The 142,589-nt window shown below is 45.9% G+C and overlaps 5 protein-coding genes, 3 long non-coding RNA genes and 1 pseudogene across 8 annotated transcripts; 3 read left to right on the top strand and 6 right to left on the bottom strand.

Annotated features, from left to right (window-relative positions):
- Positions 1-4,400: 4,400 nt before the first annotated feature.
- PATE1 (prostate and testis expressed 1) lies at positions 4,401-6,966 on the bottom strand. The gene is made up of 3 exons (XM_007082733.2): positions 6,915-6,966; positions 5,269-5,397; positions 4,401-4,580 (listed from the first exon to the last, which is right to left on the bottom strand). The coding sequence occupies exons 1-3, from the start codon at positions 6,964-6,966 to the stop codon at positions 4,447-4,449; spliced, it is 315 nt and encodes a 104-aa protein (XP_007082795.1). The 3' UTR covers positions 4,401-4,446.
- Positions 6,967-30,062: 23,096 nt separating this feature from the next.
- On the bottom strand, positions 30,063-30,812 carry LOC102954654 (annotated as a pseudogene).
- A 14,451-nt stretch (positions 30,813-45,263) lies between these two features.
- Positions 45,264-52,051, top strand: LOC122231230. Its single transcript, XR_006208419.1, has 3 exons — positions 45,264-45,872; positions 51,218-51,275; positions 52,015-52,051. It is a non-coding gene; the product is annotated as an uncharacterized LOC122231230 (long non-coding RNA).
- Positions 52,052-63,371: 11,320 nt separating this feature from the next.
- Positions 63,372-65,221, bottom strand: LOC122231201. Its single transcript, XM_042958577.1, has 2 exons — positions 64,293-65,221; positions 63,372-64,066 (listed from the first exon to the last, which is right to left on the bottom strand). Exon 1 carries the CDS (start codon positions 65,170-65,172, stop codon positions 64,336-64,338), a length of 837 nt encoding a protein of 278 aa, XP_042814511.1. The 5' UTR covers positions 65,173-65,221; the 3' UTR covers positions 63,372-64,066; positions 64,293-64,335.
- Positions 65,222-74,254: 9,033 nt separating this feature from the next.
- Positions 74,255-78,224, top strand: LOC122231203. Its single transcript, XR_006208396.1, has 3 exons — positions 74,255-74,497; positions 74,587-74,697; positions 77,430-78,224. It is a non-coding gene; the product is annotated as an uncharacterized LOC122231203 (long non-coding RNA).
- Positions 78,225-84,727: 6,503 nt separating this feature from the next.
- Positions 84,728-90,890, bottom strand: LOC107179949 (secreted protein of Ly-6 domain 1-like). The gene is made up of 4 exons (XM_042958578.1): positions 90,887-90,890; positions 90,403-90,559; positions 86,096-86,209; positions 84,728-85,337 (listed from the first exon to the last, which is right to left on the bottom strand). Exons 2-4 carry the CDS (start codon positions 90,527-90,529, stop codon positions 85,213-85,215), a joined length of 366 nt encoding a protein of 121 aa, XP_042814512.1. The 5' UTR covers positions 90,530-90,559; positions 90,887-90,890; the 3' UTR covers positions 84,728-85,212.
- Positions 90,891-92,483: 1,593 nt separating this feature from the next.
- On the bottom strand, positions 92,484-96,452 carry LOC122231204. Its single transcript, XR_006208397.1, has 3 exons — positions 96,211-96,452; positions 96,011-96,121; positions 92,484-93,278 (listed from the first exon to the last, which is right to left on the bottom strand). It is a non-coding gene; the product is annotated as an uncharacterized LOC122231204 (long non-coding RNA).
- Positions 96,453-116,187: 19,735 nt separating this feature from the next.
- On the bottom strand, positions 116,188-118,324 carry LOC122231202 (protein PIP-1-like). Its single transcript, XM_042958579.1, has 3 exons — positions 118,199-118,324; positions 117,419-117,532; positions 116,188-116,837 (listed from the first exon to the last, which is right to left on the bottom strand). Exons 1-3 carry the CDS (start codon positions 118,251-118,253, stop codon positions 116,713-116,715), a joined length of 294 nt encoding a protein of 97 aa, XP_042814513.1. The 5' UTR covers positions 118,254-118,324; the 3' UTR covers positions 116,188-116,712.
- Positions 118,325-122,753: 4,429 nt separating this feature from the next.
- On the top strand, positions 122,754-129,462 carry ACRV1 (acrosomal vesicle protein 1). The gene is made up of 4 exons (XM_007074072.3): positions 122,754-122,895; positions 125,634-126,224; positions 128,207-128,326; positions 129,079-129,462. The coding sequence occupies exons 1-4, from the start codon at positions 122,844-122,846 to the stop codon at positions 129,201-129,203; spliced, it is 888 nt and encodes a 295-aa protein (XP_007074134.1). The 5' UTR covers positions 122,754-122,843; the 3' UTR covers positions 129,204-129,462.
- The last annotated feature ends 13,127 nt before the right edge of the window (positions 129,463-142,589 follow it).

Genomic DNA, 142,589 nt, shown 5'->3' with positions numbered 1-142,589 from the left:
CGCAAGGCTTAGGGCCCCCAGATTTGCTACATGTGAAAGGCTGTCCTGGAATGTGGGCTTAGACATGCTCCGTGTAGGCCAACGAATAGAACGACAAGCAAAGTGAAGAGGTACTAGGGAGAGAGATTCTACACCAACGTTAATTAGTTCCTTATGCTAGATCTAATAAAATGGAATGAGCTGTCTGGGTGGGCTGAATTCCAAGTATCTGGAGAAATGCAAATGCAGACAGGATGTACCGTCTCCTGGGAACGTTGTAGAGAGGATTCAGGTGGCTCGATCTGAAATTTATGATTCTGGGATCTAGTGCGATGCCTGACGGCAGGTGACGGGAATAAATAAAGCTGAACCTCCCACTGGGAATGTCTCAGAAATGGGTCTCAGGCTGTTGCTGTTGCTGTTGCTTCTGCTGGGCATTTTCACAGTGGTCTTCATGGATGAAGGTAAAACCTGTGAGGGAGGCAGTGATGGGTGGTGAGAGGCTATATGGGGAGGAAATGGAGGTGGTTTCTAAAGTTGGCTTTTTGGGATACTGTAAAATGGCTCAAGGAGACTTTTTCTTCTTCTTTTCACAGATATCCGTGGCCCCAAATCAAAATGTATGGTGTAGTTGGTTTGCAGTTTTTGGATATATGATGTCACAGGGAGAGAGGACATTCCTGATTTTTTCACACGTTGTATCTCTCTGACTCTTTTCCAGTCTTTTCACTCACTGCCCTGGAATCTTTTTTCTGCCCCCAGCCTTGGGTGAAGGTGGGAGGGGGTTTGAATATATAGGGTTATAGCTGTCGCTATAAGGGAGTAAGGACCCCTGGCAGAAGTTGGGGAGGGTGTCAACTTCCAGTTGGCGAGGACTGCCCCTCGCCAGTGTAAATGTTGACAATGGGGCAGGTTTCTGAAGAATTGCCTTCCCTAGAGCCCTGCTTTAAATCTTTCCCCTTTTTCTTTAGGGCTTCGATTTTGCCATGATTGTGATTTCTATGATGGATTCAAATGCCGTGGTCCCAGGAAACGTTGCTGGAAGTTTAATTTATCCCTCAAATCCAATAAGAGTTGCACCACAGATCACTATTACTACAATGATCCAATTACAGGTAAGTGAGAGGTAGAGAGAGACACAAGACTTTACCAGTGGTGCCCACCTTCCTTGAGGTCAAGGTGTGGAGGGAACAGAGCCCATGGAGAGGCTGGGAAAATGGAATTCTCCATACCCCGACCTCGGGTGGAGCCTGTGTGGGAGGCAGATGTCTTTTGCCCGATCCTGTCTAGAGAGACCGAGATGAGATGCAGGCACAGTTTGAGGGCTCATCCCTGGCTACAGAAAACCAATGAGATTCTTGACAGCCATCACTGCCAGGGAGACAGTGTGATTAAGTAAGGCCATTACTTTTACTTTTCTTCTCTCTTTAGGGAGATATCTGTACCGATATACAAAACTGTCTTGTAATCCTTGTGAAGAGGGAATGTTCCAAGTATACCATGACTTACTGAGAGAAACATTTTGCTGCACTGATAAACATATGTGTAATACTGGACATGATATTTTGGAAAAGTCAGCGCTTTTTGGAGAAGATAAAGAACACACTATCCATGATGATGTCCTACCATAACCTTAAACTATCCTCCCAGTAATTTTTGCCCTTCCCCTACACAATGCAACATCATCTCACATTATCTCAAAACCAGACCCTACTCTCTACTCTTTTCCAGCAGATCTGCCCATGGAAGCTCTGTATGTCCTGTGTCAGTGTTTTTCCATTAAGAGGAAAATAAGAACACCCATGTCTGCCTTCTGGTCGGATTCCCCTGTCTTTACCTCCTGATAGCGTCTGGCAATCTGTAACTATCCTTAAGTTCTGATGCTAAGCCTGGGGTCAAATCTTTGGCAAAGGAAACAAAGTATTTTTCTGGTAGAGCTTCTGAGCAAAGATCAAGAGAAAGCAGGCTGCAGAGAAATAGGGACACGAAATTGCAAGAGATTTTAGGAGAAATCTTTGGGTTTGTTGGAGGGCAGGAAAGGCTTGTGTTAAGTAGGGGCTTGAGAAAGTAAATGTGAGGATAGAAAACTCTAACTGCCGTGAACTAGACAAACAGTCTTTGTGCCTCTGCCACCATTTGGGGGAAACTGTACCAATCCCAGCTCCTCCTGACCACACAGACCAAAGTTACCGTGTTTCTAACGATCTTCTCTTGCTTTCATGGCCAAAGCCAAGGACATCAGGGTAAGCACTTGGCCTGGTATTGGCCAGCTACTCTGTTTCCTGGCATGTGAGGAGTCCCCTCCCACCCAGTTCTGAAAAATATTTAAATATCTCCTTGCATTCAATGAATTCATTGGTAAAAAAGCTGAGTGCTTTTCATCTATTGACACATCCCCGCAACAAATTATGCCAAGGGAAGATAAGAGTTTCAGACTTCACTGTGGTGTCCTAACAAAAGTAATAAGCTATGAAATGACAAAAATGACTCCCTAAAGTATTATTCACTCACTTTGGGTTGAACTTTTCTTTTACTATGCTTGCATTCCTATGTTGGAATCTACAGACACTATTACATTTCATATTTGGCTGTACAGTTATGTGTACATATATAATATTATCCCAGTTTTAGTAGTATCCCTCCTGATCCAGGCTTATAATTGCTTACTGCTTTCTACCACATTGTATTTGCATCAACATAATAAAATATTTTAACAGACAAATTAATTTTGAAAAGTTTGCAATATATGTATGCTTGGATTTCCTCCAAATTGTATCATGTTAGCAGGAGTGTTATACTTTAGTATCATGAGAAGCAGAAAATAGGCTAGATTCTTCCATTCAGGATTAGTCTATATGGAGAGAACGGAGGTGCTGGCAGTAGGCTCCAACGATGAAGTGCTTTACCGGGGGAATTACTGTGATGTGTGATTAGCGCCCAGAATGGTCCCAAGCAAGTCAAAATTGGAAACTTCAAATTAGAGGAGAGAAACAATGTAGAGTGAAGAAGTTAGCCAGTGGCGGGAAAGAGTAGCAGATAGATACTGAGTGATACTGACAGCTGGAGGCTGACCAGCACACATTTATAGCTAAGTTTGAAGTGGAGCTTCCTAAATCATTCTGGCAAAGCCCCCAGACCTTCATCCTACCCAGACTAGCTTTCTAGGTCCAATCTTTCTGAGCCTTGCCCTATTGTGTTTCCCCTCTTTGATTTTCATGAGATTCTGACTCCTATATTGTCGCATATACAACACTTCCTAATTTTCTTGTCCAATTGGAGTACATCTCTGTTCTTAACATTTTGGAGGGAAAACCAGGAAGTAGAGGGAACAATGACAGAAGACAGACCCTGAACACACACCCTAGTTCTAGATTGAGTAACAAATGATAATCAGTTGAACAAAACAGGAAAAGTGAATTTATATTTACATAATCACATAAATAGGCCTCATCCTACCAGGTTGTTAGAAATTAGTCTCAATCCTGTGCGCATGCTCATGCTCACTCCTATTTTTCCAGGGTACTAGAACTAGACAGAGCGGAAAGCCTGAGTGTGTGTGCAGTGGGGGAAGGGGAGAGGCATCTGCTCATGGGGACAGCTCTGTACAGAGATTGCTGTTGAGATGTCCAGGGGCCAGACTCACATGGCTTACTCAGATCCCACAAATTTCAGCTTCTTTCATGCAATGCTAGACACATGGTAACATTTGTGTGGCTACTCCTTCTGGTTTCATCTCCTTGAAAGTATCCCACAGCTCTTCCATATCTAAGGGTGCTTTCTGGTGAGTTTGCCAGGGAAGCAGGGTATAAGTTACTATCTTTAGATCCCATAGCTGACTTCTCCACTTCTTCTCCAACCCGTAACCCTGAAGAGAGTCTCATTCTGGAAGGCAGAAAATTATTCTCTCTTCAGGATTCTGATGCAAATTCTTTTCTACGCTCTACCCTTCTCACCCTGGGAATAGCATTCGTGAACAAAATTCAAGAAGACTCAGACCAGCTCTTCATTTTGCTACTTCCCTCCCTGTGAGGCCAGGGTTATAAGCTTTCGTGGGAGTGAGATAGGAAGGATAATACCAAGAGATATAAACATTTAAGAAAAAGAAAGTAAGGAAAATATCCTGCCTCAGAAAGAAGGGGGAAGGTCGGGAAAAGAATTGCCCCCGATTCTCGACTTCCCTTTCTGGAAGCACCTTAGGCTACACAGTAGAAGCACTAGGCTTTGCAATAACCTGTGGGAGACATTGATGTTACTCCCAAGGTGTTTGTCCTCCCCCCTTCCCCAAATCCCACCTGCCACCAGGGACCAAGAGAGAAAATCTAGAAAAGGAGAGGACTTTTTCTTACACACGCAGAAGGCAGAACCATGTGTTTGCAACCTGAAATGTGGCTTTTTAAGAAATCATTGCAAGGAGGCGGAGGCAACAATATCATCCAGAGATTGGAGTTACTGAAGGACAGGCAATCTCTATAGGTATTCATTGCAGAAGTCATAGCCCCGGCAGCACCTGAACTCCACCAAGTAGACACTCCATTTTATTTTGCCCACATTAGCACAGCTCTTCAGGCAGCCCATGAACATTAACCATGGAGTACCGTCTTCTGCAGAAGGAAGAAGAAACGTATTAGCAGAGAGGCTTCTGCAAAGAAACCTCTTTCCATACCAGGACATAAGAACAACTTGTGTGCAGTTCAAGTCTCTGTTATTCAAGTGTGAAGAACTGTAAGCTGCTACAAGTTGAGGGCTTTCCAGAAGAAAAGCAATGGCAGAGAAGTTTGAAAAAATTCCTGGGGGTGGGGAGGTAATGACAGAAGCAATTGAGGGATTTCCAAAGCTGGATATCTCGGTGGAGAAGCTCAACAACTGGTTTAAGTAAGAGTGATAAATGCCAAGGGCTCACTGAGCACGAAGGGTAGGAAAATAGAGGCCATTTAGACAGTATCTAATGCTGACACTGACCCGTCCTCATGGAAGTCCAGGTAGCGACAGACAAGGAACTGCCTTCCACCCTCCAACAACCACCTAATGTCCACTGGGCATATTGTGCCTCCCCTCTCCACTCCGTGCGGTCTTCCCGCTTTCTGCAAGCTGCTCAGGATACTGGTTCCATAGCTATAGATCCCCACCCCTTGGTGACCACCTCCATCTATTTTCCATTAGGGCCTATGTTCAGGGTAGAGAGAGCAGTCATCCCAGGGCTGGGGCTGCCTGTGGTGAAATACGGTCCCTGCTTTTTCCTAGAGTTCGTATGTCCCAGTCGGCTTCCCCCACCCCCATCCCACAACTTACTCTTGGAAATCCTGCCAGTTGTGCAAGACTCTTCACTTGTTACAATGCATATTCCTCTGCCTCTGGAACACTTCTCTCCTGGAAACTGCAAGTGGCACATCCTACACTGAACGATTCCTGTCGTTTGGGCTAATGAGTCAAGAAATAGAAGTGAGAAGTGATCTCACACTGCCATGAGAAAACCCATCTCCCCCTTTCCGGTCTGAAGTCTGCTTGGAGCCCAGAAGTCTTTACCAGAGACCCATTAAGTGTGGGCATCTGCCTCTATTAAGAGAGGCTAAGCCAGGAGAAGGACTGCAGTTTATGGTCTCAGGAATTTAGACTGGAAAAACGGGAGGGGAAAGAAAGGTGGAGGGGTAAGGAAAAGAACTAAATCAAGACAGATAATCTTCAGACTCTTCAGACTCACCAGGATAATGGTCTTCATCAGTAAATAGTTCATGAACTGTATTGGCAAAGAGAAACAAAATCAATCTGCAATTTTGTTTGAGATTTAGCCTTGCCCAGGGCACCTGTGATGCTTGGAACACATGGGGTCCATCCTGTGCTTTTCACCTGGGGCCACTGTAGGCTCTTTCTGTCGCTCCAAAGCCCCGGCAACTGCCTCCTGGTATCTTTGCACCTGTTCCCTCCTTTCAATTCCCTTCACCTCCGGTGGGGCCTCCCAGATACCCTATTCATCACTCTAGGGTGTAGCACAGACCAGAAGAGAAAGATAAATGTATCTTCTCCCCCTCATTCTCTTCTTTTTAACTGACCTACGTGGCTTTCTTATCTCCGTGTTCCTGGAAGCTGACAATGTGGAAAAGCATCTGAAATTCACGAGGTTGCTACACTTCGGTTTGGCCAACCAGTGCCTGTAAAGTCAATATTCCACTCTCTCCTTTCCCTTTTGCTTTCCTTTTATTACACTTACCTCAGCCTTGTCAACTGCTGCTCATATTATTTTGTCAAACTTCAAATCAGCTCCCATCCAGCCCATCCTGCTGTAAGAGGTTGCTGAGTGTTGAAATTCAAGGGCTATCTCTGGGTTCCTCTCAACACCCGATGCCCACACTGCCTGACTCCTCTCCTCCCCCGCCTCCTTCTTCCCCCTCCCACACCATGATCCATTTGTATTCACATATGTGTTCACTGTCTGCCAGTGACCCAGACAGTATTGTTGGGGAAAAAGATACATGTTCTGCAGACCTCATGTTACAAACCCCGTCTCACAACTTCTATGAAAATCTTCTCAATCCACTTATTTCCTCCCATAAGGGGAAGGGTCCCAGGGATGCGATGCATTGTGAGTGGAAGGCGTGGTATTAGAATGGTAATATGAGGGGCGCCTGGGTGGCTCAGTTGGTTGAGCGTCCGACTTTGGCTCAGCTCATGATTTCGTGGTTCGTGAGTTTGAGCCCCGCGTCGGGCTCTGTGCTGACAGCTCAGAACCTGGAGCTTGCTTTGGATTCTGTGTCTCCCTCTCTCTATGCCCTTCCCCCACCCATGTTCTGTCTCTCTGTTTCTCAGAAATAAAATAAACATTAAAAATTTTTTAAAAAGAATGATCATATGGCCTCCAGAAGAGGACCTTTGTCACAGGAACCCTGACCCATTCCCGTATCCTGGACACACCTCACCAACTGTCAACCCTAGGGACTCACCTGTAATGCAGCAGAGCAGGATGGGGAGTCCCAGCAATAGGGGCTTGTCCATTTTGGAAAGAAAAGAGCAGGTTAGGGCAAGAAGCTGCCAGGTGTCTATTTATACCTCAGCCAGGTTGGGTTAGGGGTGGGGACACTGTGGAAGTCCTTGAAAGGCATACCCTTCTCCTAGGGAAGCCAGTGACTCTCTGGTTTCTCTTTTTGGAGAACTGGGCAGAAAAAGGTCCAGCTGACCTAATTTATTTCACTCCAACTACTCAGGATGATGCCATGTTCTATGGTTTTTTTCAGGATACCACACTGTGGGAGAAAACAAGGATAAATCGGAGTTGGGTGGGTAGGATTCAAGGTGCTCATTAAAGATGAGAGAATATATGAGCACAGATCATTGTAATGCAGAAAGGCCAAAAGGATGCTGAGCACAGACCAGTAAAAAGGCATACCTGTAGAGAGTGGAGAAGAGAGCCGAGGAGGAAGCTGTTTGCCATTCTTGGAGTTAACCAGAGGGTGAGACAGATGTCGTTAGGAGAGAGAGGACTGAGATTACTTCTGGAGTGAGGTAAGCTGGTCCTTCCCACTTGAGGTCAGGCCAGGTACTGGGGGTAGTCACCTCAACTCTGAGAAGGACTAGATATTCAATCAGAGAGGTGGCTGAAGGTACGATTCCCATGGAGGGGTTGAGCTGGTGGAGTCTAAGAACAGCTACCTAGTATCTCATTCTAAGCCTTCTGGTAGTTTCTTTCCATCATTCCTATATTTTTAACAGGTACTAATGGAAGTTGCAGCCTCGTCTCTGGTGTCATTACAAGGAATTGAGGGAAATGTCTGTGCCTGTGTTTAGGGCAGAGCAACAGAGAGAGAGGAGCAGAAACTAGAAGGAAGCAAATTGCAATGGGACACAATTTAGGGCAGGGTGGGGTCTTGGTCTAACCAGATATTGGCTGAAGAGACAGGGGACAATGAGAGTGATGTGTGGAGATTTTCTCCACCATATATTGGAGGCTATTATTACATACCAAAAGAGAAAACTGGCATCTCCATAAAGGGAGGAAGGAGGAAGAGAATTATGACCAGTTAACTGCTTACCCAGGATACATAGGACCCTGGTGAAGCTTTTATACACACGTACTCACACATACAAACAACATCACTGACTTTTGTGTTATGCATATTTACAAACAGATGCTTCCCTTTCCCTCCTCTCATTGCCCTGGAATTTACTGTCTTCTCTTCCATCTTTACATTCCTTTCTCCAACCTTCTTTACCACCTAAGAATTCCATATTTCATTCTTTGGCTAATGGCAGCCCACAAGAAGGGAGGAAATGTTCTCCTCCTCTGTCTCATCAGAAGCTGTCTCTTCCCATGATTACACTCCTGTGCGACGATTATACCACTTTTTCCTAAAGCATAATTTTCCTCTCCCAGCCTTAGTGATCCTGGATTACTAAGTGGGATTCCTAGCTTATATATGAACCTTACCTAACTGACATACTTTTCTCCTCAAGTCCCCTCAAATTCATACTTTCAGACTTAGTTTTCTCACAATACCTGATTTTCTTACCAGACCCCTTCTTTCCTTTCCTCAGTGCCCCTAACTCTCCTCGAGGGCCCCACATAATTCATTTTATGTCATATATTTCAGATCTATGACTTAAAAGTATTCAGGAGTGGATCCCTTTGGCCTATTGCTTTGAAGTTTACTTAAATCTGTCACAACCCGTTTGCTCATGATGTTTTTCTCATCACCACAGAGTTCTGGGAGTACAAGTAGTACTCCAATTAGGACAACTAGTCCAGAAGAGTAGCCCAAATACTCAACTCTTAGTGACCAGGTAGGTACCCAATTATGTCTCTATGTGTGTGATTAGGCGATGTTTCAAACACGTGCTAGCATTTCTGGTTCTCATCTCCAATGTTGTCATGTAAAACAGCATAACAGAAAAAAAAAAGATGTTTTTTGAATGGAAATTCACTTTCCAATCAGTTATCATTATTTTAAAAAGACACAGACTACTGTTTCTCTCCTACTACACAGGGAATACAGCAAAATATGCAGAAAATCATTCATAATTGTGATATTTTCACATAACAACATTTTTGAATAGGTTAATGGGGCTGGAGGTGAACACCACCGGGATTTGAGGAATGAGACCTTCACTTAGGCAGATAGAACATAGGAGGAGGGTCAACAAAATGAAGAACTCCAGTTACTTTTCCATCGAAGCCCCAGGAGCTTAAGCCTTAAGCTCCTGGGGCTTCCCCAGTCCCCACAAAACTTGTACTGGTGATCTAGCAGGGAAAGAACAGTTTCTTCTAAATTGGGGCTTGAAGAAATGGCCAGACCAGAACAGTCTGTCTCTTTTTCCTCAGGCTAGTGACCAGTATAGCCTTGGGTGACTGAGACTAGATGAAATCAGAGAGGTTCTCCCCTATCTAGAGATGTGAAAACAGGAAATTTTCTGACAATATGACCAGGGCCAAGAAAGAACATAAAAAGAAAGTCTCTGGGGAGCCTTCCTGTGTGTATTGTTTTTTCTATCATGAGACTTGCTATCCCCAAGGATCCCCTGGGAATCTCAGAATTGCTCAGTGTGTCCACAGCTCCCAAGATAGTTCCCTCTTATGACGCTAAGGTCTGGAGAAAAGAGCATGGACATTGACATGACTAGGGAAGTAAGTCTAGGATTCAAGGATGCAGAAGTAACCAATAATCTACCCATTGTCCCTGTTATGGCATACAGCTCAAATGAAATCTCCTACGCTTTCAATATGCTGTATCAACAAACCTAGCTCTCACCAGGAGAACTCCTTCAAAGGGTGACGTCAGTGAAGGAGAAATTAGGGAATCCTTTTCCATTTCCATGGTAAATTCACCAGAACACAAAGACCGCACTCAGAGACCTCTCTGCAAACTGCAGGCACTTCCATGGTGGCACAGAGTCCTCTGTACGGCAGAATTTACGACATGCTATTTAAATGAATCCCTTCAGATTATAAAACAATTTCTCAGGGCTCCTGGGTGGCTCAGTTGGTTGGGCGTCCGACTTCAGCTCAGGTCATGATCTCACAGTCCGTGAGTTTGAGCCCCACGACAGGCTCCGTGCTGACAGCTTAGAGCCTGGAGCCTGCTTCAGACTCTGTGTCTCCTTCTCTCTCTGCCCCTCCCCTGCTCATGCTCTGTCTCTTTCTGTCTCAAAAATAAATAAAAACATTTAAAAAAAATTTTTAAAACAACAACAATTTCTCTGTGTTCAGAGACTGTCCCTGACCAGTTGACCAAAGCCGATTTCCCCCCTGTTATTTCCTCTGTGTGAGTGTCTATACATGGGTGCAGAGTTTTTATATTGATGAACAATAATAAAAATACCAAGAAGGGGAGAAAACATAAGTGCATATTCAAATCATTGAAAAGTAAACCATGTGACAATGAACCAGGCCATGAAATTGAATATTACCAAAACCACAGAAAATTCCCCACACAAAGTGTTCTTTCCTAACTACATTCTCCTTTTTCCTTATCTAGTAGGAAACATTACCCTTTCTCTTTAAATGGAATTTAACCATTGTTTTGTTTTACAGTTTTATCACACAATATTTTTTGTTGTTTTTGAATATTGATATAAATAGAATCAAACGGCATGCACTCTAGGAATTATTCATATTTTTGTATAAAGCTTTACATTTTTTTCTATGTTGTATTCCCATTATGTGAACTTTAGGGCTGATAACTTTTCACTAACAATGGAAAACATCAGCTCAGAGATTCAAGGAGCCTAAAAAATTCCTGAGAGATAACTTAAAATGCAGCATTGTACCAGCATCCTTCTCAGAGCTAGAACAAACAATCCTAAAATTTGTATGGAAGCACAAAAGACCCCAATAGCCAAAGTAATGTTGAAAAAGAAAACCAAAGCAGGAGGCATCACAATCCTGGACTTTAGCCTATATTACAAAGCTGTAATCATCAAGACGGTATGGTATTGGCACAAAAACAGACACATAGACCAATGGAATAGAATAGAGAACCTGGGTCCATACATTTGGACCCACAAATGTATGGCTAACTAATCTTTGACAAAGCAGGAAAGAATATCCACTGGAAAAAAGTCAGTCTCTTTAGCAAATGGTGCTGAGAGAACTGGACAGCAACATGCAGAAGAATGAACCTGAACAACTTTCTTACACCATACCCAAAAATAAACTCAAAATGGATGAAAGACCTGAATGTGAGACATGAAACCATCAAAACCCTAGGGGAGAAGCAAGCAACAACCTCTTTGACCTCAGCCACAGCAAGTTCTTACTCAACACGTCTCTGAAGGCAAGGGAAATAAAAGCAAAAATGAGCTATTGGGACCTCATCAAGATAAAAAGCTTCTGCACTGCAAAGGAAACAATCAACAAAACTAAAAGGCAACTGATGGAATGGGAGAAGATATCTGCAAATGACATATTGGATAAAGGGTTAGTATCCAAAATCTATAAAGAACTTACCAAACTCAACACCAGAAAAACAAATAATCCAGTGAAAAAATGGGCAGAGTACACGAATAGAAACTTTTCCAAAGAAGACATCCATATGGCCAACAGACACATGAAAAGATGCTCAATATCACTCATCATCAGGGAAATACAAATCAAAACCACATTGAGATATCACCTCACACCAGTCAGAGTGGCTAAAATGAACAACTCAGGAAACAACAGATGCTGACAAGGATGTGGAGAAATGGAAACCCTTTTGCACTGTTGGTGGGAATGCAAACTGGTGTAGCTGCTCTGGAAAACAGTGTGGAGGTTCCTCAAAAAATTAAAAATAGAACTACCCTATGACCCAGTATAGCACTACTGGGAATTTATCCAAAGGATACTGGAGTGCTGATTCATAGGGGCATATGTACCCCAATGTTTATAGCAGCATTTTCAACAATAGCGAAATTACGGAAAGAGCCTAAATGTCCATCAACTGACTAATGGATAAAGACGATGTGGTTTATATATACAATGGAATACTACTTGGCAATGAGAAAGAATGAAATTTGGCCATTTGCAGCAACGTGGGTGGAACTGGAGGGTATTATGCTAAGTGAAGCAAGTCAGGCAGAGAAAGACAGATACCATATGTTTGCACTCATGCGGATCTTGAGAAACTTAACAGAAGACCATGCGGGAGGGGAAGGGGGAAAAAAAAGTTACAGAGAGGGAGGGAGGCAAACCATAAGAGACACTTAAATACTGAGAACAAACTGAGGATTGATGGGGGGGTGGGGGAGAGGGGAAAGTGGATGATGGGCATTGAGGAGGGCACTTGTTGGGATGAGCACTGGGTGTTGTATGGAAACCAATTTGACAATAAATTATATATTTTTTTTAAAAAAAAAGAAGAAATAGAAGAAGGAGGGGGGGGTAAGAAGAAGAAGGAGAAGAATAAGAGATTTCTGATGCTGCCATCTGCTTCCACAGGTCGACAGAGTCCTCGAACTTCAGACCTCCTTAGGTGCTTCAACCCATGCTCCAGCAATCCCACCCCCATAATCCTCCTCCATGGTCAATATTCTTGAATGTTCAGAGGTGGGTCCAGGTGTTCTTCTTGAACCCAGAAAAACACAGACATGTTACCTTTGGGCCAGCAGTATCCTTGGTACTCAAGAAGTTCATGAAAAAGCATCACCAGACACAGTTAGGATGATGAACAAATTCAGTGTCCAATTCTAAGATATCTACTAAGACTAAGTTAAAATGAAGCCTGAAATGTGCCAGAATGAGCACATAGAGGTCTTTCGTGTCCACAGTGAGACAAATAAAGGAGAGGAGGGGAAGCCAGGTGAAAAGGAATAAAGAATGAACTGTCTAAAAAAAAAAAAAAAGTTAGAAAGTGAAGTTTTAAACAGTGTGGAATATACTAAGTATCTAGCAATAAATCTAAACCAAGTTGTGTAAGTTCTCTGAAGAGAAAGTAGCATAATTAAGAAAAGCCAACTACGATCCAAAAATAAATGGAGAAACAGATCATGATTATTGGATGGAAAATTCTTTAATGTAAATTAATATCCTCCAGACCCATGGAGTCAACAAAATCTCAAAAAAAGTTTTTATTTTGATACAATTTAAGAATCCCAAGAAGTTACCAGACATAGTGCAGACAGTCTCCGTGTATTTTCTACCCATCTTTCCCAATGAAATACCATACATACATTCTCATGTTCATTCTACAAAACAGGAAATAGATATTGATACAAAGCTGTTAACTAAACTATGTACCTTATTCAAATTTCATCAGTTTTTACACGTACTCATTTTTTGGGGTGTGTACTAGTATGACAATTTATTGCATGTATAGATTGGTATAATAATCACCAAGATCAGGATATATAACTGTTCTGTCACCACAAAGAAGCTCTCTCATACCACTCTTTTACAGTCAGACACTCCCTCTAACTCTACAGCCTGATAGCCACTGATCTATTCTCCATCATCATAATTTTATCATTCAGAGGGTGTTATATAAATGGAATCCTTATAGTATGTAATCCTTTGAGATTGAATTTTTGTCACTCGGCATAATACCCTTGAGAGCCATCCAATTATTGTGTGTATCAAATTCATTTCTATTGCAGACAAACAGTTTGTTTATCCATTCACCCATGGAAGAAAATCTGGTTTTTTCCCAGTTTGGAACTAGTCCAAATAAAGCTGCTATGAATATTCTTTTTCAGGTTCTTGTGTTTTTTTCTTCCTCTAGGACAAAAACATTTTTTTTTTAAGTTTATTTATTTATTTCGAAGGAGGGGAGGGGCAGATGGAGAGGGAGAGAGAGAGAATCCCGAGCAGGCCCCACGCTGTCAGTGCAGAGCCCGACACGGGGCTTGAACCCACAAACTGTGAGATCATGACCTGAGCTGAAATCAAGAGTTGGTCATTCAACCGACTGAGCCATCCAGGTGCCCCGAGGATAAAAGCGTTATACTGAGTGAAAAAAACTAGACACAGAGTGTTTAAATAGTATAGCAGTCAATAATTAGTGACATTTCTAGTGACAGAATGCAGATCAGTGGTTAAATGGGTAGGAGGTGGGAGAGTGGTATTGATCGCAGAGGGGCATAAAGATGCTTTGTGTAGTGATGGAAATGTCCTATATCTTGATTAGGATGGTGTGTATACAATGGTGCACATACGTCAAAACTCATTGAAATCTGTACTTTGAAGGGGTTCATTTTGATATGCACAATCTATACCTTAGTAAAATTGACTCAAAAAGTGTTTTGTGCTTGAGTCTCATTATAATTTTTCCTTGCCTTGTTTGCATATGGTCTGTATATGGCTTGTATATGGCTTGTATATGGTTTGTATATCGCTTGTATATGGTCTGTATATGGCTTGTATATGGCTTGTATATGGCTCATATATGGTCTGTATATGGCTTGTATATGGCTTGTATATGGTCTGTATATGGCTTGTATATGCCCTGTTTGTATTGATGCTACCTGCAAGTGTTGAAGCCTCACTAACAAGAAATTCCAAGCCCTGGGAAGGATAAGTCTTCTTCCTCATTTTGATCATGAAAGCTCGTGGAAGATTTTCAATTTTGAGGAAAAGGAATAAAGTCACTTGGGTCCAAATTTCTGTCCTGTAGAAGCTTTGATTAGCATCCCAACCTCAAGGTGGAGGGATTAAAATCAGACAGCAGTGACAATAATGGCCGTGGAGAATCAAAAAAGTCCTTGAGTACTGAAGTGCTCAGATCATGTGTCTATTACCAGAATGGGGAAGAACAAAGCGTTCTTCTAGACTGACAAAGGGTTGCATCCCCTACCTTTTCAACCACTGGCACCACTAATCCATTCTGTGTCTTCCTGCTGTCACTGAGCCTGAAGTGAGATGGAAGTGAAAGCTTAAGTTCTTCTCAAGTCTTTCCTGCTCTGGAAGTTGTGTGTGGTCTTCTAGATCCCCCCGTGATGTGTGAGAGTGTTTTGAAGCTCATTCCCCAAAGTAACTCTCTCCCCAGATTTTCCTCCCTGGTTTTTGGCATGTCTACTGTTTGCCTTAACTTAAATCTTTTGCCCCAAGTAGTAAGAGCTTGTCCATTTACCTTTCAATGTTTTTCAAGGAAAGCCTTCCACTTAGCTGCCAGTTCACCATGAGAGAGTTACAAGGCAGGTGAAACAAAGACAATTGTAGAGATGTCAAGACAAACACAGTTCTTTGAAAACAAAGTCTGCATTCCTCCCTCTGGAGCCAGGTACCCACAACAGGAATGTAGGCTGCTGGGACAAAGGCGAAGTTTAAAATGTCGTAAAACTCTCCCCCCATGGTTAAGCTGCCTTATTCTGACTCATCATTCTCCTGGTGGCTGTAAACCTTAGACAAAGTGGATTCTGACTTTGGCTACTATCAGTATTTCTGTGGAGGGACTGTCCTTTGGAGCTCCCTCCTCTGCCATTTCCACTGGTATCGCCTCCAGGCTTCCTCAAAACGTCTGACATTTTAAAGCAATTAAATAGCTTATATGTACCAATTTAGTTCTCACGATTTTTCTTGATAGATACTACTTTTTTTCTGTTGCAACAGCTGAAGATAGACGTTAAAGATAGACACACGCAGGGTCACACAACCAGCCAAGTGGAGAATCCAAGTTTAAACAGAGTTTCATCTGCCTCCTGATCATGATGTCATAGTGGCCAACTGTAGAAAGAAGGCAGCAGGTTTTCAAAGACCAGGGATTATAAGAACATGGTAAGATTTTTAAAAACTCTTGCAATATTCCTGGGTTTGAAGTGATTGACAGTAAAATTACAAAACTGAAAATATATGTAGGAAGCTTGGTGGCCTATTTCATGCCCAGGGATCAATGGAGAAAAGCTCTAAAAGATGCAGTCAATAGCGGCAGTCTGGGGAGAAAAGAAAGACAGTTGAGCCCCTGGGTCATTGTGGGGAAGACTGAGGGGTCCTGGGAAACCCCCAGAGTGGGGCGGTGCTCTCTTCTGGTTGCCCCCTCCGCAGACAGCCCCGCCCAACTTGCTCCCTAGGCTTGCACGATGGAGAAGCTTCCCCATTTTCTGGCAAAAGCCCCATTCTCTCCTGCACATGCGTTCCCCCTCTCCTCCTTCCTAGGAAAGTGCCTACACAACTTCAGGTGTTGGTGTAAATGTTCCTTCTTCCAGAACTCCTCCTCTGATTCCCACAGCACAGCTGAGAGCCATGATATGAAGAGAGCCTTAACTTTGACTCTTCTTCCTCTCCCGTTCCCTGTTAAACTAGTGACAGAGTCCCATCTGTTCAGACTGTTACTACTATGATTCCCTTCTCCATTCCCTTTTTGCTGCTGTGTTATGGCCTTCATAACAGGCTTCACCTGGAGCCTATTCTTTCCTCAATATGGAACAATTCATTGCGTTCAATCCACTGAAATGGAACCTTAATAACAATGGATTAGAGAAGAAAGCTTTGCCTCTGCTCCTTCGAGGAAAGGAAGGCTGCTATTCCAGGGCTGGGATGCTGAAGCTGCTTGGAGGGATGAAGGAAGAAGGATGGAGGTGCTGAAGGAGAGGCTGTGTTAAGCACTTCAACCTGGGGGAAGACGCAGAGGAAGGAGTTACCTGATAAAACTGCAGAAGGAAGGATTGTGTAAAGTCCAGAAGAGGAGCCCCAAGAGAAACGCATCCCCTGGTCCGGGCCTGAAGTGCTGGGGGGAGTCAGATTGGATGCCTGTGTTCAAAGAGGGGAGATATTGCTGGGGTGGGGGGGGGGAGGTGGTTCATGGAGCCCTAGACAGGGTGGGAGGTGGGTTGTGGACCCAGGAGTTCAGTGGCACGTCATCCTGACAAGCCCGGGGTCACTGTTCCAGGAACAGCCTGGGACCCAGCCCTTGGGGTTAGAGGAACAGAACATCTTCTGCCTGAGCTGAGGTGGTTTCTGATCATTAAAGTCCAGATGGGCAGCAGTTGAGAGGTGAAAAGCTTAATCGCACGAGAAAAGGGATCAAACAGCACTGGAAGTCTTGGCACCACTCAGAGGTGGGGGGGGGGAGGAGTAAGAGAGAGTTTTCGAAGATACCAGTCTCCTCAAGGAAGGAAAAAACCCAGCTTTCAGAGATTTAGACACATGCCCAAATGTTGAAGATCCAAGGTTAGGAAGAGGAGGTCTTAGGAATTTCCCAAGGATATATGCTCACACATAGAACAAGGAAGTGAGACACTCGTAATAACCTCCGTACTCCCCTCCTGGTCCCAGAAAGTCCCTCCCCCAAACAGAAGTCTGGAATGCAGGTCCGAAGGCAGTCTGAGGAGGACTTTCTGCTCAGGTCCACCGGGGTCCCCGGGTCCCCATAATTTCAAAATCATTGGAATAGGTTTAGCATGGCAGGTATAATCGGGCATAATTAGAATCATACTTCCTTTTTCTTCTTTTAACTATCAAGTAATTTTTTGGCATCACCGCCTGCCCGTGGCTTACAAGCATGTCTTCTGTCCCGCCTCCTGCCACTCAGGTGCCACCGCTGGGCTTTATGGCGTGTTAGGTGGGGGGCCTTCTTTTTGGCACTCCCATTATTCTGACGCCCTCCGTTCTGGGCTGCTCCTCAGAAGTCGGCCAGCAGGCACAGACCCAACTGCGCTCATCCGGGAGGCCTGAGTGAGCAGCTCAGTCAGAACACGAGCTACCAGGTGAAAGCCAGATGGCAAAGACTGTGCTTATTTGGCATTGTCTCCCTGCAAGTAGGTGTACAACAGTTGTACAAAACAACAGCGGCACCCTGCTAATGGTGATAGTGACAGTAATAATCACACCTAGTGGTTTGAGCTTCAGGTTTTTATTTATTTTTTTCAGTACCAAAAAACTGAGGCTATAGATGTGATGGGACTTGCTCAGTCCTTGGTCTTCTTGCCCTATTAATGATCTCCTCCAGTGACCTCATGTCATGGCTCTAAATACCCTCTGTATATGGACGACTTACAAATCTTTGCTTTCCTCTCTGAACCCTCCTCTGGCCTCTCTTTCTCGCCATTTGAATGGGCATCTCAAATTCAACAAGTCCAAAAACAAATTGATTTCGTATCCCATCTCACACCATCATACCGTCCACACAAGCCGCTCCCAGCCTCACCACCCCTTATTCTATTTCTCTCTGTCTTTCTCATATCACTGAGTGTCTTATATTTCCTGAATATTCCTCCTCTCCTTCCCCTGCTTCCCACAGTACCCCCCCCCCCGCAACACACCCACACGCACACACCCACATGAGTTTGGGTCCCCAATCCCCTACCTCTGTGAAGCTATTCTTTCATTTGTTTAAAAGGTGGTTAAGATTCAAAGGAGCTGCCATTGAAAAAAAAAATACCTTCAGTGCACTGAAAACTTTTAGCGTTTGGTATATTTCCTCCATCTAGCCTCATTTTCTCTAGATTGTTAACCCCTCTGGGGACTTATGTTCGCATGGTTTTTCCAGAGTGTCTAGGACAGGACTGGGCCAAGGGTAGGAGCTCACGAAGCAGAAGTGAACTGATTGTTGCCCGATGTGCAGATATTTCTCTTAATGCCCAAGCAGAGGGAGAGTTGATGTGAGCTCTCTCCCACGTGAGCTAGGAAGACGTGGGTTTAGTTTAATAGTTCACTAAACATATTTTGAGAAGCACCATTTTCCAGGCCTGGGCAATCGAAATTAACTGAAACCTTGAGGCAATGGCTCAAGAACACATAATTCCCTACATCCCAATCTCTCAGTCCTGGTACAGTGGGACCCACAGTGTAACAGAGAGACTCAGGACAACCTGAGCCCTGGGGCTGAGAAAGAAGCCAGTCAAGGTGGGTGTAAGTATCTCTGCCCATAGGCCATTCTATCAACCGGCCACTGAAGTGCACAGTGACCGCCCTGAGGGAAAACTAGCTGAAAAAGACGACAGAGAGTACCCCAGAAAGGAAAAGGGCAGAAGATGCAAGAGGGTAGTGGCACAGACCTTGAACCCCACACCCAGGATAAATGAAATGATTAAATTCCAGGAAAAGAGACACAAGACAAAGTCATGAAAACAGAGGACTTTTCCCCAACACCAAGCTCTGAGGCTACAATTTCCACTACCCCTTAGCTCTCCACACTTGCCCAGAGGGTACCCCAAAGAGTCCTCCTCATAAAGGGGCCGCCTCCCCCTCTGCCAGTTACTTCTCCTTAAACTGGCTATCACCGCATTCGAAGCGATTAAAAGTTAGTGCTTTGAGTTAAGCAGAATTGCGTATGAATCCCAGCTCTGCCACTTAGTAGAAATGACACATTTGTGAGAGATTTAACGTCGCTGGGCCTCAGTTTCTCATCAGAAAAGGGAATAATAATGATGTTGTCATGATACTTAAATGAGATAATACATACAAAATCGAGCACGGTGCCTGACACACAGTGACTATCTAGTGCCTGGTCGCAATTTTATCATTATTAGTATCACGATTATTTCGTGGTTGGGCCCAATGGCACGGGGCCCGGTTCACTGCCAACAGTCACTTCTTTGTGTGTTTTCTTTTTTTTTTTTTTTTAATTTTTTAAAATGTTTATCCATTTTTGAAATACAGAGCCTGAGTGGGGGAGGGGCAGAGAGAGAGGGAGACACAGAATCCAAAGCAGGCTTCAGGCTCTGAGCTGTCAGCACAGGGCCCGACGCGGGGCTGGAACACACGAACTGTGAGATCATGACCTGAGCTAAAGTCGGACGCTTAACCGACTGAGCCGCCCAGGTGCCCCTCTGTGTGTTTTCTAACATGGAGTTCCTGGAGTGTTTGAGATCTTCCATAACTATGTATTAAATACACGGGAATACCCCTGAGGGGTCCTGTGTCCAAAACACCTCTGAGGACGCCTGGCCGGCTCCGTCTGTAGAACGTGCGACTATTGATCTCAGGGTCGTGAGTTCGAGCCCCACTTGGGGTGTAGAAATTACTTTAAAAAATAAAATCTTAAAAAACAAACAAACAAACAAAACACGTCAGTAGGAATTAGCTTCTCAAATTCCTTTCTTAGCCATGGCAACAGTGTAAGGAAATGGTACTGACTTCCGGGGTCAAGCGGGAGCCCCGAGGAGCTAGGAAAGGGCAAAGACCCCCTCTCTGAGGTGCCCTGATGCCTCGTCTTCCTCAGATTCTCTGCAGTGTGTTGTATGTGGACACACTCCTTGAGTCCTGACTACAAAAGCAATTGGAAAACCCTCAGACTTGGCTTTCTGAAAAGATTCCTGCTAAGTCACTTCTCCTCTAGCTGAAGATGGCCTCGTGTTTTCCTCTCATCCTCTCAGTGGGTGGGTTTGCCATAAATAGTATGAGATGGGGAGGGATTTGGGCTGGGCATAGGGCTGGGGGGAATAAGTTTGGAAGCCCCACCTCCATCTCCAAGTGTGCCCCAACCACCCAAAATTATGGTGGAGACTAAAGCGATTGTACGGTGTGGTCACAACAGCACAGGGCCCTGAGATTCCCCTTCCCCTCAGGTCACACCTTCTCAGAGCTCTGTTTCCTCACCCCGAAAATAACCAGCCTGTCACCTCTCTCAGAGGTTTGTGGTTGGGAGCTAATGAGATCACGTACCCTTGTTCTGACCCCTGGCACCCAGGGGTTTGGTCTCCTGAACTGTACTCTAACCAGCCCCTTCCCCTCCATCCTACACATTGCTGCCAGAACATTCAGCTCCCTCCTGGGAAACGGAACTCCTAGTGCTTTGGGCAATGACAAGAATCCTTCTCAGGTTCTGAGAGAGAAGAAGAAAAGGTGGCGGTGAGGGGGTGGGGGTCAGCCGGGAGGCCGAAAGAAGAAATAATACTCAAGAAACCTCCAGGAGAAAGAGAGTTGTTGCAGGACCAAAGAAAATGGAAGACTGCCTTGCAAACTGGTCCTGGTCACCTTCTGGCAGGACCAAAGAAGGCAGATGTTTTTCCTTAAAGAACAGAGTCCTTGGATCGCTCTGCTTTCTCTGGAAGTCCGCACGCTCTTCTCCCTAGCGTCTGCAGCCCAACTCTCAGGGTGCAAAGCCTCGTCAGCATACTGCCTTACTCACAAGGCTGTATCCACAACTATAAGAGCCTACGCAGTAGAATCATATCGACTGTGGTTCAAATCCCAGCTCTTCCATTTACGAAGAGTCTCAGCTTCAGCATGTACAGGTGGGGATGATCGCTAATCCCCAGGCTGCTAAGGAATCCTAAGATGTGCAAGGTGCTCGGCGCGCCGAAGTACTTAGCTCTAGGCTAAAACCCCACAAATGTGGTTCTGTCCCCAGGACGCGATCTCATTGTGCAATCCAGCCGGATCCTTCTTGTCATGCCAGACGCCCGCAGTCAGTCTCACACCATGCTTCCCATCCTGGAGCCTCCCTCTACTCTGGCCCCCCGTCTGTCATAAACCAGTTAGACATACTAGCTGTATGCCAGCAACTGCCCTAGTAGCTTTACATATATTAACTCCTAGAAACATAACGAGCTTATGCAGTGGACGCTATTATCACCTCCATGTTACCTTTCAGGAAATGGAAGCTTAGAGAAGTTACTAATTTGCCCAAGATCAGACAGCTACTAGGAGACTCAGCAGGGATTCAAAATGCAGAATGCCTGGCTCCGAAGAGGATCTTCTTACCCAGTAAGCTACATGCCTCCCTCCTCCCCTTTCAATAACTGAAAGCAAGCTTACCCTGTGTCCCTGCCTTGCCTCCCTCGTCTCTTGCACACTGATCGGCCTCTCAGGCTTTCCTTGAAGAACTCAGTGCTCTAGAATATTTTTAACATTCAACTTATTAACATCTGCTCAGCCAGCAGAGAGTTCCATATATGCTTCAAATGAAAAAGAAACAGGAAAAATGCTAAATGAGTCCCTCTTGTGTCCAAGTCACTGGGTCATTGCTTTACACACATCATTTGGCGTAGTGATTAAAAGCTGCATGGGTAGACCTTGAAGGCGTTATGCTGAGTGAAATAAGCCACACAGATACTTCATGGTGTCACTTATATGTGGAATCGGAAACAAACAAACAAACAAAAAGTCCAATTTATAGAACAGAGGGTGGAAAAGTGGTTGCCAGGGGCAGGGGGTGGAGGAAATAGGGACAGATTGGCAAAACGGTACAAACTTCCAACTATAAGATGAAAGTTGCAGGGGCACCTGGGTGGCTCAGTCAGTTACACGTCCATCTCTCGATTTCGGCTCAGGTCATGATCTCATGGTTTGTGAGATCAAGCCCCATGTCGGGCTCTGCGTTGACAGCTTGGAGCCTGCTTGGGATTCTCTCTCTTCCTCCCTCCCTCCCTGCCCCTCCCCTGCTTGTGTGTGCATGTGCTGTCTCTCAAAATAAATAAAAGAATTTTTTTTTTTAATGGTGTGAAGATCGAATGTAAACCACAGAGACTATAGTTGACAACACCATATTGTATAATTGAAATTTGCCCAGGAAGTAAGTAGGACTTAAATGTTCTCACTTCCCTCTCCCCCCAAAAAGATAAACATATGAGATGAAAGATATGTTAATTATCTAGATGGAAAATGCCAAAATCTTTTCGCAACGTGTGTTTATATGTATATCAAACCACCACGATGTATAAAGACTTTCCAATTTTGTCAATTATAATTCTATAATGCTGAAATGTAAAAAAACAAAAAAACAAACAAAAAAAAAAAACCTGCTTGGGTTTTGGGGACAGGCCCAAACTGAAATCTCAGCTCTGCTCTCTAGCATTTTGACTTTGGCGACTCACTTAACCTTTCTCAGCCTCCATTTCCAAACCTGTAAAATGGGCAGAAGGATGCTTCAAGGAGAAAACAGTCCAGGGTCAGTGTCTCCGAGTTTTCCTCAAAGAATCACCTCGGTCCTCCAGAACCAGAAGACACATGGGACCCAAGCAGTGTCACTCACCCAGCTGCTCACATCAAAGGGCCTCCGTAACCAGGGCAGAGCTATGGGAAGATCTCCACCCATCTCCAGGGGTGCCAGACAGCCACCTCTCAGCTAGAGCCACAGAAGGAGGGCAGAGCCAGTCACCTGCCGGCCCCCTGAGCTATGGAAAAGGACTTATCTGACATTTCTATATCCACATATGAGGTATAGAGGCGGTCTTAGAAAAGGTGATTGCTTTTGCTACTTAAAAGATGGTATTAGCTCAGAGAAGAGCAAATGAAAAGCCCCTGGGGTTCGATACTGATGGCTTTATTCCTCCTGGCGGCTAGTGTTTTAATCTTTTGAATTCCTGTTATTCTATAGAATAAAATTAGCCTAGAGCATTTTTTTGTCTTCATTAAAGATGGCTCTTTTTCTCCTTAGACGATAGCAGTAATAAGGACTGTTGTTTTCCAAGCACCTGCTCTGTGTTGTAAACACTGCAAATATATTCTCTGAAGTCCTCACAAAAGCCAACTATAATAGGCAAACGCATATGGTGCTTATTGTGCTAGACAATGGGAGGTCTCGAAGGGTTCCAACTGCCCAAGGACGTTCAAAAAGTAATAAATACATTTCTTTATCTATTTTTTAAGCCTATATATTTATTTTGAGAGAGACAGAGACAGCATGAGTAGGGGAGGGACAGAGAAAGAGAGAGAGAGAATCTCAAGCAGACTCTGCACTGCCAGCGCAGAGCCCAACACGGAGCTTGAACTCATGAAACCACGAGATCATGACCTGAGTTGAAACCCAGAGTCAGATGCTTAACTAAGCCCCCCAGGCAACCTCACTTCTATCTGTTAAAAACACTGCCTTTGTAGTTAAAAACCTCACAAGGAAAGCCCAGATGACTTCACTGGTGAACTCTGTGAAACATTTCAGGAAAGTATACTACTAATTCTAGAAAAAGTCTTCCAGAAAATTGAAGAGGAGTTCATTTGTCCTAAGCCATTTAATGGAACCAGCAATACTCTGATATCAAAACCAGATAAAGACATTACGACAAGAGCATCTGACCTGTGACATCTGTTCCCATCTCTAGAACTTCACATGCACCTTTCTCTCATTATAGAATGCCAATGACCTTGATTCTGCTTAACCCAACCCTACCATTCTTTACATTATACCTCCTCTATCAATTGTTGCTCTCTTCTTCTGGTCCATGGTGACCAATGCTTCTTCTGAACAGGTTTTAGTCTTATTAGGTGGAATATACTGTGAAACTCTCTGAAAGTAATTGAGTCCTATAGCAGTGATACATGATTTAGCTGACTCAAGGAATCCAACACAACACAGGAGTGTGCCGTGCACTTGTAAGCCTGTAGGGCAAAGCCCGATGCCAGGGCTCAGTGGGGCAAGTGGTAGCGTCACACGTAGAAAGTTGAACACCCAGAGAAAATGTGGAATCTGATGGTGGCTCCCACCTCTGCTTCACTTAGATCCTTTGCCTTCTCTGAGAGAAGCAAGGTCACCTTTTCCTTGTGCAAGTTCCTTGGCTGAGGCCCTGCATTGGCGGTGGAATGGAGTGGGGGGAGGAAGCACAACGCCCACTCTCTTAGAGGCAGGGCCTCCCAATATAGGTAAATGAACTGCACCTTTCATAGTCTAGGACATAACTCACAGAGTAGGAGACTAGAGAGGAGATCACAGCTTCTTCTCCACCCCGTATCCTGTCTTGTGCTCCATTACTGAACCCTTCCTGGAGCCTGATTGCCTGCCTCATCTTCCTTTCCCTAACATATATGGACTGGCTCCGGTTTCTCCTGTTCCCAGGAGCCCTCCTGGTTCTGTGCTGGTCTTCCACGGAGGGTGAGTCCTATGGCAGGGAGGCAAAGGGGGCAGGGTGATGAGTTCCAGGAGCAAAGTCCTAAAAAGTCCTGACAGTGTTCGTGGGCTCTGGGCCCTGAGCCTCTGGTTGCTGCAAACTCCCTTGTCTACCATGGAAACTCTTCCTGGGGATCCTGCCACTGCAGCTGTCCAGGAGCTTCCCCAAACTCTAACTTCAGGAATGGTGTAAGGAAAAGGGATGATGCAGAACCACTGGGGTCTACAGATAGGCACGCTAGAGACCTGTAGCACCTTTTGTTTCAACTAAGACCCAGGTCTTGATAAATAATTCAGAAGAGAGATCCTCCTCCTTCTTTCCCCCACTGGACACTGGGTCTTCTCTCTCAGATAACCTAGCCCATCCCTACCAGCAAGAAATGTCCATTTCAGTGTCCCTTTCAGAACACTGCAAGCTGATCCTGGAAAGAAGGGAAAGAGCTTCCTGGTAACCCCACGACTCTTAAAACCAGACTCCTTAATAAATCTGGGTTCTACAGGGAGATGCCCAGAGGCTGGAAGAGGGAAATCTGCAAAGTCCTGGCCTCAGTTGAGGTCCTGACCTCAATCTCAATACCTACAGCAGCAATCTTCTTTTCTCCCCCCTTTGGTCTCACCCTATGGTTCTCATATAATGTCCAGATCCTACACGGAAATTTATATTTTGCACCTCCTGTGATGAATTTGTTGGCAAGAACTGCAGAAAGAATTTGGGTTCCTGTCAATCCAAATATCCTGACTCTGCGTGTCAGATCAAAGAAGTGTATACCCAACATTTCACTGGCGGTAAGATGAGGGCAAGAGAAGGAGGGTGAGGGGAGATTGAATTTTATGATTGCTTTGGCAAAAAAAGGGCACTAGATCTGGAGTCAGCATTCTCTAGTCTCACCAGTTCTGGCTTAACTCAGTCAATAGTCTAGGGCTTGTTACTTCCCTTCTCTGAGTTCAAATGTCTCACTTGTGCAACAATTGGGTTTTATGGTTGACCTCCAAATTCCCATCCATCCCTGATAATCAGTGACTGAATCCTTAAGAGAGCACAGCTGTTGCAGCTCCTTTGCTATAAATGTTGCGGGGGGGGGGGGGAGGTGTTGGGGACACCCAGTTGTCCCGGAAGGAAACCGTCCCTTGTGTGGAGGGGGTTCAAGACTTGGGTTGTGCCTCAGAGGACAGGAGGGAAGGCAGGGACTCCTTTCTCAGCCACATTCCCTCACATTCCAAGTCTAACCTGGGTCTCTCTGTTATTCTTCAGAATATTCCTATCAATATTCCATTCTGGGCTGCCCAAAAAGATGTGTGGAATATATACGCATCACCAAGTGGGAGAAAAATGTGTTCTTCTGTTGTAATGAAAGCCATTGCAATAGCTTGAATGTGAAAGACCATGTTCCATTCCAACCCTTCCTGCTAGAGAATTTTTAGCCTGAGATACTCAGCTGATTTGCAGGAATCTCCTCCTGACGGCATCCTGCCCATCCTTCCTGAACAAACATCAACATCCAGAAATACCTTCGCCCTCAACTGCCACACACACTGTCTCCTAAGAGCCAAGATGCCCAAGAGAAATGAACTGTGGATGAAGAAGGACAGTGATGCAACTTTGAAATGCTGTCTGGGCCCAAGTAACACCCAGTCAGCCTGGCCATCTGGCTCTGCTTTTCTGGTTAGGGGCCAAACTCCAAGTCTAAGTGGGGGGACAAGACTGGGGAGTCTTCACTGGGACACCCTGGGCCTCTGAATTGATTACAATAGCAACTGTTATTGAATAATGAGACCATATGCAGGGGACCTCATGGGCTGTTTCAGTAGTGGGCCAGATAAGAAGGAAGGGATGCTGGTCAGAGAATGGCCTGGAAAAGTTCCCCAAGTCATTTCTCAAATGTCACAGATCCAATATCCCACCAGGCTAATGACACTCTAGGCTTGGGTAGATCCCAGAAGCAGGCGGGAAGGGGCTGACAAGGAGGCCTGGCTTTCCAAAGAGCATCTTCTGCCTTCTTGGGGGCTGGCTGAAATGAGTAAGTATGATGAGGACAGTGGGACTGGTTCTGGTCATTGTAGGACTTTGTATTGAAGACCACATATTCTGAAGGAGAATGCCATATTGCCTGAATTTGAATCTCACACTCTTACGAGCCCTAATGGCCTTAGGCAACCATTTAGCTTCTCTGTACCATGGCCACCTCCCACTTTATGTTGTGGATATGAAGATTGAGTTTATGGCTTGTAGGTACATTATTAAGCACAGGTGTTTGCAGTTTCTTATCAACTGTGTGGCAACGCTGGGCTGGTGATCTTATGCATCACCCCATAAACCTTCCAGTGCAATGAGGAGATTATTATCTCCACTTTCCAGGTGAAGAAATTGTGGGTCAGAGAGGTTAATTAACTTTGTAGAATGTGCAAAGCAGGTAAGTGACAGAGGCATCTGACTGCACTCATTCTACATTCCAGAAATGGGTTCCCGTAGGGATTGGCACCATGACCACCGGAACTGTGGCCCAATCCTGGTCTCCTCTCCTTCCCTCCGATAGCCCTGGTCTCCTAACTGTGGCCCAGGTCTCCCTTCCCTACTCTGCCCAGAACCACACCGTCGGGCTTTGCCCTAACTCACCTCTGTGTCTCCTTGGCTGCGTGGCCCACTGAGGTAGGAAAGCCAAGTGGTGGAGGGTACATGCTTTGGCTTCCAACAGAACTAGGTAGGTAGAGGGCTCTGACGCTTGCTGGTCGAAAGACTCTGGACAAGACACCTCGCCACCCTGATTCTAAGCCTCTTCTTCTGTAAAATGGAAGCTATAAAGCTCCTTTGCATTGTCATGTGACATTAAAAGAGATCGTATATTTAACAAGCCCCTGATACAGTGCCTGGAACATTGTAATTCTTCAATGGATGGAAGCTGTTGCTCTTCTGCCTACTTGCTGGGCATTTTATATGATTTATCTCCTTTGATTTGTAGGATGGTCCTATTTGCAGATGAGGGAACTGAAACAGAGACTAAATCATTTACCCAATGTCACACAGTTATTATAGCACTGGGATAAGCTAAACTGTGTCTCCCTATCTCTCTGCCCTTCCCCTGCTCACACTCTGTCTTTCTGTCTCTCAAAAATAAATAAACATTAAAAAAGATTTTGATAAAGCCTGATTCTGAGGGCAGAGTGTGTAGTATCAACATTATACTGTAATGATTATAGTTCCATTTACTGCCCCACTACCAGATATTTACTGTACTTAGAACTTGGATGGAGGAAACCATAATAGATATTTTTATTTTAATTTTTTCACAAAGCAAAACCAATACCATTTATTTTCATTATTTTTTAACGTAACATTTATTTCACAACTCCTGTATAATGTGCCTTGTTTCAATTTAACGAATCTTGGGAAGTATTTCAAATGTTAGCACATACATGCTGAATGTGATCTAGCTTAGAAATGCCCAAAGTCTGAACAATGTACAAAAATTGTTTAAATGTGTAAGGTGCATTTATTCACAAATTACATTCAGTTTGAGGAAGTACCCCAAAGCTCATTAACATTTAAGAAACAGCTGAATAAAAAAGGAAAGAAAAGAACTGAATAGCTTCTAACTTGGCTTACAGCAAAATAAAAATTACTACTTTTAGGTTTTTTTCTATACAAGTCATCTAAAATTTAGATTCAGGGGCACCTGGGTGCCTCGGTGGGTTAAGAGCCTGACTTTTGATTTTAGCTCAGGTCATGATATCACAATTTGTGAGCTCAAGCCCCAAGCGGGGCTCGGTGCTGTCTGTGTGGAGCCTGCTTGGGATTCTCTCTCTCTCTCTCTCTCTCTCTCTCTCTCTGCCCCTCCCCCATTCATGCATGTGTGTGTGTGTGTGTGTGTGCGCTCGCGCTCTCGCTCTCTCTCTCTCTCTCTCTGTGTCTCTCTCAAAATAAATAAAATCAAGTTAAAAAATTTAGATTCAAAATTTAAGTGCTGTCTTTTATTATGAATGGCAGTTTGATCACTAAATTTGTGTATATGTACCAGTTTAAGATACTTCATGCACAGTAGATATTTAGTGCCCTAAAACAATATTTAAGAAAGCTTGAGTCATTTAGCGGACGATTAAAGTTAACCAAAAAGTTAGATCTCCTATATGTTGATGTAGAATTGGGTATAAAGTCATTTTGGGTCAAATAAAATTATGTTGTAAATGTTTAATGACTGAGTCCACTCAGCCATTAAGACTTTTCTAAATATGTCACTATATCTTCAGGCAAAAATTTCTATTATGAAGTAAATACACAATTAATGTCTTGGTTTGCAAACCACAATTATTGTGTATTCACGCACGCCGCTTCCCAGACAGGTTGGCCCATGCTGATAACAATCAAATAAGGACAATATATGGCAGTATTGCTTTCAATATACAGACACGGCTGTCCTCAATTAGGACAGGGAATGAACTGGTCTGCTTCCTGGATTCTGTGGAGTTACCAACCTCAGCCTCACTCTAAACGGCTTCTGCAAAATCGGGTTATTCACATTGCCTACACAAAACCCAGCCAGCTACAGTCCCCAACGCCACCTACATTTATGTATTTACTTTGTACTGCGTATAATTAAAATTTGTGTTTTCATATTTAATTTCTCGGTTTCTTGGGAAGAGAAAGAAAGCTAAAGAAAAGAGATATCGCAGGAGGGTCAGACTGTAAAGTCACATTTCACACAGAACTAAGCCAAATGGCTTTTTAATTTAAAAGATACTATAATCAAAATGCTATATCTATATATAAAAGGAAACATAGTCTCCCTTAAATCTATATTATTCCACGATAGATTTCCATAGCTATCAGTATATAGATAGATAGATGATAGATCAATAAATAGAATGACAGATGATAGATAGATAGATAGATAGATAATAGATAGATGATAGATAGATAGATAGATAGATGACACATGATAAATAGATGATAGGTAGATAGATAGATAGATAGATAAATAATAGATAGATGATAGATAGATGACACATGATAAATAGATGACAGGTAGGTAGATAGATAACAGACAGATGATAGATAGATGACACATGATAAATAGATGATAGATAGATAATAGGTAGATCAATGATAGATAGATGATATCACATCTATCACCTGCACTAACACATAAATGATAGAGAGGGAGGTAGACAGATAGATAGACAAGGATAATAAAACTATCAGTGTATGTATATGTCTTCCCACAATCTGTTCAGTTATCCATTAAGTATGCTTTTAGAATCAAAATTTGTCATTACCATAGCAGGCTCCACATGGTACTCCATTAGAAATGGCTCCGTGATTTGCACATTTGCTCATGATGACTATTTACAAAGATGTCTATATACGTTAGCAAGAAATAATCCTGACATCGAAAAGAGAATGCTCATTCACACCCCGAGATGGCTGCACGCTCTTCAAATATCTGCACCACGTTTCTCTGTGCCAGCTCGCCCATGACTCCTGACGGCACACCTTCTTCGACTTTCTCCACGTTCGTCTTGCTTCTGGGGGATGCAATCTTTCCTTTCTGCAACTTTGGGCAGAATTCCTTCATATTTCTTGGTGTCCTTATTGTCCTTTTATGTGCTGCTCAAAAGGGCTTTTTGTCTTAATGCTTTTCCCAGCACACAAGACCCAGTTGTCTGTAAAACCAAGGTTAGTGATAGATGCACTCCTCAGTTCAGCGCCTCATCACTGAGTCTGGCTGCTCCGTCATCGTATGTTCCCATTAAGACTATTTTCCCATCTGGCATGGACTTCACAAACCCCATAAACGGGGCCACATCTTTTCCCCACGTGTCAAAATATTGGGTGCCTAATACTTCTTCTATTTTTCCCTCTATCGAGGCAACACTGGCTCCTCTCCTAACATTATCGTAACACCACTCATTAGAACACCCTCTTCTAGGCAGATTTTGGGTCCCACCACATTGGCTGCTCTACTTACCATTTTTAAAGGCAAACTGATTCTCAGGGCAAGCTTTTGACATCTCACAGTTATATCCGGAAGGGTCTGTAGATCATGCAGCCATGACCCATGCTGCCCTTACAAAGAGATTTCCAAAACTTGCATCCATCTGTATTCCAAATACTTGAGAAGTAACATAACGTGTGGTGACCATGCTGCGGCCGCTACCACCAACTTTGCATCCTGCCACCCTCATGGCTGGCACTTTTCATCAAATAAGTTCCAGCCTCCTCCCCGCCCGTCTGCCACACGTCCCTTCCTTCAGGTCTCTCAGCGGTCAGTTCCGCCAGGAGACCACTGTCAGCATGGTCTCCTCCTCCTCTGCTTGCTCCAGGCTCGGCTGGCTTCCCCCCCACTCGGAGGGTGGCCTGGAAGAAGCCCAGCATGACTGATGTTCTGTGGGGGTGCTAATCAGTTATTCGGCACGGTATACAACGCCCCTAAGTTCATTAGAAGGATCTATCAGATATGCTTGCAGGTCCTCTCTGTCGTGCTGGGTGTCCACATTTAGGTATTTAATCTAGGGGATGGGGGTGGGGGAGAGAGACAGAGAGGTGAAAATAAAATAATAAAAAGAAAAGAAAGGGGAACAGAGGAAAGGAATTAAATATGTAGATGACATGGGCGCCTGGGTGGCTCAGTCAGTTAAGCATCTGACTCTTGATTTTGGCTCAGGTCTCCATCTCACTGTTCGTGGGTTCGAGCCCCATGTCGGGCTCACTGCTGTCAGCACAGAGTCACCTTTGGATCCTCTGTCCCTCCTCCTCTCTCTGTCCCTCCCCCACTCATTCTCTCTTAAAAATAAACATTAAAAATATTTTTTGAAAACCCATGTTTAAGCAGCACTATCAACAATAGCCAAAGTATGGAAAGAGCCCAAATGTCCATCGATGGATGAATGGATAGAGAAGATGTGATATATATACAATGGAGTATTACTCAGCAATCGAAAAGAATGAAATCTTGCCATTTGCAACTATGTGGATGGAACTGGAAGGTATTATGCTAAACGAGATTAATCAGAGAAAGACAAATATCATATGACTTCACTCATATGAGAACTTTAAGAGACAAAACAGATGAACATAAGGGAAGGGAAACAAAAATAATATAAAAACAGGGAGGGGGACAAAACAGAAGAGACTCTTAAATATGGAGAACAAACAGAGGGTTACTGGAGCGGTTGTGGGAGGGGGGATGGGCTAAATGGGTAAAGGACATTAAGGAATCTACTCCTGAAATCATTGTTGCACTCTATACTAATTAATTTGGATGCAAATTTAAAAAAATAAAATTAATTTTAAAAATGTTTTTTTAATATTTTAAAATTTAAAGTATGATTGATGTGTAAAAAGCTGTGCATATTTAATGTAAACAACCCGATGACTCTGGGGATAAGTATATACCTGAGAAAACCCGTTGAGAAAACGGGTACAACCCGTTGTACCAGCAAGGCCATACACATATCCATTGTCTCTCAAAATTCCCTCCCATCTCCAATATTATTATTTGTATTATTATTATTTATTTCATTTTGTGGTAAGAATACTTAACATAAGATCTACTCTCGGCAAATCTTAAGTATATAATACAGTACTGTTATCTATAGGCTCTCTGTTGTACAGTAGATTCCGGAACTTATTTATCTTATATAACTAAAACTTTGTTCTCCTATCTGTTTAGGATGTCAATGAGTCCGTCTGTCCATTGACCCTCCTCCCATGCCCTGGTGACCAGCGTTCTACTCTCCGCTTCCATTAGTTTGACTATTGTAGATTCTACATATAAGTGAGATCACACAGTATTTTTCTTTCTGTGTCTGGCTTATTTCACTTAACCTAATGCCCTCCAGGTCCACCTTGTTGTCACAAATGGCAGGATTTCCTTCTTGTTTAAGGTTGAATTAATACTCTGTTGTATGTATTCACCGCATTTTCTTTATTCATTCATCTGCCGGACACTTAGCTTGTTTCCATGTCTTAACTATTGTAAACAATGCTGCAATGAACACAGACACGCAGATATCGCTATGCAAGAGTGATTTTAATTGTTTTGGATAAATACCTGGAAGTGAAATGACTGGATCAGATGGTTTCTCTATTTTTAATTTATGGGGGAACCTCCATACTCTTCTCCATGGTGGCTGCATTCCCACCAACAGGGCGCGAGGGTTCCCTTTTCTCCGCATCCTGGCCAGCACCTGTTTTCTTTTCTTGTTTAAACAATAGCCAACCTGGTAAGTGTAAGGCGATATCTGAGTGGTTTTGATTTGTATTTTCCTGATGATTCGTGATGTTGAGCACCTTCTCACATACGTGTTGGCCTTTTGTATGTCTTCTTGGAACAAATGTCTGCTCAGATCCATAATCCCATTCCATTACAGTATCAAATGAAAATCCAGGATCTTATCATCTAAATCAGGTCCTGGGGTGGGTGAGGCTGCCGGGTGTGGTGCCTTCGGTCAGATGAACTCAATAGGCATATATCTGCTCTCCACGCACCTCACATAAAAGAGCAGGAAACAGTAACTGTAATAAATACCTCCATTCAAAAGGAGAGAATGTAAGGCACTTAACAGTCACTGGTCTGTGAAAATTCAGCACTACTGTGGCCCAGAGAAACAGGAATGTTGAGGCCCTTACCCCAAGAATACCCACAGTAAAGAACAGATTGATAGGGGCAGCATCCTTAAGCCATTTCCCATTCACTGCTTTCTACACAGAACAGAGAAAGGCCCAGTGCAGTAACTTCCTCATTCTCATAACTTCCTCAGCTGATCCATGGAACAAGCACCAATGGAGTCCAGTGGCACCTGAGGTGGCCAACGCTTGAGCATTTGTTGTTCATCCCAACTTTGCAGTCCCTTTATGATGCTCTTGGCCATAGGCATTGGCCACTAGGACAGGAGAAGGTGGAAGGGCATGGTGACCTGGGAAACTCCAAGAGTGCTCTCTGAGATGGGCTGAAAGTCACAGATTTCTTCATCACCTCTCTTCTTTAGCTCAGAAAAACCCTGGAGATAGTTGTCTCCACGCCCCTGGAGCCATCTGATTTCTGGGTTGATCCCCCACCTGAGAGGAAGAAGTTACCTTGTTCTGATCCTCGTTGCCCATGTGCCTCAGGCTTCCTCCTGGCAGTTCTCCTCTTCTCCCACATCCAGCCTAGAATGCTGTAGGCTGTCCCAGGGGTAATCTTCCCACAAGCTAGTTTATCATGGAGGGTCCATCTTGTGCATTGGTCACTGGAAATGGGTTGGGCTGGGACAGTGAGAGAAATAGGTTAGAAATCTGTGTACTGAAGCAACTCTCAAATTAGCCAGAAGGCAAATCATCATACAGAAAACAAGAGCTCTGTACACACTAAGATCTTCCAGCACAAACAATGGAGCCGAGGTGGCTCTCTTAGCGAGGTCGGAGTGAGGTGGGCATTGAAGAGGGAAGATGGGAAAAGTATTGCAGGGGAGGATTGATGCCCCCAGAGACTGCAGAAGCCTGGACATAATGACAACCAGGATATACCTTGCTTTTTCCCTGAGGACGTCCCTTCTGTTTAGTGACATGTGCATCGCATACCCGGGAGCTTCTGGAATCAGACCAGTTTATTTCTGCTCTCAGATCTGCTGTGGGACTTAGGGGTATAACGCTATCTCAGTCCTACCTTTACTAACAGAATGATGATTCAGCGATTTCCACAATGTGCCAGGCAAACGTAAGAGATTTTTCACAGCAATGTTGATCCAGCACATTCTCAGACTGCTCTCAGGGGTGGGCTGACAGTCTTTTTCCCTCTTCTTTTTCTAGTTCTTCTAGCGCATTCTGTGCCGATAACTCACATAAGAAAAACCAGACAGCCTACGGCAGCACACACCTACGTCCTGAAAGCACTCAGTTTCCTTCATCTGATAAACAATACCTAAAAATTAATCCTTTCCTGGGCTCTTGGAGCCTCCTTTTTTTAATTTGGGTATAGTTAACACACATTGTTACGTTAGGTTCAGGTGTGCAACATGGTGATTCAACAAGTTTATGCTATGCTCACAAGTGTAGCTACCCTCTGTCACCACACAACACTAGTAGAATACCATTGGTGGGGCGCCTGGGTGGCTCCGTCGGTTAAGCGGTGGACTTCAGCTCAGGTCATAATCTCACCGTTCGTGAGTTCGAGCCCCGCGTCGGGCTCTGTGCTGACACCTCAGAGCCTGGAGCCTGCTTGGGACTCTGTGTCTCTGGCTCTCTCTGCCCCTCCCCCACTCATGCTCTGTCTCTGTCTCTCCATACCGAATAAAAGTTAAAAAAAAATTTTTTTAGAATACCACTATTTTCCCGGCACTGTGCTTTTTATCTCTGTGACTTATTCATTCCATAACTGGAAGCCTATACCTCACACAGGAAAGGAATGTGCTGATTAACATCCATTTAATGTGTACTTGTTATTGCCATTGGGTCTGTAGTCGAGACAATTTGGGGTATGTTCATGAGGAATACGAGGTAACAGGTATACAGGATATAAACATAGAAAATGGGAACAGGATACAGATTTGCATCTACTGTGCTGCGGTGGTTACGAGCGTAAGCTCTGTCCTCATACAGCCTGGATTTAAATCCCAAGGGATACATATGTTAGCTGTCTGAGCTTGAGCAAGTCTCTGTAGCATTTTGCTTAATGACCTCATATATAAAATGGGCATAAAGTAAGGGTTTGTCTCCGAGCTCTGATGAAATTCAAATGTGACTATCCAGGCAGGGTGTTTAGAGCCGTGCCTGGTTGTACATATAGTAATGTTCTGTGGTCATTATTGGAGGAACAGCTCAGTGGGAGATTAAAGTCCAGTGTCATAGAGGATGGGACAGTGAGGTAGTAGAGAACAAAGCCATGAAAATAGAATAGACTTTCACTCTAATTTGGTTCGTTAATCATCTAATGTTGATTTGGCACCTACTTTGTGAACACGATGCTGGGCAATGAATAGTGTGGTTATACCTGGAGATTGAACCAGGGGGCTCATGTATAATTTAGGAAATTGGACGTAGAAAAAAAAAATCTATCATATGCACTGATCGAGGAATGGAGAGCTCAGAAGGCAGAGTTCCTTTGTCTGAAAGATCAGTTGAAGAATCATGGAGAGAAGAATGAACAGTAATCTTGAAGATGCAATAGAAACTACCAGGCAGGGAGGAAAGGAAAGGTATTTGAAGCGTAGGACTGCATGTGCTAAAGCACTGAGGCACAGAAGAGGATAGTAAATCCAGAAGAGACAAATAGACATCTAGCAGTGCAGACTAGATGAGAAGGCTACAGGAAGCGCAATAAAATGAGGCTGCTGACTTATGCTAAGGTCAGTTCCTGAAATGTTGGGGACTGCACCTGCCCCTTCCTGCTCTGTTTTCTCTTTCACCACGTCCTCCCCATTTATACACCGCACTAGGGTATTTCCCCCCATGGGAAGCATGTCTCTACAGATGGTATGATATTCCTCGCTCAGACATTTTCTCCTCTGCACTGTTATGTTATGTGCTAGACATATGTGCAGAAGCCCTATGGTTGTGTAATGGTTCTGGTGTTTCTCAGTAGGAAAGTGTGTTTGGGCAGGAACAGGAATGGTTCAAGGTCACGTCCAGTGGGGATGGCCTCCCTTGAAAACTAGGACCTTCACTCTCTCAAAGCTCACCTCAGTCATGAAAGTTGTTTGGTCATGTAGTGTCTTTGGCAGGCAGTTGGAAGGAGAGCTTCCGTGCAGAACTCGACTGGATGGACAGCTGTTGGTTGTCCTGACAAGGATCCACTCCTTTCCCCCTTTCAAGAGCCCCAGATTTCTATTGGAGAACCACATGATTTCAGGGAGGCTAAGTCCACCCTGGTCCCCTGGGATGGTGCAGAGACTGAGACTCAGTCAATAATCGGGGTTTGGCAAAAAGACTTGGTTTTCTTTTTTTCTAATTTTTTTTTAACATTTATTTATTTTTGAGAGAGAGACAGACAGACAGACAGCATGTGAGCAGGGAAGGGACAGAGAGAGGGAGACACAGAATCGGAAGCAGGCTTCAGGCTGCCAGCACAGAGCCCGATGCGGGGCTTGAACCCAAGAACCGTGAGATCATGACCTGAGCTGAAGACAGACGCTTAACTGAACCACCCAAGCGCCCCAAGGACTTGTTTTGAGTGGGCATGTGACCTAATCTTGTCTCATGCAAGGAAATGTCAGGAATTTGGAAGAAAACTGTGGCACCAATGAAGTCTCTCTCTGGATGATGTGTATATATCTGAGACCTGGCGCTAATGCAGCCATTTTGTAACCATGAATGTAAACAGCGAGAGGATTAATCCTCCCCAGGAAAAAAAGGCAGTGCGAGAGAACCCCAGAGAAATGAAACCAGAGCTCCTAGATTTGACCAACTCTGGAAAAACATCCTTTTGATTTCCAGTGTGGTCAGCCAATCAATTACCTAGATGTCTTAGTCAGCTTGTGGTGGGACTTCTATGACATCTAATCTCGAAAACTATCTGATGATGTAGTTGAATTACACAAATTTTAATAAAAAAGATAAATTTTTTATTCCCATTTAGGGATTGCTATTTAAAAGCAGTGAGCAGGGCACCTGGGTGACTCAGTTGGTTAAGTGTCCTACTTTGGGTCAGGTCATGATCTCTCAGTTTGTGGGTTTGAGTCCCGTATGGGGCTCTGTGCCAGCTCAGAGCCTGGAGCCAACTTCGGATTCTGTGTCTCCCTCTCTCTGCCCCTTCCCTGCTCATGCTCCGTCTATCTCTCTCAAAAATAAACATTAAAAAAATAAAATAATATAAAATAAAGTAAAGTAAAATAAAGTAAAGTAAAATAAAATAAAGTAAAATAAAATAAAGTAAAATAAAATAAAATAAAATAAAATAAAATAAAATAAAATAAAAATTTAAAAGCAGTGAGCTGCATTCCTAGTAGCTTCCTGGATTCTTAGTTTCCCATCTTCAAAACCTGTTGTTCTCTTTTTCTTCCAAATAATACACATGCAGTGATAAAATATCACAAATTTAACAATACCCTATTTAAGCATGACAATATTAATCAGAAGAATATTTGTTACAATTGGGATATTTTTCCTCTTTATGCTATGGCACAGAATAATACAAACCACATTAAAAATATACAAAAACATGAAATCTGAAGAATCTTTTTTAAAGAAGGATTCAGCCTTTGGAAAAGGGTAAATCTAAAGTAGATCACTGGAGATTTGAAGATTTACAACAATCTATTTTTTTTTTATACGGACAGTCTTATGGTTGCATTTTAATTTCTCAATGACTTTACAAAATAACAGATATTTATAACCTCAGTAATACACTAATCTAAGCCCCTTCAGAATCAATGGAAGATAGGGTATTATGTCCAGAATTATAGAATAGTATTTAAGTTAATATTTAAAAAGTAGTAGAAAATACTCAGAATGATAAAATAATATCATAGGTATATATAATATTTACTCAGAATTATAAAATGATCTCAAAGGAATATATAATATTTCAATATTTTCTAGATTTCAAATATAGCAGATACATAAAAAGTAAAAGTCAGTCCATATAAAGAAAGGAAAAGAAGAATGTCAAATCAATAAAATGTGCAGATAAGCTCTAGGAGCCCACAAGATCAGTTCATTAAAGTCATCAGCTACTTTAATTATAACAAATTTTAGCTGTAAACCCATAGTCATGTTATCTGCTTTCCTTCCCAGATACATAGAGTTATGGTAAATTATAAATTTGGGATATTTTGGTCTTAGAACAAAAATATGAATTTTTAGGGGCACCTGGGTGGCTTAGTCAGTTAAGCATCCTACTTTGGCTCAGGTCAGGATCTCATGGTTCGTGGGTTCAAGCCCCGCGTCGGGTTCTGTGCTGACAGCTCAGAGCCTGGAGCCTGCTTCCGATTCTGTGTCTCCCTCTCTCTCTGCACCATCCCCACTTGGGCTCAGGCTCTCGTCTCTCTCTTCCTCTCTCTCTCTCAAAAATAAGAAAATATTTAAAAAATTTTAATATGAATTTCTACATGGATTAAGGTGGTTCCAAACTTGTACCTCAAATTTTGCATCATTAGGAAACTGTACTATTGCTGCAGAAATAAAATCTGTCTTTGCCTAAAAATGTATAAAATTCGCTATTTTTATAAAAGATACTATTCCACTCTCTCAGTTGCTCCCAAGCTCCTTGGAAGAGTGGCTGATACTCCCTATGTCCTCCTGTCATGGTCCCTTCATTCCTCAACCCTCCGTAATGTGGCCCCTGTGCCACTTCTCCATTCAACCTGCTCTGCCAGTGACCTGCAAGTTGTCACAGAAAACAGATAGCACCGCCCCTCTGTCCTGGTTCCCCACCTGCCTCTGTGGCCTTCCCCCACTTTCTCTCCCATGGTCTCCCATGGCTGTGATTCACCCAGCCCCACCCCCACTCGCCTGCCTGGACAACCTCTGGGAGTCTCCGAACTTGAGCCATCAGTAGGTTCAGAGAATGTGCATAACACCTAAAGCTGGTGATCCCATCTGCCTCGGGCCTTGGCACCTTTGTGCACTTTGAGGCTTCTCTGTCAATCTGCCAGTTGGACACGTTTTCCTGAGCTTTCCACCGACCCTTCCAACTCCTGATGTGCAAAATGGAGCCCATCGCCTGTCTGGGCACCTGGCAGTCGCTCTTGAGTTGTGGGATTAGAAATCAGGCAGCGGGTCAGACAGAGAAGCACAGTGATTGTGCGGGAGGAGGAGATGTGAGGTGAGGAAAGCGGGTGATTTACAGGTGAAATGGCGCAAGGGTGAACCCACCCTGCCTAGTGTTGGGGGGCAGGCGCCGGTGGGCAGGAGAGGAGTGAAGAGAGAAACCGGGCGGAGACAGGAGGATGCTTTGCGCTCCTCAGGAGCACGTGCGGAGGGAGAGAGGACCAGAGAGGCCAAGGATGGGGAAGGGGGAGCGGACACCTATACCGACAAAGGCAGAACAGTTAGCGAGGCTTCCATTCCTGTCCTTTTCCTTGGTATCTATTACAGAAATCTTGACCTTTACAGCAAAAGCTCGAAATCTTCAGGACTCCAAAATGGAAACTTGAAGGTAAACAATGATCAAAGCAGTCCAGTTGAGTGTGATTGTAGCTCCATCCATCTGGAAGAGAAGGACGTTCATACTCAGGGTCAGACAGCAAAAGTTGGAGCTCAGAATAAGAGGAGTTTCCCAACCATGCCAAGCCGGGCCTCCAGACTTGGGACACACCCACCCCCCAGCAAGATCCCCTCAGAGTGGAGGACCCCTGTGCAGTATCAGGAGGCAGGCACCAGCTCAAGCCCATAGAGCCTCACTCAACAGCATTACCTCTCTCAGTGAAAATGAAGAAATCTCTGGTTCTGCATCCAGGACCTTGTTCCATGGTACAATTGGCCTTGCCCCTCAAACAATGACCTCTCTTAAAATTGTCGCAGACCATACATAATGTGGCTGGAGCTATGGAAAGAGACATGAAGGCTAATCCCAGGGTTGAGTGGACCGAGACTAAAGTGTGCTAGGACACTGCTAGGGCCAAGGAGTTCAAGGGGAAACCATGACCCTAAACACCTCCTCTAATATACTCTTAAAGCTTGGAAACATTCCCCCATTGGATTATGTCCATTAATTCTTTAAGGATATGGGCCTTTGGCCCAGGGATCTTGATTCCATTAAAAATAAAGTGAAAGGTATCCCTTTAGTTATGATGTCATTATGCAGAACACAGTGAGAGCATCTACATGCAGCTGCCTGAGACCAGGAGTCCATTAGAAAATGGTAAGGTATAAGGACTGTGGAAGCTCTAAGGTGGGGATGCGGTCTCACACAATTTCCTATTATACCTCCCCTAAAAGTCTTCTAATGGCCAAACATATCTAAGCGGCAACAGTGCACTTGTTCTGGCAAAACTGGTTCAACATAAGCCTTCAATGACCTGCTCCTGCTAGAACACTACCCTAGGCTGCATCTTCATAGAAAGTCTTGAACTACCATTGGCTCTTCCATCCCAGCCAGACCCAAAGCCAGAAAGTGACAAGAGCCCTTGGCCCCAGTCAGCCCCAAGGGAGTGACTGCCCCACTCTGAGACCTTGGGAAGGGACCTGAGCTGTTTCCCTGGGAGGAGTCAGAGTAGCAACAGCACACAGAGACCTTGAACCCTTCGTGGGCAGATTATCCCAGAACCTGACCCTTAACCTCATTCCCTCCCAACCAGGTCAGATCACCATGCCGGCACGGCTCCCCAGCCTACCTGCACATCCTCACCCCCTGCCCAGCCAGCCCAGGGCCTCACCCACTCCCTGGAAGAACACGAAAGGGGAGACCACCAGCAGCAGGAGTAGGAGCACGAACTTGCCCATCTAGTCTGGGATGGTAGGAAGATGCACAGAGTGACCGGAGCAGGGGAGCAATGTGCCCAGGAAGGGCTGGGACAGGCCGCTCTAGCATGTGCTGAGAGAAGGGTGGAGAATCTGGGCTGAGCTGCTCCCAGGCTGTGGGCAGAAGCTTCCTTTTTCACCCCTGCCAGCGGGCGTTCCTCCACCGCCCATGCCCGGAAAACGTTCCCACACTCTAGCCCCATTGGATACTTCCAAGGGGCAAAGGATGGCCCACGTGCCCCTCCTGTTTCCTTGGGACTGCCTCCTACTGAGTGGGGGACATCCCTTGGCCAGACCTGCTGGCCCCTCAACAGTCCCTGACCCTTCACTCTCTGGACATCCCACCGTGCCCGGTCCAAGACAGGGGCTTCTAATGTGGTCAGGGCTTTGCTAAAAGGCTCCTTTCCTCTAGTCCCATGTCCCCTGTGACCACCTCCCCACCAGTGCCATGGCCCAAGCCAGTCCCCAACCTGGCTGACACCCTGCTCCAGGGCTCAGGATGTGTCCATCATGGGTGTGGGCCGTACCTTCTGCTTCCCTTCCCCTCCTTATGTCTGTGCTCGTCGTTGGGACTGGAGCCCTCTGCTAAATAAAAATTATTCATGACATTTGTTAAAGATAGTAAGGTAGACTTTATCCAAGGGGAAAACTGTAACGGGGTTTTGTCGTAGGGGATAGAGATAGGACTCTGCTCTGAATACAAGATCAAGTGGAGACTTATAGCCAAGAAGGAGGGTGCAGTCAGTAATGCAAAATCCCTAAGAGGACACATCAGGTCTCTAAGAATTTTTGCTAGGTTGACCAAACAGGAGTCCTGCTGAAGGCAAGACAGGGTGATATAAGGAGGGCTAGGGATAGGACATTTGGTCAGATATCAAAGGGTAGGGTTTTTACTAAACTGATCCAGCAAGACTTCTTGCAAAAACTGGACACAACATGCCAAGATGGGACCCAAAGTCAGGACCTAGTCAGAACAAGTACTCAGGGGGGCTTCCCTCAGGTTTAGCTAAAGTAGAGAGCTTTTGTGACCTCTCAGTACTAAATCAGTGCTGGCAATGTGAGAATAGTTATAATAACAAGCATTTAGAATTTTCCAGAAGCCAGGGTCTACATCTGCCTGGTACCATGCAATACATGATGTAAGACCTGTCTTCAGCCTCTCATAAACACGTAAAATTTATAGCAAATACCCTCCAAATGACAAATAGAAGCCTTGTGGATAGATAGTGGCGAGGTTATCTTACAAAGAGTAAAACAATTCCTACTATATTCCACTGTCTTATTTTTCTAGCCCCTAACAACAGGGACCATGTTCACCAAGATGAATGTACTTCAGATAGAGACTCTCACGTACTGCTCCAGGACGTGGCCAAAAGGCTCGGAATTTTACAAACATTCTTCATGTTTGTTTTGAGGGTACAGTATACTTTTTTTTTATTTCTCTCTCATTTTTTTTTTACAATATACTCTTCTGTTTTTTAATTCTAATTCTCTCCTTACGTCCGCTGACGTGTCTTTCAGCTCACTCATTATGCCTGATAAAAACAGCCAGCGCTCCACCAGAATATTCACGCTTGGAGATCCAGCCAAGGGAACGAGAGAGACCATGGAGCAAGATCCCAACATGCAGGGTGGGCGTTAAAGAAAATGTCCCAGGGAGCAGTGACACCCTCTTTTCCCTCTTCCCTTTTCTATCTAGACATACCATTCCCAGAAGAGACCTTGACAGTCATGTTCTCCAGCAAAACCAATGCACCGGGCTCGAGCTCGGGCTCCAGCAAAACCAATGCGCGGGACAGAGCAGGCACTCAGTAAGTATTTCTGGCTAAACAAGAATGATAGAGCAAATGAATGAGTGCATGGGTAACTGCCAGCCCAGAAAGCAGCTGCAGGATAGAAAAGGCTGAGAATCCAACTCCCCGAAGACCAAGAGTCTGGCTGCCTCCCACACTTTGAGAGCAGAGCTGTAATCCGTGAGAACTCCCCTTCACCACACTCCCCAAACTGAGTCACTTTGCTGAGTAACCCAAGGTCCTCGTATGCTAGCGTGCCTCTCTAACAGTGGCAGTGGAATTCTGGGGGTGCTCACAGTTCCCCAAATCAGACACAGCCCGCTTCATCATTGCGCAAGAAAAAGGGGTGAGGGAGGAGTACAAATAGGAGGGGGGCAGGATATAAACAAAATACTGGAGTTGCCAAAGAGCAACTTTGTTCTCTGTAGCATTATTTTTTTTAATATGAAATTTATTGCCAAATTGGTTTCCATACAACACCCAGTGCTCATCCCAACAGGTGTCCTCCTCAATGCCCATCACCCACCCTCCTCTCCCTCCCACCACCCTTCAACCCTCAGTTTGTTCTCAGTTTGTAAGAGTCTCTTATGTTTTGGCTCCCTCCCTCTCTAACCTTTTTTTTTTTTTCCTTTCCCTCCCCCATGGTCTTCTGTTAAGTTTCTCAGGATCCACATAAGAGTGAAAACATATGGTATCTATCTTTCTCTGTATGACTTATTTCACTTAGCATAGAAATTGTGGTTTATATACACTGTAGAATTATTTTACTGAAGATATGCCATTCTGTGAAAACTTGAATAATGTAACAACAACAACAACAATAATGTGATATTGGAAAGGGACATGTTCTCACCAGGGGAATCGAGGCAAAGAGAGTGAGAAAAGAAAATAATGATCTGGTCAAATCTCCCTGTGGAAACATATGCTCCTCGAACATCCTGATGGTGCTCCCTAAGGAGAGGACAGTGGGGGACCCTTCACTACGGAATTCTTGTTGTGAGATGCACCTGTTCTATGTAGCTGGTGGCCAATAAACAAACCTTCTTTTAAAGATTTATGGGATGTGGCCCCCCTGGAAAATGTCCCTGACGGCTATGTAATTACAGTGAAATAAAGTAGGGATGGTAAATGACTGAAAAGCCCCACTTGTATATCTGATACCACCCAGGAATCCCAAGTTCAGTCTGCTCCAGCAAAGGCCACGATCACCTCACAGCACAATATACTGCCCTAGATTCCTGGCTGGACCTCCTTCATCTGCTCTCCCAATAAAGCTTCCTAAACACCATCCAGTAACGATTCGACATCAGGTGCACAGGAAGATAATCAGCATTTTACATGGTGGAATTATGCTGGATAGCACATGCACGTCTCTGAATGATATGTTATGGATGTTTTCTGGCTTTTCAGGAGAGGAGGCTTAGGAGGTCCATTAGAGATTGACAGCTTGATAGATGTCACATATTAAATTTATCCTGAGCCCATAAGGGCCTCCCTCCATATTCTTAAAGTTGGGAAAGAGCTAATAGTCCTAATTCATGACTTCAGTCCAAGCTTACTTATTAAATTATTTCTTTTACTCACAAAACGCCCCAGTCTAGAGAATAAATCATGCCACCAGCCTACTTACAGGTCCTCAGGCAAAATCTGTCTCCTGGTGCAGACTCTTCCTCCTTTGTAGCATCCAGACAGTGGGTGTCTGGAACCAACACACTTCCAGGCCCACGCCAGTCCCCATCAGACCTTCCAGTCATGTGTGTAGGGCCGACACCCAAGTATGGAGTACCCTGGCCATAGCACAGACTCAGAAATCTGACAGATCTGGGTTTGAAGCCTCATTCTGACACGTAGTGGCTGTGAAACCGTGGCAAGTTATTAACCTATAATCCCTCAATTTCCCCATCAGGAAACAGGAAATATGTCATTAGGTTACAAGTTTCATTCTTCATATTTACTTTCTGTACAATTATTAACTACAGAGACCGTGTAAGAAAATTTTAATTAAAAAATTGAGACTAGGAAATATCACAAGTTTATAGTTGGTGACAGCTCTCTCTGCCTGTGCAAGCAGAGAACTTCACCCCCCGCACACACACACTGACAAACACATCCCTCCATACACACCTGTGTGTCCCTTCCCCCAACAGCACACAGAGACTCTGGCGGTCTTGCCGAGTCCCTGAACCACCATCTCCCACCACGTACCTCCCCTCTCGTTCCTGTTCCACCCTGGGAACCTGCTGCCACCGTCCAGACCAAACTGTAGCAGCAAGAAAAGGAATGTTACTTTATGAGGCAGTGAACAGGCTGCCCCCACCACTGGCCCTTCATCGATTCCCAAATCACCATGGTGAACATGCGTCTTCCTACAACGTGTCTCGTGGGTTTTATACGGTTTCATCCATTACGCACAAAGTATGGTCTAGTGAAAGAGCTGCTTATTCTGGAACATGCATTATAAAACCCATATGTAGAAACTTCCTGGACCCAGCCCCTAAACCTCTCCTGTCTGGCTTGCCCCACCGACCCCCTAGCATCATCCACCACGGCCACCGCTTCCTTCTCCCCCACCAACACTGGCCACGAATGCACTCCAGCCATTCTTCAGCCGTCACTGCTGAGAAGCCAGGCTATTTCCAGTGCTGTGTGGGCTCGGGGCATGGAGGAATGGGGTAGGTGGTGGGGACGGATATACATCCGGGGCAGAAAGCACTGGGGAAATCAGACTTCGAGGCTCTGTGTCAGTTTCTCAGCTGACATCATTATTAAGTTTCTTTCTGATGTGTCAGGGGCAAGCAGGCAGATGATAAAGTATCCGTTACTCACACAGTGATCGGTGGATCGAAGAGCTAGCAGCAAGTTCATACGCTATGCAGTTACTCATAGTTCAGACACCGTGGTAACGGAATTCGAACTATGTCATCTAGGGACTGGTGTTATTTAACTAGAGAATGGTAACTGCAATTCAGAAACATTGGACGCAAGCAGAGCAAAGACCCCTGTGTGTGTTTTCTTCACGATTCCCTTTAGTTCATACCCGGTCTTCAGACCCGAACCTCCAACTACCTTCCCAAGGTGAGTCATCACCACCTGCACCCCAACAGCGCCCTACCCCCTAGGACCCTCGCTTCCTCTGCCCTGGTCACACTGCAGAGTGTCCTGGGCACCAGCACCCCACGGACCTGCCTCAGCCCATGGTGGGATGCAGTGAGACAGGAGAGATCACAGGGAACTCGGGGCTCTGAGTGTGTCCGCTTCCCAGCAGACATCATCAGGATATGGTTAAGCGCCATGTTGTAACCGCATTCTCAACAAACAACTTTTCTCTCATGACCTATTCAGAGACCATTCTCCCCAGGCTCCTTTACCTTCCAAAGAAACAAAAAACACTTTCGCCATCCGGGGCTTTACTTCCAGGCCATCTTGCAATAAGGAAATACAACAGAGCCCTGGAGGAGGGGGTCGAGGGTGGAGGAGCAATGAACTTCTCAAAAGACACTGATGTAGAAATGCTAATGCCACTGCCCACAGTTGGCCCCTGCCCCAACCAAGGACTGGTATAAGTCTAGCCCCAGGAAAGCTGGTCCTTGGGGCTCCAGCCTGCTCAGGGGACTTCCTTTCAAGAATGATGGAAAAGCTGTTGGTGCGGAGTGTGGCTCTGCTCTGCTTCCTATGTGGTGAGTGCTGGTAGGCGGGGAGTCTTGGCATCTGGTGATCTGAACCAAGCCAGGGATGGCAGTCCAGGAAGGATTACACTGACCATCCAAGGAAGGGTTGCCTCTTGACGGCCATGTGCCACATTTTCAGTGTCTTTTCATAAAATACATTTTTAAAAAATAAAATTAAAGTACAACCAAAAAAAGACTATAATAGAGTGACCAAGTGTCCTTGGTCTGCATGTAGCTATTCATGATCCCAAATCTCCCATCTCCGGCAATGAAATTGTCCCAAATCACACCGCTGTATCTGTGTACCAATCCCAGAAAAGACTGTTTGCACAGCAGCAGTATAGAAACCCCATTCCCTTAGTGGCACAGACATTGCATGACTACAGAATATTGGACAGTCCGATACTGTGTGTTCATGAAGTCACCCCGCAGGGAAAGGAGGCCAAGAGTTCCAGCCAGAATTACTCTCAGAAGTTTCCTTTTAGACAAAGACCTACAGGTGTTTCCCTACCCCAAAGCCTGGGAATCCTGTGCCCCAAACCAGGATCTTTGGCCCACTGGGCAAGAGTGCCCTCACTGTCTCTGCCAGTTCCCTTGAGGTTGCCAGGATCAGACTCAAGGGAGCCAGGCTGTTTGACCAGACATGTTGGACACACTGTCCAGTGAGGGACCCACCCCAGTGCCCAGGAGCACAAAGACTGGGGTCCCTTGTCTAATCAGGGCTGAAACATCCAGTTCTTCTGGGTCTGACTCCCCTCTTCCACCACAACCATTCATCTACCCAGTTGGCCTTGGGCCAGTCTGCTGATGCGGGACTTGCTAGGTTTCTACCTCTCAGGGGCTCCTTGAGCCTTGGCCAAACAGGAGCACTCGGGCTCCTCCTGCTTCCTTTTATGTCTCTTCCCATCTCTTGGTAGAGTTTTTCAGCCAGCTGCCTTCCAATAGCAGTACGTTGCAATGGTATGTTGAGGGAGGTGTAGGTGGTGGTTACGATAAAAGTAGAGGAAATCATTGTTAATCCTTACTCTGCTATTGCTACCCCAATGCTGTCTTCACCTTCACAGCAAAACCTAATGAAAAGTTTCTTCATTCTCTCTACCGGCCCTCACCAACCTGTCATTCTCCTCTATGCTCAGCCTACCCCTATCAGTGGCCACCCTCTACTCCACTGAAACTGCTCTAGCCAAGCTCACCAATGATGCCATGTGGCCAAATCCAATGGTGACCTCTCTGTCCACATGTCTGGACCCCTCATTGGCATCTGCCCTTATTGACCACTGCCTCCTTCTTGGAACCCACTCGCCTCTTGGCTGCCGTGATGTCACATCAGCCTTCTGGGGAGAGGAACATAAAGAGTCACAGGCGTTAGAGAGAAGTTCACATGTTTACAGGATTTCTCCTTCGCCAATCATTTCCAAATATTGATTCATCATCATCTCCCCCCATGAAAACTTCACCTCCTGAATTCCCATTTCCTTTCTGCCACCTTCTCTTAAAAGGTATTTAGCCTTCCTTAGAGATATCAGGAATCTCATTTGCCAAGAGAGTGCAATGAAATTGCTGTGAGAGTTTCATGTAACATACTTAGAAAAGGGTCTGACATTTTCTCCCACCTCAGTCCTAAGATTTTTATTAGTTCAGTTTTTTTCTATTTAACTTTATTCCAGGCATAAAAAGGTAGGTCCTCTACTTTTCCTCCCTAACACCCCATCTATCGCAGTCTTATATGTGTTTTCCTCATATATTCCCCTCAATCCAAACTCAGTCTTTCATATCTGAGCCCACAGTCACTCTCCCTAGACAGATGGTCACCACCTCCACTCCAGACTCCTAAGTGGTCTCGCTTCCTCCACTCTTGCCCACAATCAAGTGTCCTGAACCCCAGCGTCCATGTCTCTGCCTCAGATGATGGTAGAAGAAACATTTAGATGCTCTAGTAGGACCAGATGATGCTGGTCTTCAATGCCAAGCTGTGAATTTTCTAGACTACTTAAGAAAAGAGAAGGCTGGGGAAGTCATGAGCTAGACTAGATTTCTGGTTGCAATGTGCAGAGAAGGTTATGATGGACCCAAGCGTCTGAGAGCTGGCAAGGACCTTAGAGGTCATCAGGCCCAACCTCCCCCACCGCCCCTCCAAGTTCCCTGACTGGGGACTTTCAGCCTCTCCTCATACAGAATTCCCCAGGTTTCCAACTCTCCCCAATCCCTATCAGACCCCTGCCGGTGAGTTCAGGCTAGACCAGAGTGGAGCGGGTAGCTAAGGGCACAAGCTCTGTTATCACTGGGCCTGGGTCCAGATCCTGACTCCAGCTCTTACTGGTCTGAAACCCTGGCCAAATTACTTAATCTCTCTGAAAGTATCTGTTGTCCCACATGGCAAATGGGGACAATAATAGAATTATCTGCAAGGATTTTGCCAGGATTAAATACAATGATGTCTTTTAAGTATTATTATGCGTTACCTGTAGTCTTATTGTCTTATCATTGTTAACTTTGTGTTCCTGCCATACAAGGTCCAGATAAAACTGGGCCTGGGAAAGAGGTGAAGACTGAATGTGACCCTCCCCCAACCTTCTTCCTGTGTCCTTTTATTCTCTAGACAGCCCTACACTTCCCAAGACAAGCAAACACCCACCCCCACAGCCACTCTTTTCCCCCTCACACATGCAGCCTTGCTAGGCCTCAGCCTAAGGGCAAGCCTGGTCCCAGTGTCCTGCTCCCCACCTCATACTCTTTCCTGTCCCAGACGTCCCACTCAGAGAAGCCATTTTTCCAGCCCAGGCCAAAGGGCAAGGCGGAGATGGAGACTGCAAATAGAGGGATAAATAGGGGGCCCAGGCCAGGGGGTCCTCATCAGTTCCCACATTATGCCAGTAGAAATGGCGCCCCCTATAGTATCTAGTATCAGTCACAGCAGATCTGCATCAGCCAACCAAATGCACTCTAGTGAAGGAGCTCAGGCAGGGTGGGGCCACCCTCATCCACCATCCCCAGTAGAGCTCCCAAACTTTTCTCTCCAAGCTCCCTCCTCACACAGCCACACCCGCCCCCCAACCACCATGACTTCCTCAGCCTGGCAACTTGGGGAGTGCTGGTCTGTTCCCTACTCTTGCTCTGCCATAGTCAAGACCCTTTGTGCCGTGTGCCAGGTATGGTTGGATGTGCCGGTGGTTGGGGAGGGCAAGGGGTTGGATAACTAGGAGCAGATGGGTCAGAAATGCTTCCTCGGAGAGAAGCACACAAGACCCTGAAAAATCAGCCTTTGACTCTCTGATTTGGTCTTCCAGCTGACAAAAGCAGCCTCTCCTGCCCTATCTTGGGAAAAAGAAGCGTTCCAAGAGACGTCCTCCCCACCAGCTTTCCGTGGACCTTTCCTCAGATCTCCCTCCCCTGGGGTCACTGTCTGGTAGAGATCGAATCCTGCTGCCCATGTCCCTTCACACTTTGAAACTCTCTGCAACTGAAGTTATTTGGAGATGGGCCTTTGGGAGGTAATTAGGTTTAGATGAAGTCAAGAGACTAGAGCCTTCATGATGGGTTTAGCACCCTTAGAAGAGGAGACACCAGAGAGCCTGCAGGTTGTCTACTTGGATAAATTCAGGTCCCAAGGCCACAGACAAGCTGCTGGGACTGGTAGTAGCTGTGCTTTGTGTGCTGAGGAAGTGCTCAGTGCTGGAAGCAGGAGTGTGGGTTCCTCTCCAGCCCCAGCCACCTCCACCAGGGAAGTTATCTGAAGGGATTTTGGAGGGTCTACTGGTCTGCTAGGGCCATCACAGCAAAATATCACAGACTGGGTGCGTTAAATCACAGACATTTGCTTCTCACAGTTCTGGAGGCTGGAAGTCCAAGATCAAAGTGTCAGCAGGGCTGGTTTCTGGTGACAGCCTCTTCTCCTGGCTTGTAGATGACAGAGTTCCTGTTCTGTCCTCACATGGGCTTTTCTTTATGTGCACGAGAGAGAGAGAGAGAGAGAGAGAGAGAGAGAGAGAAAGAGAGAGAGAGATCTGGTGTCTCTTCCTTTTAAAGGACACCAGTCCTATCAGATTAGAGTCCTAACCTTATCACCTCATTTAACCTAATTTACCTCCCTAAAGGCTCTATCTCCAAAATACAGTCACATTGGGGGTTAGGGCTTCAACACATGACTTTTGAGGAAACACAATTCATCCCATAATGGAGGGATTGCTGAAGTTTAGGGAGCAAGGGTGGTTTGGTTGCTTCAGTCCCCCCAGACGTTCACAATAGAGTCAAGGCCTAAAGTCGTACATGTGAAGTCATATGGTCCTTGGCCACCTACGAGAGAGTCACCATTCAAAAATCACATGCTGCTGGATATCCCTCTCTTTAGGGGGTACATTTGTATATAAAATACACAGATACCATATTTGAAAAAAGATGTGAAGGCTTTTACACCAAAATATTAATAATGAGTATCTCTGGGTGATGTAATTATGGGTGGTTTTTATTTTTCTCTTTGTGCCAAGAAAATCCATTTCACAACAAAATGTGAAGGCCCCCTGTGGGTCCTGTCTCCATCATACCTGGCCCCTTTCTTGGCTGTCTTGTGTAGGGCCAGCTCCAACTTGATTCAGGCTGATTCACACTTGGAAAAGTGGGCCCACTTGCAGCTGCCCTTTGTGTTTGTGATGATTAGATTCTTAGAGTCGGGTTAAATACAAAGACTCAGTCTAAGCTACCACACCTACCTCCACAGCATCCTAACCTCTCCCTCATCCCTTCTTACATTTCTAGGTCCTATTTTGAAGAAAGATGGGCACTCGAGCTTAACATTCTGAGGGACAAAACAGAGGTCGTTATCCACTTTTTTCTACAAATACTACTTTTTAAGCAACTTAAAAATCACATACATATTCAGTGATGAAAAGAAATGAGTTATCAAGCCATGAAAAGATGTGGACAAAAGTTATGTGCATAGTATTAAGCGAAAGAAGCCAGCCTGAAAGGACTACATACTGTGTGATTCCAACTACATGACATTCTGGAAAAGGCAAAACCACGGAGGCAATACAAAGATCCATGGTTTGGGGGAAAAGGGGAGGGTGCTGAATAGGCAAAGCACAGAGGCTTTTTAGGGCAGTGAAGATATTCTGATGATATCATAATGATGGATAGATGTCATTATACATTTGTCCAAACCCATAGAATGTACAATCCCAAGAGTGAACGTAAGCTATAGACTTTGGGTGTTAATGATGTGTCAACGTAGGTTCATCAATTATAACAAATGCACCACTTTAGTGGGAGATGCTGATAACAGGGGAGGCTGGGGTGGAAGGGGTGGCAGGGAGAAAAGTGAACTCTCTTGTGTCTCCCTGCCAATTTTGTTGCAAACCTGAAACTGCTCTAAAGAAATAAAGTCTTTTTAAAAAATCACATACAAAAATCTCAATTGACAGCTCATTAGGGTTTTTATAATTAAGGAAATAAAAAACTTCCATAGTTTTTGTACTCTACATAGGGAAGGTAAAATATATTTCATAAGTTAAAACAAGTATTAATAATAGTCTTCATTTGCACATCATGGCCAGCTAAGGGAAAAAGAAAAACGGTGGGATCCAGAGAGAGAAAGAGAAAAAAGAAAAGGAAGAAAGAAAAAAAAAGTGAAAAAATCAACAAGAAAAAGATGCAAATAAAAAAAAGCAAAGAAAACAAAACCCAAAACCAAAAGGATACGATGAAAGAAATAAAAAGATAAAGAGTTCCCTAGTTCTATTTTGCTTGAAAGAGTCTTTCTTTGTTCATCCACAAGCTAAAATCTTTCTCATCCTGTAACACAATGAGCCCCAATTCTATATCCCTTCTAAGGACTATCCATTCTGTCAGTCCTTCCACAAGCTTTCTGAAGGAGTTGGCCCTACTCAAACTTTTTACTCCTTAATCCACTGGATTCCAGCGCCTACCATGGTCACCAGTGATCTCCAATCACCAGATTCAACTTATTCTTGTCTGTCCCTATCTCACATCCATTCGAAGGGTTTTTTTCACCTTCTCTGCTCCTTGGAGTTCTTGTCCGTTGGAATCTGTAAGACTACCCCTTCCTGGGGCTTCTCCCCGCTTCCTGACCATTATCTCTCACTCTGTCTCAGTCTTCTTCACATGTCCCATTAACTCTGACATATTCTGGCATTTTTTTCTGTGTATTTCTTCCACAGCTTTTCTCAGAGAACTCACAAAAAAATTAATCTCATTACTTCTCATAGTAATAGCCATCAGATGCTGTTGGGATGCATTTAACCATCTACTGTACAGGTTGATGGTCCTGAGTCTTTTATCCATGGTCCTGACATCTCTGTGGATCCTCAGATCTCTCTATTCAGCTTCTTGGTGCCATTACTGCCTGGTTTTCCTCTGGCACATCATATTCATCAAGCCCTGTAGGGAACTCATCATCCTCCCATGCAAACGACATCTCCCCCCCACCCCCGCCCCCCCTCTAAATTCCCAGTCTAAATGTCTCCAGTTACATCCAAACCAGAAATCTAAGAGTTTGGTCTGTCCACCCCCACCACCCCCATCCAATCTATCAGCAAGACTTTACCTGCTAAACATTTTGTGAATCTGCTATCATTTTTCCATATCTACTAAAACAGTTCTAATAGCTTGGCACACAAAGTAACTGATGGCCTTGCACCTACTTCCACTCCGGACTCGTCTCCCACCCTTTCTTGCTCTTTAATTTATCCTCAAGTATTTCTTTTTTTTCTTTTTTTTCATGTTTATTCATTTTTTGAGAGAGACGGAACAGGAGCAGGGGAGGGACAGAGAGAGAAGGAGACACAGAATCCGAAACAGTCTCCAGACTCTGAGCTGTCTGCACAGAGCCCGACGTGGGGCTCGAATTCACAAACCCGTGAGATCACGACCTGAGCCAAAGTCAGACTCTTAACCTACTGAGCCACCCAGGCACCCCTTATCCTCAAGTAATTCTGAACAGCTTGTGATTGCCCACCTTGCCCACCTCCTGGTCTTTGGCCTTTCAGTATCTTTTTTTTTTTTTTTCTAGAATGTTTGCCCTCCACTCTTTCCTTCAGCTGGCTCTAAATAATCTTCAGACAATTCACTCAGTGATTGTCTCTTACAAACCTAGAACCCGTAGACTAGCCTGGGTGCTCCTGATCTGTGCTCCCATAGATAGCATCCCATGCTTACCTTTCTCCGGACAAAAGCTACAGTGTAATGAAATGGGTTGCGTCAGACTTCCTAACTGAAAGTAAGGAATGTGTCTTCTGGCTCTCAGAGTGTCCAGCACTCACAGGATACCTGGCAGTAAATATCCAGGAAGGTATGGAGGGAAATTGTGAGGTCTTCATTCAGCCCCAGACACAGCGTGGACACCTCTTACAGATTGTCCTTTTGGAAGGGATTCTTACCCTTTGGAAATGTCTATTGAATGAAAAGCTGATCTTTACAGCTCATCATCCAAACCATTCCTCTCTTTTGCAAGTATTAACCTAAAATGAAACACTAAAATAAGATTCAGACCTCTATGAGACAGCATCAGTGACGAAGGAAATAACATCCTGGCAAAGTCAAGGGATGAATCTGGAACCAGGTTTGGAGATCTTCATGCTTCTCTTAAAGAAGAAATGAAACGTGCATGCTAGTAACTATAGTGGACTCTTCTGTGATTTTTGTTATATTTAATTTTCGGAGGGAGGGTGGACAGTTAAAAGCCAGCAATCGAATTGATTTGTTGGCTATTTCCTACGTCCCTTGGTAATCCCAAAGAAAGCCCAGGTCAGGTGACTCCGGGCCCTTCACAAGCCCTTTGAATGGCACGAGGGCTCGAAATGTCACTACACCACCAAGGAGATAAGCATGATTTCCCACAGTTAGGGTGAGTCGGTATGCTTTATTCTGTGTTTTTTCTTTCTGCTCTTCTCACCGACCCAGCTATGCAAACAGCTCCTATCTCTTAGTTACAAGATCCCGTGTTCACAACTCCTTCAGATAAAAACGTGCTGGAAAAGTACGAAAAATTAATTCATTTGGGCGAATAGCTCTATTTAACACTCTCTAATTTGTCTTTCCACATGCCTAGAAAACTATCTCACTTGCTAATCCAATGTGATCTCTCTGCCCATCCTCTAATCAAATTGTCCGTAACCGTCAAACCCAGTGTCTATTGAATAACTGAGAGGTACTGATGAGCAATTTTCTTTTATTTCAGTCCATTCACCACTTTTTCATGCTCCCATTTATTATTTTTACAAGTCCGGTAATGTGTTAATCATTTCACATGCATTACAAGTAATTGCCCTGCCCCCAGAGCTCCCTTAGATCTTTAAATCTTTAAATCTGTATTCACAGGGCACCTGAGTGTCTCAGTCAGTTAAGCTTCCGACTACAGCTCAGATCATGATCTTACAGTTCCTGAGCCTCACTTCGGGCTCTGTACTAACAGAGCCTGGAGACTGCTTCAGATTCTGTCTCTGTCTCTGTCTCTGTCTCTGTCTCTGTCCCTCCTCTGTTCATTCTGTCTCTCTCTCTCTCTCAAAAGCAAATAAACAATAAAAAAACCACATTATTTTCTTGGGGATGTTTAACTTAAAAATTGCAACACCCATTCCTTCCCCCAGAACTCTTTATCCTTTCCCCCAGATATTTTTTCCAAAATTGCCTTTTATTATTAACTTATTTACCGTCTCTCTCTTCTGATTATGATATACCTTCCACGAAGGCAAGGTTTTTGTTTTGTTTTGGTGCCTGTTTTCTGCTTGAGCTTTTTGAGAGGTCATTTCTTTTTCATTTCTGAATCCCTGGCACCGAAAATAGCACCTGGGATGCAGTACTCAGTATTTGTGGAATCAGTGAAGACTAGCCATAGTCACAGGAAGTTCACAGAGGAGATAAGTGAAGGTCAGAGGTAATAAATAATTTGTCAAACAGGCACTGGAGCCAGAGATAGACCCAGGTCTCTATGTCACTAGAGCCACTACATACACTTCCTCTGTTCCCTGTGTCCCCTACAACCTCATGTTTGTCTTTTCACTGCCTCTTTTTCCATTTCCATTTCTGTTCTTCACCTTTCTACTTCCATATTTCTCTTTACCTTTTCAGTTTTTTACCCCTCTGAATTCTGCTTCTCCTGATTTCCTCTGTTTGAACCAGACGAATGCCGAATTCGTCCCCATTAAATACAAATACAAAAGACTGATTTCTGGGATTCCTGGTTGGCTGAGTTGGCTAAACGTGCGACTCTTTTTTTTTTTTTTTAAGTTTTTATTTATTATTTATTTTTTGAGAGATAGAGAGACAGAGTGTGAGCAGGAGAGGGGCAGAGAGAGAGAGGGAGACACAGAATCTGAAGCAGGCTCCAGGCTCCATGCTGTCAGCACAGAGCCCAGTGTGGGGCTTGAACTCACGAGCTGTAAGATCATGACCCAAGCTGAAGTCAGAGGCATAACCCACTGAGTCACTTAGGCGCCCCCAATGTGCAACTCTTGCTTTAGGTTCAGGTCATGATCTCAGAGTTCATGAGATCAAGCCCCACATCTGGCTCTGTGCTGACAGCAATGAGGAGCTTGCTTGGGATTCTCTCTCTCCCTCTTTCTCTGCCCCTCCCCCCATCTCAAAATAAATAATCTTTTTTTTTTTTTTTAAATACTGGTTTCTATGTAAGTTTTACAGGGGTTTTTAACAGAATAATAATCAGTTTACATTTGCCTAATGTCTCATTAAACAGCCATACCAACATTGATTTAACATCTCCCCTGTTGTCGGACATTTAGATTGTTTCCAAATTTTTGTTGATAAAAGGCACATGGGTGGTTCAGTGGTAGGATTCTCACCTGCCAAATTTTTGTTGATAAAAGATATGTTATAATAGACTTCTGCATATGTTTTTTTTCTTTTTACTTATTTATTTTTTCTAGTTTTTTGGTTTTTTTTTTTAATTTTTAATGTTTATTTAGTTTTGAGAGAGAAAGAAAAACAGTGTGAGTGGGGGAGGGGCAGAGAGAGGGGGAGACACAGAATCAGACTCCAGGCTCCCAGCTGTCAGCTCAGAGCCCGACGAGGGGCTCGAACTCACAAAGCATGAGATCATGACCTGAGCTGAAGTCAGACGCTCAACCCACTGAACCACCCAGGCACCTCTGTATTTATCTGTTTTAAACAGATGACAAAGATCATACATGCACATGATTTAAAAATCATGCTGAGAGAGAGACGTCAATACCATGGGTGTGTAAGACCGTCCTCCTTTTTATCCCACTTTTTAAACAGTGATTAGAGATCTATTCTCAAGCAAAAGCACCTTTGTGGGCATTGTGGGATCTACTACAATATGTCAAGGGCCCCAGGAGGAGTCTCATCCACCTGTGCATCTGGTAATAAGCAGACAGACCTCAATACAGGCTACAGAACCCCCAGAGCCAGGGAATCAGCACGGACTCCTTTTGCCATGGTCAGGGGGGAAAACCTGGAAAGTGCTGACCTGGGAAGATCAGCATGAGAGAATTCGCAGAGGTTCAGCCCTCCTTGGGGGAGGTTCTGGCACCTCACTACATTCAAAACACCTAATTAACTAAAATATGAGTTTGGTTGCAGCAGAGGCAACAGTGAGAAACTTGCCCAATATCGCCCTTCCCCTCTCAAGGCGACACTGCACGGGGCTGATCTATCCCTTCCCATGGGGATAAGGGGGCCAGTGGGTGAATGCCTGGCTACCCCAGTTGTGCAGGACCCAGCTGAAGAAACCCGTGTCTCTTCACCAGCACCCAGAACACTGAGGTGGGACCTCCATGACTGGGGGGTGGGAGGATACTGGGAAGGAGTCAGGAATTTCAAAAAACAATAAAGGGATTGCACTCAGTAGGAAGTCTGCTCACCGTCCACAAGCTTCTGTGCCTACTATACCTGGAGATCTCTTTATTCAGTCCAAGGGCCCCGCCAATTCCCCCGGTGCTAAACCCACACCTCCCTCCACTCTGCTGCCAGTGCCTGGTACCCACTCCTGTGCACTCCAGGAGATGGGGAGACCGCTTAGAAAATGGGCTTTGGTCGAAGGGTAAAGAAGAAACCGCAAACAGGAGCTATAGCGCCACCTTGTGGAACCCAAAAGAGAAGTTTCCAGCAGCCAACCTGACGAGTTGTAAGAACCAGAGAAGACACAAAAGCTTAGGAATTCTGCACAAGAGCGAGCAAGAAGGGTGGACAAGTATCAAAACAAAGACAGAAAAATCCATATAATAACAGCATCATGCAGGACACAGCATCTGAAGGTCACTAACAAAGATTTAAGGCGATGTCTGCTGCTTCAAATATGAAAGTAACAATACAGAGCTACCGGGAACAGGAAAAATCAAGGAAATGTACCATCACAAAATTAAATAATAATTCTCCAGTAACAGAGCTCAAATGCATGAAATTTTGTGATCTGATAAAATAGTTCAAAATTGTTGTTTTGAAGAAACCCAACAAGTTTGAAACTCAGAAAGACAATTCAGTGAAATGTCAAAAAATACATGATCAAAATGAGATTTTTTTTTTTTACCAAAGAGATAGAAATACATTTTAAAAAAAAAAATCAAACATCCTGGAGCCAAAGAATACATGAATAAAATAAGACAGGTCACAGAGAGCACTTGCAGTGAGTGGAGCAAACAGAAAACAGAAGAAGTTAAAGAGTAAGAATTTTGAAATAACCCAATTAGAGGCAAACAAAGAAAAAAAGAATAAGGGACGCCTGGGTGGCTCAGTTGGTTGGGTGACTGCCACTTGACTTTGGCTCAGGTCCTGATCCCAGGGTCGTGAGATTGAGCCTCGCGTCAGGGTCTGTGATGAGTGTGGAGTCTGCTTGGGATTCTCTCTCTCTCCCTTTGCTCCCTCTCCTGCTCACGCTGTCTCTCTCTTCCTCTCTAAAATAAAAAAAAAATAAAAAATAAAATAAAAAGCAAAATGATTTCTGCCAATATGGAAAGCAGTACGGAGGTCCTTCAAAAAATTAAAAATAGAACTACCATATGATCCAGCAATCCCACCTCTGGATATATACCAAAGGAAATGAAAATAGGAGCACAAAGAGAGATCTGTACTCCTGTGTTCACTGCAGCACTATGCACAACAGCCAAGATATGGAAACAAGAATCATTCAACGGATTAAAAACGGAAAGCACAAGGGAATAGTATACAGCCAAGAGAAAGAGAGTAACCCTGCCATTTGCAACAACATACATAGATTTGGGGGGCATCAATATTTCAAGTTTTCTGTGTATCCTTCAAAAAGTAGTCTGTGTATTTACTAACAGATAGGCTTACATATTCCACTTTTTTATACAAATGGTATGGCTATAGACTGAATGGTGCCTCCCCCCCCCCCACAAAGTTCATACATTGAAACCCTAATTCCTAATACCTCAGCATGTATTTGGTGATACAGCCGTGAAAGAGGTGATTAAGTTAGAAGTAAGACCTAATCCACACTGACGGGTGTCCTTATAAAGAGAGGAAATTTGGACACAAGGAGACTCCGGGAGTGCCCATACAGAGTAAAGACCGTGTGAGGACACAGCGAAAGGACAACCATCCACAAGTCACGGAGAGAGGCCTCAGAAGACACCAGACTCACCGCCATCTTGATTTGGGACTTCTAGTCTCCAGATCTGTGAAAAAAAATTCCTGTGGCTTAGGCCACCCAGTTTGTGGCATTTGGTTCCAGCAGACCAATACAGATTTCGGTAACTGAGGGTCCAGTGCTATTGTGACAAATATCTCAAAGTGTGGAATCAGCTTTTGAACCAAGCAATGGGTGGTGGCTGGAGGAGTTCTGAGGTGCATGTTAGAAGTTGAGATTGTCGGGGCGCCTGGGTGGCGCAGTCGGTTGAGCGTCTGACTTCAGCTCAGGTCACGATCTCACGGTTTGTGAGTTCGAGCCCCACGTCGGGCTCTGTACTGACAACTCAGAGCCTGGAGCCTGCTTTGGGTTCTGTGTCTCCCTCTCTCTCTGCTCCTCCCTCACTCGCTCTCTGTCTCTCTCTCGCCTTCAAAAATAAACATTTTTTAAAAAAGAAGAAGTTTAGATTGTCTTGAAAAGACCATTGGTAGAAATATGGATGTTGAAGGTGATTCCGAGGAAGCCTCAGATGGAAACGAGGAACGTGTTATTGGAAACTGGAGGAAAGGTAATCCTTACTATAAAATGGTAAAGAATTTGACTGACTTGTGTTTTAGTGTTTTGAGCGATGGCCCTGGATTTTAGCTGAGCAGATTTCTAAGCAAAGTGTTAAAGGCATGGCCTGATTTCTCCTTGGTGCTAAGAGTAAAATGTGAGAGGGGGAGATAGACACCCTTTTGTCTGTATCCTCCTCTTCACGTTAGCCGGGATTCAGCTTCACACCAGACCAGTATCTCCAGAGCATGGGCCCGATCAATACCAGATTACCATTTAGAACCGAAAGATAGAGCCAGCTAGCTACTCATCTCCCTAGGTATATCACTTTGTCTTACCCACTCATTCAAAATCTACCTTGTCATTTCTGCGAATCACATTAGTCTTCAATACCTGGGGCTGTACATGGGTTTGCCATCAACCTCCATCCAACGTTTTCAAAAATTGAGTAAGAAGATCAAGCCTCGCCCTAATATCTGGATCTTTTTTTATTTTTAGCATCTCGGGATGCTATTCTTTTTTTCTTTTTTTTAAGTTTATTTATTTATTTTGAGAGAGAGAGAGAGAGAGAGAGAGAGGGAGAGAGAGAGAGAGGATCCCAAGCACAGAGCCTGACACGGGGCTCAATCTCATTAAGTATGAGATCATGACCTGAGCCAAAATCAAGAGTCAGACACTTAACTGACTGAGCCATCCAGGTGCCCCCCCTAATATCTGGATCTATTTTGTGCAGCGCTCCACTGGTTAAACTCAGGGAGCCTTCCCCTCATCTGCCACCACTAGGAAAGGTGCTTGCTCCACACGTTCTCACTAGACCTCAGTGGAGGGAGAGGTTAGACGTGGGCCAATGAACAGATGAGGATCCTCCTGTGTGCTTGGCTTGAGCCATCAAATAACAGAAACCCGTTTCTGTCACTGACTCTCAGGCTGCTTCTAAACCCCCTACTTCCTCTTCCTCCTCATACTAAGCACATTTTACCTGCTGATGTTTCTCTCCGTCCTAAATACCAGGGTTTTCAGTGTGATTTTTAGGAAAGGAAGAATCTGGAATGGGTACAAAGCAATTGATTGAAGGGCTGAGCTGAGTTGGATTTCTCCCAAAAAGAGAAACGAGTGTGGAAGACAATGTGTAGTGTCATGAACTCTGGGTCTGGAGTTCTCTCTTGTCCAGCAAAAGAGCAGGACACCGGATTAAAAATCGAGAGAGGACGGCAATCAAAAAGAATGAAATCTTGCCATTTGCAACTACGTGGATGGAACTAGAGGGTATCATGCTAAGCGAAATTAGTCAGAGAAAAACAAAAATCATATGACTTCACTCATATGAGGACTTTAAGATACAAAACAGATGAACATATGGGAAGGGAAGCAAGAATAGTATAAAAACAAGGAGGGGACAAATCATAAGAGACTCTTAAATATGGAGAACAAACTGAGAGTTACTGGAGGGGTTCTGGGAAGGGGAATGGGCTAAATGGGTAAGGGGCATTAAGGAATCTACTCCTGAAATCATTGTTGCACTATATGCTAACTTGGATGTAAATTTAAAAATTAATTAATTTTTTAAAAAAAGAAAGAAAAGAAAGAAAACCTACAGGGGCACCTAGCTGGCTCAGTTGGTAGAGTATGCAACTCTTGGTCTCAGGGTTGTAAGTTCAAGCCCCATGTTGGGTATACAGATTACTTAAAAATAAAAATCTTGAAGAGAAAAAGAAAAACTACACTGATGGGCAGCGAGTACTATATAAAATTGTTGAATCATTATATTGTACACCTGAAACTAATTTAACACTGTATGTTAATTATACTTGAATCTTTAAAAATTAATTAATTAATTTAAGAAAAATTTTTAAATAACAAAAAAATGCAAGAGAGATTAATGTCCGGGAGGAGGTAAGAGCCCCGAATAAGGGTCCTTGCTCTGTTTTTATTAGGATCAGAAGGCTTACAAGCGTGATGGGTGATGGGCGTGCACAGAGAGACAATGAAACCGTGAACATTAATTCAGGGGCATGGGGAAAAGGGGGTTTTGGAGATATGAGGTGTTAGGGATTTGGGTCAATACAAAACAAGATTCTGGTGCTGGGTGGAAGGTTGTTTACAGCAAACAGTCCCCACCTCTGTTTACCTAAACTGGCCTAGGGGACAAGTAAGACTGAGCATTCTACCTCAGGGTCAACAAGGCATCTTTCTTTTACTAATTAGCTACCCTCTGGGCAACATCACTCCTCCCCAGCCCCCTCAGCAGTCTATAGCCCTATTTATACCTGTTTACCTAATTTGGACCCAATTTGGTGCTTCCTTCCTGTGAAGCAGCTTTCTGCTGTTGTCCTATACTTTTGTCCTATACTGGAGGCCTTTGCCCTGTTTACCTAATCTTATTTACCTAATCTTGTTTACCCAAACCTGGGTGTGTTCAACCTATGGCTTTCTAATTCTTTATGCCTTGTTAACCCACCCTGGTGCAAGGCTCAGGGAATTCCTACCCTTATTCCCCACAATGTATTAGACGGTGTGGCAGAGGTTATGGATTAAGCCTCTGATGGTCCTCAGCTGTCATTGGTGTGGGTGCCACAATGGCGGACAAAGTTTTCAGTCCCAACCATTCTTCTTTCCCTTCCTGTGCCTTACCTGGTACTAACTCAGAGTAGATTGACAAAGAGAAGAGGAACAAGAAAAGGAAGCACTAGAAGCAGATAAGCCATGTGTTAGGCGGAAAGTAGAAACATTGATGGAAGGATTTGCCTCAGACCTACATGCAACACCCTGGCCTTTGACTTTCCAACATGGAGGAACAGCCAAAGTGTAGTGCAGAGAAGGAACACCTCAACATAAGGTAACCAAAGAGGGAAGACTAATTCTGCACCACCACCACCCCACTGTGCTGGCTTTTTGCTACTTTTCCCAGGCTCTAGAGATATTAAGGACACTGTGACATACTAGAAAGTTCTTGAACTCAGGCTCAGTACCACATTGCCACATCTTGGATCTCAGGAAGGATATTTAACCTCTGGCCGTCAATTCTTTTTTGCCTCAGAGGTGGGGGGATTGGCCATGATCAAGCATGTGAAGAGCCTGCCACAGTGCCCAGCAGTTGGTGTGTGTGAGTAGTTAGTAATAAGTATTAGTACCCTCACTCACCCTGTGCTTTGAGAATTCAGGGCTCAGCAGACACGCTCCCTGACCACCTTCAGCCCTGCCAGACCCCTATCCTGCCTATGAGCACAACCAGTACCTATGGCGTGCTGTCCAGGTCTCCAAAGCTTTTGTTCTCTTTATGTGTCTAGATGAATTAGCATGTCCCTCGAGGATAAGAATCTGCCCCCAAAAGATCTACCCAGACTTGAGAGGCTGAGGGCTCAACAGCACTTGGTTAGGGTTGTTGTAGCGACAGAAAGAACCATCCCTGGGCTCCCGGTGAACCCCCTCCCCACCTGTACAAACCCCACCCAGCAGCTTGACAGCAACAGCACGAAAAAAAAATTGGTAAATTGGACTTCATCAAAATTAAAGACTGTTTGCTTTCAAGACATTCTCAAGAAGGTGTAAGCCAAAGATGAGAGAAAATGTTTGCCAATTATACACCTGAGAAGAACGTAGCATCCAGAGTGTGTATACATATACATATATATACTATAAAATATTTTCATTACTTACTATAATAAACATGTAAAGAATACTTACTTCTGAACAATAAAAAAAATCCACTTCAAAATCAGGCAAAACACTTTTGAACGGGCGCTTCTCCAAAGAAGACACATAAATGCATAAAAGTCCAAATAAAAGATGCTGAGCAACGTTAGTCATCGGGGATTCGAGTCAATAACACAACGAGATAGCAAGTTTACGCGTGCCACAGGGACTAAAATAAACAGATGGGCAATTACATATGTTGGTGAGAAGACAGAGAAATTGGAACCCTCGTTCATGGTTGGTGGGAAGATAAAATGGTGCGGCCACAAGTTCAACAATGAAGTACCACGTGACCGCGCAATTCGGGTCCCAGGCACATACCTGAGAGAGCTGAAAACAAGCCTGTGCAAACTCCCGCACACAGGTGTTGATGGCAGCACAATGCATAAAAGCCAAAGAGTAGGAAAAAACAAGATGGGGGTCAACTGAGGCATGACTGAGCAGAGTGTGCATATCCCTACAGTGGATACTAATCGGCAGTGCGAGGAAATGAGGTCCTGATACACGCGACCACACGAACGAACCTTGGAAAGAGCTTCCTAAGTGAAAGAAGCCAGATTCAAGGCGACAACATTGCCTGATGTCATTTACTGAAATGTCCAGAGGAGGCAGATCCATAGAAAAGGAAAGTGGATTAGTGGCGGCCAAGGCCTGGGGGTAGGTGGTTAAGGGCAGTGACAGCTAATGGACACAGGATGTCTGTGGTGATGAAAATGTCCTGGGTTAGGTAGTGGCCGTGGTTGCCCGGCTGAGAGAGCACACAGGAACCCACGGATCTGTACACAGTGAAAGAGTGAACCATATGGTGCATTAATAATATCCCAATGAAAAAGGAAGGAAGGGAGGGCAGAAGGAACTAAGGAAAGAAGGAAACGAGGAAATAAAGACAGAGAAAGATGGGAGAAGTGGGGGAGAAAAGGAAGCCCAGGGTTTAAGTCCCATCAGAGGTAGGAGAGGAGGAGATCAGGCTGAGGGAAAGAAAGGGCATCATGAATGCAGGACCTGGACGGGCTCAGGAGGGGCTGTTGCCCTGTTTCCCGGCGAGTCAGGGGAGACCCTGTGCTGTCCGAACCAGGCGGTCCCGCTGTCTGTGCTCCTGACCGTCTTCAAAACCAGAGCCTCTGCCCCCAGCCCTCTTCCACCCGGAGAACAGTGATGTCACTGACACTGAGGAGCACGGGTCACAAGGCAGAGAGCAGCTTAATGGTTCACTTCCCTGCTGGAGAGACGGAGAAGACATCACCAGGTCGGAAGAGGGATGCGTGCTGGTCAAGGTGCAGCACGTCCGCGCCCAGCAGGACTCCTCCCAGCAGATCGTGGCATAGGAGAGGGTTGTGTGTCTGCTTTGCCAGCAGACTTGTGCGTTCAAAACACCAACTCCCTGGCCCGAGTCACACTGCTTGTCAGAGACATCGCTTGTTGTCACCTCCATTAACTCCTGGAGGGTGCCAACACGGGGTCCCCAGCACTGCCCTGCTTCCAGGTGGTTGGCAAACACCTGCACCTGCCCTACCAAGGTGATGTCACAGAGAGGACTGAACCAGCTGGCCCCTTCCCTCCCCTTCCAGAAACATTCGCAGAAATTCAGAAACCGGACTTCTGCACTAAACAGACCATGAACAATCATGTGACCAGTGTGCAGTGAAAATAAGATCCCTGCTGGCTCGGCACCGGGAACCAGGTGGACCCGCGGCTTGCTCCCCGCTTTCCCTTTCCCCGGGGAGGGCCCAGTTCTCACTCCGTCGGGGGCTCTCAAAGGATTGTAAGTTCCTTGCCCTTCACCTATTACCCAGCAAGCACGTGGAGCTCCCGGCCCCTTCTCAGGCCTGGCTCTCAATCTCCTGCTGAAAGATGCATGAGGGAAGCAGGATGGGGGTGCCATTAGGGGCTGGGGTTCTGGAGGGTTCTGGAGGGAAAGTGCCCAGGTCTAATCCCGGGGCTGCCATGCATTAGCTGTGTGACCTTGGGCAAATTCCACAACCTCTCTGCCTCCAGGGTAACACGGGCATGAAACCCCCCACCCCCACCCCCGTGCCTCCTTAGGGAGTTCATATGAAACAGTGGCTGCCACCCGAGGTGCTCCTCACCAGTCATGGCCACCAGGTGGTGATGTCATGGGGAGTGTTTTTACCACTCCCCATGCCCATGCCAACTCTTGAGCTTAGCAAGTCTAAACAAGCAAATATATAAATAAGTAAAGTGCAATGAGACAAAAATCTTTCAAATGATTTCTGCTTCTTCAAAACACAACAGAAGCAAAAACAGAGAGAGGTGAGACAACACAGAAGATGGCTGTTGGGCCACCACTCTCCTGATTGTGGCTGCCTGACTCACACCGGTCATCCGGAGGCCTGTCCTGAGGTCTCACCTAGGGAGCCCTCAGGAGGTGTCTGTGCCTGCATGTCCCTTGAGGGTCAGCGTCTCAGGCTCCTCCAGTGTGAGCTGAGATGATTGTGTCTGTGCTGCATCCTGATGGCATAGGTGACCGTCTTCCCTGGCCACTCTCTGTCCTCACACATGGACCTCAGTGACCTGTGGATTCAGGTGGGGCAGGTGGAGGGGTCTTACCTCCTCCGACAATCAGATCATAGTGAGCAGGACTGCCCCCTGCAGGCAGCCTCTAGAAGTGCAGGCACACATTCAGCCTGGCCCTTGTCCAGCCACTGTGGGCCCTGGGCAGGCATCTCGGATCCCATCGTGGTTCAGAGACTTTCCTCCTTCCTGTGCGTGCAGAGTGCACATTGTGACTCGAAGGCACAACTCACGTGGATTTCCAGGGCGCCTGCCGGGCCTCCTTCCTCCTCTCCCGCAGACACCCACCAGTCCTGCCAGCTCTCCCTAGAGAGGTATGGTCTACTCAAAACCTTCCTCTCCAGGCCCTGGCTCTGTAGGTGCAAGGAAACCCCTGTTTCAGTGACTCTGTCCCCCAGCAGGTGCTGCTGGCTGGGATCAGTGTCCATGGAATTCTGTCTCTGCACTTTGAGCCCACTGGGAAACAGGGGCTCATCGGAGCACCTCTGGCCCCGGCCTGCTCTCTCCTCACCAGGAGGCCTCCAGGCCATGCGGAAATTCTGTGTCCACACGTGTGGGGGGGAGATGCACGTGACTGTCTCTCGTGGTCACTGTGGGTTCCAAGGTCTGCCTTTCCCTGGTCTCGTGACCTCACAACACCTCACCTCCCACGGCTTCCCTCGTGCCTGAGCCCTCCCCACCCCCACCAGGAAAGTAGACCCTTTTCTGAGTTTCACCCCCTGACCTTCAACGTAGTAGAGGGCATTTGTGCACACAGGGGCTTTGAGGGTCTAGGATTTAACAGAGGAGTTGTACACAGCAAGGTGCTCGGCTCCCTCGGCACTCCTCTCGCCTCCTCCCTTCCCCCTCTGTGCTCTTGAGCCCTGTAACCACAACCCGGCCAGAGGCTGGCTCCTAGGACGAGGAGAAACAGTTTCCTTCCCTTCCCCTCTGGCTCACCCTGGTCCGACCTCCCACATTTACCCACTCAGCCATCTCCCTACCAAAACTAAGGTCTCAGCTTTTAGGAATGGATACGATTGAAGGTGCCTTTTCTTCTTCCTCTTCAGCAGGGATCTCAATCCCTCTAAAGACAGGGTTTTCAAAGTCAGTGTTTTCAGTGATACTGTTTGTGTCTGTTACATGATTGTGTTCATGTGATTAATCTGTAACACACGCCTCTGCCAGCGTCTCAGGTCTCCCCCAAAGGCGTTTTATCAGGAGACGGAAGCCTACTCGGAAGGCTGTCTGCGAACCTGAGGTGCAATGTGTGTGAGGGCGGACAGGACAGGGTCTGATCTTTGTCACCGCGGGACGAGCTCAGAGCCCAGTTCTGACCGAATTTTTCTTAAGCTTCTCAGGCCACTGCTGCTGAAGCCAGGCTCTAAGCTGACACACAGGCAGCCCTGTCCGTCCCTATCTGTACTCCCCATCCATCTGTACTTTCAACATTAAGCGCGGACTCTCTGACCTGCCCTCAGGGGCTGGGCCAGACTTTGGTGCAGACACTGACGTGTGCGTGTTCCGAGTCGTCACAAGGGGGCGCCACCGACCGGCTCCTCCTGCCCTGTTTTGGGAGCCTGGTCTCAGCAGTGATCTCAGAGTCAGTATTTGGAAAGTGTGCATTTTGCTTCTCTTGACTGCAAAACTAAGCGGAAAATGGAAACCACAAATGGTGGTACCAGATAAGAAATACAGTTTCTGTAACTTAGCGCCTGATTTGAAAGTGAAAAGCGGCGACTTGGGCACAAGTGGCACCTGTGGCTTCCATTGGAGGCTCATGGGACCTCGTCCAGGGGCTTCATGAGCACTTGTGCAGATAATTGCACAGAAGGAATGGGCTTGAGACACTGAAAGTAGTATAGCGACTACATGGTGTCCAAGGGATGGAATTAAGAACTTGGTATTTCCAGTTATGTAGGAATAGACACCTGGTTATAACGCGAAGCTACTTTTCACATTAGTTTTCATGTACATTTTCAGGATCCATTGTGCCTGGAGCCCGCCTGAGCTGGCAGGAGGATCTGCCCTGAGCTGAGCCCCTACCCTTTCAGACCACGTTTGCCAGGTTTTTGGTGGAAAACCCCCAGCCCTTAAGCCTGTCCCAAGACCCCAGGGGAACTGTCAGTGGCGGGGAGCGGTACCCGGACCACGTGGACGGGGCCCGTCTGCTAGTTTGGTCCTTTCCCCAGTCCAGGCCATGGGAATTGGGGGTGGTGCACACGGGCCGTCTCCCAGCCACGACCCAGTGCGTTCTCTGTTACTGCCCATAGATGCAGGTGCACCTGTCTGTCCGCGTTGGTGGAGATAAAGGCTCCCACTAATGGGGCTCTTGGAGGCCAAAGAGCCACGAAAATTGGTGGGCTTTGGGTGAACACTTAGAGCTTCAGACCCCTTGACACCAAACCCAAAGACTCCTGGGTTCGGATGAGCTGGTCGTGGCACCAGTCAGATTGGCAGGAGGGCACCGCCCCACCCCGACGTCTAGAGGACGTCCGTGCAGGGAGGTGCATGTAAAACACACTGCACGACCCACCCCGCGGCACAGGCCTTGTAGGTGATGAGCTGGGATCCAAGAAACCCAGAGGTTCCCTAAGTGGATGCTTAACTCTAAAGACTCACATGTGCCTTCTCCGGGCACACGTGCTTAATTTATGTCTCCAAACTGTAAGTCCTGGAAGCTATAAATATCTACCAAAATGACGCCATGTACTGTGGCCTGAGAACTCGTTTTGGGAGGCATCCCAGTAAGGGTCCCCCAAACGGTGCTCCCCACCCATTGAGGAAAAGATATAACCAGAGAGAAATGTGGGTTGAGCTGAATTTGTGGCTCAGCGTCCTGCCGAACTGCCGCTGGCCTTCAGGATAATGGCAACGGCCATAAGGAGGAACTTTAAATTAGATAAAAAAATGTAAGAGGAGCACTTGAAAGACGGGGATTCAAAATTAAACACACAGGATGGGATACTGAAAGGGCGGGCCTACGCCGGCCTACTCCATCTTGTTCTGTGTCCTTCACCTTGACCACACCTCCTCCCCTTGAGTAACCCCCCCCCTCACCTGCCTAACAGGACTGGGACCCTTCCCCAGCCAATGGGCCGAGGCCACGACCCTTCCCCAGCCAATCGGCTGAGGCCATAGCCATTACCTCACCAACTGCCCCTAGGCCCCAGTAAAACCTTTGTCCTTTTGAAACTCGCTCTCTCTCCCTGGCATCCCGCCTCTGTGTCGGTGCAGTTAGGTGATTGAGCTCGAGCTAGCTCGAATAAAGGCTCTTTTGCTTTTGCATCAGACTGGGCTCCCTAGTGGTCTTTGGGGATCACGAATTCTGGGCATAACAATACCTATTTTCATTGGCATTCAAAAGCCCCCAAAAGGCCTCGCTGCAAATTCCAAAATAGCTTCCATGAAAGAGTTTTTGCAAAACACCAGTGAAATACACAGATGGTGGTTGTTGAACACTGCCCGCAACACTTCCTCTTTGTCCTGCCTATAAACTACAGAGTAGCTCTGTGATCAGAAATTGGCCAGATTGCGCAGCGTCAAAGAATTAAAAAAATGTTTTTGATGCCTCCTCCCTGAAACTACAATGGAACTATGTACCCAGAGGGACACAAAAACCTCAAAAACCTCTGCAACCTTCCTGAATGTATTTACTTAAAAAGATAACGCACTTACAAGGTGGCTCAACCGAGAATAACCTTTTAAGTGGCAACCCAATGCCTTGAGGAATTGGGAGTAACTGTCCTCATCTTGCAAATCTTTGCAACACTAGAATGCAGCTCTAGAGGTAAGCCAAAGTTCACCTGTGCCTTTTTACCCATCCCCAAACCTCCCCTATTTCCCCTAAAGGGCTTGTAACTTGCATTCTTGCCTGGGCCTCTGAGATGTAAATGGTAGACAAACTTCAGGGTGGTAATTAAACCAGAAGTGGGAACTCCATTTGGAATGTGGGCTACTGGGAAATCCTAAGTGTATGGAGTCTGGAAGGTCTCTGTTTCCTCTGTCGGTATGGTCTATACACGCGCGGTGTGTATGTGCGGTGTTTTCTACCTCCGGATCGTATGGCCAAAATTCATTGTAAAAGAACTCTATGTAATTGATGTAAAGAAAACCAAGCACACCCCTAAAGTAAGTATTCATAGAACTTCTCAAAACAGTTGTAGGAGCTAACCCCATTACTTCTCAGGGTCATATGCTCTGGGATAATCTTTGGCAAATAAAAGCAAGTTTCACTTTGGTTTCATTAAAAGAGGCAGACTTGTCTTCAGACTTTCCAGCATGAAGTATCCTGCAGATACACCACTTCTGTTCTACCTGGTCAAATAGGCTCATGTTCTTCTCACAAAATGTGTCAGCCAGAAAGACAGCTGGGATGATGGCTCACTGTGTCTGATGTCTCGCGAAGTTGTCGTAAACATAAAAATTAAGAACCAGTAAACTAGGTAGGTAGAAATAGCATGAAAAGTTCTTCGGTGAACTTTTAAAAACTTTCTCCAAGTCTGAGAGAGCATTTCTGAGTGCCCGCTCTGTGCCAAACACGATCCTGAAGCTTAGAATATGTAATTAATGAAGCGAATGCACAAAGGCCACCTGCTGTGTGTGGCCGGGCATCATGCTGGCTATTTGAATGTCAACCCATGTCATGTCATGGGGTACTCAGCTCCAAGACGGACATTGGCTTCAGCATTCTAAAGGTGAGGAACCTGACCAGAGAAGTGAATTTACTAACAAGATTTTATCGTGCTACTAAGCAGCAGTGCGTGAATTCACACTTAGATGTCCGTGCCTACTATAGTCCCGTTCTTTCTTCCACCCAGTTTCCCCTTTCTCAGTCCGCTTCTATGACCTCTTCTGGACTTGAAGGGATATGGCCATTTTGTATGTTGCCAGATAGTGCAATAATGATGCACCTAGTTGTGGGAAGGTTACTTAAAAAAAAAAGTTTCTCCAAATCTTTTTGGTAATCTTAAGCCTTAGGTGTTTCTAAGTTAAATTAAATGATGGTCAGTCATTAACTGTCTCGGTCAATTCAAACAAGATGCAGGACTAAAACGTTAATTCCCAAACAGCAGCTTGCTTTTACAGGGACACTAAGGAGACCTTGTTTTTACATCGACACTGTTAGTAAACAAGCTACAAACTCTGAAAAAAAATTACCAGAAGAAAATATGTGCTCGTGATGTATCAGGAGCACTCTGCCTACAGATGTGCAGGACAAACTGTGGCAGGGGTGAGGAGGGTGAGGGGGAGGCAGGGATGGAGGCAGGGAGACCAGACAGGAGGCTGCTGTGACCTTCCTTCCTCCCTCCCTCCCTTCCTTCCTTCCTTCCTTCCTTCTTCCCTTCCTTCCTCCCTCCCTCCCTTCCTTCCTTCCTTCCTTCCTTCCTTCCTTCCTTCCTTCTTTCCTTCCTTCTTCCCTCCCCCCCCCTCCCTCCCTCCCTCCCTCCCTTCCTTCCTTCCTTCCTTCCTTCTGTCCTTCCTTCCTTCTCTTTCGTTCTTTTCTTTCCTCCTTTTTTTCCGTTCATTTCTTTATCTGATAGACTTTGCTAAAATACAATCTTCCAAATTTCTATTAAATAATAAATTTCTATGATCATCTCTGAGCATACTAACGGTGCTGAAAGTCTCCTCTGTATTTCTGTTTATTTAAGCTATCTTTAAAAAAATTGTGTGTTTGAATAAAGGCAGAAACATCTTTCCTCTGTCATCTGAAGCCCAGGAAGACCCCTGAGAACTGGAGGCATGTGGCACCGTTGTCTCTGGCGTCCAGCACTACTCCTAACAGAGACAACGTCAGTTCCATTTCTTTCTGCCATTTATGCTTCTTTCTAGAAGGGCCTAGTACCTTCCTTATACTGTCATAGGTGCTGGAGTCTCACAAAGGTGGGTGTGGTGGGGTCTTCTGCTGATTTTCCTCCTTGACGCTCGCTAGACCCTTTCTACTAAAGATTTATGTCTCCCTTGAGGAAAACGAGAAAAATTTTTTCTTTGATAAATCCTTCCCATTTTTTTTTTTTTTGTTCTGGAATGCTGAATGGATGTTGGTGTTGCCCTATGGGTTGACTTGCGCATGTGTGGGAATTCCTCATACAGGGGTGTCTGGGAGGCTCAGTCAGTTGAGCATCTGACTTCAGCTCAGGTCATGATCTCAAGGCCCGAGTTCAAGCCCCACGTCGGGCTCTGTGCTTGTAAGGGTTAAATTGTAGTGTAGAGCTAATGCTTAGCTTGAAAAATAACAGCTTTGTGTTGACACTGAAGGTTAAGAGATAACAGCCTTTCTTTGCTCTGGTAAACTACGCCTCATACCCTTGTAAATTAGGCTTCACCAATTAAGGCAACAAAAGTTCAAAGAAAAGAGCATCAGAGGTAGGGTCAAGGAGATCCACTGGTTGCAACTTAGAGGCAGAAAGCCTAAAGTAAACACCTCATTAGGCAACTGTTTCTAACTCATCTGGAACCTGTTTCTTTGTTCTGTTCCCAGGTGATGATAAAACGATGTGATCGGTTATAAAAACTCTGTCCCCCGGCTGTTCGGGGCCGCACTCTTATCAAGAGTGTTGGTCCCGATCGATCGGTCGGCCTTGCCTCTCAATGTAATAAACCTTGTTGTGACTGTCACTGGTGCCCGTAGCATTCTGTTTCAGGAGTCGTGTGGATGCAACATATTCACAGCTCAGAGCCTGGAGCCTGCTTCAGATTCTGTGTCTCCCTCTCTCTCTGCCCCTTCCCTGCTCACACTCTGTCTCTCTCTGTCTCTCAAAACAAATAAACATTTAAAAGAGAGAGAGAGAGAGAGAGAGAGAGAGAGACAATACCTCTACATTATTTTTGACTTTGTCACTTTTCTGGGCCGGGGGAGATGGAAGGCACAGATAGGTAGGAGAGGAGGGGGAGGGTACAATACCCAGAAGGGGTTTTCAAGAAGGAGGGAACAGCCAGTCGCAAATGCTCCTGGGGACTTAGGGAGAGACGGGGGGACAACGCTGGCGCCGTGTCCTGAACGCCCTGCCCTCTGTGGCCACGTGAAGCTCAGGGCAGCGCAGCCTCTGAGAATATGCGCCCTGACAGGCTCTGTCCGGCCACAGTTTCAGATCCTATCAAAAATGCTCTTGTCCCGGGTGCGGCTCACTTGTCACATAAACATTGGAAGCGCCCCAAGTGGCGAATCCCTCAGACACACCTGGGGTTTGGCCTCCCCCACCCCACCCACATACACACACCCCACAGCCTGAGCCAACACCCTGATCGTGGCTAGAGTGGAGACTTCCCCAGAAGTCTCCTCAGGTCCCCCCCCCCCCCCCCCGACACAGCAGTGGCAGATTCAGCCAAGGGGAAATTCATGTCCCCTTCCTGCTCTTTGTCCCCCGGACTCTCCACCCCTCTGGCCTCAGGAGGCCCTGTGAGGAGGAGCCTCCCAGAGCACATGAAGCCATTCTGTTACTTCTCAGAAATTGACTCTGGTTTTCCTTTACGTGATTTTTTGTGGGCCCTCTGAAATCTTACCAGGGCAGGAAACGTAAGGGTAGAAAGAATGGATTCATTAGCACTGGACTCTGAGGTCCAAAAATGGCCTCACTTCTCATTCTCTTAAAGTCATCTCTGTTCTGATGCCCAACCACCACCTACCCGGGTGGTAAATAATTGCGACTCTGTTATTTGGGGGCTTCCCCCCACCTCTCATTTCCTTCGGGGGGGAGTGTCTGGAGAAGAGACACATCAGTGCCGCTCATGAATTTTTGCCTGAACTGACAGCAGAAATGCCCATGCTGAAGCACCTGGTCCATTTGGTTTCATGCCAGGGCCTCACTGGTTCCGGCCGAATCTGAAATCCATGGGGATCAGGGGCCACCTCCGTGCATGAAATGCCAGCCTTCCCCCTGTGAGGTCACCCGCTCCTGCAGGTGCTGCCAGAATCAAGGTGGGAGAAACGACCCCATCTCCCAGAAACCCCCAGGCATCCAGCCTCTCCCCTCCATCTGGGCAATCCTGCCAAGGGCTTCAGGCTTCCAGAGAAACCAGCAAGTAGTGAAGGTTGTTCTCCAACTACTTCTGTTTGTGCTTGCCAAAAAATCCTCCCTGGGGCCACGAATAAAAGGGACTGGAAGCTTCTTAGAAGAAAGTGGAAGCTATGGGGGAAGGGGAGAGAGGAAAGACAAAAGAGTTTAGGAGGTCAGCCAGGTATCCTGCCACAAAATGGTTTTGTCCTTGAGTTGATGTTCTCCAAAAGGAAAAGAGGTCCTAGGGGAGCTTTGGCCTGCTTGTGTCCATGCCCCAGTGAGAGGAGAGGGGCCGGGCAGAGCCCCAGGCGGGGCAGAGACCCAGGCCTGGCGGGAGCTCCCGGGAGCACTGCTGGCTGGTCTTCGGGAGAAATGATGTGTGTGTGGGACCCGGATGAAAAGCCTGCTGTCTACCAGCTTCACTTGCAATCCCGACGCTGTGAGCCTGGGGGGAGCACCTGCCCTGGGCAGCTGTCCCCACATCGGCCACCTGCACTTCCTGCGAGTGACACAGCACAGGTCACGTAGACAGTCTTCTCATGATCTCAGGACCTCCCACCCGTTCGGCTAATCACACATATTTCACATCGTGAGACGCGTTCCCCACATACCGTCAGGATCGCAAGCTGCCCAGGGGACTGTGATTCCACCTTCTGTCCCCAGGCCCCGATCCCCAGCGACAACCGGAGTTTATCTGTGAGTACATCCCACAGCCAAGGGGTTGTCGTGTCTCACCTCCTCCGATTCGTTTTATGAAAGTTATTAGCACCGATTTTCCTTTTCAGGACGTGAAATACTGTCCCCCACCCGCTGCCTCCCACACATGTGATGCTGGGAATGAATCACTGTACCTGAAGCAGACTCTGGGAGGGAGGTCGCCCTCGGTCCCCTCTGGGGTAAGTCCTAAATTCAGGTCCAGTATCATGTGCTGCCCCGACGTCGTGTGGAGCCTCGACGACCCAGCCCTAAATTTCCCACCTCGTTGTGTCCTGTGGAGAAGGTTCTAGTGAGCCAGCCCCTCATTAGGGCACCTGCTGTCGTCCTGCTCATCCCCACACGGCAGATTTCAGGTCCCTGACAGCCATGGTATTATTCCTATGACCCGCTCACACCCTGTCTGCGAACTAGGGGTCACCTCGCCTCTTCCTTCTACAGAACCGCCCTCCACAGTCCCTCTGTGGTCACAAACCCATGTGCAGCCCGCTTAGGCTCCTCCATGGCGTGTCCTGTGTGGCATGATCCGCAGGCAGTGCCGTCTTTCTCCCCCTGCCTCGAAATATGTGACGGAAAAAGTGTTGTCATCTCACCTGTCCCCTGTCACACGGTGAGCTGTGGCCACCTTCCTACCTGCGGAGCGGGACCCCTCCCTCCTCAACGGGGTGAAGGAGGCACACACCACCTTCTGCTCCGGGGAAGGAAGCACCGTGGCCCGGGAGTCGGCAGGGTCCCCTGGACTCAGGTTTTGCAGACAGAGTCCGGGAGAAGCTCTGAGGGAATGTGTCCCTTCGGGCTGAGCCGAGCAGCTGGGTCCACTCCGTCTTCCTGTCAGAGCCTTTCAGAAATCACGTGAGTGACTTCACGGAGTGTAGGAAGAACCATTGGACCCATAACGGTTTTGAAGTCAATACGGCCATGGAGCCAGACCAGGGCCCCGAAGAAGGCCTCTCAGAAGCCGAGACTTTCACCAGAGAGACTTCTAGAAGGTGACATGGAGCAAAGTGGTGTCGGGGATTAGAGACAAACCATTTCTACCGAGGTGGCCACCGGCTCCAGGGACTGACCGGTCCTTCCCGGAGGAGTCAGAACCGCGTGGGACTGTGCGGAGCAGGGCCCACGGGTGCTGCGTGGCCAAGCGCTGGAGCCACGTGTGGGAGAGAGATACCAGCTGTGAGCCTGGCCACATCGCTGACCCTCAGTCTTCAAATGCACAAAGCGGGAGTAAGGACACCTCGGGAACCGGAAGTGGGGGAGCAAAGGGAAGTGCTCATCCAGCTCTTGTCTCAGCGGCTGGTCCTGGGTAAATGCTCAGCGAAAGTAATTATCCTTACTGAATCTTCCAGAGCCCTTCGGGCACATGGAAAATAAGAAAGCTTCCTGGAATGACCTCACTGCTCTGGGGGGCTTGGCAGGCATCGGCTGGGGAGGAAGGACAGCAGGAATGTGTGTGTGGGTGTGGGTGTGTGGGTGTGCGTGTATGCGTGTGTGTGTGTGTGTGTGTGTGTGTGAACTTGCACTGACATCCGGGGATAAAGAAGGGTCCCTCATTCATTCAGCCTAAAGCCAAGAAGGTGTGAGCAGACCATCCCAGTGGAAGGCATACGCATTCGGGACTGACTGTACTTGAATCTTACATTTGGCTCTTTCCCTGGGTGGGGATAAGCATTGGGACCCTCTCTCTTGAGGGGTGAAGGCGGCAAGCCCCGGTGCCAGTCAGCCCCATTGTCAGGAGGGCCAAAAACAGGGACTCGGACACCATTCTGTCCCCGGAACCATGCTGTTTACACCTTCGTGACACCCTCCAATCAATCCATGAGATATTCACCACCCTCGCATAAAATAGGCCTGCGTAGATGATTCTGCCCCACCATGGGCTGCTGTCAGTGTTCTGAGCGGTCTAAGGTGGGCCAGGCTAAGCTATGATGGGTAGCCGGTTAGGTGTGTGCTCAGTGCCCTTTTTCTTGACTTAGGATTTTTCCTACTCAGGATGAGTTTGTCCGGAAGTAATGTCATCGGAAGTCAAGGCAGATCTGCGTTAGTTTCCTGTTGCTGCTGAAAATCAACACCGCGACTTAGTGGTTTAAAGCAACACGTATTTATTTCTTAGTATTCTGGGGTTCAGAGAGTCTCGTGGGGCTAAAATGGAGATGTCGGCAGGGGTGGATCCTTCCGGAAGTTCTGAGAGAAAACCCTTTCCTTGTTTCTTTCAGCTTCTGGAGGCTGCTGGCATTCCTCAGCTTATGACCCTGTCCGTCATCCCAACCTCTTCCTTCCATCACCACATCTAACACTACTGACGGATGAAGGGGGGCTCTGGGTGGTTCAGTTGCTTAAGCGACCGACTTCGGCTCAGATCATGATCTCGTGGTTCACAAGTTCGAGCTCTGCATTGGGCTGTGTACAGACCGCTCCGAGCCTGGAGCCTGCTTCAGATTCTGTGTCTCCTCCCCAGCTCGCACTCTGTCTCTCTCTCTCTGTCAAAAATAAATAACACTGCTGTCTGATGATCTGTCTTCCTCTGTAAGGAATCTTGTGATTACTCAAGTCCCACTCAGAAAATCCAGTCTAATATCCCCATCTCCAGAGCCGTAATGACAGGTGCAGATCCCGTCTTTGCTACAATAACAGTCACAGGTTCCAGAGATTAGAACATGGACACATTTGAGAGCCACCATGCGGATACTATATACTGTCCTGTATTTAGTACATATTATATACACTACACACACTCGCAGACACACATACACACATGTGTGTGTATACTAGCATGCATGTATATGTGTATATGTATATGCATATATATAAAGACTTGTAATACGTGTATGTGTTTCTTTATGTGTGTGTGTATATGTACACATATATGTATACATGTATATGTACACATATGTATACATATACAATTTATTTTCAGAAACGGACTCATGTAATCATGGGAGTGGACAAGTCACGTGTATAGGATGGGCCGCCTCCAGCCGGGACACTCAAGCAGGGTCCACGCCGCAGGCTTGGACAGAATTTCTTCTTCTCCAGGAAACTGCTTTTGCTCTTCAGGCCTGCAACTGATTGGATGAGATGCACTCTTATTAGTGAGGGTGATGTCTCTTCCTCAAAGTCAACCGTCCACGTCTGCAAAATATCTTCGCGGTAGGACCCGGACTAATGTTGGCCTCGGTCACCGCAAACTGCAGCCTATCTAGTTGACACATAAAACCTTCCGTCACCGATGCGGAGATCAACGTTTTCCATCCAGTTGCGCGGCATTTTCAGCCCCTGTTATTGCGGATACATTTTCCCTCCTTTCTCCTCTCCTGAACCCCAATACACATCTGTGTGCGGGCTTGATGGCACCCCACAACCCCCGACACTCCGCTCATTTTGTTTCACGCTTTGCTCTCTTTTCCTCGGATTGCATAGTCTCTCTCTATTGACCTCTTGAGAATTTCTGATTGCTTCTTCAACCATATGTACCCGCGACCCCTCGCAAGATGTTTTTCATGTAAGCTGACTTGTAAACTCCAGAATGTCCGTTCGGTTCTTTTTCACGATTTCTATCTCCTTGTTGGTTTGCCGTTTGATGAGACGTCCGTTTCCTTTAGTTCTTGAACGTGGCCACGAGGGCTGCCCGGCCGTCTTGGTTAAACGTGACACCAGACTGTCTCAGAAGTTTGTCTTCTCCAGCTTCATTGAGGGATAATTGACAATAAAAATGACGTATATTTAAGAGGTCCCATGGAGTGATTTCACACACACGTATATTGTGAAGTGGTCGCCACAGCAAGCTAATTAATCACTGCACACAGTTACCACTTGTGCATGTGTGCTGAGGACACGTTAGATTCACTCTCGGCAAATGGCACGTGCACAGCACAGTGTTCCCTATGGTCACCATGCCCACACTGGTTCCTCAGAACTCCGTCCTCTTGGAACTGAGTGTTTGAACCCTTTGGGCCACATTTCCCCCACACCCTCATCTCAGACGGATTCTGTTACCATTTCCTGGCTGAGAGTGGGTCACGCTTGCCTGTTGCGTTGATGCCTCAAAGTTTTTGGATGAAACTGGATACTTCAGGTAAATTATTGTCGCAGCGCCGGATATCGATTCCCACTCTTTCACCCCACCTCCAAACCAGGGCTTTTGGGTGTTGTTTTCTTGACTGGACTCAGTGACTTGCCTGGACGATTTTAGTGAGGCTGATTTTCCTTCGATGAAAACATCCACCTTCTCCCCACAGAGGGACAGCTGTGTGCCCCCCGCAGTTACCGGGAGGGCGGTCTAGCAGGACCCTTCCCCAAGGTGTCTTTCTCTCTGCCTCCATGGCTTCAAGCAAACTGTGAGGCTCCAGTAATTACTGGTTAATGGCTGAGTGTTTTCCACCAGGCCCTGGGGCAGAGAGAGCTCCCCAGTTTGAATTTGCTGGTTGTCTTCAGGGCTATTTCCAGAGATTTGAAAGGATGGTTTACAAAAGTATTTTTCACCAGTTATGAGTCTCTCACTGGGCAGGGTGAGGTGGGTTAGCAGTTCTCATGACACCATCTGGAATGGAAACCCTGCACTCACTGTAATCCAGCATCCTGAAGAGTAAGAAAATGTTATTAAAAAAGAAATAGTGAGGGGCGCCTGGGTGGCTCAGTCGGTTGAGCGGCCGACTTCGGCTCAGGTCATGATCTCACGGTTCGTGGGTTCAAGCCCCGTGTCGGGCTCTGTGCTGACAGCTCAGGGCCTGGAGCCTGTTTCAGATTCTGTGTCTCCCTCTCTCTCTGCCCCTCCCCCATTCATGCTCTGTCTCTCTCTGTCTCAAAAATAAAAATAAACAATAATGAAAAAAAAAAAGGGAGAAATAGTGGGGCTGCATGGGTGCCTGATTCAGCTGAGTGTCTGCCTTCGGCTCAGGTCATGATCTCATGGTTGGTGAGTTTGAGCCCCACATTGGGCTCTTTGCTGTCAGCACAGAGCCCGCTTTGGATCCTCCCTTCCCCTCTCTCTCTGCACCTGCCCTGCTCATGCAGGCTCTCTCAAAAATAAACATTGAAAATAAAATTTAAAAAGAGTGAGATTTAAAAAACAAAAAGAAAAGAAAAACCAACTACGGGTTACTTGTAGCATAATACTTAAAGACTTGGGGAGAAATACTTCCCTCTGTACCAGTTTGTCCAAACAGGACAAAACAATGCAGATGTGTTTCATTTCCAAGAACTGAGTCAACACCACCACCACAATCTATTGTGTTCTGGCCTGCACTTTACAAAAGTCTAAGCATGTGTCTATTTCTGTCTTTATTGAATAGGAACGAATGTTTAAAAGGGTAAGTATCTTTACTCACACCGTGCTTCAACACTTCCCTTAAATACGGCAAACTTCTTTAGAAGGGGACTCACTCCCTAATTCACTTGAATTTCTCAAATTCTTAAGTTATGTAAGCAGGCTGTATTATTCCATTTTGAGATTGGGAATTTGAGATAGAAATGAGCGATGTCCTCTTATCCAACTCGGTGCCCTGAGTTGGACCCGTGGAGGGAGCAGGGCCAGTATTGCTGGGGGGCAGGCAGGGCCCGGGCTCCTCAGGCACTGCGTCCACTCTGTGTCCCGGGGAAGGGCGGCTTCGCCCGGCTGCCATTGGCCGCTCCCCCAGCCCACAGGTATAAAGCCCGCGTCCTCGCAGATGCTGGGCGCCTGCAGTCCTGCCTTGTTCTGCCAGTCGTCGGGGCTGGGGCCAAACGGAGAGATGGGTCACTGCCTGTTGCTGCTGCTGCTGCTGGTCCTGTCCTCACAGCTGGGCTTCCTACAAGGTGAGTCCCTGGGGAGCACACGGGAGGGCAGTGAGGACGACGAGGATCGGGTGAGTGGCAGACTCCAGCTCCAGAGGTGACCGCTCTCTCTGACTCTCTGTCTGCCTGTCTCGTCATGACTCGACCCAACGGGGAAGGTTACTATGTGAGTTATCATCGAACTGGGGACATCTGGCTTTTGTAGGGATACATGTCTCTGTCTTTCTGCTCGTACCTTTGTTTGTCATAATTTCATCTAGTTCAACACTTTTCAGGCTGAGATGTGCTGGGACTCCCTTCCTTGAAAAGTTTAAGATTTCGATCGTCGGGTTATCCTGTGGAATCGGGATGGTCCCTCGCCCCAAACGTGGTTCAGATGTCCGGACACGTGATGCCACATCGCACCCAGAGGGAATGGCAAGGCTTTTCACTTGCCACCTGAGGCTTTCTGGGGAGAGCAGGGCCCTAGTCCCACTGGTATCTCAGTGGCCAAGGAGCAGGGAAGGGAGACTGGCTTGGGATTTACATGGCACTTGGGAGAGGGCAGGGGAGGGTTCCAGGATGCAGTGAGGTCTGTATGGTTGGAACCTCCCGCCCATGCCAATGCAGAAGCCCCAGGACCCATGTGTGGGGCAGAAGGCGTGAACCCGGAGAGCTGTCAGCTATCAAACATCAAAAAATGGAGCCAGATATTTTGTTAATGGGAACAAAATTTAGGGTTCAGTACCACTGTGGGACACTTAGATTGAATCATAAACTAGCCATTCAGAGGCTCGATCATTTTCCACAACTGCTCGCTGACAGGCGTTGCTGAAAGCAGTGTGGGTCTCATATCACCTTCGATGCAAAACTCTATTAATTCAGCTATTGCCGCTGTGGGTGTCGGCATACGTACATATTAAAAGCCATTTATAGTTGACGCACATACACACACACACACACACACACACACAGACTATGACAATTGTTCAAACACAATTAAGATACAACTAATTTGTTTTGTAGTCACATTATCACCACAAAATAAATGAGTTTATGTTCCATGTAAATAGAAACACTGAATTTATCACAGCATTCACAGAGTCAGATGTTTTACCTTCTACAGAATAGTGCCCACAGCTTTCATCTGACCCCGTGGATTGACTGAAAAGTGCAATGGTCGCTGGCAGCATTTCTTTGCAATGTTCTCCGTCTGCAGGTGGAATGAGCCTATTAAGAGTCCACATTTCTTTTTTGGCACATGCACTGGAAGACTCAGAATAAAAAACATGCCAAACTGAGGCGCCTGGATGGCTCAGTTGGTTAAGCATCCGACTCTTGACTGAGGCTCAGGACGTGATCTCAGGGTCGTGACATCCAGCCCTGCATCGGGCTCTGCCCTGTGCCTGGAGCCTGCTTAAGATTCTCTCTTTCCTTCCTCCCTCCCCCACTCACGCTCTCTCTCTCTCACTGTCAAGAAAAAAATGCTGACTGAATTCTGACAACACTCATTCCATGAATCACAGGACCAGGCTGAATGTGTGCCTGCACTTCTAGAGGCTGCCTGCAGGGGGCAGTCCTGCTCACTATGATCTGACTGCGGGAGGAGGTAAGACCCCTCCACCTGCCCCACCTGAATCCACAGGTCACTGAGGTCCATGTGTGAGGACAGAGAGTGGCCAGGGAAGACGGTCACCTGCTGCCATCAGGATGCAGCACAGACACAATCATTTCAGCTCACACTCGAGGAGCCTGAGATGCTGACCCTCAAGGGACACGCAGACACAGACACTTCCTGAGGGCTCCCTAGGTGAGACCCCAGGACAGGCCTCCGGATGACAAGTGTGAGTCAGGCAGCCACAAACAGCAGAGTGGTGGCCAATAGTCATTCTGCATTTTCTTCCCTTGCGCCTCTTGTTTGTCAAGGAAGCTATAACCCTGAACATAAAAGCACAGCTAACACTTTAAACCGCTTCTCCATTTCATTTTGCTGCTGCTGTCGTTGTGTGCTGAGTACTGCGTAAGGCTAAGATTGGACCTGATGGCTCCTTGCTTTGGTAAAGTCATTCCCCGTATGAGAAAATTAGTCTCTCACATCTAATAGGAAATTCCTAGGGAAGAGAATTCATTAGCCCAGTTGGGTCAAATGTCCACCATGTTTACAGTCAACTCAGACCAGAGGAGAGAGTCTTGTAAGAATCACATGGTTTGGCCTTTGAGGAGGTGTGTCCACACCCACCCCCCAGCCCATGGCAAGTTGTGAGTCTGTGACAAAGCCGCACTGTTGCCATCCTGAGATCATTAGCAGGTGACGACCAGTTAGAACCTGTCTTTTCTGAGGAGGGAAACCTCATGAGTAAAGGAAACTCCCAGCGGATGAAAATTTTGCCTCCATACAAGTGCCCGGGGTCATCAGAAGGCGTGGCTTAACATCAGAGCGTCTTTAGTGTCCAAGCGGGATGGACAGGAAACTGGATCAACGAATGCGTCACGGGTCCTCTGCCGAGCCTGACCAGAACTGGGCTGCCAGCTAATGACTCTGCTCCATCCCCAGCATCAGAACTCATGCATAATTTGCATGTGTACAGAGGAGCCCTGGGACAAGGAGGTTTGGGGGACAGGCTAGGGTCCTAATGATGAAAGAAGCCAGATAGACAGCAGTGGGATTTCTGACTGTCCAGCCCTTGTGGATGGATTTGAGTTGAACGGGTTCAGAGTCCGCCACCCCAAAATACATCAGGTGACAAAGGATTATTTTGAGCTGAAAGCAATTTCTGAGAAGCAGATACAAGAACAACTCTCTGCCCTCTAGGGAGGGCAGGAGGCTGCTTGGTCACTAGGGGAGACCTTAGACGCCAGCCCTGAGGAATCGACATAAGGATCTTTACTAAGCAGCCCTTCCATTCTTTCCCCCATATGGTTACCTTCCCATATTTGGCCGCCTGGGGAGGTATAAACCCCTTTTCTTTCCTTTTGTCACTTCTGAACAAAGTGGTTCTTTGTTAAGATGCTGTAGGAGCGCCAGTGGCGATCATTCACTCGAGTTACTCATCCCTGGCTATGCTCGTGCATACACGTGAGTGACGCTGGTGTCAACACGCTGTTTGGTTTTCCTCTTCTTCTTCCTTTTTTTTTTTTTTAAATGCACGTGGTACAAAGAAATGTCAGGTTAAAAAAATAGTTTATTTAGGGGTGCCTGGGTGGCTTGCTCAGTTAAGCGTCTGACTCTTGGTTTCGGCTCAGGTCATGACCTCACGGTTCATGAGTTTAAGCCCGATAGTGGGCTCTGTGCTGACATCTTGGAGCCTGGAGCCTGCTTCAGATTCTGCGTCTCCCTCTCTCTCTTTCTGCCCCTCCCCCACTCGCACCCTTTCTCTCAACAATAAATAAACATTTAAAAAAAAATGGGGCGCCTGGGTGGCTCAGTCGGTTAAGCGTCCGACTTCGGCTCATGTTATGATCTCGCGGTTTGTGAGTTCAAGCCCCACATCGGGCTCTGTGCTGACAGCTCAGAGCCTGGAGCCTGCTTCGGATTCTGTGTCTCCCTCTTTCTCTGGCCCTTCCCTTCTCGAGCTCTGTCTCTCTCTCTCTCTCTCTCTCTCTCTCAAAAATAAAAAATAAACTTAAAAAAAAAAAAAAAGAGCTCAACTGACTGAGCCACCCAGGTTCCCCTGGTTTTCCTCTTCTTGATCTGCCTTTCCCAGGTAGCCACTGGCGGCATCCAAAGGTGTTCCTCCCTACGGAGTCCTGTGAGGAAAGGAGCCACAGGCAGAAGTGGAGAAGCTGTTTCAGGACAGTGTGTGAAGGGGAATCTGGGGACCAGCGCCTCTCTTGCCGGCTGGCTCTGTGGGGAAAAGGAGGACCCGACATCATTGGTAGGCACACTGGGGTTCCCAGTGTGGGGGACACAGCAAGAGAGCTCTGAGACCCCTGGAGCAGCACTGAGGAAACAGCAAGGACACAAAAAGAAAAAGAGCACTGGGTGTCACGGGCAGGCTCCTGAGACGTGCTGGGCCCCAGTCTCCATGTGGGGGAGACCGAAACGGGGAGCACAGAATACCCGGTCAGGTCACAAATGTTTGACTTTTAATCAGTATATGGGGCTTTGTGGTCCTCATTTGCTGGGTTATTCTTTCCCTTGTAACAGAGGTCAAATGTGGGTGCAAATTGAGGCGTCTGATGGGGGGGCAAGTGGGGGGCAGGGTAGGGGTCAGGGGATGGAACCGGACTCCATCCACTGAGTTCATCAGACCATCCGGATCTTGGGCACATGAGATTGCAAGATCACATTTCTTGCAATTTGGAGTCAAGGGACAGTGGAGTGTGGGAGAAATTGTGTACAACGCTTTGAGCTCCGGCCCTATGAATCTCCATGTTCATTTACCTTTCCGTAGAGACCTTGGAGACTATGTTAAAGACAGTAGCATAAAAACTTGAAAGGAGCTAGGATCCCTAAATAATCACCACCACCTCGTTGAACTGTGCCATGGGTGAGCATTCATTTTTTATTGTTTTAGGACACCGCCATTTCAGAGATTTTTGTCACAGCAGCCCGCCTACACCAACTAATGCATCATTTATGGCCACCTCATTTCCTATCCTTTTCAGCATCTCAGGACTCTCCCTCTTCCTTCAGCTGGCTGCCTCCAGAACCACACAGAATCACAAAACCCAGACCTTGCCTTTTTAAAGTGCAAATCAGTGTGGTCCTCGAAAGGAAGAAAGCACGCCTGGACCCACCTATGCCCACCACTCTTCACCCCGGTTTGATTTTAAAATATCCCAGTGGCATCTCATAAAGAGGAAGAGAAAAGGTGGCTGGGCCTGACACAGACCTAGTTTGCGATTTCCCCCCCTATTCAGTGCACGTAGTCTTAAAGCTCATGAGAGTTGAAAGGTATGTTGAGTCAGCTTTATCCACCAGCTCAGGGCAAAGCTGGGCCCCATCTTTAGAACTTGTTGCAGAAAGGTGAGTCATTACAACATCTCTCCTCCAAAGTAACAGCCGGATTAAAGAGCATCAAAGGGAAACACACACTGCTACAACCTTGGTATCCATATGAAAGGGTGTCATCTGCAGAAGGGCAGAGAAGAGGACAAATGAGACCCCGAAGCCTGGACTGCAGACCCACGGCTGTGGGGTTCAGCATGTCCTGGTGAACAGTGTTCATTAAATATTGCTGAATGAACCAGTAGATCTTTGCATTAACAAATTAATCAAGGAATGAGGAGCAAATGGAAACATCCTTCAAGGATGCCTGCTCTCTGCCTCCCAGGATTGAGATATTTGAGATAGAGCCCCCTAGTGTATCCTTCGTAGGCCAGCTCTGGGGACTCTGTGTCCTAGGGTTCAATCCCTCCCCACACAGGAGAGGTCAGGAAGGGGTGAATAGAAAATGCCCTAATACCCTCTCCACCCCCCACCCCCGCCCATGTCTGCTTCTTGTAACACAACTCTCTACCACACTCAGGTCAGGGTCAGTGGGATTTTAGCAGCCCTTCCAGTCACCCCAGGAGCTAACAGAAGATCCCGTCTTCTTTTCTTACAGGTATTGGCCCAATTAGTGGCCACTGGCAGCTGAGTACCAGAACTAGGTGACACAGCTTCACAAGCTTAGTGACAAAAGAAAATCAACCCCTGCCTATACTGCTGCTACTTCCAGGGTTCCTAAGGCCCCAGTTCCCTGGGTCCTAGAGTCACTTGCCTTGTCCTGGGGGCCCCAGCTCCATTGGTCCCATGAAGGATTCATACCACTCCCAACCCTGAACCTCCACTCTTAGCACTTAACTTCAGGCAAGGGTCACCCAGGTGACTTCTCAGGACCCACCTACCTTCGTAGACCTTCCTCAGGAAGCACCACTGGCTGCCTTGAGTCTCGCAGACACTTTCCCCAGTCTCGCAAACCCCGCTGGCGTTGACTCGTGGACACTGGAAACACGGTAGAGCTGGAAAGTCAAAACCCGCATGATGAGCCTCGGCCACCACTGCCTCCTGGCAGATCAGCAGGGAGCACACCTTCTGGGCCACACGCAGCCTGGAGGGGGCTGGTTCCCGGGGCCTGAAGAGGGGGCTGAGAGCGGGGGATTCCTGGGTGCTTGGCACACCCCTGGGAGGAGGCATACGTGAGTACGGACAGGATCCCCCTCTACTCCCAGGGATGGAGGAGGATATGGGAGGGTCAGAAGGAGGGAAGGAGGCAAGTCAGGGAGGGCAGAGGAAAGGAGAAGAAAGGAAGGAGGAGGGAGGAGCTGCGGGTGTCACCGGCAGACGTCTCACCCGCAGCCCCAGCTCTTCACTCATCTCCAGCCTTAGCATGGGCAGCTGCTTGTCCCGCCCTCACTCTGCAACTACGAGCGCCTGCTATGTGCGAGGCACTCTCGCAGATGTTGGGAACAGAGTGACAGGAGAGAGACATGAAACACGCATGTCACTTAGGCACTAAGTCAACAAATAAATAAGAGAAATGACTCACAGAGGACAAGGGAGAACTTCGGGTCCTGGTGACAGAGGAAGAACATGGTCCTGAGTGAACGTGACCTAGCGGGGTGGGAGGCAGTAGGGCTGTTTCCTCATCTGGGGGCTCAGAGGAGTGTTCGGAGGGGTCACTTAGCTCAAACATGAGCAACTGAAAGAAAGAAACGCTGACTCTTTAAACACCTGGGAGATGTTGGGACACCGGTTCCGGGAAGACACATGGGCAAGTGCAAAGGCTCAGAGACAACATTGGTCTGGCCGGTTCTAGGAAGGAAAAAGGCAGCAGAGGGAGAGGGAGGGGGAAAGGTTGGCAGACTGGGGAAGTGAGACTGAAGGGGTCCCGAGGACCAGATGCGACGGGCTCTTCTTGGGGCTGCAATGTCCACTCAGGGGCCCCACCATCGTGGCTGCTGTCTGTGTGCAGGGTGACTGGTCCCACATGGCCCCCCGCATGTTGGCCAAGTATCCAAGGACTCCTTTTCTTCTTGCCATTTTGATCCTGTTTTGCTGGTTTTTTTCTGAATATCAATGAGCCTGGTGCTGGGACCCCTTCACTGCCACAACGTCAAGCCGACACACGATCCTTTCTACTCGAGGAGACTCTCCTATGTTACCAACTCCAGACACGGCTGCCTCGGCCTTGCATGAGTCCTATTAAATTCTCAACTGACCAGTCTTGACCCACAGGGAGGGTCCTGTCTATGCCCCTATTCAGTAGGAAGAAGTTATAGAAGATGAGACCTTCCGTCGTCAGCAACCTTAATGATTTAAGGGTCAAGTTTGTTCAGGGGGCAAAATGATGGGAGAAAACAACAGAAGCGGGACTTGGCTGTGGTTCACAGTCTCGGGCAGAATTCCTGAGGTTCCTGCAGCCACGTCAACGACTTCTTTTAGTGTTTTACCACCATAGCTTTGCTCTTGTTACTGTTAGTTCCCTCTGCTAACCGTTGACAACCCCCCGCCCCCGAAAATATATGTTAGCAATCACCTTGCAGACATATGGCCCAGCTGCTACACATTTGAAGGTCTTGTGACTAATGTTTTACGAGACAACAATAAAAGCAGCCTTATCTTAACAACAGCTAGCGCTCCAAGGTCCTGGACACCTTGTCTTTACCATGTACAAATTCCTTGGAGACTAGACTATCCTTCACTCCCTAACTAACAAGTACATATTCAATCACTTCTCACAATCCCAGGGCAGCTCTTTCTGCCCACAGGTCCCGTCCCTGTGCTATAACAAAAACACTTTTTTGCACCAAAAAAACCAAAAACAAAAACCATAAACCAAACCCAAAAAACCCAACAAACCCAACTAGATGGGCCCTAAGTGGATTTCCCACACGTCGTACAAGAAAATTCTTTTAATGCTGATGAGTAAGTGCAATGTTGATTATGTGCCCTGCTAGTATTTCAGCTATTTGGGGGTAAATAAAATGCATTACTAAAATTAACTTTACACATTTATTATTTTTTGAACACGTCTACTCAGAAATTCGGAATTACATACGTAGCGGGCCTTGGGACCACCGTCCGGGCCACCGTAAGAATTGGGATTTTACTCTACAAGAGGAGGCCACTGTAGGGTTCAAAGTGGGGAGTGACATGAACGGTTTCTGTGTTGTGAGCATGATGCACTTTAAGGAGGAAAGCAGGAAAGAGGCCCCGGGCAGGTGAGAGATGGGGACACAGGAAGTGGGAGAGGAGCCACTGGTCAGCAGAGTCGCTGCAGTGGGCGTCGCCCAGCCTCGGGGCCTCAGCCTTCCCCTGCACATGATGACGGCTACTGCTGCACACACACACGGACTCTAGGGGGCACACTCACCTTGCACACGGGGCTACTGGGGTCTACAGAGACACGGTTCCTGGAGGCATCCCTCTCCCAAGAGCGGGCGGGGAATCAGTGGATAGACACTCCAACTGTCTCACACTTGCTCTGGGATGGCTGGTGGCCTGAATCACACTGTCCTCCACAACGACCTGGCACGACTGGGCTCCACATGCCCACCATGAAACCAGCTTGATGATGCGTCTTCTATCAGCTTCATCCCTTCCGTGTCTCACTACCTCCCTCCCCTGCTAGTATTTCCCGGGGTCACTTACGGGACAAATGATTTGTACTCATTTCTGTCCCTGAGAGTCAGCTTCTGAGGGAACACAAGTCAGGATGATGAGTTTTCATTTACATGGAATGAGTGTTGTCAGAATTCAGTCAGTATTTTTTTTTTCTTGACAGTGAGAGAGAGAGAGCGTGAGTGGGGGAGGGAGGAAGGAAAGAGAGAATCTTAAGCAGGCTCCAGGCACAGGGCAGAGCCCGATGCAGGGCTGGATGTCACGACCCTGAGATCACGTCCTGAGCCTCAGTCAAGAGTCGGATGCTTAACCAACTGAGCCATCCAGGCGCCTCAGTTTGGCATGTTTTTTATTCTGAGTCTTCCAGTGCATGTGCCAAAAAAGAAATGTGGACTCTTAATAGGCTCATTCCACCTGCAGACGGAGAACATTGCAAAGAAATGCTGCCAGCGACCATTGCACTTTTCAGTCAATCCACGGGGTCAGATGAAAGCTGTGGGCACTATTCTGTAGAAGGTAAAACATCTGACTCTGTGAATGCTGTGATAAATTCAGTGTTTCTATTTACATGGAACATAAACTCATTTATTTTGTGGTGATAATGTGACTACAAAACAAATTAGTTGTATCTTAATTGTGTTTGAACAATTGTCATAGTCTGTGTGTGTGTGTGTGTGTGTGTGTGTATGTGCGTCAACTATAAATGGCTTTTAATATGTACGTATGCCGACACCCACAGCGGCAATAGCTGAATTAATAGAGTTTTGCATCGAAGGTGATATGAGACCCACACTGCTTTCAGCAACGCCTGTCAGCGAGCAGTTGTGGAAAATGATCGAGCCTCTGAATGGCTAGTTTATGATTCAATCTAAGTGTCCCACAGTGGTACTGAACCCTAAATTTTGTTCCCATTAACAAAATATCTGGCTCCATTTTTTGATGTTTGATAGCTGACAGCTCTCCGGGTTCACGCCTTCTGCCCCACACATGGGTCCTGGGGCTTCTGCATTGGCATGGGCGGGAGGTTCCAACCATACAGACCTCACTGCATCCTGGAACCCTCCCCTGCCCTCTCCCAAGTGCCATGTAAATCCCAAGCCAGTCTCCCTTCCCTGCTCCTTGGCCACTGAGATACCAGTGGGACTAGGGCCCTGCTCTCCCCAGAAAGCCTCAGGTGGCAAGTGAAAAGCCTTGCCATTCCCTCTGGGTGCGATGTGGCATCACGTGTCCGGACATCTGAACCACGTTTGGGGCGAGGGACCATCCCGATTCCACAGGATAACCCGACGATCGAAATCTTAAACTTTTCAAGGAAGGGAGTCCCAGCACATCTCAGCCTGAAAAGTGTTGAACTAGATGAAATTATGACAAACAAAGGTACGAGCAGAAAGACAGAGACATGTATCCCTACAAAAGCCAGATGTCCCCAGTTCGATGATAACTCACATAGTAACCTTCCCCGTTGGGTCGAGTCATGACGAGACAGGCAGACAGAGAGTCAGAGAGAGCGGTCACCTCTGGAGCTGGAGTCTGCCACTCACCCGATCCTCGTCGTCCTCACTGCCCTCCCGTGTGCTCCCCAGGGACTCACCTTGTAGGAAGCCCAGCTGTGAGGACAGGACCAGCAGCAGCAGCAGCAACAGGCAGTGACCCATCTCTCCGTTTGGCCCCAGCCCCGACGACTGGCAGAACAAGGCAGGACTGCAGGCGCCCAGCATCTGCGAGGACGCGGGCTTTATACCTGTGGGCTGGGGGAGCGGCCAATGGCAGCCGGGCGAAGCCGCCCTTCCCCGGGACACAGAGTGGACGCAGTGCCTGAGGAGCCCGGGCCCTGCCTGCCCCCCAGCAATACTGGCCCTGCTCCCTCCACGGGTCCAACTCAGGGCACCGAGTTGGATAAGAGGACATCGCTCATTTCTATCTCAAATTCCCAATCTCAAAATGGAATAATACAGCCTGCTTACATAACTTAAGAATTTGAGAAATTCAAGTGAATTAGGGAGTGAGTCCCCTTCTAAAGAAGTTTGCCGTATTTAAGGGAAGTGTTGAAGCACGGTGTGAGTAAAGATACTTACCCTTTTAAACATTCGTTCCTATTCAATAAAGACAGAAATAGACACATGCTTAGACTTTTGTAAAGTGCAGGCCAGAACACAATAGATTGTGGTGGTGGTGTTGACTCAGTTCTTGGAAATGAAACACATCTGCATTGTTTTGTCCTGTTTGGACAAACTGGTACAGAGGGAAGTATTTCTCCCCAAGTCTTTAAGTATTATGCTACAAGTAACCCGTAGTTGGTTTTTCTTTTCTTTTTGTTTTTTAAATCTCACTCTTTTTAAATTTTATTTTCAATGTTTATTTTTGAGAGAGCCTGCATGAGCAGGGCAGGTGCAGAGAGAGAGGGGAAGGGAGGATCCAAAGCGGGCTCTGTGCTGACAGCAAAGAGCCCAATGTGGGGCTCAAACTCACCAACCATGAGATCATGACCTGAGCCGAAGGCAGACACTCAGCTGAATCAGGCACCCATGCAGCCCCACTATTTCTCCCTTTTTTTTTTTCATTATTGTTTATTTTTATTTTTGAGACAGAGAGAGACAGAGCATGAATGGGGGAGGGGCAGAGAGAGAGGGAGACACAGAATCTGAAACAGGCTCCAGGCCCTGAGCTGTCAGCACAGAGCCCGACACGGGGCTTGAACCCACGAACCGTGAGATCATGACCTGAGCCGAAGTCGGCCGCTCAACCGACTGAGCCACCCAGGCGCCCCTCACTATTTCTTTTTTAATAACATTTTCTTACTCTTCAGGATGCTGGATTACAGTGAGTGCAGGGTTTCCATTCCAGATGGTGTCATGAGAACTGCTAACCCACCTCACCCTGCCCAGTGAGAGACTCATAACTGGTGAAAAATACTTTTGTAAACCATCCTTTCAAATCTCTGGAAATAGCCCTGAAGACAACCAGCAAATTCAAACTGGGGAGCTCTCTCTGCCCCAGGGCCTGGTGGAAAACACTCAGCCATTAACCAGTAATTACTGGAGCCTCACAGTTTGCTTGAAGCCATGGAGGCAGAGAGAAAGACACCTTGGGGAAGGGTCCTGCTAGACCGCCCTCCCGGTAACTGCGGGGGGCACACAGCTGTCCCTCTGTGGGGAGAAGGTGGATGTTTTCATCGAAGGAAAATCAGCCTCACTAAAATCGTCCAGGCAAGTCACTGAGTCCAGTCAAGAAAACAACACCCAAAAGCCCTGGTTTGGAGGTGGGGTGAAAGAGTGGGAATCGATATCCGGCGCTGCGACAATAATTTACCTGAAGTATCCAGTTTCATCCAAAAACTTTGAGGCATCAACGCAACAGGCAAGCGTGACCCACTCTCAGCCAGGAAATGGTAACAGAATCCGTCTGAGATGAGGGTGTGGGGGAAATGTGGCCCAAAGGGTTCAAACACTCAGTTCCAAGAGGACGGAGTTCTGAGGAACCAGTGTGGGCATGGTGACCATAGGGAACACTGTGCTGTGCACGTGCCATTTGCCGAGAGTGAATCTAACGTGTCCTCAGCACACATGCACAAGTGGTAACTGTGTGCAGTGATTAATTAGCTTGCTGTGGCGACCACTTCACAATATACGTGTGTGTGAAATCACTCCATGGGACCTCTTAAATATACGTCATTTTTATTGTCAATTATCCCTCAATGAAGCTGGAGAAGACAAACTTCTGAGACAGTCTGGTGTCACGTTTAACCAAGACGGCCGGGCAGCCCTCGTGGCCACGTTCAAGAACTAAAGGAAACGGACGTCTCATCAAACGGCAAACCAACAAGGAGATAGAAATCGTGAAAAAGAACCGAACGGACATTCTGGAGTTTACAAGTCAGCTTACATGAAAAACATCTTGCGAGGGGTCGCGGGTACATATGGTTGAAGAAGCAATCAGAAATTCTCAAGAGGTCAATAGAGAGAGACTATGCAATCCGAGGAAAAGAGAGCAAAGCGTGAAACAAAATGAGCGGAGTGTCGGGGGTTGTGGGGTGCCATCAAGCCCGCACACAGATGTGTATTGGGGTTCAGGAGAGGAGAAAGGAGGGAAAATGTATCCGCAATAACAGGGGCTGAAAATGCCGCGCAACTGGATGGAAAACGTTGATCTCCGCATCGGTGACGGAAGGTTTTATGTGTCAACTAGATAGGCTGCAGTTTGCGGTGACCGAGGCCAACATTAGTCCGGGTCCTACCGCGAAGATATTTTGCAGACGTGGACGGTTGACTTTGAGGAAGAGACATCACCCTCACTAATAAGAGTGCATCTCATCCAATCAGTTGCAGGCCTGAAGAGCAAAAGCAGTTTCCTGGAGAAGAAGAAATTCTGTCCAAGCCTGCGGCGTGGACCCTGCTTGAGTGTCCCGGCTGGAGGCGGCCCATCCTATACACGTGACTTGTCCACTCCCATGATTACATGAGTCCGTTTCTGAAAATAAATTGTATATGTATACATATGTGTACATATACATGTATACATATATGTGTACATATACACACACACATAAAGAAACACATACACGTATTACAAGTCTTTATATATATGCATATACATATACACATATACATGCATGCTAGTATACACACACATGTGTGTATGTGTGTCTGCGAGTGTGTGTAGTGTATATAATATGTACTAAATACAGGACAGTATATAGTATCCGCATGGTGGCTCTCAAATGTGTCCATGTTCTAATCTCTGGAACCTGTGACTGTTATTGTAGCAAAGACGGGATCTGCACCTGTCATTACGGCTCTGGAGATGGGGATATTAGACTGGATTTTCTGAGTGGGACTTGAGTAATCACAAGATTCCTTACAGAGGAAGACAGATCATCAGACAGCAGTGTTATTTATTTTTGACAGAGAGAGAGAGACAGAGTGCGAGCTGGGGAGGAGACACAGAATCTGAAGCAGGCTCCAGGCTCGGAGCGGTCTGTACACAGCCCAATGCAGAGCTCGAACTTGTGAACCACGAGATCATGATCTGAGCCGAAGTCGGTCGCTTAAGCAACTGAACCACCCAGAGCCCCCCTTCATCCGTCAGTAGTGTTAGATGTGGTGATGGAAGGAAGAGGTTGGGATGACGGACAGGGTCATAAGCTGAGGAATGCCAGCAGCCTCCAGAAGCTGAAAGAAACAAGGAAAGGGTTTTCTCTCAGAACTTCCGGAAGGATCCACCCCTGCCGACATCTCCATTTTAGCCCCACGAGACTCTCTGAACCCCAGAATACTAAGAAATAAATACGTGTTGCTTTAAACCACTAAGTCGCGGTGTTGATTTTCAGCAGCAACAGGAAACTAACGCAGATCTGCCTTGACTTCCGATGACATTACTTCCGGACAAACTCATCCTGAGTAGGAAAAATCCTAAGTCAAGAAAAAGGGCACTGAGCACACACCTAACCGGCTACCCATCATAGCTTAGCCTGGCCCACCTTAGACCGCTCAGAACACTGACAGCAGCCCATGGTGGGGCAGAATCATCTACGCAGGCCTATTTTATGCGAGGGTGGTGAATATCTCATGGATTGATTGGAGGGTGTCACGAAGGTGTAAACAGCATGGTTCCGGGGACAGAATGGTGTCCGAGTCCCTGTTTTTGGCCCTCCTGACAATGGGGCTGACTGGCACCGGGGCTTGCCGCCTTCACCCCTCAAGAGAGAGGGTCCCAATGCTTATCCCCACCCAGGGAAAGAGCCAAATGTAAGATTCAAGTACAGTCAGTCCCGAATGCGTATGCCTTCCACTGGGATGGTCTGCTCACACCTTCTTGGCTTTAGGCTGAATGAATGAGGGACCCTTCTTTATCCCCGGACGTCAGTGCAAGTTCACACACACACACACACACACACACACGCATACACGCACACCCACACACCCACACCCACACACACATTCCTGCTGTCCTTCCTCCCCAGCCGATGCCTGCCAAGCCCCCCAGAGCAGTGAGGTCATTCCAGGAAGCTTTCTTATTTTCCATGTGCCCGAAGGGCTCTGGAAGATTCAGTAAGGATAATTACTTTCGCTGAGCATTTACCCAGGACCAGCCGCTGAGACAAGAGCTGGATGAGCACTTCCCTTTGCTCCCCCACTTCCGGTTCCCGAGGTGTCCTTACTCCCGCTTTGTGCATTTGAAGACTGAGGGTCAGCGATGTGGCCAGGCTCACAGCTGGTATCTCTCTCCCACACGTGGCTCCAGCGCTTGGCCACGCAGCACCCGTGGGCCCTGCTCCGCACAGTCCCACGCGGTTCTGACTCCTCCGGGAAGGACCGGTCAGTCCCTGGAGCCGGTGGCCACCTCGGTAGAAATGGTTTGTCTCTAATCCCCGACACCACTTTGCTCCATGTCACCTTCTAGAAGTCTCTCTGGTGAAAGTCTCGGCTTCTGAGAGGCCTTCTTCGGGGCCCTGGTCTGGCTCCATGGCCGTATTGACTTCAAAACCGTTATGGGTCCAATGGTTCTTCCTACACTCCGTGAAGTCACTCACGTGATTTCTGAAAGGCTCTGACAGGAAGACGGAGTGGACCCAGCTGCTCGGCTCAGCCCGAAGGGACACATTCCCTCAGAGCTTCTCCCGGACTCTGTCTGCAAAACCTGAGTCCAGGGGACCCTGCCGACTCCCGGGCCACGGTGCTTCCTTCCCCGGAGCAGAAGGTGGTGTGTGCCTCCTTCACCCCGTTGAGGAGGGAGGGGTCCCGCTCCGCAGGTAGGAAGGTGGCCACAGCTCACCGTGTGACAGGGGACAGGTGAGATGACAACACTTTTTCCGTCACATATTTCGAGGCAGGGGGAGAAAGACGGCACTGCCTGCGGATCATGCCACACAGGACACGCCATGGAGGAGCCTAAGCGGGCTGCACATGGGTTTGTGACCACAGAGGGACTGTGGAGGGCGGTTCTGTAGAAGGAAGAGGCGAGGTGACCCCTAGTTCGCAGACAGGGTGTGAGCGGGTCATAGGAATAATACCATGGCTGTCAGGGACCTGAAATCTGCCGTGTGGGGATGAGCAGGACGACAGCAGGTGCCCTAATGAGGGGCTGGCTCACTAGAACCTTCTCCACAGGACACAACGAGGTGGGAAATTTAGGGCTGGGTCGTCGAGGCTCCACACGACGTCGGGGCAGCACATGATACTGGACCTGAATTTAGGACTTACCCCAGAGGGGACCGAGGGCGACCTCCCTCCCAGAGTCTGCTTCAGGTACAGTGATTCATTCCCAGCATCACATGTGTGGGAGGCAGCGGGTGGGGGACAGTATTTCACGTCCTGAAAAGGAAAATCGGTGCTAATAACTTTCATAAAACGAATCGGAGGAGGTGAGACACGACAACCCCTTGGCTGTGGGATGTACTCACAGATAAACTCCGGTTGTCGCTGGGGATCGGGGCCTGGGGACAGAAGGTGGAATCACAGTCCCCTGGGCAGCTTGCGATCCTGACGGTATGTGGGGAACGCGTCTCACGATGTGAAATATGTGTGATTAGCCGAACGGGTGGGAGGTCCTGAGATCATGAGAAGACTGTCTACGTGACCTGTGCTGTGTCACTCGCAGGAAGTGCAGGTGGCCGATGTGGGGACAGCTGCCCAGGGCAGGTGCTCCCCCCAGGCTCACAGCGTCGGGATTGCAAGTGAAGCTGGTAGACAGCAGGCTTTTCATCCGGGTCCCACACACACATCATTTCTCCCGAAGACCAGCCAGCAGTGCTCCCGGGAGCTCCCGCCAGGCCTGGGTCTCTGCCCCGCCTGGGGCTCTGCCCGGCCCCTCTCCTCTCACTGGGGCATGGACACAAGCAGGCCAAAGCTCCCCTAGGACCTCTTTTCCTTTTGGAGAACATCAACTCAAGGACAAAACCATTTTGTGGCAGGATACCTGGCTGACCTCCTAAACTCTTTTGTCTTTCCTCTCTCCCCTTCCCCCATAGCTTCCACTTTCTTCTAAGAAGCTTCCAGTCCCTTTTATTCGTGGCCCCAGGGAGGATTTTTTGGCAAGCACAAACAGAAGTAGTTGGAGAACAACCTTCACTACTTGCTGGTTTCTCTGGAAGCCTGAAGCCCTTGGCAGGATTGCCCAGATGGAGGGGAGAGGCTGGATGCCTGGGGGTTTCTGGGAGATGGGGTCGTTTCTCCCACCTTGATTCTGGCAGCACCTGCAGGAGCGGGTGACCTCACAGGGGGAAGGCTGGCATTTCATGCACGGAGGTGGCCCCTGATCCCCATGGATTTCAGATTCGGCCGGAACCAGTGAGGCCCTGGCATGAAACCAAATGGACCAGGTGCTTCAGCATGGGCATTTCTGCTGTCAGTTCAGGCAAAAATTCATGAGCGGCACTGATGTGTCTCTTCTCCAGACACTCCCCCCCGAAGGAAATGAGAGGTGGGGGGAAGCCCCCAAATAACAGAGTCGCAATTATTTACCACCCGGGTAGGTGGTGGTTGGGCATCAGAACAGAGATGACTTTAAGAGAATGAGAAGTGAGGCCATTTTTGGACCTCAGAGTCCAGTGCTAATGAATCCATTCTTTCTACCCTTACGTTTCCTGCCCTGGTAAGATTTCAGAGGGCCCACAAAAAATCACGTAAAGGAAAACCAGAGTCAATTTCTGAGAAGTAACAGAATGGCTTCATGTGCTCTGGGAGGCTCCTCCTCACAGGGCCTCCTGAGGCCAGAGGGGTGGAGAGTCCGGGGGACAAAGAGCAGGAAGGGGACATGAATTTCCCCTTGGCTGAATCTGCCACTGCTGTGTCGGGGGGGGGGGGGGGGGGACCTGAGGAGACTTCTGGGGAAGTCTCCACTCTAGCCACGATCAGGGTGTTGGCTCAGGCTGTGGGGTGTGTGTATGTGGGTGGGGTGGGGGAGGCCAAACCCCAGGTGTGTCTGAGGGATTCGCCACTTGGGGCGCTTCCAATGTTTATGTGACAAGTGAGCCGCACCCGGGACAAGAGCATTTTTGATAGGATCTGAAACTGTGGCCGGACAGAGCCTGTCAGGGCGCATATTCTCAGAGGCTGCGCTGCCCTGAGCTTCACGTGGCCACAGAGGGCAGGGCGTTCAGGACACGGCGCCAGCGTTGTCCCCCCGTCTCTCCCTAAGTCCCCAGGAGCATTTGCGACTGGCTGTTCCCTCCTTCTTGAAAACCCCTTCTGGGTATTGTACCCTCCCCCTCCTCTCCTACCTATCTGTGCCTTCCATCTCCCCCGGCCCAGAAAAGTGACAAAGTCAAAAATAATGTAGAGGTATTGTCTCTCTCTCTCTCTCTCTCTCTCTCTCTCTTTTAAATGTTTATTTGTTTTGAGAGACAGAGAGAGACAGAGTGTGAGCAGGGAAGGGGCAGAGAGAGAGGGAGACACAGAATCTGAAGCAGGCTCCAGGCTCTGAGCTGTGAATATGTTGCATCCACACGACTCCTGAAACAGAATGCTACGGGCACCAGTGACAGTCACAACAAGGTTTATTACATTGAGAGGCAAGGCCGACCGATCGATCGGGACCAACACTCTTGATAAGAGTGCGGCCCCGAACAGCCGGGGGACAGAGTTTTTATAACCGATCACATCGTTTTATCATCACCTGGGAACAGAACAAAGAAACAGGTTCCAGATGAGTTAGAAACAGTTGCCTAATGAGGTGTTTACTTTAGGCTTTCTGCCTCTAAGTTGCAACCAGTGGATCTCCTTGACCCTACCTCTGATGCTCTTTTCTTTGAACTTTTGTTGCCTTAATTGGTGAAGCCTAATTTACAAGGGTATGAGGCGTAGTTTACCAGAGCAAAGAAAGGCTGTTATCTCTTAACCTTCAGTGTCAACACAAAGCTGTTATTTTTCAAGCTAAGCATTAGCTCTACACTACAATTTAACCCTTACAAGCACAGAGCCCGACGTGGGGCTTGAACTCGGGCCTTGAGATCATGACCTGAGCTGAAGTCAGATGCTCAACTGACTGAGCCTCCCAGACACCCCTGTATGAGGAATTCCCACACATGCGCAAGTCAACCCATAGGGCAACACCAACATCCATTCAGCATTCCAGAACAAAAAAAAAAAAAATGGGAAGGATTTATCAAAGAAAAAATTTTTCTCGTTTTCCTCAAGGGAGACATAAATCTTTAGTAGAAAGGGTCTAGCGAGCGTCAAGGAGGAAAATCAGCAGAAGACCCCACCACACCCACCTTTGTGAGACTCCAGCACCTATGACAGTATAAGGAAGGTACTAGGCCCTTCTAGAAAGAAGCATAAATGGCAGAAAGAAATGGAACTGACGTTGTCTCTGTTAGGAGTAGTGCTGGACGCCAGAGACAACGGTGCCACATGCCTCCAGTTCTCAGGGGTCTTCCTGGGCTTCAGATGACAGAGGAAAGATGTTTCTGCCTTTATTCAAACACACAATTTTTTTAAAGATAGCTTAAATAAACAGAAATACAGAGGAGACTTTCAGCACCGTTAGTATGCTCAGAGATGATCATAGAAATTTATTATTTAATAGAAATTTGGAAGATTGTATTTTAGCAAAGTCTATCAGATAAAGAAATGAACGGAAAAAAAGGAGGAAAGAAAAGAACGAAAGAGAAGGAAGGAAGGACAGAAGGAAGGAAGGAAGGAAGGAAGGGAGGGAGGGAGGGAGGGGGGGGGAGGGAAGAAGGAAGGAAAGAAGGAAGGAAGGAAGGAAGGAAGGAAGGAAGGAAGGAAGGGAGGGAGGAAGGAAGGGAAGAAGGAAGGAAGGAAGGAAGGAAGGGAGGGAGGGAGGAAGGAAGGTCACAGCAGCCTCCTGTCTGGTCTCCCTGCCTCCATCCCTGCCTCCCCCTCACCCTCCTCACCCCTGCCACAGTTTGTCCTGCACATCTGTAGGCAGAGTGCTCCTGATACATCACGAGCACATATTTTCTTCTGGTAATTTTTTTTCAGAGTTTGTAGCTTGTTTACTAACAGTGTCGATGTAAAAACAAGGTCTCCTTAGTGTCCCTGTAAAAGCAAGCTGCTGTTTGGGAATTAACGTTTTAGTCCTGCATCTTGTTTGAATTGACCGAGACAGTTAATGACTGACCATCATTTAATTTAACTTAGAAACACCTAAGGCTTAAGATTACCAAAAAGATTTGGAGAAACTTTTTTTTTTAAGTAACCTTCCCACAACTAGGTGCATCATTATTGCACTATCTGGCAACATACAAAATGGCCATATCCCTTCAAGTCCAGAAGAGGTCATAGAAGCGGACTGAGAAAGGGGAAACTGGGTGGAAGAAAGAACGGGACTATAGTAGGCACGGACATCTAAGTGTGAATTCACGCACTGCTGCTTAGTAGCACGATAAAATCTTGTTAGTAAATTCACTTCTCTGGTCAGGTTCCTCACCTTTAGAATGCTGAAGCCAATGTCCGTCTTGGAGCTGAGTACCCCATGACATGACATGGGTTGACATTCAAATAGCCAGCATGATGCCCGGCCACACACAGCAGGTGGCCTTTGTGCATTCGCTTCATTAATTACATATTCTAAGCTTCAGGATCGTGTTTGGCACAGAGCGGGCACTCAGAAATGCTCTCTCAGACTTGGAGAAAGTTTTTAAAAGTTCACCGAAGAACTTTTCATGCTATTTCTACCTACCTAGTTTACTGGTTCTTAATTTTTATGTTTACGACAACTTCGCGAGACATCAGACACAGTGAGCCATCATCCCAGCTGTCTTTCTGGCTGACACATTTTGTGAGAAGAACATGAGCCTATTTGACCAGGTAGAACAGAAGTGGTGTATCTGCAGGATACTTCATGCTGGAAAGTCTGAAGACAAGTCTGCCTCTTTTAATGAAACCAAAGTGAAACTTGCTTTTATTTGCCAAAGATTATCCCAGAGCATATGACCCTGAGAAGTAATGGGGTTAGCTCCTACAACTGTTTTGAGAAGTTCTATGAATACTTACTTTAGGGGTGTGCTTGGTTTTCTTTACATCAATTACATAGAGTTCTTTTACAATGAATTTTGGCCATACGATCCGGAGGTAGAAAACACCGCACATACACACCGCGCGTGTATAGACCATACCGACAGAGGAAACAGAGACCTTCCAGACTCCATACACTTAGGATTTCCCAGTAGCCCACATTCCAAATGGAGTTCCCACTTCTGGTTTAATTACCACCCTGAAGTTTGTCTACCATTTACATCTCAGAGGCCCAGGCAAGAATGCAAGTTACAAGCCCTTTAGGGGAAATAGGGGAGGTTTGGGGATGGGTAAAAAGGCACAGGTGAACTTTGGCTTACCTCTAGAGCTGCATTCTAGTGTTGCAAAGATTTGCAAGATGAGGACAGTTACTCCCAATTCCTCAAGGCATTGGGTTGCCACTTAAAAGGTTATTCTCGGTTGAGCCACCTTGTAAGTGCGTTATCTTTTTAAGTAAATACATTCAGGAAGGTTGCAGAGGTTTTTGAGGTTTTTGTGTCCCTCTGGGTACATAGTTCCATTGTAGTTTCAGGGAGGAGGCATCAAAAACATTTTTTTAATTCTTTGACGCTGCGCAATCTGGCCAATTTCTGATCACAGAGCTACTCTGTAGTTTATAGGCAGGACAAAGAGGAAGTGTTGCGGGCAGTGTTCAACAACCACCATCTGTGTATTTCACTGGTGTTTTGCAAAAACTCTTTCATGGAAGCTATTTTGGAATTTGCAGCGAGGCCTTTTGGGGGCTTTTGAATGCCAATGAAAATAGGTATTGTTATGCCCAGAATTCGTGATCCCCAAAGACCACTAGGGAGCCCAGTCTGATGCAAAAGCAAAAGAGCCTTTATTCGAGCTAGCTCGAGCTCAATCACCTAACTGCACCGACACAGAGGCGGGATGCCAGGGAGAGAGAGCGAGTTTCAAAAGGACAAAGGTTTTACTGGGGCCTAGGGGCAGTTGGTGAGGTAATGGCTATGGCCTCAGCCGATTGGCTGGGGAAGGGTCGTGGCCTCGGCCCATTGGCTGGGGAAGGGTCCCAGTCCTGTTAGGCAGGTGAGGGGGGGGGTTACTCAAGGGGAGGAGGTGTGGTCAAGGTGAAGGACACAGAACAAGATGGAGTAGGCCGGCGTAGGCCCGCCCTTTCAGTATCCCATCCTGTGTGTTTAATTTTGAATCCCCGTCTTTCAAGTGCTCCTCTTACATTTTTTTATCTAATTTAAAGTTCCTCCTTATGGCCGTTGCCATTATCCTGAAGGCCAGCGGCAGTTCGGCAGGACGCTGAGCCACAAATTCAGCTCAACCCACATTTCTCTCTGGTTATATCTTTTCCTCAATGGGTGGGGAGCACCGTTTGGGGGACCCTTACTGGGATGCCTCCCAAAACGAGTTCTCAGGCCACAGTACATGGCGTCATTTTGGTAGATATTTATAGCTTCCAGGACTTACAGTTTGGAGACATAAATTAAGCACGTGTGCCCGGAGAAGGCACATGTGAGTCTTTAGAGTTAAGCATCCACTTAGGGAACCTCTGGGTTTCTTGGATCCCAGCTCATCACCTACAAGGCCTGTGCCGCGGGGTGGGTCGTGCAGTGTGTTTTACATGCACCTCCCTGCACGGACGTCCTCTAGACGTCGGGGTGGGGCGGTGCCCTCCTGCCAATCTGACTGGTGCCACGACCAGCTCATCCGAACCCAGGAGTCTTTGGGTTTGGTGTCAAGGGGTCTGAAGCTCTAAGTGTTCACCCAAAGCCCACCAATTTTCGTGGCTCTTTGGCCTCCAAGAGCCCCATTAGTGGGAGCCTTTATCTCCACCAACGCGGACAGACAGGTGCACCTGCATCTATGGGCAGTAACAGAGAACGCACTGGGTCGTGGCTGGGAGACGGCCCGTGTGCACCACCCCCAATTCCCATGGCCTGGACTGGGGAAAGGACCAAACTAGCAGACGGGCCCCGTCCACGTGGTCCGGGTACCGCTCCCCGCCACTGACAGTTCCCCTGGGGTCTTGGGACAGGCTTAAGGGCTGGGGGTTTTCCACCAAAAACCTGGCAAACGTGGTCTGAAAGGGTAGGGGCTCAGCTCAGGGCAGATCCTCCTGCCAGCTCAGGCGGGCTCCAGGCACAATGGATCCTGAAAATGTACATGAAAACTAATGTGAAAAGTAGCTTCGCGTTATAACCAGGTGTCTATTCCTACATAACTGGAAATACCAAGTTCTTAATTCCATCCCTTGGACACCATGTAGTCGCTATACTACTTTCAGTGTCTCAAGCCCATTCCTTCTGTGCAATTATCTGCACAAGTGCTCATGAAGCCCCTGGACGAGGTCCCATGAGCCTCCAATGGAAGCCACAGGTGCCACTTGTGCCCAAGTCGCCGCTTTTCACTTTCAAATCAGGCGCTAAGTTACAGAAACTGTATTTCTTATCTGGTACCACCATTTGTGGTTTCCATTTTCCGCTTAGTTTTGCAGTCAAGAGAAGCAAAATGCACACTTTCCAAATACTGACTCTGAGATCACTGCTGAGACCAGGCTCCCAAAACAGGGCAGGAGGAGCCGGTCGGTGGCGCCCCCTTGTGACGACTCGGAACACGCACACGTCAGTGTCTGCACCAAAGTCTGGCCCAGCCCCTGAGGGCAGGTCAGAGAGTCCGCGCTTAATGTTGAAAGTACAGATGGATGGGGAGTACAGATAGGGACGGACAGGGCTGCCTGTGTGTCAGCTTAGAGCCTGGCTTCAGCAGCAGTGGCCTGAGAAGCTTAAGAAAAATTCGGTCAGAACTGGGCTCTGAGCTCGTCCCGCGGTGACAAAGATCAGACCCTGTCCTGTCCGCCCTCACACACATTGCACCTCAGGTTCGCAGACAGCCTTCCGAGTAGGCTTCCGTCTCCTGATAAAACGCCTTTGGGGGAGACCTGAGACGCTGGCAGAGGCGTGTGTTACAGATTAATCACATGAACACAATCATGTAACAGACACAAACAGTATCACTGAAAACACTGACTTTGAAAACCCTGTCTTTAGAGGGATTGAGATCCCTGCTGAAGAGGAAGAAGAAAAGGCACCTTCAATCGTATCCATTCCTAAAAGCTGAGACCTTAGTTTTGGTAGGGAGATGGCTGAGTGGGTAAATGTGGGAGGTCGGACCAGGGTGAGCCAGAGGGGAAGGGAAGGAAACTGTTTCTCCTCGTCCTAGGAGCCAGCCTCTGGCCGGGTTGTGGTTACAGGGCTCAAGAGCACAGAGGGGGAAGGGAGGAGGCGAGAGGAGTGCCGAGGGAGCCGAGCACCTTGCTGTGTACAACTCCTCTGTTAAATCCTAGACCCTCAAAGCCCCTGTGTGCACAAATGCCCTCTACTACGTTGAAGGTCAGGGGGTGAAACTCAGAAAAGGGTCTACTTTCCTGGTGGGGGTGGGGAGGGCTCAGGCACGAGGGAAGCCGTGGGAGGTGAGGTGTTGTGAGGTCACGAGACCAGGGAAAGGCAGACCTTGGAACCCACAGTGACCACGAGAGACAGTCACGTGCATCTCCCCCCCACACGTGTGGACACAGAATTTCCGCATGGCCTGGAGGCCTCCTGGTGAGGAGAGAGCAGGCCGGGGCCAGAGGTGCTCCGATGAGCCCCTGTTTCCCAGTGGGCTCAAAGTGCAGAGACAGAATTCCATGGACACTGATCCCAGCCAGCAGCACCTGCTGGGGGACAGAGTCACTGAAACAGGGGTTTCCTTGCACCTACAGAGCCAGGGCCTGGAGAGGAAGGTTTTGAGTAGACCATACCTCTCTAGGGAGAGCTGGCAGGACTGGTGGGTGTCTGCGGGAGAGGAGGAAGGAGGCCCGGCAGGCGCCCTGGAAATCCACGTGAGTTGTGCCTTCGAGTCACAATGTGCACTCTGCACGCACAGGAAGGAGGAAAGTCTCTGAACCACGATGGGATCCGAGATGCCTGCCCAGGGCCCACAGTGGCTGGACAAGGGCCAGGCTGAATGTGTGCCTGCACTTCTAGAGGCTGCCTGCAGGGGGCAGTCCTGCTCACTATGATCTGATTGTCGGAGGAGGTAAGACCCCTCCACCTGCCCCACCTGAATCCACAGGTCACTGAGGTCCATGTGTGAGGACAGAGAGTGGCCAGGGAAGACGGTCACCTATGCCATCAGGATGCAGCACAGACACAATCATCTCAGCTCACACTGGAGGAGCCTGAGACGCTGACCCTCAAGGGACATGCAGGCACAGACACCTCCTGAGGGCTCCCTAGGTGAGACCTCAGGACAGGCCTCCGGATGACCGGTGTGAGTCAGGCAGCCACAATCAGGAGAGTGGTGGCCCAACAGCCATCTTCTGTGTTGTCTCACCTCTCTCTGTTTTTGCTTCTGTTGTGTTTTGAAGAAGCAGAAATCATTTGAAAGATTTTTGTCTCATTGCACTTTACTTATTTATATATTTGCTTGTTTAGACTTGCTAAGCTCAAGAGTTGGCATGGGCATGGGGAGTGGTAAAAACACTCCCCATGACATCACCACCTGGTGGCCATGACTGGTGAGGAGCACCTCGGGTGGCAGCCACTGTTTCATATGAACTCCCTAAGGAGGCATGGGGGTGGGGGTGGGGGGTTTCATGCCCGTGTTACCCTGGAGGCAGAGAGGTTGTGGAATTTGCCCAAGGTCACACAGCTAATGCATGGCAGCCCCGGGATTAGACCTGGGCACTTTCCCTCCAGAACCCTCCAGAACCCCAGCCCCTAATGGCACCCCCATCCTGCTTCCCTCATGCATCTTTCAGCAGGAGATTGAGAGCCAGGCCTGAGAAGGGGCCGGGAGCTCCACGTGCTTGCTGGGTAATAGGTGAAGGGCAAGGAACTTACAATCCTTTGAGAGCCCCCGACGGAGTGAGAACTGGGCCCTCCCCGGGGAAAGGGAAAGCGGGGAGCAAGCCGCGGGTCCACCTGGTTCCCGGTGCCGAGCCAGCAGGGATCTTATTTTCACTGCACACTGGTCACATGATTGTTCATGGTCTGTTTAGTGCAGAAGTCCGGTTTCTGAATTTCTGCGAATGTTTCTGGAAGGGGAGGGAAGGGGCCAGCTGGTTCAGTCCTCTCTGTGACATCACCTTGGTAGGGCAGGTGCAGGTGTTTGCCAACCACCTGGAAGCAGGGCAGTGCTGGGGACCCCGTGTTGGCACCCTCCAGGAGTTAATGGAGGTGACAACAAGCGATGTCTCTGACAAGCAGTGTGACTCGGGCCAGGGAGTTGGTGTTTTGAACGCACAAGTCTGCTGGCAAAGCAGACACACAACCCTCTCCTATGCCACGATCTGCTGGGAGGAGTCCTGCTGGGCGCGGACGTGCTGCACCTTGACCAGCACGCATCCCTCTTCCGACCTGGTGATGTCTTCTCCGTCTCTCCAGCAGGGAAGTGAACCATTAAGCTGCTCTCTGCCTTGTGACCCGTGCTCCTCAGTGTCAGTGACATCACTGTTCTCCGGGTGGAAGAGGGCTGGGGGCAGAGGCTCTGGTTTTGAAGACGGTCAGGAGCACAGACAGCGGGACCGCCTGGTTCGGACAGCACAGGGTCTCCCCTGACTCGCCGGGAAACAGGGCAACAGCCCCTCCTGAGCCCGTCCAGGTCCTGCATTCATGATGCCCTTTCTTTCCCTCAGCCTGATCTCCTCCTCTCCTACCTCTGATGGGACTTAAACCCTGGGCTTCCTTTTCTCCCCCACTTCTCCCATCTTTCTCTGTCTTTATTTCCTCGTTTCCTTCTTTCCTTAGTTCCTTCTGCCCTCCCTTCCTTCCTTTTTCATTGGGATATTATTAATGCACCATATGGTTCACTCTTTCACTGTGTACAGATCCGTGGGTTCCTGTGTGCTCTCTCAGCCGGGCAACCACGGCCACTACCTAACCCAGGACATTTTCATCACCACAGACATCCTGTGTCCATTAGCTGTCACTGCCCTTAACCACCTACCCCCAGGCCTTGGCCGCCACTAATCCACTTTCCTTTTCTATGGATCTGCCTCCTCTGGACATTTCAGTAAATGACATCAGGCAATGTTGTCGCCTTGAATCTGGCTTCTTTCACTTAGGAAGCTCTTTCCAAGGTTCGTTCGTGTGGTCGCGTGTATCAGGACCTCATTTCCTCGCACTGCCGATTAGTATCCACTGTAGGGATATGCACACTCTGCTCAGTCATGCCTCAGTTGACCCCCATCTTGTTTTTTCCTACTCTTTGGCTTTTATGCATTGTGCTGCCATCAACACCTGTGTGCGGGAGTTTGCACAGGCTTGTTTTCAGCTCTCTCAGGTATGTGCCTGGGACCCGAATTGCGCGGTCACGTGGTACTTCATTGTTGAACTTGTGGCCGCACCATTTTATCTTCCCACCAACCATGAACGAGGGTTCCAATTTCTCTGTCTTCTCACCAACATATGTAATTGCCCATCTGTTTATTTTAGTCCCTGTGGCACGCGTAAACTTGCTATCTCGTTGTGTTATTGACTCGAATCCCCGATGACTAACGTTGCTCAGCATCTTTTATTTGGACTTTTATGCATTTATGTGTCTTCTTTGGAGAAGCGCCCGTTCAAAAGTGTTTTGCCTGATTTTGAAGTGGATTTTTTTTATTGTTCAGAAGTACTCTTTACGTGTTTATTATAGTAAGTAATGAAAATAGTTTATAGTATATATATATATGTATACACACTCTGGATGCTACGTTCTTCTCAGGTGTATAATTGGCAAACATTTTCTCTCACCTTTCGCTTACACCTTCTTGAGAGTGTCCTTGAAAGCAAAAAGTCTTTAATTTTGACGAAGTCAAATTTACCTAATTTTTTCTTCGTGCTGTTGCTGTCAAGCTGCTGGGTGGGGTTTGTACAGGTGGGGAGGGGGCTCACCGGGAGCCCAGGGATGGTTCTTTCTGTCGTTACAACAACCCTAACCAAGTGCTATTGAGCCCTCAGCCTTCCAAGTCTGGGTAGATCTTTTGGGGGCAGATTCTTATCCTCGAGGGACATGCTAATACATCTAGACACATAAAGAGAACAAAAGCTTTGGAGACCTGGACAGCGTGCCATAGGTGCTGGTTGTGCTCATAGGCAGGACAGGGGTCTGGCAGGGCTGAAGGTGGTCAGGGAGCGTGTCTGCTGAGCCCTGAATTCTCAAAGCACAGGGTGAGTGAGAGTACTAATACTTATTACTAACTACTCACACACACCAACTGCTGGGCACTGTGACAGATTCTTTATACCCAATCCCCCCACCTCTGAGTCACGGAAGGAAGTGATGGCTGGAGAAGATTGAATATTCCTCTGTCAACCTGGGAGACCCCTTGAGAATTGTAAGGCATTATTCCATTGTCTCCAGCATCCAGTGCTTCTACTAACAAGAAAAATGTCAGTTAAACTTTTTTGAGGTTGATCTGCTCTTCTCTCTAGTAAAGAGTAGTGTCTTTTCTGTATACTTGTTAAATTTCGAGGCACCTGGGTGGCTCAGTTGGTTAAGCTTCCGACTTTGGCAGGTCATGCTCTCATGGTTCGTGAGTTCGAACCTCTCACTGGGCTCTGTGCTGACAGCTCAGAGCCTGGAGTCTGCTTCAGCTTCTGTGTCTCTTCTCTCTCTCTCTGCCCCTCCCCCATTCACCCTCTGTCTCCCTCCTTCTCTCAAAACTAAATAAATATTAAAAAAATAAAAATAAAATAAAATATGCTTGTTAAATTTCACAATGATGTGTCCAGTGGGGTTTTTCTCCCTTGACACTTGCTAGACACCTGCTATTTGAAGATTTATGTCTCATTTCAGATTATTTGGAAATTTTTTGTTATTTCATATTTCCTTATTAAATTCTTCCTATTCATCTTTTTTTTTTCTGGAATGCTGTGGGTTGGTATGCACTCTAGTTTGACCTTCCACATCTCTAAGAATTCCTCATACATTTGTTGTCCTTATCATTTTTCTCTGCTTTGGGAGATTGAAAGGCACAGATAGGTAGGAGAGGAGAGGGGAGGGTACAATACCCAGAAGGGGTTTTCAAGAAGGAGGGAACAGCCAGTCGCAAATGCTCCTGGGGACTTAGGGAGAGACGGGGGGACAACGTTGGCGCCCAGTGTCCTGAACGCCCTGCCCTCTGTGGCCACGTGAAGCTCAGAGCAGCGCAGCCTCTGAGAATATGCACCCTGACGGGCTCTGTCCGGCCACAGTTTCAGATCCTATCAAAAATGCTCTTGTCCCAGGTGCAGCTCACTTGTCACATAAACAATGGAAGCACCCCAAGTGGCGAATCCCTCAGACACACCTAGGGTTTGGCCTCCCCCACCTCCCCCCACATACACACACACCGCAGCCTGAGCCAACACCCCAATCGTGGCTAGTGTGGAGACTTCTCCAGAAGTCTCCTCAGGTCCCCCCTGACACAGCAGTGGCGGATTCAGCCAAGGGGAAATTCATGTCCCCTTCCTGCTCTTTGTCCCCGGGACTCTCCGCCCTTCTGGCCTCAGGAGGCCCTGTGAGGAGGAGCCTCCCAGAGCACATGAAGCCATTCTGTTACTTCTCTGTAGCATTGGTGGAATTTTCTTCTTTCCACTTTTTGCTGACTCCTGACCCCTTAAGGACAAGGGAAGGGTTGTCCCCTTCTTGGCTGTTCTACCAACTTCATCAGCAGGGCCCAACTCTTCTGTGATTTCTCTATAGCCTTAGACACCACTGGCCTCGACTCTTTGTCAGTTTGGATCTCCCAACCTCTGCCACTGAAAACGTGGACCCTGCTCCCATTGCCCCAAGACCACCTACCCTTCACGGACAACTGCAGCCACGAGGCCTACATCTGGGTCCTCTGGTCGGCAAAGGTATCTTTGCCACGAGGTACAATACTCTCTGCCCTTCTCAGTCTTTGCTGTCTCCCTCAGGATCAGGAAAAGAACATTTATGTTCGGGCTTCTCCCAGATCAACATGAGTTCCAGGTAGCAGGACTAGGAACACAGAGACCAAGGCCACAAGGACCATCACCCTAACCCTTGCTTTCTAGCCTGTCCGCATCTGGGAGGAACAGGGAACATGAGGAGATAAACAGAGGCTGGGCATCCTGCTGCCTCTACAAGCAGGTGCACACTAGGACCAACATCACTGTCTACTTGGAACATTACTGTTCCTTCCTTAGGAAACACTCAGAGCCATAGGCACTTTCTTGTTGGCCCCTCCTTCTCTGGGCTCCAGTTGCCTCAACATCCCAGAGAGCAGTGGGGGCTTCTGGCAGCAGCGGGCTTGGATGGTATTTCCTTTGATAGACTGTGTGGGAAGAAGACCATCCCCCCAGTAGCCTGCACTACAAGTGAGTCCAGTCTTGGCACATCTCTGAGTGTAAGGGAGGCAGGACCAGCACACAGGCTGTGACCAGGAGACCTGTGCTACACCGGCTGCCCCTAGGATCTGAGGCATCGGAGTGATCACACCTCCTTAATTCCTTAGGCATAAAATCTGAGTTGTGCAGGAAGTTATGAGAAGTTTCCTACCCTGTCCCCATCCTTCCCACACACAAGTCACACAGCCTTGTTTACCAGAAAATATAGGACCAGGGATAGGATGGCACTGTGTGAGGGCCTTAGTTGTCCAACATTCAAGGGAGGTATGATAAGACCTAAGAAACTAGGAGGGGGCTGAGACTCACCTGAATTGAAAATAAATTTACTTACACGTGATTTTTGAGGACTCTCTGAAAGTCTACTAGGGCAAGAAGTATAGGCATAGTAAGTATGGATATGTTGTTACTATAATCTCGTGTCCAAGAGAAACTTCATTTCTCATTCTCTTAAAGTCATCTCTAATCTGACACCCACCCAACTGCCGGGATGGTAAATAATTCCATCTCTGTTATTTTGGGGCTTCATCCCACCTCTCATTTCCTCCAGGAAGAATGTCTAAAGAGACACATAATTGGAAGTTCATGAATTTTTGCCAGAACTTACAGGGGAAATATTTGCCCATGCTGATGCTCCCGGTCCGTTTTGGTTTCAGGCTGGGGCCTCACTGGTTCCTGGCGAATCTGAAATCCATGGGGATGAGGAGCCACCTTCTGAGTTACCATCAGCCATACCCCTGTGAGGTCACCCGCTCCTGTAGGCGCTGCCAGAAACAAGGTGGGAGAAGTGACCCCATTCTCCTAAAGACCCCCAGGCATCCAACCTCTCCCCTCCATCTGGGCAATCCTGCCAAGGGCTTCAGGCTTCCAGAGAAACCAGCAGAGAAGTGTGTTCTCAAACTACTTCGGTTTGTGTTTCCCCAAAATCCTCCCTGAGGGCAGGCATAAAATGGACTGGAAACTTCTTAGAAGAAATTGGAAGCTATGTGAGAAGGGGAGAGAGGAAAGACAAAAAGAGTTTCACAGGCCAGCTAAGTATCCTGCCACAAAATAGTTTTTCTCCTAGAGTTGAATGTTCTACAAAAGGAAAACAGGTTATAGGATTCTGCTCGCTGGCAGAACCCCTGGCTTGTCTCTATGCTCCAGTGAGAGGAGAGGGGCCGGGCAGAGCCCCTGGGGGGGCAGAGACCCAGGCCTGGCGGGAGCTCACGGGAGCACTGCTAGCTGGTCTTCGGGAGATGCTGATGTGTGTGTGGGACCCGGATGAAAAGCCTGCTGTCTACCAGCTTCACTTGTAATCTCAGGTTATCCTGACCCTGTGAGCCTGGGGAGAGAACCTACCCTGTGCAGCTGTCCCCACGTCAGCCACCTGCACTTCCTGTCAGCGACATACGTAGGCCATGTAGCTAGCTGGTCTCCTCATTATTTCAGAACTTCTCACCCATTCTGCTAATCATAAATATTTCACATTGCAGAGCCTCTTCCCCCAAATGCACTGTTGGGGAGGAAAAATTTTCCTATGCCCTTCAAGATTCTTATAGGTGGTTTACAAATTAAGTTGACATGAGACAGATTAACAGAGGAAAAAAATCAAATTTACTCACGTACATATGGGGAGTTCACATAGACATGAGATTTCAAGGATAGTTAGGCACAATGACATATTTATGTTATCCTTAACTGAGGAGAAGGGAGTAGGGGTCTGGGACTTCAAAGGGAAAGAAAACAATTCACAGGAAGTTGAGAAAGAGCGAATGTTTTATTAGCAAATTTATTAGCAAATTTATCAGCAAATTTATTGCTGGGCCATACAGAAACAATGGGAGGTAGAGAGGAATTTTAGCAAACAGACTTTGCTAAATTCCTCCCTGTCTACTATTCCTAGTTCATATTATAATGTAGTTATCTATGGTGACAATTTTCTTCTTGGAACAAGTATTCTATCTAAATTCTTTTTAGGCATTTAGAAGGAAAATCAAAATTTCTTCCTGAGTATTTTGGGCCTTGATTGTTTCAGCTCAAAATAATCTGCATGCCGGAGTGGTACATCTTGGGGCAACTGGCTTTTGGCTTCCATACCATCAAGATAACAAGATGCTAGAGGAGTATGGTTTCCACCTTGTGTTTGCAGGCCTGACTCACCCAGCGGGAAACCGTGGCAGTCTTTCCCTGTATTCCCACAGTGAGATTTTTGTCATGGTTTAACTTTTGTAGTTTGTATTATGTCAGTAGTTAATGTTTATTTTCTTTCTCAAAAGAACCACTGCATAGGCAGTAGGCTCTGATGTCCAGAGGTTCAACTCTCAATCCCTCATAATCCAGGGAGGCAAACATTATGAACTGGGAGAGTCCTCTGGACTGGATCCTTTGTAGACAGAGTCAGGGTGAGACTTCAAAGAAATGAATCTCTCAGGACTGAGCTGACTTTGGCCTCAGAGCCCGAGTTCTCCAAAAATCATATAAGCAGTCTAGAAGAATGATTTGAGTAAAATAGTTCTTCTCTGTCAATTTGCTTATAGAGACAAGAAAGGACCCAGAATGGGGCCCCTAAAAAAGCCTCAAAAAAAAACCCCACATTTCTTAAGGGCCAATTTTAAGAACAGACTGATTAAATGGGTAGTCGTGGTAGCTGTGAGTAGACACACAAACTGGCTCACCTGTGGCAGAGCACAGAGGAAAGAAGTAGCCTCCATAAAAGCTGAGTAAAACACAAAAGCAGGGCACCTGGATGGCTCAGTCAGTTGGGCATCCAACTCTATAGATTTCAGCTCAGGTCATGATCTCACAGTCAGAGATCGAGTTCTGCACTGGGCAGGGAGCCTGCTTAAGATTCTCTCTCCCTCTCACTCTGCCCCTTCCCAGCCCATGATCTCACTCTCTCTCTCTCTCTCTCTAAGAAAGAAGGAAGGAAGGAAAGAAAGAAAGAAAGAAAGAAAGAAAGAAAGAAAGAAAGAAAGAAAGAAAAGAAAAGGCATAAGAACTGACTAGCTAAGCTTTTAACAAGCATTAAAAACCAAGTGAGGACTCAAGTGTCAGTAGGAAAGAAATGAGGGCCCCAGACCTAATAGTATTTTGTACTTGCTTACAACCTCTATTCCAGAGATCTCTACCCAGAGCTAAGGAGAAAGATCAGAAGCAAGGCGGACCCACCCTCCACCCCAAGGCCTTGCAGACTCGCAAGACCTGATCGGCAGCTGCTAAAAAAAGACACACAGCCCCCCTTACTTTCTTTGACCTTTTTTCCTCTAAAGCAAATGCTTTACATTTCTGGGAGAAGGGCAGAAAATCCTGACCATAGGACACAAAGTCCTATTGTGGCTGGGATAAGGATAAGTAAAACAACAATTTTTTACAAATCTGTACTTCTGAGGTGTCCGGGTGGCTCGGTCGGTGGAGCATCGGACTTCCGCTCAGGTCACGATCTCGAGTTTCAGGAGTTGGAGCCCCGCGTCGGGCTCTGTGCTTGGCAGCTCTGAGCCTGGAGCCTGTTTCAGCTTCTGTGTCTCCCTCGCTCTCTGCCCCTCCCCTACTCACACTCTGTCTCTCTCTCTTTCTCTCAAAAATAAACATTAAAATTTTTTTTTCTTAAATCTTTGCTTCTTTGAGAAGGCCAAAAACTATCTCCTAAGACTAGCCCTAGAACAAGGCAGAAATCCACAGAAAGGAGGGGCAGGCATACTGAAAGTGGCCCAGGCATTCTGAGACAGGCTCAGATTGCAGTTGAACCAGGAAAACAGAGACTCACAACCACAAATTCAGCACCAAATGATAAGCAGCAGCATTATCATGCTGCGAGAGGAGTGAGGGGGAGCAGAATATGGCTCCCTAAAATAAGTGTCTTTGGAATAAGGGTTGTTTTAAGCTGGTTATTTTTAAGACACAGCAGACATAGGAAAAGCTCTGAAGATTGAGTACGTACATTCATAAGGGAAATTTCCATTTGTAAGGGGGTCTCCCTCTGTGTACCAGGAAGAAGATGACTAAAATCTCTAGAAAGTCTTACAGTGGACAAGGCAACGACTTAAATCTGTACAACAACCTTACCGTTGTTGATTATGCTTTTCCTGGTAACTGCCGCCCTCTCCCTGCAATGTCTTCTTTTGTCTTTCGCTGGGGATGGTATTTAAGGTGGTGGCTTGAGCCTGTTTGGAGAAGTCACTCAGTTCGCCTGGGAATCTCCCATGTATACAAGAGGCAAGCATGCTATTAAATTCTGTTTTTCTTTAATCTTTTCTTACAGGGCAGTCTTAGCCAAGAATCCAGATAGGTAGAGGGAAAATTGGTTTTCCTCTGCCACATTAGAGTATAAGCTTGGAGAGAGACCTGGTTGTGCAGGAATACAGGGATGTCTAATAGCTGGGAAGAGGGCATGAACAGAAAGAGAAACCCTCCCTAACACAAGAAAACAACATTCCATCACTGGAGGAGTTTGAAGCCTGGGGCACATGGAAAGTAACAATAGCAACAATAAAATGTAACCTGTCACAATGTCCGACGAGATTGCCTCAGCCCCTCACAATGACAGTCTCACTCAAAAAGAAGCACCAGGGCGCCTGGGTGGCTCAGTGGGTTAAGCCTCTGACTTGATTTTGGCTCAGGTCATGATCTCATGATTCGTGAGACCGAGCCCCATGTTAGGCTCTGCACTGAGCCTACTTGGGATTGTCTCTCTCTCTCTCTCTGTCCCTCCCCCACTCATACTCTCTCTCTGTCTCTCTCTCTCAAAATAAATAAAGTTAAAAAAATTATAAAAATAAGCATGTCCATTTCTAGGTGTCAGTAATAGTTACCTCATGCTCTACGATTCTACCCCCAGTGCCAAACATTTGATTTAAAAATTACAAACACAGGGGTGCCTGGGTGGGTCAGTCAGTTAAGCGTCCGACTTCGGCTCAGGTCATGATCTTGCAGTTTATGGGTTCAAAACCAGCATCAGGCTCTGTGCTGACAGCTTAGAGCCTGGAGCCTGCTTTGGATTCTGTGTCTCCCTCTCTCTCTCTGCCCCTCCCCTGCTCACACTCTGTCTCTGTCTCTGTCTCTGTCTCTCTCAAAAATAAATAAACATTAAAAAAATAAATAAAAATTACAAACACAAAAAAGCAAAAAAAAAAAAAAAAAAACCCAACCCATTGCTAAGAGATAAAGTAACTATCATAACTGAACTGTGCAATGGCCTGTTGTTGGAACTGTTAATCAGGGACATTAACTATAATATGTTAAAAAGATTGAACAGAAAAGTTAGGATACATGAACAGATGAAGGATTTGAAAGAAGAAACAGAATCTCTAGGAAAGAGTCAAACGGAGATGCTAGAAATAAAATAACACAATATCAGAGGTAAAGAATTTCTGTCATGGGCTCATTGGTAGACTCAATACAGTGGAGGAAAAAATCAGTGAACTTGAAGATTGGGCAATAGAAATTAGACTGAAACATGAGTAGATGTAATAAAGTAATAAATAATAACAATAATAAACCAGCACACAGCATCCAAGAGCTGCAGGATAATACCAAACATTCTAACATACTCAATTAGTTGCCCAGACAGAGAAGAAACAGAAAATGAGGTGGAATATATACTTAAAAACATAATAGGCACCATTTCCGAAAAATAATGAAAAGCAGCAAAACACAGACCCAAAGAAGCTGAAAGAATCTGTTAACAGATGAACACTGAAAACAACATCACCACAAACATCAAACTGCTTACAACCAAAGATAGAGAGCAAATCTTGAAGACAGCAGGAAAAAAAGGCACTTTATTTTAAGCAAATGTGATAACTTAAGGAGGTATACCATAAGCCCTAAAACAAGGGATGTCTCTGCATGGTAGGGTGGGATTGTCTATTCTGGTCACTATTTTATATTTTTCCTAAATTGAATATTTACTCATATAATTTAAACATAAAAACAAAAATCTAAGCAACACTACGATGCAAGATTTATTCAGAAAAAGCTACACAGTGGAAAGGGGGGAAGACTGAGGGAGACAGAGAAAAAGAGTGTGTGTGTGTGTGTGTGTGTGTGTGTGTGTGTGTGTGTGTGACAGACAGAGGGGCTGGTGAAGCAGTCCCTTCCAGCCTTACGTCCTGTGAGTAAGAACGAGGCAAGATACTGGAGCTATTGTGACCCTGGTCACCTGGCAGAAAAGGAGCCACTAAAATGAAGGCACATTGATTGAGGACAGAGATCAGGTCTGTTTTATTCACTGTTCTCTAATCAGCATCAAACTCCCGGGCTTAGCCGTCAGAAAATATTTGTCAGAGGAAGGAAAAGGGGGAGGAGGGAGAGCTTGTTATATGCCAGCCAATGACAGGGGAAGCGAGGAGGGATGTGGGTACAGAGAGAGAAAGGGGAGGGGGAGACAGGAATCTGAGAAAAAGAGCAGCAGGGGCGATGGGAAACAGGAAGCATCGGTCTGGTGGGTGAAGCTGTGGAAATGTCACCACCCGTAGCTTAGTAGGAGCAGGCTTCAGGGCTTGAACAGTGCTGGGGAAGGATGGCCCCGTCCTTTGAGGCTCCAGGAGTACAGAAAAGGGCTAAATGGGAGAAAAGGGCTAAAGGGCCAAGTCTCTAAAATCTGTTACAGAAAGGGGTGTCATTACAGCATACAAAATCCACTTGAACACTTTGTCTGAAGAAAGACATGGAGAGGCACAGGTCCCCACAGCCCTGGTATCCATACAGGAGCCTGTCATCTGGAGAGGAAGACAAGAGAAGAGGACCTCGGATTTGTGACTTCCAAGTTCAAAAGTGTTTGCCACTTAAGAAGTAAAGCAATAAACATTTGTTGAAAGAATGGGGGATTCAGAGAATAAGGAGAAACAGCACAGAGTCCTAAGGAGTCGGGCTGCCAGGTAATAAGGGACATTGGCCACCCTGCAAAGACAGAGATGAGCCCCTCTTGGGCCATCTTCCTCCAACCCCTTACCTTGCCTGAACTAAGGCCACCAGTTCTCAAAATCACTACCACACACAAGCTCCCCTGGAATTTTCTTAGCCAGTCCCTCCCACCCCTGAGCAGCATGGGGACGGCCCAAGGACCCAGGGACCCCTCAACAAGCACTTTTTCTCCTAACAGGTCTGCTGGTCCAGTCAAGGGCTAGTGGCAGTCCAGCACCAGGTCCAGGAAATCCCCTTCCAACTTTTTAAGAAAAACTTCCTTCCCAAACTCTCTGCTTTTGCCCTCAGGGCTCCTGAGAGCCACTTCCCAGGGATCCTGAGATCCCTCCCAGGATCAGGCAAGGGTCACCCAGGTGACTTCTCAGGACCCACCTACCTTCGTAGACCTTCCTCAGGAAGCACCGCTGGCTGCCCTGAGTCTCGCAGACACTTTCCCCAGTCTCGCAAACCCCGCTGGCGTTGACTCGTGGACACTGGAAACACGGTAGAGCTGGAAAGTCAAAACCCGCATGATGAGCCTCGGCCACCACTGCCTCCTGGCAGATCAGCAGGGAGCATACCTTCTGGGCCACACGCAGCCTGGAAGGGGCTGTTTCCCGGGGCCTGAAGAGGGGGCTGAGAGTAGGGGATTTCTGGGTGCTTGGCACACCCCTGGGAGGAGGCAAGCGGGCCAGTACGACAGGATGCCCCTCTACTCCCAGGGATGGACTGTGCTGAAGGTCAAGTCCTACACCGCAGCTCCGCCAACCCCCTCATATGGCCCGTCACCGATCTTCCCAATCCTTCTGGACGGCCCCCACTGCCTTTGCCACCCACAAAGAACCTTCTTTGCTCCCTTTTACGCAAATGTAGGGCTCTCGGCAAGAAAGCTTGAGGAACTGGGGAGTATCGGATGAGAACTGAGGTGGGAAGGAGGGTGAAGTAAAAGTGGGAAGAGGGGAGAAAGGAAAAAGCAGTGACAAAAGTGGAGGAAGCATCGGAGAGGGGAGGCAGAGACGGAGGAAAAACAGTGGGGCGAGGAGGTGAAGACGGCGATGGCCTCTGAGGTTAAGATTAGGCCCTGGTGCCTTGCTCCTCACCTCCCCCTGACCCACCAACGCACAGAGCACCCAGCCCCAGTGCCCAAGGTCCTTCCAGAGGCCCTGCACTGGCTCACCTTGCAGGAAGCCCAGCAACAAGGAGAGGCCCAGCAGCAGGAGGCGCGCACCCATGTCGGACCAGGCCACAGAAGGAGAGACAGAGCCACTGGCGTCAGCCCCTGAGTATCTGGCTTTATCCGCCCCCCCCCCCATCCCCCGGCAGGGAGCGGCTGCCCATGGGAGCTGAGGGCTGGGCTTCCACAGACCCTGGAGAGAACAGAGAGCCTGGTGGGAGCCCCAGCCTCCCCGCCCGCCTCCGGGTCTCCGCTCACCTCCACTGGCCACGCTGGGGGAGCCACGTCCTTTCACTGCTTCTTTTGGTCACATGCCCCCCTAGCTTTTAATGGGAGAATCGTGTCCGCCTTGCTCAGCCCAAGAATTCTTGAGATTCAGGTGAGCTGAGGAACCTGGAGGGGTGGGGCACGTGATGCCAGGATTTTCCGGACTCCAGACCACTTCCCTGAATGCGGTGTGAGCGCAGACTCGGGAATCTCCTGATTTCACGGAGATGGATACGTGCCTGCACTGGTGCTAAATAAATCACTAAACCTGAAAAAGCAGATTTGGGGTAATCTTTCAGGCAGGCTGCATGCCAGACTAGAGATTTTTGTTCATTTATACACTGCTGAATGTAATTTTAATGTTTTTTATTTTTATTTTATTTTTTTTTTTTAACATTTATTTATTTTTGAGACAGAGAGAGAGAGAGCATGAACAGGGAAGGGTCAGAGAAAGAGGGAGACACAGAATCTGAAACACGCTCCGGGCTCTGAGCTGTGAGCACAGAGCCCCACGCGGGGCTCAAACCCACAGACTGTGAGACCATGACCTGAGCCAAAGTCAGAGGCTTAACTGACTGAGCCACCCAGGTGCCCGGCTGAGTGTAATTTTAAAACACCATGCGGAGGGGCGCCTGGGTTACTCGAGTGGATCAAGCTTCCAACTCGTGGGCTTGGTCGTGATATCCCAATTCGGGAGTTCAAGCGGGGGGGGGTGCGGGGGGGGCTGCTGAGAGCAAGGTGCCTGCTTGGGATTCTCTCTGTCCCTCCCCTGCTCATGCTTTCTCTCTCTCAAAATAAACAAACTTAAAAAATAAGAACACTGATCTGGAAAAAAAAAAAAAAGTTTTGCTTTCCTAATACAAACTACATAAAGCTTGACCAAGTCATCACAGCTTATGGTGGTATCAGAAAGCAGTCTACCCCCTTCTGAACACTGTCAAGGAATGTCCCTCCTGGCTTGTACTCCCTCTATCACAAAAGTAAATAAACATTTAAAAAGAAGGTGGCCACAGGGTGCCTGGGTGACTCAGTTGGTTAACAGTTAATGGTCCAACTTCGGTTCAGCTCATGATCTCACCACGGCTCATGGGTTCGAGCCTAGTGTCGGGTTCTGTGCTGACAGCCCAGAGCCCGGAGCCTGCTTCGGATTCTGTGTCTCCCTCTCTCTGCCCCTCACCTTCTTTCTCTCTCTCTCTCAAAAATAAACATTAAAAAATTTTTTTAAAAAATAAAAAATTAGGTGGCCTGGTTCCCAAGGAATCAGAAGAATAGCTGTGGATGCATACAGTGAAGGCGAAGTCCCGGGCATCAGGGTCCTAGCCTCAGGAAACATTCCAGGGCAAGACCTAAGTTTGTCACATAGGTGGCAGAATTCCCAGGTTGGATAGAGCAGGCCCTTGTATAATGGCTACTAATAACCTTTATCAATAACCAGTGGGGACAAAAGACTGCATCCATTGGATGCAACCATTAGCGCAAACTATCATTCCTTATCTGGCTTCAACCACAGAATTCCTGGCTTTTAGTTTTAAAAAATACTTATCAGTTGTCCTGTTAGATATGAGTTCCTATGCTGAAGGAATTTGCAAGGTTTCAATGTCTGGAAAAGTTCTGAAAAGTGTCAATGTCCTGAAAAGTTGGCCACCTTCCCCAGGTTACGGTACATGGATCCAGCCTCCTGGTGTGCTGGGTGCTCGTGGGGTGAGGCTAGTGGGAAAGGTCCCAATTTGTAGCATTTATAGATTTCCACGGTGCAAATGGCAATGACCAGCTACCATCCTGACATCGCTGAATCGGAAGTTGAGAAGATACGTGCCCACCATTATATAGTATTTCCAGCAAACAAGGGTACTAAATAACATTATGAGCACAGATAATAGCAAAATGTAAAATAATAAAGAATTGATGAGGTTTTCAGTATTTTTTACCTCTGTTTCTAATATGATTTCTCAGTTTATATGTTAACTTTAATAATATCTGTGTTTAGGGTGCTTGGGTGGGTCAGTCAGTTGAGCGTCTGACTCCCGATTTCAGTTCAGGTCATGATCTCATGGATTATGAGAGTGAGCCCTGCATCAGGCTCTACACTGACAGTGCGGAGCCTGCTTGGGATTCTCCCTCTCTCCCTCCCTTACTGCCCCTACCCTGCTTGTGCTCACTCGTGTGTGCTCTTCCCTCTAAATAAGTAAATAAACATTGAAAAAAATAGTAATAGCTGTGTTCAACAAGTAGCTTATAAAATTCCTGAACTTTCACCATCAGCTCTCATCCGCCAGTTCAAGCCAGCTCCCAGCACACCACGGGTTAAGTCACCATCATGCAAAGAAGCTGGTAAAGTGAAAGGTAGAAATTGCTGTATCCCTTTACTCACACAATTCCCAGTGATAATATCACACAGCCCATCCCTGACTTGAGTTGTTATATCACAGAAGGAACAAATCTATACAGACAGCCAAACAGAGGATGTCCCCACCTTTGAACAGGCCTCTCCTTCTCAGGTTCGTGCCGTATTCAAGAATGCGTGGTCTCGAAAGGACTGAGTCTAACCATCTGTTTGTGTGCTGTGCGACTGGCAGGGCTGTAAGGCTGTGGAAACCGAAGCTGGAGAAGCCTGATCTTGGACATCTTTGTTTGGAGCTTCTGCAGCAGGTTAGGAAGAACTTCATTGCTCAGGATTTTAGTTTTAGAAGTCAGTTATGGCGACAGAACAAAGGAAAATTCTGATGAGGACAACAGACCGAGAAGAAGCTGTTTCAGTGGTGCAGGGGAGGGATGAGCCTGAACTTGGGTTGTGTCAGTGGGAGTAGAGAAGGGCTGATAAACTGAGTAGTTAGAGGTAAAATTGATGTATTGTGTGAGGAGTGGGAGAAGGAGGAGCCCGTTACTGAACCAAAGGTCCCAGGAACGGAATTGGGGTACAAATGATGAATTCAGTATTACGAATGTTGAGTTTGAGATGTTGTGGGAATACTTGGATAGAAACGTCCAGCTGGTAGTTGGAAATCTGGATCTGAACTAAGGAGAGAAGGCTCTGTGGGCCAGCTTGCAGATATGAGGAGCCCTCAATTTGTAGGTGGTGGTGGACATGATAAGGCTTCTTAGGGAGTGTGTAAAGAGTAAGAATTCTCATCAGGAAGACGGGATGGAGAAGTACAATTTCAGGAAAAGTGGAGAGGAGCACTAGGAAAAGGCAGAGAGCATTGCATATTCAGGGAAGAGCTAGAAGTTGGCTATGGGTGGGGCTTGGGATGGATGTAGGATGAAGAGGAAGAGCTTGTCTAGAAAGACAATTCATCCATTCCTTCATTCAGGAAGCATTTATTAAGTATGTATTCTGTGGCAAACTGCTGCTAGGTAGTGGGGATACTACAGTGATCAAGACAGACAAGGACCCTGCTTTCAAGGAGTTTAGAGTCAAATGGAGGAGACATATATTAAACACATAATTATGAGTGACAAATACATCTATTCTGGGTCCAGCATCCAGTAGTACATGTAACAAAGTGCTACAAGGGAGGAAGGTAGGGAAGAAGTAGGAGGTGAGGGCCAGGGGATCTCTGCCACCCAATCCCCAATATACCGGGTGGAGGCCTCATTGCATCCATCTTCTACCCCCTTGACAGAAATTACAGCTCAAGGCACAGCTCTCAATGATCCCTTGTCAATCTCTATTTGTGCCCATATCATGTATTTGCCAAAACCAACATGTTACCACTGCCTGGTGAACCCCAGGAGCTGTAGAAGCTTTGCCATGTCAAGATCGAACCAGTGTCAAAACTGTGGCAGGAAAAGAAGAAATATTTCAATCTCAATCTGTGTGTGTGTGTGTGTGTGTGTGTGTGTGTGTGTGTGTGTGTGTGTATTTCCCCCTCCAATCTTCCAAAGGCTAAATCTAGTCTGCAGCCAAACCCAGCTAGTATTCAGGTGATCAAATCAATAGAGGTCAGCCTACAGGGCCAAAAAAGGCTGATTTAAAGAGCCAAATAGATAATAATCAGCCAATCACAATTCATTGTCAAGAACACTTTTGAAAGAGAGTAAATAACTTCTAAATTTTATTTCAAAGAGAGTATGTTATTTTGGTAATAAGATGTTTTTTAAAAAAAGATAGGGCAGAGAGATTGAGCCCCAAGACACCACCTGACACATGGCAAATTAGTCTTCATTGGCACAATTTGCCGTGGGTTGTTAGAGGGCCTTCCTGCCTGAGCAGCCTACAGGAGAACCTCAAAGCTCAAACCCATTGTGAGGCAACACGGGTGGTCTCTGAGATTCTAGAATTCCCAGAAGCTGTAACCTAGTATTGGGAGCTTCTGCTCACAGGTTTACTTCACAGGTCTTGGGTGCCCCACACCAGGGTCCCCTCTTCCCCAAAATCCAGATGAAGAAGTTTCTCTTACTAATGAGTCTTTATCTGGTTGGATCTGCCAGAGGTGAGTCCCTTATATTGGCTCTAGGAGGCCTCTTTAAGGTCTTTTAGCCCTTGAAGAAGAAAGTTACCCAAACCAATCTGACTCAGAATCAGGAAGAGCTAAACGAGTTCAACTCTGAGAGCTCCTGAGTCCGTTGATTCCTCCTAGTTATGGCTTTACCACCAGAGAAGCCCACTGGCTTGGCACAGTCTCATTCCTACTTCTTTCAACCACTCACCATTTGAACCTGTTGCTCTGTGAGATGAGAAGATGTCTAGGGGTTCTGTGGAAGTCCGTTGAAGGTTTGTCCCAATTAACTGAGTGCAAGGGATCCTTATGTAGTTGATGTAGCAAGGAAAGATACAAGGAGACGGGAATGTGATGTACCTAGAAATCCATCTCAGAGCATAGCTATGGGCCAGAGACCTCACGAGCCTCTCCTTCATGGCCATGTTCTATCTATCCAATTGTCTGTATTTCTTCTTTCAGGATCCTCATTCATGAAGGGCTGTGCTCCCTCATTCCTCCTAGAGGAGAAGAGAGAGGCCGTGAGCTCTGAGGTGTCAATTAAATGACAAATGTAATGTTGGTTCTCAAAGAATTTTGGTTTTTACTTTCTTAGACTTTCAAAAATTGACTCAGAAATGTCAGCCACGTGGTGAAACAGTTAAGTCATCAACTATAAGAATGACTAAGAAATTAGTGTGCTTTTTCAACCTTTCTGTATCAGAAATCTCTGTACTAAAACTTCTGTTAACTATTGAAGAATAAGGGGTGCCTGCATGGCTAAATCGGTTGAGTGCCTGACTCTTGATTTCAGCTCAGGTCAGGATCCCAGGGTTATGGGATTGAGTCCTGCATGTCGGGCTCCGTGCTGAGCATGCAGACGGCTTAAGATTCTCTCTCTCCCTCTGCTCCTCTCCCCCGACTTGTGCTCTGCCTCTCTAAAAAATATTAAAAAAAATTTTTTTTAAATATTGAAGAATCAGCAAAGCAGATATTTCAGTAACAACTTTTAAAAATAAAAGCCTCCCAAGGGGTGCCTGGGTGGCTCAGTTGGTTAAGTGTGACTTTGACTCAGGTCATGACCTCGCGGTTTGTGGGTTCAAGCCCCACGTCAGGCTCTGGGCTGACAGTGTGGAGCCTAGAGCCTGCTTTGGATTCTGTGTCTCCCTCTCTCTCTGCCCCTCCCCTGCTTGCTCTCTGTCTCTCTCTCAAAAATAAACATTAAAAAAAGTTAAAAAATAAAAATAAAAACCTCCCAAAAGCCTTAACAAATCATTGCTTTATCAATGTATTCTAATCCTAGTCTTTCAGAAAGTCATTGATTATAAGGACTGCAAATCACCCAGAATATATATATATATATATATATATATATATATATATATATATATATAATTGCAGAACTCTTGCAGAGATAAGGGTATTTTAGAGACTTAGGCTACCTTAGCCTCAAAAGATCTTGTAATTCCTCTCAGCTTTTGGCTGGGATTAATAACTCAGTAGCCTACCCACTCTCCTCTGGGTTACTCAGTCTAGTCAAAGAGTAATAATCAAATTGTTTGGTGCTACATTCCAACAAAATGAAAATCATACTTAAAGAATGTTTGTCTGATAGTCATTGGTGAAATGGACTAAAGATAGAAGAAATTGGCCAGAAGAGAATGACCAGTTAAGAGTTTTGTTAAGTCCCAGTGTAAAGTGGGAAAGAGAGAAAAATAAGTTGAGCACCTAAGGAATAAACTAGGAACTTCACAATTTATCTTATTGAAGACTCGTGGCAACTACATGAAGTGAAGTGGATATAAATGGTATATGTCACAAGGAGTATCAATTCAGAAATAAATAAGCAAAGAATGTTTTTATCTTAATAATTTTTTAATGTTTATTTTTCAAGGAGAGAGAGAGAGACACAGAGCATGAGCGGGGGAGGGCAGAGAAAAAGGGAGACAGAATGTGAAGCAGATTCCAGGCTCTGAGCTGTTAGCACAGAGCCCAACACAGGGCTCAAACTCACAGAGTGTGAGATCATGACCCGAGCTGAAGTCGGATGCCCAACCAACTGAGCCCCCCAGGTGTCCCTTACCTCAATAATTGATGGCAACTTTGAGTCTCCAACCCACATGGATTGGTGACTGAGTGTGAGCAAGAACCTGAATTTGCCAAATAAAAGTGTCTTAAATCCTGTCTCATAATTTTTGTGGGTTCCCTAGATATTTGTCATCTCTAATTTAAAATTTATCCTGTCTAAAGGTTAAAACCTTCCACGTTAAATTCCAGCCAGAACTACTTAGCTTCTCTTTCCCTTTCATATCTTCATCCTTCTTGCCTTTCACCCACAAAGACACTGGAGGGAGGGCTGGGGGTGGACTTCTGGTTATGTGAGTGATGATGGTACTTTGATTTCCAAATGCTGGCTTTGTCAGGGGGAGCACGTTATTTTCCCTTTAGGTGCTTTTGGTACATGGGCAAGTGGGCCCCCCTGTGCATTTCTTAACAACACAGATCTTAAAATTCTTCCTTTAAATGCCAGGGTTGGTCTCTGTGTGTTTCATTACTAACGCCTCTGACCTTCATGGTCTCTTGGGTAATTCACTGAGTTCCCCCAACATCTGTAATATCTTCAGGTGCCTGATCTGGCCCACAGGAAACCCAGGAATCCCACAACATTGCCTTACTGCATACAAAAAGCAGTCTTTATCCCAGACATTCTTTCTCTCACCTTCACTCTCTCTTCTGTTCCTTCTCCACTCCAGGAGCATCAGGTCAGCCTGATGAACCTCCTGGTTCTATGGATCATCAAGCTTCCGTTCAGCAATTTTCAGGTGGGTACTTTTCACTTGGAAACCCTTCAGATGGTGAGGCTTTGTATGAGACTTCTTCAGACGAGAGCAGTTTAAGTGAGCACACCTCAGGTGGGCACGCTTCAGTTGAACACGCTTCAGGTGAGCACGCTTCAGGTGAGCACACTTCAGGTGAGCATGCTGCGGGTGAACACATGTCAGGTGAACACACCACAGGGGAGCACACTTCTGGTGAACAACCTTCAGGTGAACAGACTTCTGGTGAAAAGCCTTCAGGTGAACAGACTTCTGGTGAACAGACTTCTGGCGAACAGTCTTCCAGTGAAAAGCCTTCAGGTGAACAAGTTTTGGCTGAAAAGCCTTCAGGTGAACAGGTTTCAGCTGAAAAGCCTTCAGGTGAACAAGTTTTGAGTGAGAAGCCTTCAGGTGAACAGGCTTCCGGTGAACAAGCTTCAGGTGAACAAGCTTCAGGTGAACAAGCTTCAGGTGAAAAGCCACCGGGTGAACAGCCTTCAGGCATTCCACCTTCAAGCACACTTTCAGGTGAGGCCCCTTTTCAGGTGAGGCACATCTGGATGGGTACTAGTCCTTGACTTCAGGTGTGACCTAGGCAGAACATCAAGAAAGCCAACTTTAAGGAGAGGGTATGGAAGAGAGACTAATTCACAAACACTTCACGAAGAGCTCTCTCAAAGACGCTCTTTACGTCTCTTGATAATACCAGGAGGCAGGATACAGGTTTTGTGGGGCCCTGAGAGCTAAGCAGTTTTGAGGGCCCTCTTTAAAACACACACACACACACACACACACACACACACACACACACACAAATACAAAATGCCAGCAGTCCCTCCATCTTTATTCTACATAAGAAACTATGAATACACTCCCTTGGAAGGGGCTCGTGGAAGACTAGGCTCCATGACCTTCATGCTAAATCTGCCCCAACAAACTATGTTAGAATGCTTTGCAAACTCTGTAAGTGGATATCTAGCCCTGGCTAGGTGGCTCTGTTTTGTTTGAACATGGACAATAAAGCATGAGCACATTTTTGTCTGTTAGATCCACAAATAAGTTCCCAGTAAAACTGCAATATTTTAACTCTTACTAAAAAGGGTTGTCCAAGGAAGGAAAACAAGACCCAGAGTTTAATGTCTCAAGATATTACCAAATATAAGTACTTCATATTTCCTCCCATTGCATAAGTAGTAGTATTCCAAATCTTCTAAGAAGTAAGGCTAACATCACATCGCTAGAGAGGAGAAATCCTTGGATTCAAACTTGGGTCAGCCTGACTCTTCAGCCCACATCCTTCCGATTTCTTTGTGCTTCCTCAACTAGGGAATTGGGAATGGAGATAGCAAAAGAGGCAAAATGGAAGCATTTCGAAAAGAATGCCCTTTGTGACAAATTGACATTGTTGAAGGTCAGTTTGAAATTGGAGACTGATCACCCTTTACCGAGTTTGCAACATTAGAGTATTCTAACATAGCTTATTAATCAGTTTTTACTCCATTTGTCCCGTATGGGTAAGAGCATGACAGGGGAGTACAAAGGGGAGCCAGTCAAGTGACAAAAGTTCTACTTTGCTCCTATGGAGTCAGATGTGGCAGAAGGGCATTTAACTAAATATCCAGGAAGCCAGTGGGGGTATGGAGCAAACATCAGTAATATAGGGAGCAGTCTGGGATTCTTCAGCACTGAAAATCATAGATGAAGCAGTAAGAATGAAGGCATTTCCTCAGGTACAGAACAGAGACTATGCTCTATCAGACGCAGGGCCCTCAGATGCTCAGTGAGAGCCAAGCAATGAAATGTGTGGTATCCAGGCTCCTTGCTACCCATCATCCCACCCCTTGTGACTCATAGCTATACACCTGGACCATCAGGGAATTTCTTTTTTTTTTTTTTTTAAATATATGAAATTTATTGTCAAATTGGTTTCCATACAATACCCAGTGCTCATCCCAAAAGGTGCCCTCCTCAATACCCATCACCCACCCTCCCCTCCCTCCCACCCCCCATCAACCCTCAGTTTGTTCTCAGTTTTTAACAGTCTCTTATGCTTTGGCTCTCTCCCACTCTAACCTCTTTTTTTTTTTCCTTCCCCTCCCCCATGGGTTTCTGTTACGTTTCTCAGGATCCACATAAGAGTGAAAACATATGGTATCTGTCTTTCTCTGTATGGCTTATTTCACTTAGCATCACACTCTCCAGTTCCATCCACGTTGCTACAAAAGGCCATATTTCATTCTTTCTCATTGCCACGTAGTATTCCATTGTGTATATAAACCACAATTTCTTTATCCATTCATCAGTCGATGGACATTTAGGCTCTTTCCATAATTTGGGTATTGTTGAGAGTGCTGCTATAAACATTGGGGTACAAGTGCCCCTATGCATCAGTACTCCTGTATCCCTTGGAAAAATTCCTAGCAGTGCTATTGCTGGGTCATAGGGTAGGTCTATTTTTAATTTTCTGAGGAACCTCAGGGAATTTCATTAGGCTTATCTTAAATTGGCAGGCCCGATATTAAATTGCCACACATGCTCATATATGAATGATCAAGGAAAATGTCTTCGTGGAGAGGGAGTCTGCTCCACTCAGAATTCCCAGCAGTGCATGTTAAAGAAGATCTTTGAAGGTATGTGGGGACTTCATGATACAATCTTTGCCAGGGAAACACATCCACTAACTTGAGTACTCTTGGGAGTAGTTGCAGTGGTGGGAGTCTGAGGAGGGGTCAAGCTGTGATTCCCCAGAAACTTGGAGATTCAGAAGAACCTTATCCTTTCAAGAATTAAGAGCAGCATTCCAGCTACTGATGGAGAGGTAGAGGCCCTCCATAGAGCAAGCCTATGATGTCTTAAAAGGGGACAGGGAGACTGTCTATCTCTTTGTATTAAAGAAATGTGTGAGTTGCACTTTGAGATGTTGACACATTGACCATAAGCTCAGGACTATGTCTGTCTTGTTCATGGCTATATATTCCTAGCACTTAGCACAATGTTTAGTTCATGGAAGGCATTTAGTGAATATTGAATAAATGAATAAAGAATTGTCTATCAGTCAGTGTTCATAGGTTGCCAGAACTATCTTAGTATATTCTCATACCTCTCTACTCTTATACTCACTCCTCATCACCAAAACTGCCTGATTTCCCGTGAACCACACTGCCTGATTTCCCTTGTGGTTTGTCTAGTCCCTCAATAGAGGCAGTGGGCAACAGATATGGGGAAGGGCCCAGAAAAGGCAGATGGAAAGAGAAGGGGTGGAAGAATATACAAGCTGGAGACCTTGGTCGTGCCTGTATGGGGACACTGGGGACCATGGATGAAGGCTAAGGTGGGAGAAGGAAGCCTTCTGCTCACTATAGTCTATCTCTACTTCTTTCAGGTGGAAAACTCCAATTCATGGTTCAGGGTTGTGAGAATATGTGCCCATCAATGAACCTCTTCTCCCATGGAACCAGGATGCAAATTATATGCTGTCGGAATCAATCTTTCTGCAACAAGATCTAGAAGCCTGTGCCCTTGCTTCCCGCTCTGACTCAGGCAGCGAAAATTCTCCATTACCCTACTGGGCTCAAGTTACATTGTTTCTCCCCCAGTCTATAACTAACCACATCTGTCTCCGCCTGAGTGTCAGACAGGATGTTCAAATCCCTCACCTTTCCTCTCCTATCCATGCCCTGTAAGCCATTCTTCTCTGTCATCTGCCTTCTCTTACCCCATCTCTCAACATTCTTTTCTTTCTCAATAAATTCCGTATGGTAAAGAATATAGGCTGGCGACAGACTTCTTTTCCCATTAGCCAGTTGCAGGGTCAGCCGGAGCTTAAAGTGGATGCATTTTAAATCACTCCACCTTCCTCAAAGGGAAGGGGTCCCCCAGGGCAGAGACCACAAAGAGAAATGCAAAGTAGCTTAAACAACACTGTGGAACCTTCTCTGAACCCCTACCTTTCCATCTCAATAGGAACCCCACCCCTGTCTACTTGTCAGGATGTCTAAAACTCACCTTCTTTGGCTCTAGAGAATTTTCAGTATTCAAGAGTCTACTCTTGATTTTAACAATAAAATGACTCTTTTTAAAAATGTGCTATATAAATATGTAGTAGGTCATAGTGCTTAAATATTTTTCTCACACAATGTTACGGGATCATATCAGCATAGAGGGGCGAGTGGAAATAACTATTAATAGTCCCTCACCTACCTCTATCAGTGTTATATTCTTCAGTGTGTTTTCACATACATGGTTTCATCTGATCCTCAGAAAAGAGCCCAGAAAGGTAGACAAAAAAGATAGCATCATCCTTAGTGTACAAACACACAGAATTTATTCAGATTTCATGTTGTTCCAAACTTGCCATGGTTACAGAGCTACAGTGAGCCAGGGCCAGATTTCAAAACCAAATCTGCATGATGTCAATTTGAGTTGTTTCCACTACACTATAAATATTAGCCAGAATGGTTCTTTCAAGACCAAAATCAATCCTCTTTTCCTACACAAGCCCATCTCCTTTCAGCCACTGCTCCCCCAAACCTCTGTTTAAAACTCCTGAGATCAGCTGAGTGGTCTTTTTTTTTTTTTTTTTAATTTTACATCCAAGTTTGTTAGCATATAGTTCAATAATGATTTCAGGAGTAGATTCCTGTGATTCATCCCCTATATATAACACCCAGCGCTCATCCTAAGTGTCTTCCTTAATGCCCCTTACCCATTTAGCCCATCCCCCCACCCACAACCCCTCCAGCAACCCTCAATTTGTTCTCTGTATTTAAGAGTCTCTCATGTTTTGTCCCTCTCCTTGTTTTTATATTATTTTTGCTTCCCTTCCCTTATGTTCATCTGTTTTATATCTTAAAGTCCTCATATGAGTAAAGTCATATATTTGTCTTTCTCTGATTGACTAATTTCGTTTAGCATAATACCCTCTAGTTCCATCCACGTAGTTGCAAATGGCAAGATTTCATTCTTTTTGATTGCTGAGTGATACTCTATTGTACATATATACTACATCTTCTTTATCCATTCATCCGTCGATGGACATTTGGGCTCTTTCCATACTTTGGCTATTGTTGATAGCACTGCTATAAACACTGGAGTACCCCCTTTGAAACAGCACACCTGTGTCCCTTGGATAAATACCTGGTAGTGCAATTTGTAGGGTAGTTCTATTTTTAATTTTTTGAGGAACCTCCATACTGTTTTCCAGAGTGGCTGCACCAGTTTACATTCCCACCAGCAGTGCGAAAGGGATACTGTTTCTCCGCATCCTTGCCAACATCTATTGTTGACTGAGTTGTTTGTTTTAGCCATTCTGATTGGTGTGAGGTGGTATCTCATTGTGGTTTTAATTCGCATTTCCCTGATGATGAGTGATATTGAGTATTTTTTCATGTGTCTGTTAGCCATCTGGATGTCTTCTTTGGAGAAGTATCTGTTCATGTCTTTTGCCCATTTCTTCACTGGATTGTTTGTTTTTTGGATGTTGAGTTTGATAAGTTCTTTATAGATTTTGGATACTAACCCTTTATCTGATATGTCATTTGCAAATATCTTCTCCCATTCTGCCAGTTGCTTTTAGTTTTCTTGATTGTTTCCTTCGCTGTGCAAAAAAATTTTATTTTGATGAGATCCCAATAGTTCATTTTTGCTTTGGTTTCCCTTGCCTCCAGAGATGTGTTGAGTAAGAAGTTGCTGCAGCTAAGGATTAAGAGGTTTTTGTCTGCTTTCTCTAGAATTTTGATGGCTTCCTGTCTTATGTTTAGGTCTTTCATCCATTTTGAGTTTATTTTTGTGTATGGTGGAAAAAAGTGGTTCAGGTTCATTTTTCTGCATGTCGTCATCCACTTTTCCCAGCACTATTAGCTGAAAAGACTGTCTTTATTCCATTGAATATTCTTTCCTGCTTTATCAAAGATTAGTTGGTCATACGTTTGTGGGTCCATTTCTGGGTTCTCTATTCTGTTCCATTGATCTGAGTGTCTGTTCTTGTGCCAGTACCATACCATCTTGATGATTACAGCTTTGTAATACATCTTGAAGTCCAGGATTGTGATGCCTCCAGCTTTGGTTTTCTTTTTCAGGATTGCTTTGGCTATTCAGGGTCTTTTCTGGTTTCATACAAATTTTAGGATTGTTTGTTCTAGCTCTGTGAAGAATGCTGGTGTTATTTTGATACAGACTGTGATGAATATGTAGATTGCTTTGGGTAGTATCGACATTTTAACAATATTTGTCCTTCCAATCCATAAGCATGGAATATTTTTCCTTTGTGTGTGTGTGTGTGTGTGTGTGTGTGTGTCTTCTTCAATTTCTTTCATAAGCTTTCTATAGGTTTCAGTCAGCTGGGTGGTCTTAACAATGTCTTTTGCAGAGCAAAAGCCTTTAGTTTTGGTAAAATCTAATTTATCATTTTTTTTTTTCTTTTATGAACAGGGCTTTAGATTTCATGCTTAAGAACTCTTGGAATAGTACATCAAGAAACAAATTTTATTGTTTGTGAAGTTTAAAAATTAAACACACACACACACACACACACACACACACACACACCATGAACCCTCTCCCAAAAACATATTGGTAACAGACTCTTTGTTGGCAATAACTGTTGCCTGGAAGACAATGGAACTTCAAATTTTTTAAAACAAAACCAAACAACATGTTTCTTGGCATGTATTTCCGTTGGCTAAAACTCAGTGATGGTTACATTCATACTTGTTTTTTTATGGGAATATCCATATTGACAACACATTCAACATTTTTGTATGTTAATAGAGAAATATAAGCTGTGGTTAATTTAGTATTTTCACCTATGGATTTAAATATGTCCTATTTAAGAACCAAATGAATGAGTTGGGCACTGATGTTGTGTATGTATTTCCATGAAGACAATCATCAGTGTGAAGAGGGTGGGAATAGCATTTACAGAATATATACTCTGTGCCATGAGAAGCAGTTTTGTTTATGCTTTCTCTTTTAATCTCGAAAACAACCATACAAAATTGTTAAAATTGCAGGATCCTAAGCAAGACAAACTGGAGAATCTTGTCACAAGCTAAAATAAACGACAGTGGTATCGAGGCTCTTTCACACTCCTTTTCAAATTTCTGAGTGAGAATTATTTTAGATACATAGTACTATCCCTTGATAAACTGGCATTCAAAACTAAAGACCCCCCAAACGTGGAACTAAAATTACAAATGAATTCTCAATTGAAATATGGTCTACTGAGGGCAAGAATGAAAATGAAATCCTACTAACACAGTTGACACTTTTTTTTGAGGGAAGGGGATAAATATCAGCTAAATCTGTTCTATAAAATATAGCTAAATCTATTAGCTATGTATTTTGAGGAACTAAGTTCAAATATGTTAAAATTTAAAAGAAGGGAAGTTCTGGCTTCCATTAATAGTGGAATAGTTTGGTTGAACTACCCCTCCTTTAGATAAGAATATACAAGTTGGATGTCTTGCTCATGCCTGCAAATTATAAACTGGGTAAAACATAAGAAAGAACTATTTAAAAGTTCCTTGAAAGGAACTGAAGAGGGGTACCTTGGTGGCTTAGTTGGGTAAGTGTCTGACTCCTGATTGGCTCAGGTCATGATCTCACAGTTTGTGAGACTGAGCCCCATATCAGGATCTGTGCTGACAGTGCAGAGCCTGCTTGGGATTCTCTCTCTCTCCCTCTCTCTCTGCCCCTCCCCCACTCTCACTCATGTGAACACTCTGAAAATAAATACACATAAAAATAAAAAAGAAAGGAACTGGAGGGAAGTCACCCCTAAAAAGATAGGAACAGCAATGGGTGAGATTTACAAGTCTGTGGCTTTATTTTAAGGGCACTTCTTCATCCACATAACACAGGGAGGGCACAACCCCACAGTTTACTGGTTTGAAGATTCAGAGAACCAAGATTAGGGCTGGCAAAGCAGCTGTAAAATTAGGGAAATTCTGGAAAGGAAGAAGCCACAGATAAGCCTCAAAATGTGTATAAACTGTGACCAAATTCTTGGCTGATCACGGACTTCAGGAGGTCTGACAACAATAGCAGCTGGAAGCTAAAAGAACTGAGCAGAGATCTGTGCTGCTGTATACCTCAAAGGAGATAGAGTTTGGAGTACAAGTCAACCTAAGATAACTACCTAGTAGAACACAAGTCGACACACTTCAGAGGAACAGAATCCAGAACCTCTACAATGCATCATTCACTATGTCCACTATATAAGAAATTAATAGACACAGAAATTAAAATGTGACCCATAGCAAAGAAAAAAAAAGGTTACTGACCCCAAGATGTACCAGACATTGGAATCAGTGAACAAAAGCAGTAAGCAGCTATTAGAGATATGTTCAAGAATCTGAAGGAAAATAGTGTCATATGAATGAACAGATACAGAATCTCAACATAGAAACTGAAACTATAAAAAAGAATCAGATGGAAATTTCAGAACTGAAAAGGACAATAACTGAAAAAAATCACTAGATAGTTTTAACAGCATATTAGAGACCATGTAAGAATCAGCAATTTTGAAGAGAGCTCAACAGAAATTATCCAATCTGAAAAACAGAGAAAAAATATTAAAGAAAGAACAAATCCTCAGTGACTTGCACGGGACAATATCAAGCAACGTAACATATAGGTAATTGGAGTCCCAGAAGAATAGGGGAGAGATAATGAGACAAAAAAAAAAAAAATAATAATAATAATAATGGCCCATATTTCCGCAAAACATAACTTGAAAAACATAAACTTACACATCTAAGAAGTTCAGTGTACTGAAGGTAGGAGAAATACAATTGAAAACCATATAGGCACGTAACAGTCAAATTACTAAAATTCAAAGATAAAGGGGGAAAAACTCAAAATTGGTCCCAACGAAAGATACATTATTATATAGGAGAACACTGATACAAATGTCAGCTGACTTCTTATCAAAAAAAAAAAAAAAAAAAAAAGGAGAACAGAAAACAAGGGAATTACATGTTTAAAGCCATAAAAGGAAAAAAAAATCCTGTCAGTCAGAATGTTACAAACAAGACAATTACCCTTCAAAAATGAAGGTGATGAAGACATTTTCATATAACCAAACAGGAAGAGAATTCACAACCAGCAGACCCATACTACAAAAAAAAGCTACAGGAATTTCTTCACGTGCAAGGAAGCTAAAGGAAAATGATGCCAGATGGCAACTCTGATCTACAGGAAGAAATGTGGAGAACAGGTAAAGTAAATATGTGGATAAATTTAAGACATGTATACTATTTCTTTTCCTAACTAAAAAAAATTTAATGTTTATTTTTGAGAGAGAGAGACAGAGTGTGAGCAGAAGAGAGGCAGAGAGAGGGAGACACAAAATCTGAAGCAGGCTCCAGGCTCCAAGCCATCAGCAAAGAGCCTGACATGGGGCTCAAATTCATGAACCGTGAGATCATGACCTGAGCCAAAGTCGGACACTTACTTGACTGAGCCACCCAGGCGTCCCTTCTTTTCATAATTTTAAAAGTCATGCTCACTTAAAGGTAAAATTATTTGTAATGTAGAAAGATACAATATATATAACAATAATAGCACAAAGGACAGGGGAGGTCACTGGAACTATTTCAAAAGTTTCTTATTTTTAAGTGAAATAGTACAATATTAATTTAACTCAACTGAGAAAAGATAGAGTAATCCTTAGAGAAAAGTCATTTTAAAAAATACAGAAAGCGATAGCTAAAAACCCAATAGAAAATTTTAAATGGAATACCAAAAAAATATTTGATTAACTCAAATAAGGTAGAAAATGAAAAAAAAAAAATAAAAGAACAACCCCTTGGGCCAAATTGAAAACTGGTAGACAAACAGTGTCAATATGGTAAACAAAAATCCAAACATCAATAACTGCGGACACACCATCAGTGATCTTCCTACCCAAAATACATAATCTGAACCTAATCATCTGAAAACATCATACAAAACAAAACTTAGGGAAATTATATGAAATAACTGGTCTATAATCTTCAAAAATGTTAAGGTCAAGAAACACAAAGACAGAGGAACTGTTTCAAATTCAAGGAGAATAAGGAGACATGAAAACCATGCATGACCCTGACCTAAACATTTTTCTAAAGAATATTATTGAGAAAATTGATAAGATTTGAATATACACTATGAAGTGGATAAGAGTATTATATCAGTGTTAAGTTTCTGGATTTCTATAAACTAAACTAGGTTGTCTATGAGAAGGTCCTTGTTCCTAGGAAATGCATATTGAATTATTCAGAGGAAAAATAACACCAACTGAAACTTAGGCTATTTGGACTACTCCTCATACTGAAAAAAAAAAACAAAACTAAAAATACTGGAAAATATTTAAAATATTTAGCAGTGCCTGGGTGGATCAGTAGGTTGAGTGAGTGACTTCGACTCAGGTCATGATCTTGGGGTTCATGGGTTTGAGCCCCACACTGGGCTCCATGCTGACAGTGTGGAGCCTGCTTGGGATTTTTTTCTCTCTCTCCCTCTGCCCTCTCCTGCTCACCATCTCTCTCTCAAAATAAATAAACATTTAAAAAAAGAAGGTCAAATAGGACATTTTCAGACAAGTAAAAACTAAGAGTATCACCACCAACAGACCCTAAAGGAAAAAATTAAAAAGATGAACTTCAAACAAAAGGAAAATTATCCCAGAAACTCCATAAGAAGAAATGAGAAGAAAACACTTGAAAGAAAGAAAGAAAGAAAGAAAGAAAGAAAGAAAGAAAGAAAAGGAAAAGAATCTGGCTCAATCTACATTGCATAAATAAAATAATAATGTCTCAAAGAATTAAAATATATTCCATATGTTGACACTTAAAACTGATACACGTCTAAACTTCCGCTTCTGTGAGATGGAGTAAACATACTTTTCCCTATGCCTCCCTCAAAGGACAACCAAAACCCCTGGACATTATAAAACATACGAATCTGAAAGGGGGAGACAAGAAGGTAAACCAGCTAGGGACCTTGGGATGCAAAGAAAAACAGTGTGGAGTTCCCTGTTTGTTTTTTTTTTACCCTCAGATATTCCAGATATGGAGGTGAAGAATCTGGCAACCTGAAAATGCCAATAGGAAAGAAAAAAAAAAAAGGACAATAAACAATCAATCACAAGGAACTATCACCTCACATGTTAGAATGGCTAAAAAACAAAAAAACAAAAAACTCAAAACAAAACAAACAAAAAAAACCCGTAAGAAACAACACATGTTGGCAAGGATGTGGAAAAAAATGAACCTTCATGTACTATTGGTGGGAATGTAAACTGGCACAGCCACTGTGGAAAACAGTATGGAGGCTCCTCAAAATTTTTGAAATAGAATTACCATCTGGTCCAGAAATCACACTACTGGGTATTTACCCAAAGAATACAAAATGTTAATTTAAAAGGATATATACATCCCTATATTTATTGCAGCATTATTTACAGTAGACAAATTATAGAAGAAGCCCAAGTGTACATCCGTAGATGAATGGAAAAAGAAGATATGAGATATACACAGGTGTGCGTGCACATGTACACACACACACACACACACACACACACACACACCCCACAATGGAATATTATTCAGCCATAAAAAGAATGCAATCTTGCCAGGTGCAACAAGATGGATGCATCTAGAGAGAGTGCAAAGTGCAATAAGTCAGACAAAGACAAATACCGTATGATCTCATGTAAAATTCAAGAAACAAAAAAAAAGAAAAAGAGACAAACCAAAAAAACAGACTCTTAACTGTAGAGAACAAACAGATGGTTACTAGAGGGAGGTGGGGGGGGGGGCGATGGGTGAAATAGGTGAAGGGGATTAAGAATACACTTTTTTTTATTTTTATTTTTTTTAGAAAGGGAGTGTGGGGGAGGAACAAAGAGAGAGAAAGAGAATCTTAAGCAGGCTCCACGCTCAGCACAGACCCCCATGTGGGGCTCAATCTCATGATTGTGAGATCATGACCTAAGCCAAAATCAAGAGTTGGATGCCCAACTGACTGAGTCATCCCAGGCGCCCCAAGGGTACACTTATCTTGACAAACACTGAATAATGCATAGAATTACTGAATCACCATATTGTGTACCTGAAACTAATATAACACTATATGTTAACTTTATGGGGATTAAAAAAATTTTTAATGTAAACTGTACAAATGTAAGGAATTTGTTATTAAATGCTTTTTTACCCCCCCATCCCCTCCCCCCGTCAAAAGACAACAACCAATCAATTACAGCTACATACCACAGTAACAGTTATGGTCCCATACCCACCCATACCAGCACAGGCCAAGTGAGGAGCCTGCACTTCTTTCTATATAATGAGGATATAATCAGCTGCCCAACACCTCTGCTGTAGTTGTGTCAGAGAAGGCCAAGTACGGAGTTGGGATTTCATCCCCAGTAGGAAATAAGGCCCTTCCCAAACAGTGTCAGCGCAGGCCATGGGGAAAGCCAGGACTTTTCTGCCTCCACTCAGCAATAATGGGGAGTAACTTCCCATCCCCACTGGAGTGGTACCAGAGGCAGTCTAGTGGGGTTGGGACTTTCCCCATTACCCAGGAGTAAGGAGGCAGGCCCCATGATAGTATCAGTGGTGACTACATGTGGAGCTGGAAGTCTACCCTGCACAGCAGTAATGAAGAGCTCCCCGACTTGGGTGTCAATGAAGGGCCAATGGAAAACCTGGACATCTGTCTCTACCTGATAGCACAAGATATTGTCCCCTCTCACTGCTGGAGTAGTGTTGCAAAAAAGCCAATTAAAACAAAAGGCTTAAATAAAATTCAACTTCCAAAACACAGTTCAAAATATGTTGTTTCAGGGCACCTGGGTGGCTCAGTCGGTTAAGTGCCTGACTTTGGCTCAGGTCATGATCTCGCAATTCAGGAGTTCAAGCCCCACATTGGGCTCTGTGTTGACAGTGCAGAGCCTGCTTGGGATTTTCTCTCTCTCTGCCCCTCCTCTACTTGTGCATACACTCTCTCTCTCAAAATAAATGAATAAAATTTTTAAAAACTGTCCAAGTTTAAAAAAATTACTCTTCATATCAAGAACGAGGAAGATCCCAGACTAAATGGGGGGCGGGGGGCGGGGGAAGACAATGTATGTCAAAATTGAGATGATAGAGATGTTGGATTATCTGAAAAAGATTTTAGCAGCTATAATAAATATGCTTCCATGAGGAATTATGAACATTCTTGAAAAAAAGTGGATAGAAAGCCTCAGTAGATAAAATGTCTCAGCAAATAAATAAAACATATAGAAATACCAAATAAAAATTTCAGGACTGAAAAATATAATAACCATAATAAAAAACTCAGTGGATTGGACTCATCAGCAGAATGGAGAGGAAAGGAGAATAAGTGAACGAGAAGACAGAAAAGAGAAATTCCCCAATCAGAAAACAGCAAAAAACTAAACAAAAAATATACATATAAACACAAGAACAGAGCCTATAACAAAAGATCTAACATTCACGCCATTGGAGTCCCTAAAGAGAAGAAAGCAGGACTGAAAATATACTTAAATAACAGCTGAAAACTTCCCAAATTTAGCGAGACATAAACTATATATTCAAAAAGCTGAGAAAATACCGAATAGCAAAAATCTAAAGAAACCTACACTAAGAACCATCATAATTAAGCTTCTAAAAACTAAATACAAAAAAAAACTTTAAAAAATTTATTTTTAATTGTAGTTGACATACAATCCTTAGTTTCAGGTATAAACATAGTGATTTTATAATTATATACATTACGAAATGCTCACCACAGTAAGTGCAGCTACCATCTGTCATCAGTTACAATATTATTCGTTATATTCCCTACACTGTACTTTTCATCCCTGTAACTTCTTTATAACTGGAAATTTATACCTCTTAACTCTCTTTACCTATTTCATCCATCCCCCCATCTTCCTTTCCTCTGGCAACCATCAGTTTTTTATCTTTGTGTCTGTTTCTGTTTCTCTTTTTTATATATATATATCCCATATACAAGTGAAATCATATGGTATTTGTCTTCCTCTGTCTGACTTATTTCATTCAGCACAACACTCCTACTAGGTCCATCCATGTTGTCATAAATGGCAAATTTTCATTTTTTATGGCTGAGTAATTTTCTATCAACACACACACACACACACACACACACACACACACACACAGTCCACCTCTTCTTTATCCACTCATCTATCAATGGACACTTGGGTTGCTTCCATATCCAACAAACATGGGATGCATATATCTTTTCTAATTAGTGTTTTTGTTTTCGTTGGGTAAATACCCCAAAGTGGATTTACTAGATTGTAAAGTATTTCTATTTTTAATTGAGGAACTTCCACATTCAGAGGAAAAAAAAATGTTAAAAATAGCCAGAGAAAAACAAAACCTTATGTGTAGTGAGAAAACAATTAGAACTCCACTTTTATACAGGATTTAAAAGACAAATGCATAAAAAATAACTGTAAATCTGGGGCGCCTGGGTGGCTCAGTCGGTTAAGCGTCCGACTTCGGCTCAGGTCATGATCTCGCGGTCCATGAGTTCGAGCCCCGCGTCGGGCTCTGTGCTAACTGCTCAGAGCCTGGAGCCTGTTTCAGATTCTGTGTCTCCCTCTCTCTCTGACCCTCCCCCGTTCATGCTCTCTGTCTCAAAAATAAATAAACGTTAAAAAAAAAATTTTTAAAAATAACTGTAAATCTATGTTAATAGGTATATGATAAAGATATAATTTGTGACAACAATAAAATGGGGAAGGGAAGAAGCAAAGCTGTAAAGGCCTAGAGTCAGTTCATGCCAAAATTAAGTTGGTATTAATTTTAAATATATTGTAATAACTATAGGATGGTGGGAATGTAAAATGGTACAGCCACTGTGGCAAACAATATTGTGTTATCTCAAAATATTAAAAACAGATTTACCATATAACTAATGATTCCACTTCTAGGTATATTCCCAAAAGAACTGAAGGCAGAGACTTAAATAGATATTTGTACACTCATGTTCACAGCAGCCGTGCAGCTGTACAACAGCCAATGGGTACAAACAACCCAAATGTCCATCAAAGGATAAATGGATAAACAAAATGTGGATTATAATACAATGGAATATTATACAGCCTTTCAAAAGGAATGAAATCTGATACATGCTGTAATAGGGATAAACCTTGAGAACAAATGCTAAGTGAAATGAACTAGACACAAAAGGACAAATATTGTATGATTCTACTTCTATGAGGGACTAGAGGTACTATATTCAAAGCCATAGAAACGGACAGAATGTTGAGTGCTGGTAGCAAAGGGTAAATGAGGCGTTAGTTTCATATGTACAAGAGTTTCAGTGTGGGAAGATGAAAAAGTTCTGGGAATGGATGATGATGATGATGATTGCATCACAGTGTGAATGTACTGAATGTCACCAAACAGGACACTTAAAAATACTTAAAATGATAAATTTTATATTGTATATATTTTACCACAATTAAAACTAAGACACAGCAAGATTTTTTTTAGATTCAGACAGATTATCCTAAAATGTATATGAAAAGACAAAGGACTAGAATAGCTAAAACAATTTTGAAAAAGACAAACTGGAAGGAATCAATCTACCAAATTCACATTATATAGTTGTAGTAATCAAGATTGTGGGGTATTTTTGGAAAGATATACATATACATCAATGACACAGAACAGAGAACCCAGAAACAAACCTACACATACACCCAACTGATGTTTTTACTAAGGTGCGAAAGCAATTCAATGGAGGAAAAATAACCTTTTCAGCATACGGCAGTGGGACAACTAGATATTCAGAGGAAAAAGAAATTAAACTCGACTGAAGGCTCACACCTTACACAAAAATTAACTCAAAATGCATCACAGCCTTCAATGTAAAATGAAAGAACAAAAACTTTTAGAAATAGGAGAAAATCTTTGAGATCTAAGCCTAGACAAAGGATTATTAGACTCTTTGTCTAATAGATCCCCAAAACATCATTCATAAAATGAAAAATTAATAATTGGACTTGATTTTAATTTAAAACTTCTGTAATTTTCAGACCCATTAAGAAGATGAAAAGGCAAGCTACAGAATGGGACAGTGTATTTGCAAACCATATATCCAACACGGAACCAGCATCTAGGACATACAAAGAACTTCCAAAACCCAACATAAAAAAATCCAATTAGAATATGAATGAGACATGAAAAAAACATTTTATCAAAGATACACAGATGGCAAGAAAGCACATGAAAAGATATTCAACATCATTAGCTACTAGGGAAATGCAAATCAAAATTATAATGAGATATTACTATAATTTTCTCAAAAACATTTATATAGACACAATTACATATAAACACACATATTAAAATACAAAACAACAGTATATAAAGTAGAAAAATATAAGGTTCTTAGATTGCCCAGAAAGAGTATAAGTGATTAGCTTCAGGCTTTGATAAGTACGTACCTTGTAAATTCTAGAGAACCGGTCCTCCCTGCCCTCACCAAAATAAGAGTTATAGTTTCAAACTAGACGAAGACGACTAAATGAGTTTTAAAGAAATACCAAGGAAGGCCAAACAAGACAAAAAAAAAAAAAAAAAAAGGAGAAAAGAATTTAAGTACAGGGGGACCAAAGTAAAATGGTAGAAATAAATCCAAATATATCAGTAATTAAACTGAGTACAAATGGAGTAAGTGTGCCAGTTAGGCAAAGATCATCAGATTGGATTAAAAGATAATTAAAAGAGGTGCATTTTACACATGGCTTAGAAGAGTTAAAAGAAAAGGAGTGGAAAAGATATGCCATACAAATATTAACCAATAGAAAGCCTGTGGAGCTACCTTAGTATTGGACAAAGAGCATTACTATATCCATATAGAATGCCA

The sequence above is a fragment of the Panthera tigris genome, chromosome D1 (assembly GCF_018350195.1).
Source record: "Panthera tigris isolate Pti1 chromosome D1, P.tigris_Pti1_mat1.1, whole genome shotgun sequence".
Taxonomy (NCBI): Eukaryota; Metazoa; Chordata; class Mammalia; order Carnivora; family Felidae; genus Panthera; species Panthera tigris.
Note: the sequence above shows the minus strand (reverse complement) of the source record. Positions and strands in the feature narration are given on the sequence as shown.

Bases quoted from the DNA above. Each gene is read 5' to 3' on its own strand.
- LOC107179949 (XM_042958578.1), bottom strand. From the start codon at position 90,529: ATGCTGGGCGCCTGCAGTCCTGCCTTGTTCTGCCAGTCGTCGGGGCTG. The intron at 86,210-90,402 runs GTGAGTCCCTGG...TTGACTTTCCAG, and splicing joins ACAGCTGGGCTTCCTACAAG to CTCTACCGTGTTTCCAGTGT. The intron at 85,338-86,095 runs GTAGGTGGGTCC...GCCCTTCTGCAG, and splicing joins CCTGAGGAAGGTCTACGAAG to ATGACACCCTTTCATATGGA.
- LOC122231202 (XM_042958579.1), bottom strand. From the start codon at position 118,253: ATGGGTGCGCGCCTCCTGCTGCTGGGCCTCTCCTTGTTGCTGGGCTTC. The intron at 117,533-118,198 runs GTGAGCCAGTGC...TTGACTTTCCAG, and splicing joins GTTGCTGGGCTTCCTGCAAG to CTCTACCGTGTTTCCAGTGT. The intron at 116,838-117,418 runs GTAGGTGGGTCC...CTTCCTCTCCAG, and splicing joins CCTGAGGAAGGTCTACGAAG to ATGACAGGCTCCTGTATGGA.
- LOC122231201 (XM_042958577.1), bottom strand. From the start codon at position 65,172: ATGGCACCCCCATCCTGCTTCCCTCATGCATCTTTCAGCAGGAGATTG.
- PATE1 (XM_007082733.2), bottom strand. From the start codon at position 6,966: ATGGACAAGCCCCTATTGCTGGGACTCCCCATCCTGCTCTGCTGCATT. The intron at 5,398-6,914 runs GTGAGTCCCTAG...TTGACTCATTAG, and splicing joins CCTGCTCTGCTGCATTACAG to CCCAAACGACAGGAATCGTT. The intron at 4,581-5,268 runs GTAAGTTGTGGG...TTCCTTCTGCAG, and splicing joins AACTGGCAGGATTTCCAAGA to AAGACGGTACTCCATGGTTA.
- ACRV1 (XM_007074072.3), top strand. From the start codon at position 122,844: ATGAAGAAGTTTCTCTTACTAATGAGTCTTTATCTGGTTGGATCTGCC. The intron at 122,896-125,633 runs GTGAGTCCCTTA...TCTCCACTCCAG, and splicing joins TCTGGTTGGATCTGCCAGAG to GAGCATCAGGTCAGCCTGAT. The intron at 126,225-128,206 runs GTGAGGCCCCTT...TTAAATTGGCAG, and splicing joins ACCTTCAAGCACACTTTCAG to GCCCGATATTAAATTGCCAC.